Genomic DNA, 130345 nt, shown 5'->3' on the forward strand with positions numbered 1-130345 from the left:
TGATCAGCTGGTTTGAAGCCTTAGTTTCCCTTTGCCAGGGGTCATATTCACAGGCTTCAGAGTTTAGGATGTGGGCAGCTTGAAGGGCCTTCACATTGCCCTCCAGCCTTCCTTCCGATCAAAGCCTGGGTAGGGCACTCTGGGAAAAGGTACAAAAGACATTCTGGTTACTAAGGAGAAGGCTGAAATCCATGTCCCTTGGGGCTGAGCCCCTGGAGCTCTCTGGCTGAGCCAGAGCCCCACCGCCACGCTGCCTGCTATTGCACACTTTAAAGCCCTGATTCTTTTTTTTCCTTTTTTTAATTGAAAATAGCTTTTTTCATTACACACACACACACACACACACACACACACACACACATTTTTATGGAGACAGGGTTTCTCATTGTAGCCCTACATACAATATATTCTTATTACAATTTCCCCTTCCCCAGCTCCTCCCAGATCCTCCCTGACTCTTCACCCACCCACATCCAAACCCTTTCTTTCTCTCTCTCATTAGAATACAGTCATCTAAAAAATAATAAAATAAGATAAAATAAAAACAAACAAACTAGAACAGGAACAAACAAATAAACTACTAGGAGAAAAAGAAAGAAAGAGCACAAGAAACATATATAGATGCAAAGACATACATGTTCACACACACACAAAAATTCCGTAAAAACACAACATGAGGAACCATAATATATACACAAAAGATCTGTAAGGGAAGGCAAAAAAGAGAATAATAAATAACCCAGGCAATCTCCTGCTGAGCCCAGCAGTGGTTTGTATGCCCAGTGAGACTCCACTGGAGAAAACTTATTTTTCCTTTATGAACAGTTGTCAACTGGAGATGGCATCTAAGTTAGGGATGGGGTCTTGTGTCCATTTTCCCCTCAGAGCTGGGACCCCATCTCGCTGAGACTCATGCAAGCCCTGTGCATGTTGCCAGTCTCTGATCACATGTGTGTCGTCCTGCTATGATCACATGTTGGCCAGGCATGGTGGAACACGCCTTTAATCCCAGCACTTGGGAGGCAGAGGCAGGTAGATCTCTGTGAGTTTAAGGCCAGCCTGGTCTACAGAGAAACCCTGTCTCAAAGAAACAAAATAAAACAAAACAAAAAAGATAGAAGGCCTTGTTTCCTTGGTGTTCCATTTTTCCTCTGGCTCTTACAATCTTTCTGCCTCCTCTTTTACAAGGTATCATAGGTTTCTCTGAGCCCTGTGGGGAAAGATTTGATGGACACTCTAGTTAGGACTGAGCATCCATGGTCTCTTACTCTTTGTACATTGTCTGGCTGTGTGTCTCTGTTTTTGATCCCATCTACTGGCTATGCTGAAACTAACTCTGTAGGCCAGGCTAGCCTTGAACTCCACACCAGATTTATACTGTTCTTGGGAGAGATAACTCAAGGTTTTCTGCACAGTGGGCAAATACTCTCCTAAACTATATCCTAATCCCCAGCCTGGAACTCTCTGTAGAGGTAGCCAAGGATGACTTTAAACCTCTGATCCTCCTGACTCCACCTCCCAAATACAGCTATTATGGAAATAGCTGTGTACTGGGGGCAGAAGCAGAGGCTTGGAAGTCTCCCAAACGTTGAGTCCTCCAGGGGGACATGTAGTGTAGGGTGTTGTCTACTGAGGACTGACTGACGCTGAGTCCTTCAGTGGGACCACAGTGTAGGGAGGGTGTTGTCGGCTGAGGACTGACTGTTGGAAAAAGGCTTTCATATACAGAGAGCTTCCTACCACTGCTTGTGTTTAAAGTAATGCTGTTTATTAAAATGTTGGCATTTAAAACGAACTTGTTTTTCTTAAACATCCAAGTGCATCTTGCAAGGCTAATATTTTCTACTTATAAATCTACCAATATTTATAAAAATAAGAACAATTGCTTCACTATTCTTTGATTAATATTTAATTAACTCATAAGTTCTGCAGATTAGCTTCTTCTTAAAAAAATGAATGCCAATTATAAACACAGGTATTTAAATTCCCTAATAGATTTTTTAAAACTACATTTCACTGAACCGAAATATAGTCGTTGGGGCCAGGTTGGTGGTGGTGGCACATGCTTTTAATCCTAGCACTCTGGAGGCAGAGGCAGGCAGATCTCTGTGATCCTGGTCTACAAGAGCTAGTTCTAGGTCAGACTCCAAAACTTAAGTGAAACCCTGTCTCAAAAAAACCAAAAAAAAAAAAAAGGAAATATAATAGTTGGAGGCTGGAGGCTGGTGTAGTGGCACACTTTATTCCCAATACAAAGGAACCAGAGGCAGGAGGATCTCTGAGTTTGAAGGCACCCTGGTCTATAGAGCTAGTTACAGGACAGCCAGGACTACATTATGTTGTGTGACAAAACTTTTCCTGGGGAAGCAGTACACACACCTACTCACTCCAGGTAGGGAGCCCATGACAAACTAAAGCACAAATACCACCAAGATCCAACTTGGTGAACCAGTGAGTTTTATTGGTTAATTCAGGAGTATGGGCGAGGAGTCACTTACGGAAGCAGAAATGACTGCAAAATCAGTTGTATCACCAAAGCCGACCCTAACCAGCATGGGAGACAGCTCACAAAAGCTAGGAACTTGGAGCACAGGGCACAGCCTGCCAGGCATCTCAGCAGGTTGGAGAGTGTCCCTTCCAAGTGACTCAGTTGGTCTAAACCTCTTCTAGGCAGCTTGACTGGTTTCTTCTTCTTCCAGGCAGATGGTCTGGCCACAATGTAAGCCCCTCTGAAGGAACTGTAGCCAGCCTAGGGACTAGCAAACATGACTCTGGCAGGCCTTACCTTTCTCCCTGATTACATTCCTAAAGCTAACCACTAAGGTTTAGTCCCTTATTTGGCCACTTCCTCCTGCTGAGGTTGATTACCAAGGTCCAGCTATCAAAGTTTTAAAGTCCAACAATCAAAAGCCCCCTTTGGCTCACCCAATTAACATGTCCAATCAATCCCACCAATCCTTGAGTTTACCCCAAGATCAGATCACAAAATCCCACCAATTCCAGACCACTCTGGAAAGCTTCCCCCTCATTCCCCCATACAAGAAATCCTATATAAAGCCTGCCTCCTGTTCAGTTCTTTGCTCTTTCTCTCAACAGAAGCAGCCACTGTGTCTTTCCCAGTAAATCTTGTGAAAAGTTTGCTGTTCAATGTCACTTTGTGGTATTCCTTGGCTCCTGGTTGCCAGGGTATCTTGCCCTTCAGATCTGTACACCGGCACTCAGAGAATTCTTTACAGCTTAGTTCTGCTCCTCTGAGAAGGACCCTTGGCTTTTATTGCTTCTCTGGCAGGGAGGAGGTTAGTGAATCTGTCACTTTCAGGGACTTCCTAAAGCTATTTTGAGTTCTTTACCTTCCTGGTTTAAGGAGTTTCCCTGCAGGACAGAATGTTTCAATATTGGAGGATATTTACTTACATAGAAAGACCGAGTCACAAAAAAGAAGAAGAAGAAGAGGAGGAGGAGGAGGAGGAGGGGAGGGAGGGAGGGAGGGAGGGAGGGAGGGAGGGAGGAAGAAAAGAGAGAAAGAGGGAGGGGAAGGAGAGAAAGAAAAAAGGGAAGAAAGGAAGGAGGGAGGGAGGGAGGGAGAGAAGGAAGGAAGGAAGTGATAGAGAAATCAGTTCCAGCTGATTGGTGATGACAGAGTCAGGTGGATCTCTGTGAGTTAGAGGCCAGTCTGGTCTACAGCAAGAATTCCAGGACTACATAGAGAAAACCTATGTCAAAACAAAACAAAACAAAAAAACAAGAAAAAGGTAAAAAAAAAATCAATTCCAATGCCAGGTGTGATGGACACATCTTTAATCCCACCACTTGAGAAGCAGAGGCAGGCAGATTTCTGTGAGTTTTAGGCCAGCCTGATCTATATTGGGAGTTCTAGGACACCCAGAGCCACATAGAGACACCCTGTCTCAAAAAAGAGAAAAAATAAAGGTAAATGAAGATAATAAGCCAGTTGCAACAGCCGGGAGATAGCTCACTCAGTAACGTTCTTGCTGTGCAAACAAAGGACTTAAGTTCAATCCCCAGCATCCAGGAGGCCAGTGAGGGGCCCAGTGGGTAGGTACTCACTGCCAAACTTGATCACTTAGGACTCATATGGTGGGACAAGAAAACTGACTCCTACAAGCTGTCTTCTGACCTCCGTGTGTGCTGTAGTACATGTGCACATACAAATAAATAAGACAGAAATGTTTTTTTAAAAAGGATATAGCAATCTCTAAAACAAACACAAGCCACTCTGAGGCCAGAACCAGATGTGGTGAGGCTTGCCAGTAATCTCAGCAACTGGGAGGTGGAGGAAGAAAGATCAGGGACTCAAGGTCATCTTCGAAGGACTACTGCACTTGTCACAGGGAATACAAAGCCAACCTGGGCTGTGGAGTGAGATCCTGTCTCAAACAAAACACAAGAGGCTAGGGAGACTGCTCTGTGCATAAGAATGCTTGTTTTGCAAGCATAAGGACATGAATTCAAATCCCCAACGATGTAAATGGACCTCAAAAGCTCACTGCTCAGCCAGCTTAGCCAAAATGGTGAGCTTCTCATTCAATGAAAGAGCTTTTCCCAAGGCAATAAAGCAGGGTCACTGAGTGACTGAGCTGGTGGAGGGGCTTGCCGCCAAGCCTGAACCTGACTGCAGCCTCCTGGTCCCATATAAAGTGAGGAGAACAACTCCCCTCCCACAGTTGTCCTCTGACAACTTGCCCCTACACACACACACACACACACACACACACACTAAATAAATAAATAAATAAATAAATAAATAAATGTAATGATAACAGATTCAAAAGTATAAACACATACAACACATACGCACACCAAAACAAAGCAAATCCCATGCATGCCACTGATGTTTCCTGAGGCTTTCAGATGTTACCCACCCATCTTTCTGCTTCATATTGTCCCACCAAGCAGATGAATGGCAGTCCCTGTCCCTCCTAAGTCCTAATGTCTGTTCTGGGTGGTAACAGTTTGCATTCAGCCCTCAGCCAGGTTGCAATACTCTCTTCCTATTTTACTTTATTACCTACCCGCCACACTGCATTTTACTGTCTGGTTCACTGGCAGGACTGTATCGTTATAGAGAGAGGTGTGCAAGCAAGAGCTGATGACAGCTTGCATGTTTCCACAGCACGATGTCCCTTGAAAGACCCCCGAGGGATGTCTTCCTAGCGAGAGAGGCCCCGAACCCACAAACCCGACGAAGCCACACTTACGGATGCAAACAGCAAGAGGTTTATTCGAATACACAGGTACCTGGGGCGACAAGGTCTCTCGGAAGACTTGCGCGCCCGCAGGTTGGGGGTGAGGGGTTTTTATAGGAGAGCAAAAGCGCGGGTACAGAAGCAAAAAAAAAAGTGTGGTTACGGGGATTCATTTCATTGGTCAATTTAAATAAGGCTAAGCTGAGTGGCACATTCTTGACCTTTCATCTAAATACCAAGGGGGGGGGGTTGTCCAGGAGCTTCCTGTTTCCCTTATCTCTTCCTGCCTTCCTAGCTGGAGACCCACCTGGATACCAAGGTGGGGGTTGTCCAGGGTTTCCCTTATCTCTTCCTGCCTTCCTAGCTGGAGACCCATCTGGATACCAAGGTGGGGGTTGTCCAGGGTGGTATCTCTTTTCCTTTTCACCCTCTGTTGTCCTATTCCCCGTGAAGATCATGGCCAGTGCCTGTGAAAGTCCTGTACCATGTGGAGAGAGCTAGCAGGTCAAAATGCTCTCAAGACACACTGACTTCTCCTGACCGAGAGAGGTTGTCACTGTCCTCTTTTCCTCCCAAGGCCATGGATGGAGGTAGATGTTATTGAGACAGTTGGTTTCAAGTGAAGAAAAATCTTTCCTTAAAGTAATTTTTACTTAGTTTTCTATGTTGAAACAGGGTTCTCACTGTATTGTCTCAGTTGACCTGGAAATTTCTGTGTAGACCAGTCTGACCTTGAAATACTTGATTTTGGTTTTGAATTTAATCAATCAGAAGTGTTAAAGGTTATATAAAAAAATTGGGATTGGAGTCGGATAGTAGTGGCACACACCTTTAACCCCCAAATCCAGGAGGCAGAGGAAGGAAGATCTCCGTGAGTTCGAGGCCTACCTGGTCTACAGAGTGAGTTTCAGGACAGCTAGGACTGTTGTTCAGAGAAATCCTGTCCCTAAAAAACAAAAAGAAATTGTAATAATTGGGGCTGGAGAGACAGCTCAGCTGTTAAAAGCACTTTTTCTTCCAGAGGACCTAGGTTCAATTCCCAGCACCCATATGGCAGTAGCTCACATCCATAACTGACCATATTTACAGTTTCAATACTCTCTTCTGGTCTCTGTGGGCACTGCACAGATGTAGTGTACAGACATACATGTGAGCAGGAACACTCATACACTAAGTAAAATGATCTAAAAAATTTTAATTTAAAAAATTGTATAATTTTATGTTTTTTCTTGAGAAATAAAATAGGAAGGTATTGAGAAGTTATTTATTCATTTAGTTATTGCATTATGTGTGTGATGCATGTATACATGTGTCTACCTGCTCAAATGCGTGTAGGCATATGTGTATGTGGATGCATGTGTACATGTACACTTACATGTGGAGGCTTGAGGGTAACATTATGTCTTTCCTGATTCTTCTTCTGGTATGCTTATTTTATCTTTGTTTATTATTTCCATGTGTGTGTATGTGTATTCATGTGAGTGCAGGTCCCCAAGGAGGTCAGAGACATTAGAATTTCTGGAGCTAAATTACAGGGGTTTGATCCCTGTGACCTGGGAGCTGGGAACTGAACTCAGGTCCTCTGCAAGAGCAGTTTTTTTGTTTTGTTTTGTTTTTTCAAGACAGGGTTTCTCTGTAGCTTTGGAGCCTGTCCTGGAACTAGCTCTTGTAGACCAGGCTGGCCTCGAACTCACAGAGATCCTCCTGCCTCTGCCTCCCAAGCTCTACACCACCACCCAGCTACAAGAGCAGTTCTTGATCCTAACTGCTATGCATCTTTCCAGCCCATATTTATTTTATTTTTAAACATAAGTGCATGCATGTCATGAAGAGATAACTTTCAGGTTCTTGTAAAGCCAGAGGCATCAGACCCCTTGAAGCTGGAGTTCAAAACACAGGGCCTGGGAACCAAACTCACATCCTCCACAAAAACAGTATGTAATTTTAGCTACAGAACCATCTCCCAAGCCCCTACCTACCTTGTGTGTTTCTGCTGCACTGGAGGGTACAGATGCATTTCTGTGAGTTCCAAGAAATGAAGATTGAACTCAGGGCATCAGGATTGTACAGCAAGTGCTTCTAGTAGCTGACGCTGGATGCTTACTTTGTTTTGCTTTAAAGATTTATTTATTTTAATTTTATTAAATTAAATTTGTACTTTGCCTGCGTGCATATTTATGTACTCTTTGAGTGTCTGCCGCCCACAGAGACCAGAGGAGAGCGCTCCCTCCCTCGGAACTGGAGTTACAGACAGTCACAAGCTACTATGCAAAGCCTGGGAACAAGACCCAGGTTCCCTGTGAGAGCAGCAAGCACTCTTAACCACTGGGCCAGCCCTCCAGCCCCTGGTTTGCATACTTTCATACAAAGAATTGAATTCTCCTTTAGCGAATGAAATTGTAAGGTAACAAAGTGCACTGTACGGGTTTGCCGGCTGATAAGATAAAAAATTCGAAAGGTCAAAGATGCTGGGCAGAGTGCTGCATACCTGTAATCCTGGCACCAGGGAGGTGGAGACAGAAGGGTCCGGAGCTCTCATCACTGGCTACACGTGAGTTTGAGGCCTGCCTGGGCTACATACAATCCTATATCAAGAACAGGTAAGTAAGCCCCATAGAATGGTTCAGCAGATAAAAGCACAAATGCCTGACAACTCGAATTCAGTACCCCAAACCAAGAGTGGTTAGAATAAATCCAAATTCTGATCTCTATATATGTGCTCTGTCATACACACGTCATATATCACACACACACAAAATTATAAACTGCCAGAGACAGGTGTGGCAGCTCACATCTGTAATTCCAGTATTTAGGAGCCAGAGGCAAAAGCAGAAGGATCAGAAATTGGAGGCTAGCCTCAGCTATGAGAGATCCTGTCTCAAAGATTTCTATAAGACCTGATGCGGTGATACCTTTAATTTCTGTATTTGGGAGACCAAAGTAGGTGGGTCTCTGAATTTAAGACCACCCAACCTAGTCTTTATATGGCAAGTTTCAGGCCAACCAAGGCTACTTAGTGATAACTTGTTTTAAAAAAATAAATTAAAAAAACACTTTTAAAAAGACGGAAAGACAGTTTTGAAGAGATGGCTCAGTGATTAGGAGCACTTATACTCTTTTTTTAAAAAAAATCTTTATTTATTTATTTATTTATCATACAATATTCTGTCTGTGTGTATGCCTGCAGGCCAGAAGAGGGCACCAGACCTCATTACAGATGGTTATGAGCTACCATGTGGTTGTTGGGAATTGAACTCAGGACCTTTGGAAGAGCAGGCAATGCTCCTAACCACTGAGCCATCTCTCCAGCCCCTACTCTTTTTTTTTTTTTTTTAGGATATATTTATTTATTAAATATACAACATTCTGCCTCCATGTATGCCCACATGCCAGAAGAGGGCACCAGATCTCATTACAGATGGTTGTGAGCCACCATGTGGCTGCTGGGAATTGAACTCATGACCTCTGGAAGAGCAGCCAGTGCTCTTAACCACTGAACCATCTCTACAGCCCAGCACTTATCTTACAGAAGACCTGGATTTGATTTCCAGTATGCACATAGTGGCTCACAACCTCCTGCAACTCTCATTCAAGGAGACCTGATGTTCTCTTTTGGCATTCATGGTGCATAGACACACATGTGGGCAAACACTCATGCACATAGCCCAGTGTCAGGAGCTGTTATCCCAAAAACTGAGGCTCCTTCCTCATAATGTGACTCCTAACTCTTGAGGGGGGTTCTCAGCTCCTGTTTGCCATGGCCAAGGTGGCTGGCTTCACTTCAACAGCCTTCCGAAGGTCAGACAGAAGCCCCCACCCATCACCTACCCTGCTGCCCACCTAGCTCAAGACATGACCTGGGAACACAGACTGGGGAGCACCTTGCAAAGGATCCTACAGAGTTAGCCTCTCTCACTCTGGCTGCCACATCAGGGAGTCAATGCACTTTTCTCCACTGCAATCAGAGGTGGAGGTGCCAGACCCCTCTAGCTGATGGGCCTTGTTCATGGACTGGGTGTGAGGTGTGAACGAGGAGACTCAAGGAAGCTGGGCATGGTAGTTCAAGCCTATGATTCCAGCACTTGGGAAGCTGAGGCAGAGGGATTCGAAGTCTGGGACTACACAACTAGAGGTCTCTGGGAAAAAAATCAACCATGCATTCAGTTTCCAGACAAAACTACTAGAGGGCAGTGACATCACCATTGAGGAGCTACCAGGCTGGAGGACATTGAGGTGCATTCCAGACACGAAGGGAAGAAGTCAGCTAAGTCTGGAAATTGTGAGTAGCTCTGAGATGAGGCTGGAATTCTAGGAGTCATTTGAGATGATATTTATAGGCATGAGGCTGGTGGAGCCGCCCAGCCCCCTGCTGCCCTCAGCTGTCTAATTACTGATTAGATAATTACCATTGTTCTGGTTCTCAAGCATCTGGCATAGGGCCCGACGCTCCATGTAAGTTCATGAGAAGTGAAGAGAGCTCACCCCTCCTCTTCTTCTCCCCAAACTCATTAGAACTCAGCCTTTCTGCAGGAGACCGAGGAGTCAGGACCACTGAGGTTAGCAGGTCTCAAAGAAACCCTCGGGCTGGAGAGATGGCTCAGTGGCTAAGAGCACTCACTGACTGCTCTTCTAGAGAACCTGGGTTCTATTCCCAGCACCCACATGGCAGCTCACAGCTGTCCATAATTCCAGTTCCAAGGGACCCAACACCCATGGCAAAATACCAATGCACATAAAAAAAAAAAGAACCCTCAACAGAACCTTGTCCTCAGTGGAAGAAGGAAGCCGGGGTTATCTCAAATCCTCATTCCAGTATCAGAAGATCCCCCAGAATCCTGAGCAGCAAGAGCTGCTCACTCCACACCACACGGCCACTAGAAGGCAGCTGACAGTGGTCGCAAGCCCACACAGCCTTCGCTCTCCTCCCTTCACCCTGAACCTAGATCACAGGCCTGAGTCACTCAGGGAATGCTCAGGGCCAGATGCCTCTGTCGAGACACTGCTGTGTTCTAGGGACATTGGTTTCCCTGGGACAATGCTCAGCTCCTGTGAGAGGGGTGGGAAAGTCCAGGTAGGGAGCCTGACAAGAGCTCACATTTCCGAGCATTCAGCATGGCTTCACGGTGACACTGAAGCTTATGTCACTCTCCACAGTCTCCATCTAAAGGCCCGCACCTTGTTTTTCTAACTGTGTATGTGCATGTGCACGTGTGTGTTTTCACGTGTGTGTTTTCACGTGTGTGTACATATGTGGTGGTCCGAAGTCAAAGTAAGGTGTCTTCTGCTTCATTTCTTCATCTTTATTTCTTTTAAGCTTGAGTGTGCATGTGTGTTTCCTGTATGTATGTCTGTGCACCATCTGTTTGTCTGGTGTCCTCAGAGGCCAGAATAGTTCACTCCACCCCCTTGTACTGTGTTCTCGGTCAGCTGTAAGCTGCCATGCTGGTTTTGGGAACTGAACAAGGTCTTCTACAGGACGAGCAAGGGCTCTTAACTGCCAGCCCATTTATTTCTTCAGCTCCTCCCCTTTTATTTACTTATTTTTTTCGAGGATTTGAGACAAGGTCTCACTGTGTAGCTCTGACTGTCCTGGATCACACTGTGTAGACCAGGCTGACCTCAAATTCTCAGAGATCCACCTGCCTCTACCTACTGAGTGCTAGGATTAAAGACACACAGACACACAGGCAGCACTTTTTTTTGTTTGTTTGTTTTTTTTTTTTTGTAGGGTTCCTCGAGCCAGGGTTCCTCTGTAACTTTGGTGCCTGTCCTGGAACTTGCTCTGTAGACCTGTAGGCTTTGAACTCACAGAGATCTGCCTGTCTCTGCCTCTCAAGTGCTGGGATTAAAGGCGTGTGCCACCACAGCCTGGCTACTTTCATTTTTTTGAGACAGGGTCTCACACTGAGCCTGGAGTTTACCCACTAAATCTGTTAAACTGGCTGGCCAGCAAGCACCAGGTCCCCCTCTACCTCAGATTCTCCAGCACTGGGATTAGATGTGTGCCCCCATACAATATGGTAGTTTGAATGAGAATGCCCCCCACCCCCAGGCTCAGGCTCATATACTTGAATACTTGGATTCAAGGATTAGGAGTGGTGCCCTTGTTGAAGGATGTCAAGGGGGACCTGCTTTGAGGTTTCAAATGCCCACACCATCCCCAGTTGGATTTCTCTTTCTGCCTGTGCTCTTGGTCATGGTGTCTCTCTCTCTGTCTTTTTTTTTTTTTAATATTTATTTATTTATTATGTATACAACATTCTGTCTGTGTGTATGCCTGCAGGCCAGAAGAGGGCACCAGACCTCGTTACAGACGGTTGTGAGCCACCACATGGTGGTTGCTGGGAATTGAACTCAGGACCTTTGGAAGAGCAGGCAGCCCCCATGGTGTCTCTTCACAGCCATAGTAAAACAACTACAAAACACAGTATTTTTTTTTAAAGTTTCTATTTTTAATTGTGTGTGTGTTCGAATGTGCATGCACAGTGGGTATGGGCAGGTGACCATGGAGGTCAGAGGTGTGGAATCCCATGGAGCTGGAGTTACAGATGGGTGCAAACTGCTCTTTGTGGTGCTGAACTAGGGCTCTTTGGCTGTCCTGGAACTCACTCTGTAGACCAGGATGGCCTCGAACTCACAGAGATTCGCCTGTTTCTGCCTCCCACGGTGCTGGGATTAAGGTGTGCCCTACCACGCCCGGCTCTCCTCCGGTGATTTTAAGGGAGGCAGAAGTAGGTATAATCGAACAGATAAGGGGTAACCGGAAGGACAGGGTATGCAATGGCGCCCCAAGCACAGAGAGGGCAACAGAGCCCGAACCCATCATCCAAGCTCTCTCCAGACCGGTCGCTCCTCAGCCTCCATTGTTCCATGAGCCACACGCTGAGCCCGCAACCAAAGTAGCACTTCTATTGGCAGGACCTCGGTGACCGAAGCTTGCACTTGAGTTCAGGGATGTGCGACTCCACTGATGATACGCGGCCGGATAGCCGAGTCACAACGGGGAAAGCACAGGCCCGTCACCTTCCCGCGGTGTTTTGGGCGTTTTTTCGGGGTCTAACAGCCGGGACGTGGTGAAAGCTGGCCGACTAAGAGGGTCACCCAGTCGAATGGTGACCCGGCAGTCGCAGACTAACGGAGAACGGCCCAGAAGCCTGCAGTCAAAGCCTTGGAGACTACCGCTCAGACTCAGGACTCCCACGAACCGCCAGCCGAGCGCCCTTTACAGGGCAGAGGCCTAAACCAATCAGGGTCAAGTATGGCCCATTTCCACCCCACACACACCCAATTGAATTTTTTTTTTTTCTAAAGGCGGTTCCGTAAAGGAGTCCTTCAACCCAATGAGAGTCGTGGAAATTTCCAGAAAGAACAGGACCAATGGGCGCGGCCAGGTCAGCCACAATTGACGGACTCACCAGCCAATCCACGTCGTCAAAGCCCGCTCCTCCCTAAATTCGCCCAGCCCTGACATAGGTGGGGCTTATTGAGGAGCGCCCAATCCCGAGATGCAGAGAAGGCAGGACTGGCGAGAAGACCCTCAGAGAACCAATGAAAGAGAAGCCAAAATGATTGACTGTACTTCAACCCAATAGCAGAGGAGCATAGAGCCCCCAGGACGCGCTCAACCAGTGAACGGGCGAGGAAGGGGCGGGAACCTGGGGGTCCCGGCAGCTTCTAGTAGGTTCCAGAAGGCGGCGCGTGCGGTTGGGAACGCGGAGCGGACGAATTCGATTCAACGGGGTTCCGGGCCAGGCTATGGAGCAGGTGAAGGGGGAGGGGCGGCCGGGGCCTCGGGGTAGCGCAGGCCTGGCGGCGGGAAGAAACGGGGAGTCGGGGGCCGTGCCGCGCAGCCGCGGCGAGGGCGTGAGGCCGCGGCCGGGCGTGTGAGGGGAGAATGGCGAGCACCAGTCGCCCCCGCGGCCCGCAGAGCGGAGCGGGAGCAGGCCGGGCCGCGGCCGGGCCCCGAGGCTCCTGGGTGCGGGGCGGATTCTGCGCCGGAGGCCCCCGTCGGCCGCGACGAACTTGGAGGGATCCGGCGACCGATCAACCCGGCAGCCTTCGGGAACACGGCAGCTGCGTGCGCCCGAGAAAGGGGCCCGCGCGACTGTGCATGGGAGGCGGGCGCGGACAGTGTCACCGAGTCTCCTGCGGCTCGAGATGCATATGTCGCCCCTCCCCCCCTCCTTTTTTCGCCCCCCCTTTTTTGTTCTTTTTTTGGGGGGGTGGTGATTGGGTATCTAACACTTGGAAATTGGATTCCGATTACACGGGATTTAGTGGTTACATACAATTGTGAGCCGTAGTGAGCAGCCAGAAGTCCCTACCTCTCATTCAGCATCTAGGGCACAGAGAGGCGAACCTGCTGACCTTATGTTGGTGACTAGCTCAGGCCACAGTGGCCCGCAACTGCCAGAGGCCTGAAGAGGTTTTGTTACCTTGGAAGCTGTTATTGAACCGTTGTGATTCATCCAAATGCGCACAAAAAAGAGAACAGCTTACTACTTTTAAAATGATGTACAGAGTAAAACCTTTTGTTCTGGAATAGCCACTGTCAGGGACGCTGGGGCCTCCCTGCTTCATTAGTAATGGAGAGGTTAACCAACTTTCTGTATCCTTGAAGCAATGAAGTTGTGTCTGAGGTAGATAGGGTGCAGTACAGGCCCGAAAAACCCAAAACGCTTTTGGAATAAACAGCACCTAGCTCTGTTAAAACAAAAAGGGGCTGTTTTACCATTCATTCATTCATTTAGTATGTGGTGCTGGCTCTTGAACCCAGGGCCTAGAACGTTCAGAGCTTATTTACCACAGCTATGCACCCACCCCATCCCCCAGGAACAAAATTCTGCCAGCCATTGTACAAGTGTGCAAATGTACGTGTAAACTGTAAGCGAATGACTGAGCTCAGGACTACAAACTTAGAATAAGGTTGGGCAGATTGGAGTGTTGGGGCCTGGAGAGGACTCAGTTGATAAACAGCGTGATATGTAAGAATGAGAACCCGAGACTGGCGGCAGTGGTGGTGGCGCACGCCTTTAATCCCAGCACTCAGAAGGCAGAAGCAGGCGGATCTCTTGCATTCTAGGCCAGCCTGGTCTACAGAGCCGGTTCCAGGACAGAACTTATACAGAGAAACCCTGTCTCAAAAAATCAAAAAGAATGAGAATGTGAGTTCAGATTGTCAGCACCCACCCAAAAAGTTGTGGAGAAGGAAGGATCTCAGGGCTCATTTTCCAGTCTGTGAGCCCCAGACCCATTGAGAGACTCTGTCTCAAAGAATAAGATAGAGAGCAATAGAGGAAGACATCCTAACTTCTAATTCTGTTCTATACGTTGGTGTACACATAAATAAAAATGAATGTTGAATTGTGCTTTTGAGCTGGGATGGTCCCAGCACTCCAGAGGCCGGCAGATCTTCGTGAGTTCAAAGCCTGGTCTACAGGGTAAGTTCCAGAACAGCCAGGGCCTCACAGAGAAACTTTGTCTTGAAAAATCAAAACAGAAAACCGGGCAGTGGTGGCGCACACATCTTTAATCCCAGCACTCCGGGAGGCAGAGGTAGGTGGATCTCTGTGAGTTCAAGGTCAGCCTGGTCTATACAATGAGTTCCAGGACAGGCTCCTGAGAAATCCTGTCTCGGAAAAAAAAAAGTGTGGGGGGGAGAAAATAAGAAAGAAAATTGTGCACTGGAAGAAGGGAGTTCTTTCGGGTAAGTTCTACAGTAATGAATAGTTTACATTTTTAGGATTTATTTTTGTCAGGTGTGGTAACACACCCTTAATCCCAGAATTCAGGAGGCAGAGGCAGGCGGATCTCTGTGAGTAACATCTAGAGCTGTGTGGTGAGACCCTGTCTCGAAAAATACCAAAGCACATTATATGTGCTGATATTTGCCTGTATGTATGTCTGTGTGAGGGTGTTGGATCCTCTGGAACTGGAGTCACAGTTACAAGCTGCCCTGTATTGGGTGCTGGGAATTGAATCCATGAGCTCTGGAAGAGTAGCTAGCGTGCTTAATTGTTGAGGCATCTCTCCAGGCCCAACACTTATTTTGGTTTTTAGAGACAAGGTGTCTCTGTGTAACAGCCCTAGCTGTCCTGGAACTCTCTCTGTAGACCATCACTGCCTAGCAGGACACATTTTTAATTGCCAGGTGTTGTGGCACAGGTCTTTAATTCCAACACTTGGGAGGTGGAAGCTGATAGACCTCTTGAGTTCAAGGCCAGCTTGGTCTACATAGTGGAGTTACAAAACAGCCAGAGCTGTAGAGAGAGACCCTGTCTGCAAACAAAGATGTGTTTTTATTTGTGTACCGTGGACACTCATGCCCATGGTGACCATCAGATATCCTATCAATATGGGAACCACCTGGTGGGGAACTGAGTTTAGATCTTCCGGAAGAATAAATAGTATGTGCTCTTAACCTCTGAACATTCTTTCTAGCCCCCTAGTTTTGTTTTTTAACAGGACAGTATGCCCTCAAAGTTTTATTTCATGTCAATACTCATTTAAAAATACTTCATTGTGAAGTGTTGAGCTCATGCCTATAAACCCAGCTAGGAGGCTGAGGCAGTAGGCCAGGCCTGGGCTACATAGTAAATTTTATGAAATCCTTTGTGTAGAAAGAACTGTCAGCTTCTTCTCAATATCAGTTAAGGGGAATTTTCTACCTTGTTTTCCCTTGGCCTTCCTTTAAAGGAATGGAATTTTGGCAGTTTCCCATGTCTTTGCTCCTCATCCTCCATCCCCGAAAATGAATGCTGAGATTACAAGGCAGATCCAACTAACCTTTAGGATCTCTGCTCTATAGAAGTTCCTATGGTATGCCTTGGGATTCTAAAATCATCTAAAAGAAGTCAATTCTGTCAGTTTACTGAATCGTGAGCCCCATGATAGTTAATACATGTTGTGATAACTTTAGTACAACTTTGACTCAAGATGGGTTGGTCTGCTGTGCTTGAGTTAGGGTTTTGTGTATCCCAGGCAAGCCTTAGAACTTAATACTTATATATAGCCAAGGGATGGCCTTGTTCGGCTTCTTCTACCTCATAAGTCCTATAATAACGTGTTTGTGCCTCTATATGTCACAAACATATAGAGTGAATGTGGCGATTCAATCTGGGGTTTTTGACTACTAAGTGAGCTATGTCCCCACTCCAGTGACAGGACATAAGTATGTATCCTTCTATGCTCATTGTGTGCTCTGTGCTGTCATTTTGTTGTTGTTGCTGTTTATTTTTCAAGACAAGGTTTTTCTTTGTAGCCCCGACTGTCCTGGAACTACCTCACTCTGTAGACCGGACTGGCCTTGAACTCACAGAGATCCTCCTGCCTCTGCCTCCCAGTGCTGGGATCAAAGGCATGCCCCACCACCACTCTACCTGTTCTTGCATTTTACAGGGAGCTGTAAAGGTGTAGTTCTCCCTTAGCTAGGCTTATGTCAAGTTCTGGTGTTTGTTTTTGTGATTGGTTTTCTTGTTTTTCCAGACAAGGTTTCTCTGTGTAGTCCTGGCTATCTATCCTAGGACTTGCTCTGTAAACCAGACTTCCCTCAAACTCAGAGATCTCCCTGCCTCAGCCCTCCCAGTTGCTGGGATTAAAGGTGTGCGCTACCACAACCTGACACTATGAAGTTCTTGGCCTTTTGTAGGCAACACTGTTCAGAAAAATCCTTTAAACACACAGGTAATGAAAAGAAGAACCCTTGTGCAGGGCAGTGATGGTGCACACCTTTAATCACAGCACTCGGGGGGCAGAAGCAAGTCTGATCTACACAGTGAGTTCCAGGACAGCCAGGTCTTTATAGAGAAACCCTGTCTGGGAGAGCCCTTTTCGATCTCTAATCTCAGCTAGTGCAGGCCAGAGCAGGAAGATATCAAGTTCAAGACTATCCTTCACAATTAAACTGAGATTGTCTAAAAGTTATGAAGGGAAGCGGGGAAAGGTATGGCTTTGTGTTGAACTCTGCTTAAGCAAGGTTTATGAAACTCCTTGGCAACTGAGAGGACGAGATTGGATATTTGTCTTCATCCTCTCATCGCTTTCTTGATAGAGTATTAAATAGTAAAGCATTGGTGAGGACAAACTCTACCCTTCAGGGTCAGCACAGTAAACTTTGCTGATAATAGGAGATAAGCATAGAGGAATGGAGGCTTATCCTGAAACTTGTAGAGTAGGGGGCTGGTGGGGGGTGCAGTTGTACACGTGATGGAGGTTGTAGAACAATTTTGTGGAGTTGGTTCTTTTCTCCCCTTACTAAGTATCAAACTTAGATTGTTAGGCTTGAGTGTTTCATCACACAGAGCCATCTCATTGTGTCCCCATCTTGAGTTTTTTGATGGTTTCCAGTGTTTCTTCAACCTCGGCTTTTTGAGTACTGTGAGTGTGTATTTGTGGCACCATGCTGGCTTCTCAGTCATGTATCTGAGCATACTTAGTGCTTCCTGCACTCAGTTTACCATTTAGCTCTTTGGAAAGCTTTGACAAGTGAATTTGCTTTTCAAAGGAAGCTTGTGCTCTGGAGTTCTCTGCTGACTAGAAGTCTTCTTGCTCCTGCTAGTTTCCAAAGGTGTGGGAAAATGTGCATGGGTTAGCATTTTTCTTTCTTGTTTGGTAGTAGCCAGCTAGTTGATCCTTAGGCAGGGTAAGTGTAATCTACACTCTGGGGGAGAGAATGAGTGTTATGGAGTAAAGCTATATTGATGACTTCCTTTCCTCCTCAGGTGAATGAGCTAAAGGAGAAGGGCAATAAGGCCCTGAGTGCTGGGAACATCGATGATGCCTTACAGTGCTACTCTGAGGCAATTAAACTAGATCCACAGAACCATGTACTCTATAGCAATCGCTCTGCGGCCTATGCCAAGAAAGGAGACTACCAGAAGGCCTATGAGGATGGCTGCAAGACTGTTGACCTGAAGCCTGACTGGGGCAAGGTAAGCTGGAGAGTTGGGCTCTGCACAGTTTTCATAAGAACTTTGGGTCTGGTCTGTAGTCCCTTTTTAGCAGGCCCTCCTGATTTGTCTGCTCACCCTATCTGAAGGTACTCATTGAAAGTTAACACTTACCTCACCAAGTCTGTTACCATCAGTAGTAAAAACAGATTATTAGTTGTACTGATGAGCAATAAAACAGTGCTAAAGAAACTGACAACTTGTAGCCATGGGTTACATGGGGATTTATGCACCTTTGTCCGCATCCTTTTAGTATCAGCACTGGTGTTGTATCCTTTTGCTGTTTGCTGGTTAGCCTTCATGTCAATATCATTTGGGTCTAAAAAGTACATGCTTTCAACCCAGCAGTTGGAACTAGACACAGGAGGCGGTTGAGGCCCTCTGGAGCTACATAATGAGACCCTGTCTCAAGAAGTGGGGGTGGTGAGCTGACTCAGTTGTTAAGAGGACTGGCAGCTCTTTCAAAGGATCTGGGTTTAATATTCAGCACCCACATGGTGGCTTAGAACTGTCTTTAACTCCAGTCCCAGGGAGTCCAGTGCCCTCTTCTGGCCTCTATAGACAGTAGACACACAGATAACACGTGTTATTAACCCATATGGGTTAATAAAAACAGAACTCTAGTTTTTTGAGTTTATCTGAATTTGCCTATGTATGACCTCTATTTTCTATAATGTTTGGGGGTATTAAGGGTTATTCAAGAAAAGCAGCAGCCCTTGAGTTCCTAAACCGGTTTGAAGAAGCCAAACGAACCTATGAAGAGGGTTTAAAACATGAAGCAAATAACCTCCAGCTCAAGGAAGGTTTGCAGAACATGGAGGCCAGGTTGGCAGGTAGGTGTTCTTTTATGTAATGGATTAATTTTGAAAAGTCTTGTCCTCCCCCAAGTGAAGGTTATGGTGGTGGGAGATGTTGTGGTAACTCAAGTAAACATTTCATACTGTTATGCTTCATTTGGACAGAGAGGAAATTCATGAATCCTTTCAACTTGCCTAATCTGTACCAAAAGTTGGAGAACGATCCCAGGACAAGGACGCTGCTCAATGACCCTACCTACCGGGAACTCATAGAACAGCTAAGGAACAAACCTTCAGACCTGGGCACGTGAGTAGAGGCAACATGAACTCTATCAGAAGCTCTCTGGTTCGGAACACAGGTTTTTCTGCCTTTGCTTCTTTGACACTGAATAGGGCAGGTTTTGTAATTGGTGTAAAAAGGGTCTGATAGCTTATAATAGCACTCTGGAATTCTTTTTTTTTTTTTTTTTTTTTTAAGTCTTCTCCTTCAGCTGGAGTTAGAGGCATATGTGAGCTTGACCTGATATGGGTGCTGGGATCTTAATTCTGGCCCTCATAGAGCCATGGTCACTCTTAATCTTTGAGACATCTTTCTAAGCCTTTGTTTCTCTTTCAAAATTTTTTTCTTAGCCGGGTGGTGGTGGTGGCGCACGCCTTTAAATTAATCCCAGCATTCGGAAGGCAGAGACAGGCAGATCTCTGTGAGTTCGAGGCCACCCTGGTCTACAAGAGCTAGTTCCAGGACAGGCTCCAAAGCCACAGAGAAACCCTGTCTCAAAAAACCGAAAAAAAGAAAGAAAATTTTCTTCTTTTATTTTAAATTATGTGTGTTTGCCGGGTATGGTGGCACAAACCTTTAATCCCAACACTCAGGTGGCAGAGGCAGATGGATCTCTTGTGAGTCCAAGACTAGCCTGATCTACAAAGAGAGTTCCATGACAGCCAGGGCTGTTATACAGATAAAACTTGTCCCAAAAATAGATAAATAAAGTTTTGTTTTTTTTTTTTAAAAAATATGTGTGTTTGTATCTGTGTGTGGGAATGTACATGTGAGTGCAGGTGCCTGAGAAGACCAAAGATGTTGGGGTCTCCTGGAACCAGAGTTGAGAGCTGCCCAGAATGGGTGCTGGGAATGGAACATGAGTCTCTGAAGAGCAGTGTAGTTTTCCTAACTGTGGAGGCATTTCTCTATCCCATTCTTTCTTCCCATCAATCCAGGAAAATACAAGACCCACGGATCATGACTACTCTCAGTGTCCTTCTTGGGGTTGATCTGGGCAGTATGGATGAAGAGGAAGAGGCAGCAACACCCCCACCCCCACCTCCTCCCAAAAAGGAGGCCAAGCCAGAACCAATGGAAGAAGATCTTCCAGAGAATAAAAAACAGGTCTATTTTTTTTCCTCCTCTAAACTGTCATGCATTTATATACAGCCAAACCACTTAGAAATAAGAATATTAAATGGGTATGTCCGCAGATTGTCGCTGAAAAATGGTTTGGTGCTGGTGACATGGCCCAGTTTGTGGAATGCCTGCCTAGTATGCATGAAGGGCCAGGTTAGAGACTTTTAGAAACAGTTTCATTTTATACCCAGTGCTGACTTTAAGCTCAGGATGGGTCTCCTCCCAATTGCTGGAATTAGTAAGTTTTTCTGTTTTATTTGGTTTGCTGTTAGTGTTGAGAACATGGTCTTCCTATCATGTCTGTGTATCACATTCATGCCTAGTGTCCATGGAGGCCCAAAGAGGGTGTCAGATCCCTGGAACTGGAGTTATATATAGGTGGTGTCCTTTGCAAGTGCTTACCTGTGAGCCATCTTTCCAGGGCTACTACCCTCATGTCTTAGTTCTTCCTTATTTATTATTTTATGTGAATTGGTGTTTTGCCTGCATGTATGTCAGTCAGCATGGAGATGTTGAATTCCCTAGAACTAGAGTTACATTCCGTACCCTCTAGAAGAGCAGCCACTGCTCTTAACCGCCGAGCTAGTCTCTTCACCTCCGGGCTTAATTCTTTCTTGGTTTTTCAAGACAAGGTTTCTCTATGTAGCCCTGCCTGTCCTGGAATTCACTTTGTAGGCCAGGCTGACCTCGAACTCAGAGATCTGCCTGGCCTGGCTTAATTCTTTACATGGATTTAGGGAAATTAAATTCAGATCTTGTGTCTGCAAGGCAAACACTTTACCTGCTGACTTAGCTCTCTCTGCAACCTATAGTTTTGTGTACTTAGTACGAGCTAAGATACTTGAGTGGCTGAGGAGGAATGACCTGCTGGTGCTTTGAGACCAATCTGGGCAACACAGTGAAATTGTACCAGAAAGAAAAAAAAAATTACTTAAAATACATCAGAGGGCTAGTGAGATGGCTCAGTCAGTAGGTAAAAACACTTGCTACTAAACTTCTGATATTCCTCCCTGAAACCCACATGGTAAAAGGAGAGAACTATTTTGCAAGATGTCCTTTTTGACTTCCATACATACACCATGGCACATGGACTTACATACATAAATAGGTAAATTAATAGGGGCCTGGAGAGAGAGAGTTGAACAATTAAGAACAGTTGTTTCAGAGGACTTGGGTTTGATTTCCAGCACCCACTTGGTGAGTTAAAACCATCAGTAACTCCAGTTCCAGAGATCTGATCTGATACCCTCTTCTGTCCTCTTTTGGCAAAAGTCATAAAATAAATCTTTAAAAATTAAAAAAATAAAAATTTTAAGTTTGTTTTGTGACAGGGTTTCTTATAGGCCTGGCTGGCCTTGAACTCAGAGATCCTCCTGGGAATGTTAGGACTAAAGGCATGTGCCATCACTGCCTGACCACCTTTATTTTTTTTTTTTCTTTTCCAAATGTGATAAGTGTTTGCCTGTATATATGTATCTGTACCACATGCATTCCTGGTACCTGTGTAGATCAAAAGAAGTTGTCAGATAATCTGGAGCTGGAGTTAAGATGAACAGTTGCAAACCATTATGTGGGTGTTGGGGAACTGAACTCGGGTCTTCTGCAATAGCCAGAAGTGCTCTTAATTGCTGAGCCAACTCCCCAGCCCCCAGAAAAGTGGTTTTTTAAAACGATATAAAAATACGAGCTGGAGAGATGGCTCGGCAGTTAAGAACACTGATTCTTCCAGAGGTCCTGAGTTCCCAGCAACCGCATGGTGGCTCACAGCCATCTCTAATGAGCTCTGGCGCCCTCTTCTGGCCTGCAGGCACACATATACAGAACACTGTATATAATAAATTAGTAAATCTTTTCTATATATATATAATATATCAGAATGCCTGTGGTTACAGGAGGGTCATAAATTAGAAGCCAGCCTATCAGGCAGACCTCTGAGTTCGAGGCCACCCTGGTCTACAGAGCGAGTTTCAGATAGGCAGAGGTACACAGAGAAACCCTGACTCAAGAAAACAAAAAAAGAAAGAAAAAAGAAGCCAGCCTGTGTTGGATAGAGACCCTGGTGTTTTGTTTGTAGGTGTAGGTATGAAAAAATGCTCCTTACAAGCCGTTTTGTAGTAATGCTGAATTTCTGAGTGCTTCAGCAGTGAAAATGAACGCTCACCACGTGCTGCAAGCATGAGCTTGAGTAGAGCAGATAGAATCGTGAGGAGTACTGGTCCCGGGTGTGGTGTCTGCATCAGTCCTGGGGCTTTGGCCTCCTGGTTGCATGTGGTGGGTGTCCACTTAGCAACACTCTTCCAGAGCAAGAGACACGTGCTAAAGAATTGTGTTTCCCTTCTCATAGTCAGGAACAGCAGATTGTTACCAAATTTAGTACCTTAAATGGGTGAGTGTTGGTTGCTCAGCGTGTCTCAGCTGGAAAAAGGCCCTCCATGTGGGTGGAGAGAGTGATATTGAAGACTCTGCTGTTCCTGTGGCCGTTTCTGATCCTCTTACCATGCCATCAGATCTCAAGATAGCCACAACAGCCAACTTGCTGTGGCTAAAAACCTGCCAGATTATACCATCATGTTCAGTTGCTAAGCCCTTTGCTGTCTGGTGAGAATCCAAGATGGGAAAGAGCAGTTTCAGAGTCAGAAATTAAAGTTCACTTTAATGCTCACTCACTTGACTGGTGTGAAGAGGCCTTTTCAAGGGAGAACCTACTTCCTGGTCATGTTGGTGGCACATGCTAATTGATACTGTGACAGTGCATGGACTCTGCTGCTATTGCTGTCATCTGGTAGAGATGCTAAGCACTCACTTTTCCAACCCCATTTAGGCACTGAAAGAGAAAGAGATGGGAAATGATGCCTACAAGAAGAAAGATTTTGACAAGGCATTGAAGCATTATGACAGGGCCAAGGAACTGGACCCTACCAATATGACTTACATAACCAATCAAGCAGGTGAGACCCAGAACCAGTGACGAGAGAGCTGATGGGCACTCTTGAGGGAGGAAACAAGGACTGACTATTTCTCACCCATTTGCGTGGCAGCTGTGCACTTTGAGAAAGGCGACTATAACAAGTGTCGGGAGCTGTGTGAGAAGGCCATCGAAGTGGGCAGAGAGAACCGAGAGGACTACCGACAGATTGCCAAGTATGCTACTGAACTCATCCCCCATGCTGAGGGCCGGGAGAAGGTTGTGGGGCTGAGACCCTTGTTGAAAGGGAAGAGCGTCTAGGCTGTGGTGCCAGCTGTGCTTGTGTTTTCTTTGAGGTCTAACCTTGTTTTGCATGGCCGCCCTTAGCATGCTTTTTTTTCCTCTTGTCTTCATTAGAGCTTATGCCCGAATTGGCAATTCCTATTTCAAAGAAGAAAAGTACAAGGATGCTATCCATTTCTACAATAAATCTCTGGCAGAGCACCGAACCCCAGACGTGCTCAAGAAGTGCCAGCAGGTGGGTCTGAAAAGAATAGGGTTGTTGTGTCCTCTTTTACTGGTTTCTTGAGACAGGGTTTTTTGTGTATGTAATCTTGAGCCTTAGCTGTCCTGGAACTAGCGCAATAGACCAGTCTGGCCTTGAACTAGAACTGTTTCTGCTTGGTAATATTATGAAGGAAATGCTCGGGGCCTTTTGTCACGGTTTTGATGTTATTGTTAAACTTTTTTTCCCCCTTATTATTTTGGAAGGATTGACAGGATCTCTCTGTTATGTAGTCTTGGTTGTCCTGGAACTCTGTGTACGGACCAGATTGATGTCAAATTCACAGAAATCCACCTGCCTCTGCCTCCTGAACGCTGGGATTATAAACTTGCACCACCATGCCTGGTCTCATTTTTATTATTTTGGTAACCACAGTGGTATACCGTTTGTAATCAGAGGGGTGTCTTACACTCTTCTGTTGCTATGAAGAGACACTGACCAAAGCAACTCTTAGAAAGCGTTTAATTGGGAGGCTTGCTTGCTCACAGTTTCAGAGGTTTAGTTCATTGTCATGAGAAGCATGGTGTCCTGTAGGCAGGTTCTGGCACGGTAGCGGAGACCTATATTTTGATCTATTGGTAAAGAGACAAGAGACTGGGCCTGGCATGGGCTTTTGAAGCCTCAAAGCCAGCAAACTTCCTTCAGTGACACACTTCCTTCAGCAAGGCCACACCTCCCAATCCTTGTAATTCTTTCAAATAATGCCCTATCTTCTTCTCCTCTCCCCCCCACCCCAATAACTAAGCATTCAAATATATGAGCTTATGAGACATCCTTATTCAAACTACCACAGGCAGTAATTTCAAAAAATGATTTGTCAAGCTTAGCATGGTGGTACTTCACTGTATTATGACGTGCTTGGAGTCAAGATCAGCCTGGGTAACGTAGTGAAGGAACCCAATCTGTCCTTCACTAAGCCCAAAAAATACTGTCTGAAAATTAATTGTGCTGTGTTTTACTTTCATAAGATTATTCTCCTTTTTTCTTCATTTGTTGGGTTTTTTTTGGGGGGGGGGAATAGGGGTGTCGAGACAGGGTTACAAGATCCACGTGCCTCTGCCTTACAAGTGCTAGAATTAAAGGCATGTGCCACCACTGCCCAGCTTCATTTGTTTTTAACATTTTATACATTTATTTTTGTAGGGGTAGGTACATGCCTGCCGTGTGGATGCTGGGAATTGAACCTAGGAAGAGATTACTCTTCCAAAGGTCCTGAGTTCAATTCCCAGTAACCACATGGTGGCTCACAACCATCTGTAATGAGGTCTGGTGCCCTTTTGAAAGTCGTCCTTGTCTTGTCAGTCGTCCTTATCAACTTAAGACTATGAAACCCAATATGGGCTATGCATGCTTCAGCTTTGCCAGGGTGTAAATTTCATTTCAGATATCATTTTCAGGTACGTGACACAGTGTAGAGTGGAGATCGGAGGACAGCTTTGGGTAGTTAGGTCTCTTCTTCCACCAACTTGGCAGATTGTACCATCATATAGAGCCTGTGTTGTTTTTTGTTTGTTGTTTGTTTTTTGAGACAGGGATGCAAAGCCTAAACTGGCTTCCCATGACCTTAAACTCTATAATTCTGCTTCTACCACATGAGAGCTGAGATGACAGGTTTGGGCTACCACAACAGAGTTGTGCAATACTGCTCTTTGGATGTAGGCCTTCATATATGTTAAGCAAGTGCTTTACCAGCTAAAGTACATCCCCAACCTAAATGATATGGTTTTGAATAATATATGCAAGTATTACTCTTTTAACAGTGTACCTTGATAAGTAGAAATGCTTTTTTAAAAAGCAGGGGATATTTTTGTGATGCCTATATGCTCCACTAAGCAACATCCCCAGCCCAGGAATGAGATGAAAAATCTTGCTATAGAACTCTGAAAATCAAAATCCTAATTGAGGCACCCGAAGGGCTCGGCAGATTAGGGTACTTGGCCAATATGGCCCGATGACCTGAGTTCAGTCCATTAGAACCCACATGTTCCAGGGAACTTCAAGAGAGTAAAGTCTTCTGATCTTCACATGGCACTGTAGTGTGCAGACTCGTGTACTCACACGTACATGCACACAATTATAAAAAAATTTAAATTCTAATTTGGCTTTTTGGTTCAGTCAGTGTTCAGATGCTAGTGAGAGTTTAAATTACTCTGGCAATGGTTATGTTTTTAGGCAGAGAAAATCCTGAAGGAGCAAGAGCGACTGGCCTACATCAACCCTGACTTGGCTTTGGAGGAGAAGAACAAGGGCAACGAATGCTTCCAGAAAGGTACCAGCCCTGTCCGTGAGACTTTGACTCCAGTGTATGACTTTCTGGGCCTGTTTGCGGGACACAATTGTCAGGAGAGGGGAAGGTAGCCTAGGTAGCTTTTTGGCTATCATAAAGTCCTCTTTTACTGAGTGTTGTGGCTTTGGTGGGGGGTTGTAAGAGAATATCACTGTGTTAGTGCTATCTGTCCTTGAACTCGCTCTATAGACCAGACTGACCTCAAACTCAGATTCACCTGCCTCTACCTCCCAAGTGTTGGGTGTGTACCACTACAGCCCAGCCAATTTTTGGGTTCAGGGGTGGCTTGTGCTTTTAATCCTAATACTCAGATAAAGGCAGGAACTCTTGAGTTCTCCAGGCTTGGCTACAAAAAAGGTTTAGGCCATATCAGGCGGTGGTGACACATGTCTTTAATCCTAACACTTGGGAGGCAGAGGCAGGCAGATTTCTGTGAGTTTGAGGGCAGCCAGGTCTACAGAGCTAGTTAAAAAGAAAGAAAAAAGGTTTAGGTCAGCTGTTGGCACTTAGTAATACCTAGTCTCAAACAAAAATCCTTTCATTTGTTTGGGGGGGGGTGGTAATTGGGGTGAAACCTAGTATGTTGATATTTAAGGTAAGCTGTCCCTAAACACCCTGGTGTGAGGGTATACACATGTAATTCCAGCAACTGGGATCCAGAACAGCTTGAGTAAGATCTTGTGTCAAAATAACAGAAGCAAAACATCCTTAGTTAGCAGTAGTGATGGTGCACACTTAAAATTCTATCACTCAAGAGGCCTAGGTAGGACAGCAGCCTGGACTATGTATTAAGTTCCAAGCCAACTGAGCTAATAGAAATTGTCTTTATGTAACTATCTAGGGGACTACCCCCAGGCCATGAAGCACTATACAGAAGCCATTAAACGGAACCCAAGAGATGCCAAACTGTACAGTAACCGAGCTGCCTGCTACACCAAGCTCCTGGAGTTTCAGCTAGCGCTCAAGGTAAGGCCTGGGAAGTTCTGCTAGGGGAGGGGGTGTTAGTTGTGAGACCTGGAGTTACTCTAAGCCTTTGCAGGGGACTAGACCTCTCTTTTCTGTCGTTTCCTCAGCAGGTTAATGTTATTACTCAGGTCTAGGTTGGCAGTAGGTGGTGCTTGTGGGGAGTTAGAAGCCTGTGTCTGTCTGACTCCAGCCCTTCAAAATCACTGGTTGAGCTGGGTGGTGTTGGCACACGCCTTTAATCTCAGCACTCAGGAGGCAGAGGCAGGCAGATCTCCGTGAGCTTGAGGCCAGCGTGGTTCCTGGTTTGAGGCCAGAACTAGTTCCAGCCCAGCACAGCCAGGGCTACATAGAGAAATCCTGTTTCCAAAAAAAAAAAATAATCAGTGTTGAGCTACATAAGCTTCTGTGGCTCCTCTGCCCTCCCTGAATCCCTTGGTGCTTTTTCCTCCCCATTCTTCCTTTCCTGTCTTCTTTTTTTCCTCTCTTTTTTTTTTTTTTTTTTTTTTTAAAGTGTATATGAGTGTTTTGTCTGTGTATACGTATGTGTACCAGATGTATGTCTGGTGTACTCAGAGGTAAGAAGAGAGCATTGGATCCCCTAGAATAGGAATTACATATAGCTGCAAGTTACCAGGTAAGCACTGGAAACTAACTCAAGTCCTTGAAAAACAGCAACTCTCCAGCCCTCTTTTCTGTTTTTCTTTTATTTATTTATTTAAATTATTTGTTTATTTATTTATTATGTATACAATGTTCTGTTTGTGTGTATGCCTGCAGGCCAGAAGAGGGCACCAGACCTCATTACAGATGGTTGTGAGCCACCATGTGGTTGCTGGGAATTGAACTCAGGACCTTTGGAAGAGCAGGCGATGCTCTTAACCTCTGAGCCATCTCTCCAGCCCCTGTTTTTCTTAATATTCTTCTTTTAGTTCGTGCTGACTTCAAACACCATTCTTGTTCCTCGGCCTCTTGTTTAAGTATATGACCAGTAGCTACCATGCCTTGTAGCAAGCTTTGTTGTCAGCTGTCAGTTCATAAATAACCACATGGAGACTTCTTATTACTCAGGAAAGCTCGGCCTTAGCTTGTCCCACTAGCTCTTATAACTTAAATTAACCCATTTTTATTAATCTGTTTTGCCTTGTCCCGTTTTACCTTTCTTTCATTCTGTATGCCCAATTCCCTCCATGTCTCCTTGGCGTCTGACCCTGTCCTAGATTCATCGCCTCCTTTTTCTCTGCCTGGAAGTCCTATACCTCCTGACTAGCTATTGAGTGTTCAGTTCTTTATAAAACCAATCACAGCAATATGTTTTTACATAGTATGTGAATATCCCACAATACTTGGCTCGGGGGCGGGGGGGGGGCTGGAGAGATGACTCAGAGGTTAAGAGCACTGCCTGCTCTTCCAAAGGTCCTGAGTTCAATTCCCAGCAACCACATGTGGTGGCTCACAACCATCTGTAATGGGGTCTGGTGCCCTCTTCTGGCCTGCAGGCATACACACAGACAGAATATTGTATACAAAATAAAGAAAGAAAGAAAATATTTAAAAAAAAATACTTGACTCTCTATGTAAGTGCTTGTAGGCAAGTGATAACCTATAAACCTTGGAGGTTTTTCCTCAGGAACTAGGTAGGGTTTTCACTGAAATTACAAGTGTGCATTGCCATGCCTGACTTCTTACATGGGTACTGGAGAGTGAATGCAGTTCTTCATCCTTGCGTTCTCTGACTCAGCCAGCTACCACTCCTGATTTTGTTTTTGTTTTGTGACAGAGTCCCACTAGAATAAGCTCAGGCTGACTTTTAATTTGAAGTCCTTGTCTTGCCTGACAACTTGAGTTTTGTTTTTGATACCATTATCTTTGGGGAATAGCCTAAAAGTGACATCACTGTAGTTAGGGCTACAGGAGTGCTGATTGACTGTGGTGCATGGCAACCCTAAGAGGTAAAGATGTGACTCTGGTGTCAGCAGTGCTTTTCCTTCCTAACTTTCTGTTTATTTTTAAGATAGAATCTCATGGAACTCTGGCAGGTCTAGAACTCACAGAGATCATTTATTTCAATTTCTGCTTGTCCAAAGTATGTAAGGCTCTTTGAACACAAGTCTGAAGGTAGTGTCATTAGTATGTATGCTCTCAGATAGAAGTGTCCTATCCATTTATATTGCCCATAGCACCAGCCTTCAGCCTGCAGACTTAGTGGTCAGCATGTGGGATGATGATGTGGAGCTTTCTGTCCTGGTTCTCTTGCCCAGCTTTCTCCTTTCCTTTTTAACTTGCTCTTCAGGAACCCAGGGCAAGAGCAGGAGAGTCAAAGCGAAAACCTCTGGCTCCTTTGCAGGGCACGGTGGCTGGCTGCCGAGCACCTTGGAGGGAAAGGAGCCTAATGAAAACTTTTCTTTCTTCCTAGGACTGTGAGGAATGTATCCAGCTGGAGCCAACCTTCAGTGAGTGCCTTTCATTTTTCTCCTGTGCCCTGATTTTGCTCCAAGAGATTATTAAGGTTAAAGGCTTTTGGGCATATAGACAGAAGCGGGGGAGCCAACAGCCTGGAACTATTGAGTCGGTGCCTCACCTCTCCTGTTTGTAGTCAAGGGTTACACACGGAAAGCAGCTGCCCTGGAAGCCATGAAGGACTATACGAAAGCCATGGATGTGTACCAGAAGGCACTAGACCTGGATTCCGGCTGTAAGGTAGGCTGCTGCTGGCCTGCAAGGGTCACCCCACCTATTTCTCCTTTGGATGTTTTCTGTGGTCCTTTATATCCTCCCACATGCTTTAGTTTCTCTGTCCCTCTTTCTTTCCCTTTGCTAGTGATCTGTTATTTTTGGTCCTGCTGAAGCAGTGGACCAGGTAATGTTGACTCCTGCCTCTCGGTGTTTTCTGGAATGTAGGAGGCAGCAGATGGTTACCAGCGCTGTATGATGGCACAGTACAACAGGCATGACAGCCCTGAGGATGTGAAGCGGCGAGCCATGGCTGACCCTGAGGTGCAGCAGATTATGAGTGACCCAGCCATGAGACTCATCCTGGAGCAGATGCAAAAGGACCCCCAGGCTCTGAGCGAGTAAGTCTAGTTGGGGTGCTGGGGAAATAAGAGGAATGTGTCAGGTAGAATTCTGTCCATCATGTTTTTAAAGATGTGTATTTAGGTGATGTGTTTGAACATTTTGCCTTTGTGTGTGTGTGTATGTACCACATGTACGCCTGGTGCTTGAAAAGGTCAGAAAAGGGTATTAAGACCTCTTTAGAACTAGATTTGTGAAGGGTTATGAACCACTGTGTGGGTGCTAGGAACCAAACCAAAGTCTACAAGAGCAGTGAGTGTCCTGAGCCATCTCTTCATCAGTAACCGATCTCTTGAGCCAGAAATTGTTCAGTCTTAACTGAAAAAGTTGGCAGTGCAGAGGCTTTCTTTCTGTTAAGTCTGACAGCCATTTTTGCTAGGCTTACAGCTGTGCTGGCACATAGTAGGACAGGCAGGCTCTCACAGAGCTGCCTTCACAGGGTCTTTAATTTAGCTTGCCAGGGACTTGGGTAGAGGGAAATAGCAGCTCTCTAAGAATAAGCTCCAGTTAACTCCCATCTTTTCTTCTTAGACACTTAAAGAACCCTGTAATAGCACAGAAGATCCAGAAGCTGATGGATGTGGGTTTGATCGCAATTCGGTGATAACTTGCTTTTCCCCTCTTCCCTTCGCCAATGTGGAAAGGCGAGCTGGGACGGTGGCAAGCAGCACTGGGCAGGGGGGGGAATAAAGGCTTATCTTTATATTTATACATGCCTGCAAGGAAGACAGACTCATCCAGCGCCACCTTGGGCCCTCTCAGCACACGCATGGTCTCTTCACTGCTGCCCTCGAGTGTCCTTCCCTGCCCTCCCCAAACCCATCTCTGTCTCGGCTGCTCCCCTATAGTTGGTTATTTTTTATTTGGGGGCAGTGGGAGCATACGGGGAGGGGAGGATATTCTTCCCAACCTGGGGTCCCAGCTGTCTTCACTTGTTGTTACCCCACATCCTTCAATAAAACAAGCCAGTCAGGCGTGGTTATAATGTTGCTATGGTCTCCAGTGACTTTTTTTTCCCCCTGGAAAATACACAGCAGTTCTGGTTGGGTACCTTGAAAGGTAACTGAAAAGTGAGTTGAGTGGCCACTAGGTGGAAGTGTTGCTCAACAATTGAAGACCTGCAGGCTCATCAGCTTTGAGTTGATGCTCATGCTTCACACTTTGTACACTTTGAAGTACGGTCTCAGAGTAAACCAGCTAGACACGGAGAATTCTAGACCCAACCCAGAGCCAAAGTGGGTCAGAAAGCCGACTTGAGAACATTACCGCTAACAGCTCCTGCTGCCCTCGCCCTTAGAGAGCATACATAGTCCTAAGCCCTACACCATTGTCTTCCTCCCACCCTCTGGCCAACACTGAACTTCCTCATCTGCTACCAGAAGGTTGCTTTCTGGGCTAGCAAGATGCTGAGGCCAGCAGCAGGCTATACTTCCCTCTCCTGTGTTTGCATAAACTGACTTCCTGTCCCATCCCCAGTCCCTGAGACTCCCCAGAGTAGCCTTACCTCTACAAGGGTTGACTGCCGCCAAGGTCATTAACCCCAAACAGGCTGGGTTCCTGCTCTGCTAGCACTAAGGGTCTTGCACTTAGAGCAGTTGGCATCCCAGTGCCAGAGGTGGGCATGGGACTGTTAGGTCACCAGAGCCTTCAAAGGACGGGATGAGAGGTCCTGATGGGAGTCACATGAAAGTTTCATGAGAGGTAGAGGTTTTGCCTGGGGAGTGGAAGCCCTGACTTGTTGCTGTCTACTCAGATTCAAGGCTGGTAGGTTTGGAAACATCCTGTTTTGGGGTAGGAAAGATTGAAAAGGCTCCGTTGCTCACCATAGGCAGTCTCACTGAGCAGGCTGGAGATTCAGCCAGTGGAAGCCAGGGCAGTGGGGTGGGGAGAGCTTTGTGGTGTCACCCCACCTCTGCTTCCCTCACTTCCTGTGGTAACAGAAGCAAGGGCCCCATGGAGCCCTTTACGTGTTGGCAGTGTGCTTCCTGTAGCCATCAGCAGCCCGCCCTGGGGAGGGACTAGCAGGGCTTTTGTGATAAGGCCACCAGGGCTGTCCTGAAGGAAGCAACTGAGCAGGAGGAGGCAGCCCCAGGCCGGGGGTGACAGGTGCTCCACCAACACCTGTGACTTGAGCTCCTTGCAGGCCAGGTAAGTGCAAGACCTGGAAGGACTCTTTTGTCCCCTGCCCTACTGTTCCGCGCTCAGCAGCCACACTTGGTAGCACCCCAGAGGCTTGTGTGCGCTAGAGTGCTGACCGAGAGCTGTGGGCCAGGACTTGTTCTGTGGGGTATGGGACTTGGTGGAGATATAAGGAGAGTCAACCTGCTCTGGTGGCCAGCAGGTGCTCCTGAGTGAGGGTTTTTTTGTTGCTTTTTCCTCAAAACGGAGTTTCTCTGTATAACAGCTCTGGCTGTCCTTAAGCTTGCTTTGTAGCCTAGGCTGGCCTCAAACTCACAGAAATCTGCCTTCTTCTGCTTCCTGAGTGCTGGGATTAAAGACGTGGGTTTTTATTGGGCTTTAGTATTCCCGCCCGTGAGACCTGAGTTGGCTGGAGAGTTCCAGGGAACTGTCCCTTCAGCTCAAACAAGTATGAGAGTAGAGGGGCTCAGGTTGGCTTGATTCTAGCAGCTCTCTGTCAGGGTCCCCAAGGCCTCCCCACCTACCCAGGATACCATAGGGCTCCTGCTTACTTGTAGGCACCCCACCAGATCCCAGCATCTGCTCACCTTGCCTCAACAGAAGCAGCCGCAGCCATGGCGGGAATGAAGACAGCCTCTGGGGACTATATCGACTCATCCTGGGAGCTGCGGGTGTTTGTGGGCGAGGAGGACCCTGAGGCCCAGTCTGTCACCCTCCGAGTCACAGGAGAGTCACACATTGGTGGGGTGCTTCTGAAGATCGTGGAGGAGATCAGTGAGTTCCTGTGACCCCCATGTCCCCAGTTTGGCACACGGGCAGTCATGACAGCTATCCCTAGTACTTCTGGGCCATCCCTGCCCTGACATTCATGATAACCTTGTCACAATGACTCAGGCAACAGCTTAATTGTTTGGTTCCAAAGGAGATATTTCTTCAACTTCCTCTCCCTTCGTCCTTCCTCCCACTCCTGCTGGTTCTGTCCAGTCTTCAAGGGACAGGCAGAACATGGTCCCCTATACACCTTGCCTGTGCTGAGGCCTCAGTCATGTTCTTGAGGTCTGAAGGATGTCTAGGAGGTTTCTGGGGTCTACTCTGCTACCCTTCCTCCCCAGCAAGCCACTTGGCAGGCTGGTGACGGTGGGTGGAAGGCCCTGCCCCCACAGGAAGTTATGGTAGAGTAGGCTGGTGCGATATCAGTCACCCAGCGTCACCCAGAAGGCCCCATGGGGGCTTCTCATCAACCTTCCTAGTGGAGAATGAGAACTCTCACTTCCTGGGAGGATGGTAGGAAAGCCACCGATAGCCAGAGCCGGAAAGCATCCCACATGAGCTCCTGATAGCCTGAGCCAGAAGGCCTTGCACTATGAACTAGGCCTCTGGGGTAGGACAGCGATGGGAGGCAGGCTTTCTAGACCCAACCCATCCCCTGTGTGCATTCCAAGACAGGGAACAGGGTGACTGGGCAAAACAAGCCCCAACACAGCCAAATAACAGGGCTAAGGCAGAGAAGGGAACTGCCAGAGGCAGGGCCCAAAGGCTGTGAAAGCAGAAGTGGGGAGCAGAGGGGTGGTCCCTCAGAACTAGATGCCAGACAGAATTGGAGATTTGACCAGGGCCAAGTCAGAACAGAAGGGCTTGAGAGCCTGGTGGGCCCCAGGGCACAGCATGTGAGCCTCAAGAGGGCTGAGCACAGCCAGCTAGACCTTACTGTGAACCAAATCACTTCAGTTCAAGGACCTTAGTCCCAGCAATAGCAACATTATCCCCACCCCTCCCACTGCCATCAATGGTGAGGCCAGCCTTCCTGCATGCTGATGCCAAATGCCGAGAGCTTCCTTGGGGGACCTGACGCTAGGAAGAACAGTGTCAGGTGCTTTCCAGAATAGGAAAGACCTAATGTTGATACCAGGGGCTCGAGGAGGCTTGATGTTAAGGCTTCAGGATGGTAAAGACACCTGGTTTGTGACAAAACAGGAAGCCCAGGCGATGCCCCTGAGAGTCCAGGGAGGTCTGCAGCCAGGGAGACCCAAGCAGACCATCTAGTCTGGGAATGGGGCAGGGGCAGGATGAGGGCTCCAGAGGCCAGACAGGGAGGACGAAAAAAGTAGATTTAGAAGTGAAATTAATATTAACTCAAGGTTGGACTAGAAGCAAAAGGCATGCTCCTTGAGTATCGGGAAGAGTCCACGGTAGTTGGATGATCTAGGAAGGAAGGGCTCCTCTGTCCAGTCACAGTAGGAGGCAGCTAGTCCCACCGCACTCAGTGTTCCAGCACGGGCTGTGGAGCCAGGCGAACAGGAATCTGGGGTGAAGGAATCAATGGACGGACCCATTAAAGTAGAGGTCCATGGCATGCAGATACCAGCAGAAGACAGCTAGGGCTAGAGTCATAAAACAGGAGAGATAGCCAGCCCCCAGAAGAGGGCAGGGCTGAGGAAAGGGAGAGGATCCAAACTAAACCCCTGGGAAAAGTGAGGAACGGGTGGGGAGAGCAAAGCCACAGCAAAGGCTGCTGGACATGAGGCAGTCCCAGCCCTAGTGAATTTGCAACCTACACAGCGAAACCCTGCCCCAAGTTTAAAAACTAAAAGCAAAAGGCCAATTGGAGAGGAGAGGAAGTGGGAGCAGAGCAAAGGCCTCTGGGGAGCTCAGAGTCCTGAGGAGTCAGGCAGAGAAGCTTCTCCAGGATGGGATGGGGATTAAAACTCACTGTTTGAGAAGCCAGGCAGTGGTGGCGCATGCCTTTAATCCCAGCACTTGGGAGGCAGAGGCAGATGGATCTCTGAGTTCGAGACCAGGCTGGTCTACAGAATGAGTTCTAGGACTGGCTCCAAAGCTACACAGAAACCTTGTCTTGCAAACAAAACAAAACAGAACAAAAAAAAAAAAAAACACTGTCAGTGGGAAGACCAGACAGAGGCCTAGCATCTTAGCTGGTAGAGTGCTTGTCTCACATGCAAAAAAGTCCTGGATATGATCGATCCTTAGCACTGCACCAATGAGGCATATACCTGCCATCCCAGCATTGGGCAGCTGGAGGCAGGAGGATGGGCAGACCAGGGCTGTCCTCAGCTATATGGCAAGTTCAAAACCCTGTCTGAAAATACCTAAACAGGGGCTGGAGAGATGGCTCAGTGGTTAAGAGCACTGACTGCTCTTCCAGAGGTCCTGAGTTCAGTTCCCAGCAACTACAATAGTGGTTCACAACCATCTGTAATGAGATCTGGTGCCCTTTTCTGACCTGCAGGCATCCATGCAGACAGAACATTGTATACATAATAAATAAGTCTAAAAACAAACAAACAAAAAACCCTAAACAACAGCATAGACTAAACCAAGAAATTGGATCTCAGCAAAATCCAGGAGGCTGTGTGCTCAGAGCAGCATTTTTGCCCCATTTGTTTCTGTATTCACACTTCTTTGGAGGACGATGAGACATCCTCCTAAGTCATCCCTCGTCACCCCAATTCCTGGTCAGATGACAAGTGGCATATTCACATTTCCAAATGAATGCTTCTCGTAAGGGTCAAAATTGCACATCATTTTATATGTAGCGGACATTGGTCAGCAGCCCTGAGTCAGGATGATTGTTACATCTTTTTTGTTTGTTCTTTTTGTTTTTCGAGACAGGGTTTCTCTGTGGCTTTGGAGCCTGTCCCGGAACTAGCTCTTGTAGACCAGGCTGGTCTCAAACTCACAGAGATCCGCCTGCCTCTGCCTCCCGAGTGCTGGGATTAAAGGCGTGCACCACCACTGCCCGGCTCTGTAAATTTGAGACCAGCTTGGTCTTCATAGCCAGGCCAGCCAGACCAGCCAGGGCTACATAGTGAGACCCTGTCTCAAGAAAAAGACAGACAGACATATATCATAAAAGTGCTGGGTGATGATAGCTTAATCTCAGCACTCAGGAGTCAGAGGCAAGCAGATCTCTAAGCCAGTCTGGTTTACAGAGTGAGTTCCAAAGCAGTCAAGGCTACACAGAGAAACCCTGTCTCAAACAAACAAAAAACAAGAACAAATAAACAAAAGGGCATTGAACCAAGCATCCCAGAAGATACACAGGCTATAAGTCGTCAACTCAATGGTGTATGAGATTGGGGTGCCCATATTCTGGGTTGGGAGTTCCCCTGGGAAGTGATGTAACAGCTGAACCCAAAAGGAGTCAGCTATCAACCATCCACCATCACTTTGGAGCCAACCCAATCTGGCTCACCTGTGGCTTTGGTGCTGGGGCAGAAATGAAGAAATTTGGCAGGGCCTTTGAAAGCCAATGGACACCCCTGGGTCCTCACAGATCGCAAACAGGACTGGTCTGACCATGCTATTTGGTGGGAGCAGAAGAGGCAATGGCTGCTGCAGACACACTGGACACTGGACAAGTATGGGATCCTGGCAGATGCCCGCCTTTTCTTTGGGCCACAGCACCGACCCGTCATCCTGCGACTACCCAACCGTCGTGTGCTGCGTCTGCGTGCCAGCTTCTCTAAGCCCCTCTTCCAGGCTGTAGCTGCCATCTGCCGCCTCCTCAGTGAGTAGCTGTGGTCCCTTCCGTTTCCCAGACCAAAGCACATAAGCTTGTTCTTGCCAGAGCCTCTCCCCCAGCTTACCAAAGGGCTGTGACTCCCCCAGGGTGTCTATGTGGGAAAGTAGGAAGGTGACCCTTGGCGCTGAGCCCTTACTTCCTTCAGGTATCAGGCACCCTGAGGAGCTGTCCCTGCTTCGCGCTCCAGAAAAGAAGGAGAAGAAGAAGAAGGAGAAGGAGCCTGAGGAAGAAGTGCATGACCTGACCAAGGTTGTCCTAGCTGGGGGTGAGTGAGCGTGGCCAGCCTGGACTGGGGCCAGGACAGAGTGAAGCCTGGGAGACCAGGACTAGGCCAGGCCTGACTGATTCCCGCCCGCACTGCAGGTGTGGCACCCACCTTATTCCGAGGCATGCCAGCACACTTCTCGGACAGTGCCCAGACTGAGGCTTGTTACCACATGCTGAGCCGGCCACAGCCACCACCTGACCCTCTCCTGCTCCAGCGCCTGCCGAGGCCCAGTTCCCTGTCTGACAAGACCCAGCTTCACAGCAGGTGCATGACCAACATGCAGACCACCCTGCCCAGGGCCTAGCTCATCTACCCTCTGCTCCCTGCTTTCTGTGCCCTAACTCTGCCTCTGTCACACCCAGGTGGCTGGATTCCTCACGGTGCCTCATGCAGCAAGGTGTCAAGGCTGGGGACGTGCTTTGGCTGCGATTTAAGTACTATAGCTTCTTTGACCTGGATCCCAAGGTGAGCTGGGTTCTGGAATAAGAAGTCTAGCTCTGGGGAGTTAGCCACTGTAGTTTGTCCGATCATACATGTTCATCTGTGCCTCTATACATCGATCCTACCAATGCACTACAGGGCCTCCGATGCTAAGGAGGATGGAAACAAATCTCAGTGCTGGTTTCTTCCGGGGGTTCATGACAGAGATCCATGTAGAGAGTGGTGGGTGCTGGGGAGTATGGGTCTCTCTCTGGTGGGGAGGTTCTGAGCTGCGCATAGAGAGGCCACCTGAGCCTGCAGGGCCTGGGGGGTTGAGAAGGAGCTTCAGTGTGCCCCACTCTTAGCCCTCCATGCCTGTTTTCTCCTCTGCAACAATGTACTCTAGCCCTCTGTCTCCACCAACTTCCCCGGGCCCCACAGGCTGCTCTTCCTACCCGTGGCCTTCACTGCAAATGTGTGCATGGAGTTCTACAGAGCACTTGGTTTAAGCTGTCCACAGAGTCCCTCCACGTTCTCTCCTGAGCCAAGCTTCCTGCTGTCTTCTACCCACATCTGCACGCAAGAAGATACCTGCTGCCCTCTGTGCAGCCTGGCCCATGTTTCCATCCCACCTACACACACACACACACACACCGTAATAAGGATACCTAGGGCTTTTTGTTTGTTTTCATTTTTTTTTTTTTTGCAAATGCTAGACAAATGCTTAACTACTGAGCTACTATCCCAGACCCTTTGGAATTATTTTATTTTTTTGTATGGATGTTTTCTCTGCGTGTATATCTGTATAGCACGTGTGCCTGGTACCAACAAAGAGCTGAAGAGGATATCAGATCCCTGGAACTGGAACTACAGAGATTTGTGAGCCACCATGTGGGTGCTGGAAACTGAATCTGGAAGAACAGTCAATAATCTTAACCACTGAGCTGTCTCCAACCTTGAACTTCTATTACTTATTTATTTTTAATTTGAGGCAGAGTCTTGCTAAGTTATCTAAGTTGTGGAACCTGGCCTTGAACTCACTCTGTAACCCAGTCAGGCCTTGAGTCCTCAGTCTTCCTGCCTCAGCACCTCCAGTGACCTGGATTGCAGGCTTGCGTCTTACTTGCTTATTTATGGCATGGACATAACCAACGCCCCTTCCTCTGGAATTATCTTTCTCTCGCAGCTTCTGTATCCCATGGGCTAAGGATGTGTGTCTCTCTCTCCTTATATCTGTACCCAGGCTCTGTGGCTTCTATTTCTCCTTTTCCTCAGCTGTTCCCTGTGTGCACATGAGGCCAGAGGTCATTGCCAGGTGTCTTCTGTCGTCTCTCACAGAACCCAGAACTCACTGATTCAGCTATCCTGGCTAGCTAGCAAAACCCAAGGTTCTGCCTGTCTCTGCCTGGAGTGCTTGTATTATAGACTGTTTATATGAGTGCTAGGGATATGAACTTGGGTTTTTGTTTTGTTTTTGTTTTTGTTTTTGCTTGCACATGAAATATTCTACAACTGAGCTGTCTCTCTAGCCCCTTCTTCTTTTTAAAATCATATTTGTCTATTGTATGTGTGTATGTCTGTGCGTATGAGAGAGAGAGAGAGAGAGAGAATTCCTGTGTGCCACTGTATATGTGTGGAGGTCAGGGGGCAGCTTGCAGAAGTGCGTTCTCTCCTTTCACCATCGCTCAAACTCAGGTTGTCAGGCTTGGCAGCAGGTGCCTTCACCCGCTGAGATATTTTGCTGGTCTTTTTAAACAACTGAATTTTAGGGCTGGAGAGATGACTCAAAGGTTAAGAGCACTGGCTGCTCTTCCAGAAGTCCTGAGTTCAATTCCCAGCAACCACATGGTGGCTCACAGCCATCTATACTGAGATCTGATGCCCTCTTCTGGCATGTAGGCAGAACCCTGTATACATAATAAATAAATAAAATCTTTAAAAAACAGAGCAAAACAAAAACAAAAAACCCTGAATTTTAGCCCAATGGAGGTGGTGCACATCTTTAGTCCCAGCACTCAGGAGGCAGAGGCAGGCAGATCTCTGTGAGTTCAAGGTCAGTCTAGTCTACAGAACAGCCAGGATTACACAAAAAAATCCTGTCTCAAAACACCAAAAAAAAAAAAAAACAAAAAACCGAAAGAAAAAAATGGTGTCATTTTTTAGTTCAGGGACAACCCTACTCTGCTGCCTTTGAGTCATTTGTAAAACAGTTCTTTATTTAATTGTTTGTGTTGGTTTTATTCCCTGGTGCTGAGGTAAACCCTGACAAAAACCACTCCACAAAAGAAGGGTTATTTTAGTCATGACAGGGATGAAGGCAGGCTGGACTCCGCCCGCCACATGCCATGCACAGGAGGAAGAGAGCAGTGAAGGCATGCCTGCTGGTACTCAGCTCCCTTTCTCCATTCACAAAGCCCAGGCTCTCCTGCTCAGGTGTGGCTCCCCACCTTGCCGTGGGTGGATCTTCCCACGTAAGGTAACATAAGATAACCCCACACATGCCCAGCGGCCCATCTCTAGTATGGTTGATTTGATAACACTGACCTGACACAGTATTATAAAATACTGTGTTTACGGGGCTAAGGATGAACCCAGAGGTACCTGCCTAGCCTGTGCAAGACTGAGGGGATCCACAGCCCTGCAAACAGATAAAATACAAAAATCCTTAATAGATGGAGTTAAGGCCCTGGGAAATCAGCCTGATCCCTGCGGTAGTTTGCTGTTCAGCTCAGTAAGGCCCAGCCACAGCTGCAGTGGCCTTGTGCAGGCCACTCTCTGATGAGGATGCACCCCAGCTTTCTCCCACCTTCCTTTGAACCCTGCCTTCAAAGCAGCTGTCACTGCTCCTTCTCCTCCTTCCCAGCCTCTGCTAAGCCTCCAGCTCCATCTACTACTGCCTCCCAGTGACTGGGATGCCCTAATCCTGCACCACACCTCCCCTGCCGGGAGAGCGGGTGGCCCTGTGCAGTCTGTCCCACCTGGGACTGGACCGCAGTTACTCTAGCCCCACAAGTTCTTGGCACTTGCTGCAAAGCCATTCTCCACGCCACTCTATTCTCTAGGAAAGGTAGATTTGAACAATGTTGCTTTTATTTTCGTCCTTACTTTCTTTTTTATTTGTTTTATTTTTATTTCATACACATTGGTGTTTTGCCTGCATGTATGTCTAGGTGGGGATGTTTGGTCCCCTGGAGAGTCTCACTTTATTCCCCAGGCCAATCTTGAACTTAGTTTTCTGGCTAGCTAGGACTTGTGTGTGCTCCTGAGCCCAGAGCCCTGCTCTGTAACCTTGCAGTTTTGTGCACAGCTCATGGTTCTCAGAAGATGAAGACTCAGCTATCTCGCCCTCTCCCTTTCCCTCCCCTCCCACACAGCATACACATTTCCGTGAGTCTTACTAATCTCCTGGTGTTTATGGTGTTTGGTACAAACAACGTGGCCATGACTACAAACAGTAACACATAAACAGTGTTCTCAGCAGAACCCAGAATAGCTGTGTTCATATGTCCTTTCATGGTCAAATTTCTTTGGAGCCGATAGGTGACATACATGATGTCATGGGTTGAACCTGGGGCCTGCAGGGCCGGGCTCCTCCCCTGCTGAGATCTGCCTACCCAGAGTTAACTGTCCATACAATGAGAGTGCTGCTAAGGACTGCCTGGACATCTTTGCACTGACTTGCACAGGTCCCTTAGCCCAGCCCCCCTTCCCCCATGGTACCCACCACAATACCACTTTCAGAGCAGCAGGTGAGGAAAGCCAGGCCTGGCAGTGGAATTCCGGCAGCTTGAGAGGCTGAAGCAGGAAGGTGGGCAGTCCAAGCCTGTCCTAGCTGCATGATGAATTCAAGGCCAGCCCGGGCAATAAAACCCAGTCTCAAATTAGCAAGCAATAATAATAGTAATTACACACACACACACACACACACACACACATATATCAGTAGGGTCAAACTATTTTTTCAATATTCGTGGGAGTAGGGGCTGAAGAAGCACCAAGAAGGGTAGGTGGGTTGACAGCCCCAGGTCCTAGCTTGGTAAGAGCTCCTTTACTTAACTACTAATGTCCCCTGTACTCTAATCCATCTCTAAGTAACTAGCAATTTCCTGTCCAATGTACGTGTGCACATTCTCTCTCTCTCTCTCTCTCTCTCTCTCTCTCTCTCTCTCTCTCTCGTGCATGTGTTTGTGTGTATATGTGTGTGTGATGGGGTTCCCACTTTGTAGTCCTGGCTAATCTGTAGCTTCCTATGCAGACTAGACTAACTCTGAATTCACAGAAATCCTTCTGCCTCTGCCTCCTGAGTTGGAGTGCTGGGGTTAAAGGAGTGTAGCATCACACGGTGTGGCAAGTATTTAGGAGGCAGAGACAGGAGGATCTCTGAGTTCTAGACAAGCCTGGTCTACGTAATGAGTTGCAGGCCAGTCAGGGCTATGTAGAGAGACCCTCTGTCAAATATAGCAACAACAAAGACATATGGTCTCACTTTGTACTCCAGGCTGTTCTAGAATTTACTGTGTAAAGTCAGGTGATGGTGGTGCCCACTTTTAGTCCTACCACTGAGGAGGCAAAGACAGGTGGATCTCTGAGTTTGTGGTCAGCCTGGTCTACAGAGCAAGTTCCAAGACAGCCAGGGTTACACAGAGAAACTCTGTCTCAAGAAAAACAAGAACAAAACAAAACAAAACAAAAAACAAAACAGAACATAAAAAAAATCAAAAAAATAAACAGAATTCACTGTGTAACTCAAACTGGTCTGGAACTTATGCTAATCCTTTTGCCTCAACTTCCTAAATTATGGGATTACAGGGATGAGCCACCACACCCCACTAGAGCCAGTCCCCTCCCAAATACCTTCAGTCTGTGGTTGGTTGAATCAGGAATTGGAGCCCACAGATCTGAAGCTGAATGTGTAACTCCAAACACTGTGTGCACAGATTCAGAGGAGGAAGAGGTGGGACATAGGGCATGCAGGGTCACCTCGAGTAGGGCCTCCCCGTGAACAGCAAGTGAACAGTTTCAGTGGCTCCAACCTCAGCTGCACTTGCTGCTTGCTGCTTTTATATGCAGCCACTATGCCAAAAGACTGCCCCATAGCGTCACTGAGATGTGACTTCTGCTGCAAGCACCCCCAGCCTTAGCAGTTTGTTTTTGGTCATCGGTTGTACAGCCACCACCACACCCAGATTTTTTTCAGTTTATTTTATTTCATGTTCATTGTTGTTTTGCCTGCATGGATGTCTATGTGAAGGCACCAGATCCCTTAGAACTGGAGCTACAGACAGGTCTGAGTTGCCATGTGGATGCTGGGAATTGAGCCTGGGTTCTCAGGAAGAGCAGTCAGTGTTCTTTATTGGCATCTCTCCAGCCCTGCCGCATCCAGTTTTAAAACATTTTTGCTGTTCCAGAATAGTCTCTAAAGCCCATTTTAGTTTTCTGCCCCTAACTCCCAGCCCCAGACAACCAGTAGTCTGACTCTTGCTGTGACCCACACTCCCCAGTGACTAAGGGACTCTAGCTCTGGTTAGCTATTAACCACTCGGGTGGCCTCTCCAGTGCCATTTCTCTTCATATTTCGGGTAATTCCTGCCGTAAGTTGTCTGTCCTTCCTGGTTTGTGGTCTGCTCTATGCACTCTAGATAAGAGTATCTGTCAGAGGGCTGGCTCCTGAGTCCACTCCTCTGCTCGGCGGTCTGCCTTTTAATTCTCTTGACGGTTTGATAAGCCATTCTGTTCTGCCTTTGTATCTGTGTGTGTGTGTGACAGTCTTATGTGGCCATTCTGTTCTGCCTTTGGATGTATGTGTGACAGTGTTATGTAGCCCGGCCTGATCTCGGTCACAGTTGGTCTTGAACTCCTGGCCCTCCTGCTTCCCCTTCCAAAGTGCTGGGTTATGAGCAAGCATCACTAAGCTAAGTTTCATGCAGCACTGGGAATGGAACCCAGGGCTTTATTCATTCAAGGCTGCCTCTCCTCTCTTTGCCTTATTGATGCCCTTCCTCTCAGGTCTGGTGCGTCTCAGTGTGCACTTCTGTGGGTTCCTGGGAGGCCCTCTCTGTTCTTGACTCCTGAGTCCTTTTACTCTTTCTTTCCTTTAGTGGTCCACTGTCACCCCGTGGGCCTCTGCTCTGTAGGTCTCTTCCTCAGGGAAGCCTTCCTGGAGTTCTTTCCTGTGGCCTGTATACTCCTGGTGGCGTGAGGGGTCTACCCCAGAGGATGCTATCTTCCTTCTATTCCAGGAGCACTTCATTCAGGAGCTGTCTTCCTCCTTGCTTGCCTACCCTCAGCAGGAGGCTAGCCTATAGCATAGGGCTCAATAAGGCAGAGGTTTATGGAGAAAGTCGAACTGCCTGCCTAGAGTGGGCAGGCCAGCAGGGTAGAGCTGGGAACTTGCTGTCCATGCTGAGCCGAGCCTGAGTATCCAGGACAGGCGCCATCTGACTAGCTGAACCACCTGACCTCCCGCTGCTCCAGACAGACCCGGTCCGGCTGACCCAACTGTATGAACAAGCCCGTTGGGACTTGCTGACAGAGGAGATTGACTGCACTGAAGAGGAGATGATGGTGTTTGCTGCCCTGCAGGTGCCTGGGACACCAGGGTGCTGGGGTACAGGGTAAAAGGCCTTCCAGAAGGGAGTCCATCTCCAGTGAAGTCCAGCATTGGGGGCAGATGGGCCTCAGACTCAGCTCTAACTGACTATATGTCCCTAGTACCACATCAACAAATTGTCCCTGAGTGGGGATGTGGGGGAGCCGGCCTCTGGGGACCTGGGGCTGGATGACCTGGATGCAGCCCTGAACAACCTGGAGGTGAAGCTGAAGGGGTCAGCACCCTCAGACATGCTGGTGAGGAGGGGTTTGGGCCTGGGAATGGGGTTGGAATCAGGGATCAGGGCCAGGGCCAGGTAGGGGACCCAAGGTTCCCTCTTACTTCTCTCTCTCCAGGATAGCCTCACCACCATCCCGGAACTCAAGGACCACCTCCGAATCTTCAGGTTAAGTGTGGGAAGAGAGGGGAGGAAAAGGAAGGCAGGGAGGCCTTGGTTCACAATTTGCTACTCCCGCCAGGCCCCGGAAGCTGACCCTGAAGGGCTACCGCCAGCACTGGGTGGTTTTCAAGGACACCACCCTCTCCTACTACAAGAGCCAGGACGAATCACCCGGGGACCCTATCCAGCAGCTGAATCTCAAGGGTGAGGGAACACTGGCAGCAATGCTCTCAGCCCTTTCCTCCTAGGGGCCTGGGTGGATACCATCCGCCCTGAGGCAGCTGTGGGTGGTGGGGCTGGCTTTCTTACAGGGACCTCTTAGCTACCTCCTTCTCCTTACAGGCTGCGAGGTGGTCCCTGATGTCAATGTCTCTGGCCAGAAGTTCTGTATCAAACTCCTGGTGCCCTCACCGGAGGGCATGAGTGAGATCTACCTGCGTTGCCAGGACGTGAGCAGATTGGACCGGAGTGGGGGGACAGGAGTGGGAGGAGCAAGGGGCAGGGCTGGAATGGCATTCAGGGTAAGAGTGAACGTGACCAGAGCTTACTTACCACCCTCTCTGTCCGCTCCAGGAACAGCAGTATGCACAGTGGATGGCTGCCTGCCGACTGGCCTCCAAGGGCCGTACTATGGCAGACAGCAGCTATGCCAGTGAGGTTCAAGCCATTCTGGCCTTCCTTAGCCTGCAGCGGGCAGGTGGTGGCAGCGGAGGCTCAGGGACTCCCCAGGGCCCTGAAGCCTCTGCCGAGGGCCTTAACCCCTATGGCCTGGTGGCTCCCCGTTTCCAGCGAAAGTTCAAGGCCAAGCAGGTACCAGAGGAAGGGGGGAGTGGGTGTGTGGGAACCACCACGGTGTTTATCTAGTCACCCTTGATCCCTGGACCTCCAACAGAACCCTCTTGCCTAGGGAACCCCTGTGCTCACTTCTTCCTTTTGCTGTGTCCCAGACACCTCCCTGGAAGGGTTCCAGGTCTATTGTAGGACCTGATTCAGTCACATGTGCACCTTGGTACCACAATGGCTGCCTTCCCCTGCTCCATGTTCAGTGTACTGTGCCTTCAATGGGGCAGGCAGGGAGGTGGGGGGAATCGTAGGGACTTTAGATAAGGGGAGGCCTTAAGAATCCCTTACCATTATGGCACCTCAGCTCACCCCACGGATCCTGGAAGCTCACCAAAATGTGGCCCAGCTCTCACTGATCGAGGCCCAGCTGCGCTTCATCCAGGCCTGGCAATCGCTGCCTGACTTCGGCATCTCCTATGTGATGGTCAGGTATGATTCCAGCCCTGCAAAGCACCGTCTCTGTCCTCACTTGCTACCAGCTGCTCTGTGCTTACATCCCACATGGCTCCCAGGCACACAACCATGCCGGTCTTTCCCTGTTTTCTGTGGTACCTCTCCCTGGGGTTCTGTGCATTCCCCAGTGTGCGCCGTCACAGATATCCAAGAGACAGAACTTGTGACAGATAAGCAGAAGACCCAGTGCATGTCCCAACTCTGTCACAGATGCTTCCCTCTCTGGGCCTTGGCCAGCTGTCCCTGGTGTTATAGGGAAACCCTGAGGACTCAACCAGCTGCCCCTGGTGTTATAGGGGAACCCTGAGAACTCAGCCAGCTACCTCTGATGTTATAGGGGGAACCCTGAGAACTCAGCCAGCTACCCCTGATGTTATAGGGGGAACCCTGAGAACTCAGCCAGCCGTCCCTGGTGTTATAGGGGAACCCAGAGAACTCAGCACCCAAGTCTGCAGAGAGATGAATGACATGTAGTTGATGATGATACACATAAGATCATTATTAGCCAGGCGGTGGTGGCACATGCCTTTAATCCCAGCAGTCGGGAGGCAGAGGTGGGCAGATCTCTGTGAGTTTCAGGCCAGCCTGGTCTACAAGAGCTAGTTCCAGGAGAGTCTCCAAAGCTACGGAGAAACCTTGTCTCAAAAGACAAAAACAAAACAAAATAAAAAAACAAGATCACTACTTAGAGGCATGAACTATTCCTAATGTTGCCAAATGATGTTATGATGCCTGCATCTTGTGTGCATTGTGTATGTGGGGGTGACCTTGGGTGTTGTTCCTCAGGCGCTGCTTCTCTTGTTTTTTACTTTTTTGCGGGGCCGGGGGAGGGGTGTTTTCAGAGCAGGGTTTCCTTGTGTGGCCCTGGCTGTCCTGGAACTAGCTCTGTAAACCAGGCTGACCTCGAACTCACAGAGATCCACCTGCCTCTGCTTCATGAGTACTTTACAGTTTTTAAGCCTGGTGGTGGTGGTGGCGCACGTCTTTAATCCCAGTACTCGGGAGGCAGAGACAGGAGGATCTCTGTGAGTTCTAGGCCAGCCTGGTCCACAGGGTGAGTTCCAGGATAGCCAGTACCACATAGAGAAACCCTACCTCAAAAAAAAAAAAAAAAACAAAAAAGATTGTTTTTCATGTATGAATGTTTTGCCTGCATATGTATACATGTACTGCATACAGTGCTCAGTGCCCACAGAGCAGAAGAGGCACTAGATCCCCTGGAACTGGAGTTAAGAGCCTCTAAGTGGCTACTGGGAACCAAACCTGGGTCTTCTGCAAGCACTGTAAGTGTTAGCAGCTGAGCCACCTCTCCAGCCCCTCTAGCTTACTTTTCAACTTATTTATTTTGTGCATGTATACATGTGGAGGTCAGAGAACAGCTTACAGGAACCTGGTTCTCTCCTTCAGGTCATCAGGCTTCAAGGTGGCTGAACCCTCTTGCTGGGCCTATTTTTTTCTTTTTTGGTTTTTTGAGACAGAATTTCTCTATAGCTTTGAAGCCTGTCCTGGAACTAAAAGATTAAAAGCGTGCACCACCACCACCCAGTCAAAGTGACACTCTTAAATAAATAAATGTGGGTTTAGGAAATGGTTTAATGTGTAAAAGCAGTAGTCACACAAGCCTGATGCCCCTATTTTTTCTTAATGTTTTCATTTTAAATCTTTGTGTGTGTGTGTCCCCGTACACATGCTGTGGCCGTTACGTAGGCTCAGAGAATAGCCTCTTGGTTCATCTTTACCTTCCACCTTGCTGAGACAAGCGTTCTTACTCATCACTGTGTTCCAGGCTAGCTGGTCTCAGACTGTCCAGAGACTTTTCCATCTCTGCCTAACTTGCTGTAGGCACACTGCAGATGCGTTAGATTTACAAGGGGTCTGTGTTCTCACGCATGTGTGGCAAGAGCTTTATCCACTGAGCCATCTCTCCCAGCCTGTCTGTCTTGTCCAAGGGACCACAAGCATGCACTACCAGTCCTGGAAATCAACCTCAGGTGTTCATACTTGCAAGGCAGGTACTTTATTGACTGAAGCATCTTCTCAGTTCCCACACACCTCCCTCATCCCCTACCCGCACATGTGCGTGCATGTGCGCACACACACACACACACACACACACACACACACACACTGGTTTTTGAGACAGAGCTTCATTCACCACATGCCAATCTTGATTGAATTCCTGCCTCAGCCCCTTGCTGGGATGGCAGACAAGCAGCACCATGCCTGGCTAACCTGAGTCCTTGAATAATCCCATTTTCCAGAGTAGGAGCTTAAGGCTAGGAGAAACTGGGGCAGGTGAGGCTGCCCCTACACTGAGGGCTCTGGAGCAGCATACACATGGGGTAGGCTCCAGGGCCAGACACAGTGTAGCTGTCACTCATATTTCTCCACCCTGGGAATAAGGTTCAAGGGCAGCAGGAAAGATGAGATCTTGGGCATTGCCAACAACCGACTGATCCGCATTGACCTGGCCGTGGGTGATGTGGTCAAGACTTGGCGCTTCAGCAACATGCGTCAGTGGAATGTCAACTGGGACATTCGGCAGGTAGGCCCCAAGGGAGGGCAGGGACAGGGACAAGCGGATTGTTCAGACCCAACTAGGGCAAAGCAGAAGCTGATGCTTGCTGCCCCTGCCCACTGGACCTGTGACCACCCGCCTACAGGTGGCCATTGAATTTGACGAGCACATCAATGTGGCCTTCAGCTGTGTGTCTGCCAGCTGCCGTATCGTGCACGAGTACATCGGGGGCTACATTTTCCTGTCTACTCGAGAGCGGGCTCGCGGGGAAGAGCTGGACGAGGACCTATTTCTGCAGCTTACGGGTGGCCATGAGGCCTTCTGAGGGCAGCCAGGCTGCCCCTGCTCCACTTAGTGCCTCCAGGGACCCTCACAAGCCCACATGCACCTGAACTCACTGCTCCATCACTCCAAACACGCACCATGCTGGGCACCTTCACCTGCTGTTGCTGGCAGGCCAAGGCCCTTGGCTGGGGTAGACATTGCCACCACCCAGCCTAGGGATGGTAGGCTCTGAGCTACAGTGCCCCTCCTCTTGCCCTGTTGGCAGAAGCTCACACCTCTAACCTATATGTAGTCCTAAAGCACATGAGGAGTTCCAGATATGGATAAGGAACAAGGAATCCTTCTTTCAAACTGGACTTTCTTTCTGTGACTATTTTCAGAGTCATCTTGTTTTTGTTTTTTAATAAATAAATATTTTATTGTTGGATCTTTCTTCTTCCTCCTCTGGAGCTGTGCTTGGGGCCACTCTGATGCTCTGTTTCTTTATCATCAGCCAAGGGGAGAGGCTTTCCTGAAGTAGACACAACAGTTGCTAAGAAAGGAACACCTAAATCAGTCTACGGGAGGGCAGAAAGGCACAGGCTTCAGGACCCAGGGTAGGCGGCGGTCTGGCACTCACGGGTAGGCCGCAGCTGCAGGGCCTCCTTGAAGTACTTGGGAAGCAGGAAGCCGTCAGCATCCCCTGGAGTCAGGATCACGCCGTTGGCAGAGCGGAAGAAGGGGATTCCATCTGCTCACAGAGCTAGGAATGTAACTGATGCCCCTCTCTGACAGATTTGGGAGAGTTGCAGGAGGGTCCACACTTACCTGCCAGGGCTAGGGGTCCATCGATGAACACTGCCACGTCACAATTTGGGCGCATGCCTGCAGGGACATCTAGACTGGAACCCGGGGCATTTGGGCAGAATGGGGCTCTAGGGTGGGGTAGGGATATACTGCTCCATGCAAGTCTCACACAAAGGAAGCTGTGACCTTTGGTGTGGGACCTGGGAGGATAGATTGGTGAAGGTGACACTGACCACTGATGACACCAGGGTCCCCAGGCAATCCTGAGGCCAAGTGGATATGCGCCCTTCCTTGGCATGACAAGCCCTTCAGTAGAATAGATGGCCAATGCCTCCAGAATGTGCCATGGACTAGCATCAAAGGCAGGGCTTGTGGTGTCTCCAGAGGCATCAGCTCCAACTCAGGTACCTGGGAATGAATGTGTGAATGGGCAGCAGTGAGACCTTCATGAACTGGGGTCCCACTTGGCTCTCCCTCCCACTTGCCCCTTGGCACCCACTTGTAGGGAGTGGCCCTGATTGGCCCTGATGAGAGGGCCAGTGCTGGGCTCGCCTGGCTGCAGGGCAAACCGCTGCTTTCCATTGGTATCCACCACGCGCTGCACATCCTCAACTGAGAAGCTGTGGAACTGGGGCAGCTGCAGAAGGGATCGCAGGGGTACAAAGCCATCTGCAGGGTGGGGGTGTGCTCAGGAGCCAGGGCTGTGGTTAACAGGGAGCCACAGGCAGCTGGAGCAAAGGCTAGGCTGGGGAGGTCACATGACCTCCCATTGTGTGATCTGCAGGAAGGCTTCCCTTTTTGGGCTTCATTTTGTTTTTTCTATGCTGGGGTGAAACAGAGCCTTGCACCTGCTAGGCAAGCACTCTGCTAAGGAGATACACTTTTTCTATCCGAAGCCTTAACTTACATAGGAAGGCGACCAGCTTCATGGTGGGCATAGTGGTACATGCCTATAAGCCCAGCACTTGGGAGATACTGACAGAAGAATCAAACATTCAGGGCGTTTTGAAGCTAGCTTAGATTACATGACCCCTTGTCCCTAAGAGGACTGGCTGTTCTTCCAAAGAAAGTCTGATTCCCAGCACTCACATGGCAGCTCCCAACCATCTGAACTCCAGTTCCAGGGGTCCAATGCCCTCTTCTGGCCTCCACAAGCACCAGGTATGCATGTGGTGCAGACATACATGCACACAGGCAAAACATTCATACACATATAAAATTTAAAACAACAACAACAAAAAAACACTAAAAAATATATCTGCTTCAGAGTAACATAGTAAGCAGTAAGTAGTTGACCCGGAGTGGCTATCCAATAAACATCAGTTGCCTGTTGATGGGCCACTTGGCTGAAAAACACATCATGAGGCCCAGCCTAGGTAGGGGCTTCTCTTCCAGAGGCCATGGAAGGGGTTCTGGGCCTTGTTTCTCCTGTACATTGGGAGAGCGTGCATATTCTGTGTTCCTACCGGGGCAGTGTTAAGAGTTGAGGAGGCGAGATTTCAGTTGCTCTCTGGGCTCCTACTTTTCCTCCCATCTTCCACCGTGCTCACTTACCAGTTCGCATGGGAAGCCCCAGCTTCAAGGCTCCGTGGCGTAGGACATAGGACAGAGCCTTAGACAGCTGCACATCTCGGTCCTGAAAGAGTCCCGTGGTGGATTTCTGGGTTTCAGTAACTAGCCCTGAGCCCTACTACAAAGGTAGACCAGACTATCTCCAGAGGTCTCTGGGACCATTGGTCCTGCAGTCTTCCCACCAAGAAGCCAAGGCTCAGAGGGTCCCCTCCCCTGTCCAGCTACCGTGGAGGTGAGGGTGGAAAGGTGCACACCTGTTCCCGGGGTCTATGGGCCCTTCTACCTTCCTGCCTCCTTCCTCCAGGGGCGTTCATGGCCAACACCTGTAGAGAGCACCGACGTGTGGTCACTCTACCCATAAAGTCACAAAGGCTCAGGATGAGAGAACCACATTGCTCATCCCACCCTGGAACCTCTGGTCCACACAAGGCAATTTGAGGCCCAGCTGATGAGACTTGCCCAGACTTGTCACAATGATAGCCACGAGGCCCGAGGGATCTGGATCGAACTCCGCTCTCCGGAATCGGATGGCGGATCTGCCGTCCGGGTCTCGGGACTGGAGTGCGGACCGACCCCAAGGTGAGCCGGAGTCGAAGCGCTCAGCTGCGGAGGGCAGGTCGCAGGACATGGACTGGCCAATGGGAAGCCGCGAAGAAAAGGGGCGGGCACTTCCGCTTGAGGGGAAAGAGGTGGAGCTTGGGAGCCAAGCCGGCCGATGAATTCCAAGAGCCCGTTTCCAGACCCTGGGAGTAGATCCAGCGTATTCAGGTTGGAGACCTGGTGTGGGGGGCATGAGCATTGTAGCTGCTGGGTGGTAGGGATGACCAAAGGTTTTAGGAGTTCGGGGCAGCTGGAGTGTTGGCGCTTGCTAGGCTCATTGCTTGGAGGATACTCGCTGCCCAAGCAAGTCAGGTATCTGCAGAAGAGTTGGGTCACTCTCAGGAGTTCTGTGGAAGAGAGGCTCAGCTCGTTCCCTAGAGTTGCAGGATGACCATCGGTGTCTTTCCCCAGAACGTCCCTGTCAAACTATGGACCCTGAGGTGTCCCTCCTGCTGCTTTGCCCTCTTGGGGGACTGTCCCAGGAGCAAGTAGCAGTAGAGCTAAGCCCAGCTCATGATCGTCGTCCACTACCTGGAGGAGACAAGACCATTACTGACATCTGGGAGACCCGGCTACAGACCCAACCCTGGATCTTTGATGCCCCCAAGTTCCGCCTTCACTCAGCCAAGCTGGCATCCAGCTCACCTGGACCACAGTTGCTCCTGCAGCTGGGTCTAACTTCCTACCGGGACTTCCTGGGCACCAATTGGTCCAGCTCCGCCTCCTGGCTGCGGCAGCAGGGAGTTACAGATTGGGGTGACAAGCAAGCCTATCTGGCAGACCCACTGGGGGTGGGTGCCTCACTGGTCACAGCTGATGACTTTCTTGTCTTCCTGCGCCGCTCTCAGCAGGTGGCCGAGGCACCTGGGCTGGTGGACATACCTGGTGGGCACCCTGAACCTCAGGTAAAATGACTGACTGAATACAAGGGCGCAAAGTCCAAGCTCCTAGTTCTGGTTTCATTTTCTCTTAAAGGAAAAAGCGGCCTGGCGTTTTGTAGCCTGCAGCCTCCCATGCTGCATGCCCTGCCTGAGGGCTGTCCAGGAGAAAGTATGGGTCTAGAGGAGCATAGCCCATGGCTCTTATCACTACTGAGAGGAGACAGGGTGCTCAGTGCCATTCGGGAGGCCCAGCTATAGATCTAAGCTGAAACACACCTATGGAAGCTAGGGAACATGGGAGGGGGAGGAGAGACTGAAGGGGAGGAGATGTCATTTCTCACCCAATTCATGTAATCCTTCCTAGCTAGACATCTGACTGCTTATTTGGAATAGGAGGGCCAGGGTTAGGGGATTGCCAAGACTCCCACACTGAGTCTGCGCTAGGTCTCCATCGACAAAAGGAAAAGCAGTGTTGAAATTGGTATAGATGAAGGCTGAGTCTAAATTTTTTACAGGCCCTGTGCCCTGGTGGTAGCCCCCAGCACAAGGACCTCCCTGGGGAACTGGTGGTACGGGAACTCTTCTCCAGTGTCCTACAGGAGATCTGTGATGAGGTGAGTGACAGGGGCCCCAGATATTATGGGCATGAATGAAAGGGCAGAATTTGCTAGAAATTTGCAGGCCTGGGCTGGAGTGAGGGTCTGCATGAGCCTTGCTGGCACTGAGAAAGAGCATGGCCTTAATGCCGTGGCCATGATTCTTTGGTCCTCAGAGTCTTTCCTACAGTAGCAACAGTGGAAAGTGTCTAGTCTAGTCTGTTCCCATATCTGCTGAAAAAATATGAGAGTCTTAGTTACTAAATCAACTTCACTTGAGTAAAACGTCTCTGGGGCTGGGTGGTGGCGCATGCCTTTAATCCCAGCACTCGGGAGGCAGAGGCAGGTGGATCTCTGTGTGAGTTAGAGACCAGCCTGTTCCAGGACAGGCTCCAAAGCTACACAGAGAAACCCTGTCTCTAAAAACAAAAAAACAAAACAAAACAAACAAACAAAAGACTTCCCTGGACAGTTTGTCCTGTTTCTCATCTGTAAAATGTACGTACCCAGAGCCCGTATTTTGTTTAATGGGACACGTGGCTAGCAAAACAAAAGTGCCAAGGGTCACAGGCCATTGAGGACTGGGGATGAGCTGGTAATTGTTTGCCTAGCATAGTGGTTCTCAACCTTCCTGATACTGTGGCCCTTAATACAGTTCCTCATGTGGTGGTGACCCCCAACCATAAAATTATTTTCATTACTACTTCATAACTGTAATTTTGCTACTGTTAGAAACCATAATATAAATATCTGTGTTTTCCAATGGTCTAAGGTGACCTATGTGAAAGGGTCATTCAACTTACTCAGGGGCCTTGCCCCACAGGTTGAAAAACACTGACTTAGCATGTACAAGGCCTGGGGCTTGATCTTCAGTACCATGTAATTCAGGTACAGTGATACACACATACCTGTAATCCCAGCACTCAGGAGATGAAGGCAGAGGATCAGAAATTCAGGGTCATCTTTGCTAGCCTGGGCTACATGAGGCCATCGAGAGGTGAGCTGACAGGTGGGACTCCTTGCCACAGGTGAACCTGCCACTGCACACCCTGAGCCAGCCACTGTTACTGGGCATCGCTTGCAATGAGACCAGCGCGGGCAGAGCCAGTGCAGAGTTCTATGTCCAGTGAGTGGGCTCTGGGGTGCAGGATCCTGGGTGAGGTGGGTGGGGAAGGAGCGGGTTTGAGGCAACTGGAGTTCTGCAGGGTTCTTATAAGGTCTGGACACAAACCAAGTCACTCCCATGTTCTTGCCTAGGTGCAGCCTAACTTCAGAGGAGGTCAGGCGTTATTACATGAATGGGGGACCTGAGGCCCACGAGTCTACAGGAATCATCTTTGTGGAGACACAGGTGTGGAGTCGAGGCCTTCAAGGGGTCTGGCGATGTGGGGGGGGGCGGGAGGGAAGGATACCTGGGTGAGGCAGAGATCTCCAAAAGGGCACAAGGCTTAGCTCCTACCTAAGGGAAAAGTCCAGAACAGGGACAGTAGAGGCGTACTGAGGTTCCGCAACTCCGGACACAGCCCCAAGAGAAAGGGAGGCCTGATGTCTGGGTCTCACTGATTTCTCACAGAAGGTACAGAGACTGCAGGAAACGGAGATGTGGGCACAACTCTGCCCTTCGGCCAAAGGCGCCATCCTCCTCTACAATCGCCATCCACCTCTACAGTTGGGTGCGGGGAAGTCGCACCTGAGTCACCCTAGCGTCACAGCCCTATCACAGCGCTGAAGACAATAAAGGACTTTTATTTTCCAATCCCGTTGGCTTCTGCTGTTTCTCTGAAAGTCTGGGATCCTATGGGAGAACCCGGGGTGGGTGAGAGGGGCTGACCACGTGGCAGAAAGGGAACTAAACAAAAAGCCTCACAGCGCAGCCTCCGTGTGTCCCTCTTGTTTGGTGAATGTGGGCCACGGCGCAGGAAAAGCACCTCTTTGGGTCGCGCCTCGCCGCTCAGCGGCGGGACGGGAGGTTTAGGCTGGACTGGTGGACAACTGGTAGACACCGGCACCTTTCGGGAACCCCAACACTTCCGCTTCGCGGACTATGGTGCCCTAGGCCAATGAGCGCGCGGGGGCGGGTCCTTTGCGAAACATCTTCACCTTCCTGGCCAATAAGCGTGGCTTGAGCCTTGAGCCAATGAGGGCTCGGGGGCGGGGCCTGTACGGGCGCAGGAAATGGCGGAGACTGTAGAGTCTGTGAGTGGGGGACGGGGGCGGGGCTTGCCTGTGGCTTCTCCTTCCACGCCCCCCTAACGCTGTAGGTGGGGAGGGTGTCCGTAGTCCCGAGCCGGTGGTCCAGATCTGGAGGCCAGTGCTGAAAGCGCCGGGACACCCACGTCTGGTGCCTGTCCCGAACCTGCTTCAGTCTGCCTTTGTGGGAAACTGAGGCAGGCTCCCTCCCTCTTCCCTGACCCTCGAAGTCCGGCCCGATTGGGACCAATGCATCCCTCTCGGGGGCCTCCCTTTCCCAGCTGCCCGCCCGCCGTCATCATGCCGTCTCTGTTGTTCCTGCTGCCCCTGCGCCTATGCCGGCTGTGGCCTCGCAGCCCTCCCACCCGGCTTCTCACAGCCAACACAGGGCAGCGGTGAGTTGAGCTCCAGATCTTGACCATGTTGCCCAGTGGTTTTCTGTGGAGAGTCCTCCGTTCTGAGCTAGCTGTCTCTGCATTATATGTCAAGTGCCTTTAGAGGTTTGTTATAGATGACCCTCACCTTCAGTGCTGGACGCAGCGTCAAGAGTAGAGCCCCAGTATTGAGATAAGTGGCAGATCGGGAATTTGAGCTCAGGTCAAACCCAGTACTCTTTTCATAGTTCTGATGTGTTGTCAGGCTTCACTGTGCACACACTGGGAAAGAGGAGGTTGGGTACAAAGATTTAGATTTCTGGGCTGGTCAGGAGGAATGAAGTGGGGGGTGCGAGTCTGCCTTTTCCTTTGAGATGGAGTTTTCCTAAATTTCCCAGGCAAGGCTCCAAATTCAGTCTCAGAGTTTAGGCACAGCCACCACGCCTGAGTTGGAAATCAACTCCCCACCCCCATACTGGCACTGGAACACAGAACCTCATGCATAAAAGGCCAGGAAATCTTATTTATTTATTTATTTAATTGATACAAGGTCTGACATAGACTACTAGTAGCCAAGGAATGACCTTGTATTTCTGACTTTGTCTCCACCTCTCAAAAGCTGGAATTACAAGTGGACACCACCTCATATCACAAACCTGCTGTTTTAAGTAAGTTTTTAGGGGCTGGAGAGATGGCTCAGAGATTAAAAGCACTTGTCAAGATGGGCAGTGGTGGTTCCCGCCTTTAATCCCAGTACTTGGGAGGCAGAGACAGGCAGATCTCTGTGAGTTCGAGGCCAGTCTTGTCTACAGGGTGAGCTCCAGGACAGGATCTAAAGCTACAGAGAAACCCTGTCTCTAAAAGAAACCAAATTAACAACAACAAAAAACAATTGCAATTCTCACAGAGGACCCAGTTTTGTTTTGTTTTAGATTTATTTATTTATTATGTACACAGTGTTCTGTTGCATGCCAGAAGAGGGCACTAGATCTCATTATAGATGGTTGCAAGCCACCATGTGGTTGTTGGGAATTAAACTCAGGACCTCTGGATGAGTAGCCAGTGCTCTTAACCTCTGAGCCATCTCTCTTGCCCAAGGATCTGGTTTTGATTCCCAACATCAACACAACGATTCACAACCACACTCTTCTGACCTGTTGGAGGCACCAGACATTGATGTGGTGCACATACCTATAAACACTCAGATACATAAAATAAAATAATAAATCTTTTCAAGACAGGGTTTCTCTATACTTTGGAGCCTGTCCTGGAAACTAGCTCTTGTAGACCAGACTGGCCTTGAACTCACAGAGATCCACCTGCTTCTGCCTTCTGAGTGCTGAAATTAAAGGTATGCACCACCACAACCCAGCTAAAATAATAAATCTTTAAAGAAGCATTTTAGCCAGAATGGTGGCAGAATGGCAGTGTGCATCTTCGGTCCCAGAACTTGAGAGACAAAGGCAAAGTCTGAGTTTAAGGCTAGTCTGGTCTACCTAGGGAGTTCCAGGTCAGACAAAGCTAATGAGACCCTGTTTAAAATAAAACAAACAAACAAACAAACAAAAAGACAGCAGAACCCTTTTGGGTCTGTGGTGTAGAAGACCAAGGACTACACTTTGAGGAGTCCTGACCATTCCTGAAACGCCCAAAGGGAAGAATAATCTGGAGCTAGAAGTGTCTTGGGACTAACTTCAATTCCTGGTGGTTGAACGGAAGGGTGTGGCCCAGGGAGGGCTGCAGGACAGGCAATGGTGCCCTTTGGTCTCCTATGCCTCTGCAGGTTTGGGCTTCTCTTCACAGGTCTGCTTCTACTAATTACTATGAACTGTTGGGGGTGCATCCTAGTGCCAGTGCTGAAGAGGTTAAACGTGCTTTCTTCACCAAGTCAAAAGAGGTATTGGTGTCCCCAAGGTGAGGAGGGAAGATGATGAGATCTGAGCCAGGCACAGGAGCGCTCTGCCTTCCTGGGCTAGGTCTGTCCCTCTAGCTGGTAGCACATTCCTTCCGCCTGCATGGAGAGGGGGCACTCGATATCCTCTGTGAGGAAAGGATCCGGCATGGCCAGGGGTTCTTCTGGTGTGTTTTTCTTTGTTTTTGAGATAGGATCTCACACTGTAGCCCAAACTGGTCTCAAACTTTCAATGGTCCTCCCATCTCCACTTTCCTAGAACTGGAGCTACAGATGTGAGCTGGAATATCTGGTTGGTCTTCTTGGGTGAGAGGGGTAGGAGTCTGTACTTTCTGACTCTCTGGCCTTTGGGAGGGGTCAGCAAGCCTGTGGGTGAGAGGCAGTGTCCCATAGGCAAGGTCTGTGGGAGTGATGCCAGTCTTTTTGGGTGGACATCATCAGGATAGGTCCTGGGAAGGATGTGGAAAATGAGATAAGTCTCACCCTAGCTGCACCCTGACCGAGACCCTGGGAACCCAGCCCTGCATAGCCGCTTTGTGGAGCTGAATGAGGCCTACCGAGTGCTCAGCCGTGAGGACAGTCGTCGCAACTATGACCACCAGCTGCATTCAGCCAGCCCCCCAAAATCTTCAGGGACCAGAGCCCAGCCTAAGTATACCCAGGAGACACACAGGTACCGTAGTCCTGACTGACCCCTGTTGTCCCACTCTGAAGCCTTCCAGGGAGCTTCATCTTTCCATTGCCCTTTTGCTCTTTCAGCAGCTCCTGGGAACCCCCCAATGCACAATACTGGGCCCAGTTTCACAATGTGAGACCACAGGGGCCTGAGTCAAGGCGGCAGCAGAACAAACACAACCAGCGGGTCCTGGGGTACTGCCTCCTGCTCATGGTGGCAGGCATGGGCCTGCACTATGTCGCTTTCAGGTGCCTCTCCATCCTTCCTTGGGTCCTGGGCAGAGGGTGGGTGAAAAGTGCTGTGGCCAGCCAGCCACAGCAGCCTATGACCTGCATTCTTTGTCTCTCTAAAGCTAAGAACTTTGTGAAATCAGTCTTTGGAGCCTTGCCTTGCTGGGTAAAGGCAGCACCGCATGAAATGGCTAAAGTTGTTTTCTCTTTCTCATAGCTTGAATGTTAATCTTTGGTGCTAGTTGTTAGTGAGCCTAGAGCCATCCAAAGCTGTGCACAAAGAGGGCATAGACAAACCCCTGGGGTTCTCTTCCTCCCGGCACATCATAAAACGGGCATGGTGGTGTATGCCTGTAATCCCAGCACTCAGGAGATGGAGGCAGGAGGATAAGAAGCTGGGGACTGGAGAAATGGTTTGGTGATTAAGATTGCTTGCTGCTCTTATAGAGGAGCAGAGTTCGCAGAGTTCAATTCCCAGCACCCACCCAGCACAACTGCCAGGAGATCTGATGCCCTCTTCTGGCCTTCAAGCAAACCTGCATACACATGACATATGAACACACACACATAAATCTTTTTTTTTTTTTTTATTGAGGTTCAGGGTCATTCTTGGGTACATTACTGAGTTTGAAGGTAGCCTAGGCTACATTAAACTGTTTCACTATAGAAAGAAAGAGGAAGGGAGGGAGGACAAGTGCAGTGTGACAGAGACAGTCCTCCTTGCTAGCAGCCAAGACCTCACTCCGCTCTTTCATGCATGCTGTAATTCCAGTTTTCTGTAGCACAGAAGCCCAAAGATGGTGCCCACTGCTAGTACTGTCTAGTTCAGCAATGGCGATGAGAGAAATACACCCCCTTCTTAATCTCCTGGGAGGGGCATCCCGATTTCAGACCAGTCTTCAACAGACAGTCAAGGACTTAGGGTACCACCCAGCCCTGCACTGACCTGGACCACTTGGTATCCTCCCCCACTTCCCCCGGCTTTGTAACAGGGTTTCTCTGTGTAGCCCAGGCTGTACTAAAACTTATTCTCGTTCTGTAGACCAGGCTGGCCTGAAACTTACAGAGATCTGCCTGCCTCTGTCTCCCGAGAGCTGGGATTAAAAATGTGGGCCACCACCACCCAGCTTGTGCCCCTTTTTTTCTTTTCTTTCTGATTTTGGTTTTTCGAGACAGGGTTTCTCTGTGTAACAGCCCAGGCTGTCCTGAAACTCACTCTGTAGACCAGGCTGTCCTCAAACTCAGAGATCTGCCTGCCTCTGCCTCCCCAGAGCTGGGATTAAAGGTGTGCACCACCACTGCCTGACCCCTTTTTTCAGTTTATCACAAGACTGTTTGTTAGAAGAGATGTAAAGTTGTGTAGTAAATGCTAGAGACTGGTTGAGGACCAGGGCTTCAGGGACAGCAGAGTCTGGAGAACCAGGGTTAATTGCAATCCCCTCATAGGAAGCTGGAGCAGGTGCACCGGAGCTTCATGGATGAGAAGGATCGGATCATCACAGCCATCTACAACGACACGAGGGCAAGGGCCAGGTCTGTCAGTGCACCATCTTGCCCGCCCGGCTCCCTGCCTCAGAACTACCCTTCAGGATCCCTATCTAGATCTATCTTTTCTCCAGGGCCAACAGAGCCAGGATTCAGCAGGCGCGCCAGCAGAGGCAGCAGCCTCGGAAAGGATCCTCCCTGCCCACAGAAGGCCCTGGGATCGTGCCCCAGGACAGTAGCCCTTGAGGGGTTCACTTAGGTGGGACCTGCATTGGTCCTCTCCTTGCTGCCTATCCAGGACTACAGATTTCCCACAGCACGTGCAATAAACTCATTTTCAGACTCTTGTCCGGCTCGGTTCTTCAGGTCACACATTTCCTCACCCTTCACCTCTTGGTGCAGCGACCCCGGAGCCTGGCCTCCTGGGCAGTGCGTCCCCTTTCCCCTGCAGCGTCCGAAGTGGGCGTTGGAGGGGACCAGCTCCGCCCCCGCCCCGCCTCCGCTCGCAGCCTGGTGGGGAGCGCGTGTTTAGGTCACATGAGCCTCCAGCCCGCCAGCCCCGGCCAGGCCCCCTGCCACCCCCGTCGTCCCCGCCGCCCGCCGTCCCAGCCACCGCCACCGCCACCGCCCGCCTGCCCGTTCCGCTCCTCCAGCCGCCGCCGCGGCGCTGCGCTGCGCTGCCTGCGCCCAGGGCTCGGGAGGGGGCCGCGGAGGAGCCGCCCCCCGCGCCGGGCCCCGGGTCCCCGCGCCCGGGCCCGCGCTATGGGGCTCTGGCTGCCGCCGCCCCCCGCGCCGCCGGGCTAGGGCTATGTGGGGCTCCCCGGCGCGCGGCCCCCGCGGGCACCATGAGCCCCCTGCTCCGCAGCCTGCTGCTTGCTGCACTGCTGCAGCTGGCCCTCACCCAGGTATGTGTGTCCAAGACATCCAGCTCGCCCGCCCGTGGTGCCCTCTCAAGGTTGGCGGAAGTAGGGAGGCGCCCGGTACCTCTGCGGAGGGGATCCACTGGTCCAACTACGGATAACCCTGGGTGCCCCTCTGCGCAGGCCTGCTAGCCTTAGCTATAGTCCCCTTGCCATTCCCCTGCCCCACCTTTGCCCCTGGACTCCTGGGGAGGGGGCGGAGCTGCCTCAGTGCCCTCGAAACCTCTCTGCCTCTCCCACTGTCCCCGCTCCTGAACTAAAACAAGCCCAGCTCCTAGGCTTGAGGTTTTGTGCCACTCCCATAGTACGTTTGGTGGGTCTTGGGCCAGGGAAAAATCCCAGATGGCTAAGTGGACAAGGAAAATTAGAGCTGAGGTCCTGGGAACAGAACAACCTGGAAAGATGTCAGAAAGGAGCAAGAAGCCTGACTCAGGGTCAAAGCACTCACATAGCCACAGGGCCAGCCCTTATAGAGTGCACCTTGGGCCCAGGTATCTTCTTTCCCACAGGCTCCTGTGTCACAGTTTGATGGCCCCAGCCACCAGAAGAAAGGTAATAATAGTTAACAATAACTTGATTTCAGCCAGTACTAAGAGGGGTTGGCACATGCCCTGAGTTTATGTCCCTCTGTGTGATCCCATACCCTTTGGGAGATGCCGTTTCTTCCAAATGAGGAAACTGAGGCAGAGGACTTAATGGTTTCTCAAGAAAGGAGGCAAAGGAAGACAGGTCTAAAAGAAGGGTTGGGGTGGTGACAAGGTACTGGGGAGACTACATGCTTGAAGCAGCTTCAGGAAACGCGGTAAGAACTTAATCCATCTGGGTCTGCCCACAGTGGTGTCGTGGATAGATGTTTATGCACGTGCTACGTGCCAGCCCAGGGAGGTGGTGGTGCCTCTGAGCATGGAGCTCATGGGCAATGTGGTCAAACAACTAGTGCCCAGCTGCGTGACTGTGCAGCGCTGTGGTGGCTGCTGCCCTGACGATGGCCTGGAATGTGTGCCCATTGGGCAACACCAAGTCCGAATGCAGGTATTGGGGTCTGTGGGTCATGCATGTTGATGGGACAGTGGTGCTCTGGGGGCTGGGTCTGCCCAGAGACAGGCACATAGGAGGCGGGAAGTTCTGGCCATTCTTCCTCTAGCCTATGAGTATCTCCTTTCTCTGCCTTTCTACTGCCCCCCCACCACTCACTGTCTCTTCCTCATTCTCCTGAGTACAGATCCTCATGATCCAGTACCCGAGCAGTCAGCTGGGGGAGATGTCCCTGGAAGAACACAGCCAATGTGAATGCAGGTGCCAGCCAGGTCTAACTTCCAAGTTCACAAAGTGTAGCCTGGGGTGGGGGTATCAGGCATGGGACTGCACTGTAGTAGGGACTAGGTGACTGAGAGTAGACCAGAAGTAGGCATGGATCCTGGGGCAAGAGAGCAGGAGGCTTGGGTTTCCTTAACCTCTCTTATCCCCCCTCCTCTCTCTCTCTCTCCCCCTCTCTCGTTTTTCAGACCAAAAAAAAAGGAGAGTGCTGTGAAGCCAGATAGGTGAGTTTCTGAGGCTTGCTGCTGGTCCAGGAGAGAGCACACGGGTAGGCTAGGAGGTGCACAAGTGAGCCAGGAGGCTGCAGCCCCTCTTTGCTTTCTCCTCTCACCTGACACCCCTTCCGTTTTATGCTCCCCAAATCAATGCATTCTGTCCCAGCCCTAGCTCCTGGGAAGACTCTTTCCACCCCAGACATGTCGCTTCTCCTCCTAGGGCTGCCATACCCCACCACCGTCCCCAGCCCCGCTCTGTTCCGGGCTGGGACTCTGCCCCGGGAGCACCCTCCCCAGCTGACATCATCCATCCCACTCCAGCCCCAGGACCCTCTGCCCACGTTGTACCCAGCGCCGTCAGCGCCCTGACCCCCGGACCTGCCGCTGCCGCTGCCGACGCCGCAGCCTCCTCCGTTGCCAAGGGCGGGGCTTAGAGCTCAACCCAGACACCTGCAGGTGAGGAGTCTATGGGGTGGCATTTGTGTGGGAAGGCATCAAGGCTGTGTCCTGGAGCAGATCCAGGTGAGCCTGCCAGTGGGAGAAAGATCAGGGAAGGAGGCGCCAGCTGCATGTGTTAAACATTTACTGCGCATCTGCTGGCAACCAGATCAGTAAAAACACAGCTCCAGTTCATATGCTCAAGGCAGAGACTGGGAAAAATGATGCCTTCACCAGCAGAGGATGCTGAGCACTGTGATAGGGGCATCCGATCTCATCTCTGCACAATTCAGCCATCTCTTGGAGCGGAACTAAAGACTTTCTCCAATTTGCAGAGCTTTATGTTTCACAGAAGCCCATATGATAGACATTTGCTCCTCTCTGTAAGCTGAGAGAGAGCAAGGAGTATGGGAGTCCCGTGTGCCTCTGCTTACAATGCTTAGGCAGCCCTTCTGTGTTCCATAGTGAGGCCATGGAGGCCCCCAGAGACTATCAGGAAAATTGGGTTCCAAAAAAAGAAAAAGAAATGCATCAAGAGGATCGGGATCTGGCATGGTAGTATATACCAGGAATCTTGGCACTGAGGTAGAGGCAGGAGGATTAGGAGTTCAAGGTCAACCTCAGCTACAGAGAGAGTTTGAAGCCAGCTTGGGCTGCTTGAAATCCTAATTAAAAAATCAAAAATCCACAAGAATATAAAAAGGAGCTTTGGCTGGGTATGGTGGTGCACACCTATAATTCCAGAACGGAGTAAGTAGAGGCAGGAGTGATTTTTGAGGACAATCTGGGCTGTAAATCAAAGTGGTCTCAACACGCAAGCTGTGATAACAAAGAGCTGGGATGTAACTGAGCTGGCAGAGTGCTTGTCCAGCATGCAAGAAACCTAGGGTTTAATCTTGAGCAACAAGTGAAACCAGGTATGGTAGCACTGAAAAGTTCAAGGTCATTCCTTGCTGATTTTGAAGCTAGCTTGGCCCACATGAGTAAGGGCTGTAGATATGGCTCTGTGGTTAAGAGCACTTTCTGCTATTGCAGAGTATCCGGGTTTGGTTTCCAGCACCTACATGGTGACTCACAACCATCCATGGTCCAGTTCCAGGACATCCAATGCCCTCTTCTACAGACACCAGGCGTACATGCAGTGCACATGCATGCAAGCAAAACGCTCATATATATATATAAAAGATCATGCCAGTCTGTGATGCACACCTTTAATCCCAGCACTTAGGAGGCAGAAATAGGAGCATCTGAGTTCAAGGACAGCCTGGTCTACAAAGTGAGTTCCAGGACACCCAGGGCTACTCAGAGAAACCCTGTCTCGAAGAAACAAACAAAAATGATATAACTAAATCGATAAATAAATAGGGGCTGAAGAGATGGCTCAGCTGGTAAAATACCATCCAAGCATGAAGACCTGAATTTGGATCCCTAATTCCCATGAAGAAAGGTAGGAGTGATACACTGTAACCTTAGTGTGGGAAGGGTAGGCAGAGACAAAAGGAACCCTGGAGTTTGTCAACCATCATAGAAGAATCAGTTAGCTTCACACTTAGTGACTTTGTCTCCAAAGATAAAAAGTGGAAGGGGTAGAAAGAGACAGCTCAGAGTGACTGCTACTCCTGCAGAAGACTGAGTACAGATCCAAAACCCTCTTCTTTGAGGGCTGTAACTCCAGCTGCCTCCAGCTCCAGCTCCCTATTCTGGCCTCCTCAGGTACCTGTATACATGTGCTTATATAGGCAGACATACAGCTAAGTAAAAATAGCAAAATATGTTCTTGTTTGTTTGGTTTGGTTTGACTTGGTTTTTTTGAGACAGAGTCTCTACCTAGCTTTGGCTGTACTGGAATATGCTCCATAGACCAGGCTGGCCTTGACTCATACATCTGCCTGCCTCTGTCTCCCAAGTGTGTGCCACTACACCAGGCAAAAAGGATAAAGGTGGAGGATGATTAAATCTTAAGGATATTACACACTCACACATACACTAGCCCCTCCTTTAAAAAGTCTCCTTTCTTTCTTTTCTTCCTTCCTTCCTTCTTTCTCTCTATCCCCCTCTCTCTCTTTCGTTTATTTCGAGACAGGGTTTCTCTGTAGCTTTGGAGCCTGTCCTGGAACTTACTTGGTAGACCAGGCTGGCCTTGGACTCGCGGTATGTCTGTCTCTACCTACTGAGTGCTAGGATTAAAGGCATGTGCCACCGCTGCTCGGCTAAAACTTACCTATTTTTATGTTCATTGGTGCTTTGTCTACATGTATTTGTGTGAGGGTGTCAGGTTTCCTAGAACTGATTACAAACAGTTGTGAGCTACCATGTGGGTGCTGGGCACTGACCTGAGACCTCTGGAAGAACAGTCAGTTCTCTTAACCACTGAGCCATCTCTCCAGCCCATTTAACAAAATTTAAAAAAATAAAAAATGGATAAATATGAAAGAAGAGCTTGGAGTTAAGCTCCAGGCTGCACTAATATCCCTTCCTCCACTCCCCAGGTGCCGGAAGCCTCGGAAATGACAAGTGGCTCTTCAGACTCCACAGGGCCATTTGCTTCACAGGCCCCATCATAGTGGGAGAAGACAGGAGCGTAGAAGAACCAACTCAGACTGGGAGTAAGCTGCCCCAGGACCTGGACCGTTTAGAGAGCTCTCCAGCCATCCTTTGTCTCCTAGCACTGCCATCTGACAGTTGGCAAGGGACCTATATCTCCCCTTAGGGGGAACAGGGTACTAGCTCAGCTAACCACCCTGGGCTAATGAGCATCTTCTGGTTGCTGTGCTTCCCCTCACTATGAAGACCCTAAGCCTCTGCAAACGTGGGATTTGGGCTCTGTTACAATAACTCTGACACCGCCCCCTCAATCCTGATAAAAAAAAAAGATGGAAGACACTATCACTGCTTACTTCTGTCATTGTTTGCTACCCTCCAGGCTGGCCTTGGGCAGGAAGGTGTGCACCACTGCATCTGAGCTTGCCTCTCTGTGCCAGGGGGACCGAGGACTCAACAATGGTTCCCAGGCAAAGCCACAACCACAGGTTCATCAAGTCTGTTACATGAAATCTCTTCCCCCTACTTACCACAAAGGTTCTGCCTGCCCTAGCCAGGGAAAGGAATGTGGGACCCAGACCTTAAGATCTGTTTCCCATGTTCACATGGGAAGAACACATGACTGCTGCTATTAGAACCCTTTGGGCCCCAGACAAATATGACTTTCTCCACACAATAGGAGGTTACACCCATTTTCCCCACTGGGCACACTTTACGATATTGTTCCCTGTGGCTGCTGTTTCATTTCTCAGTTCTGCCTTTTTGGTTGGAAGGCCTCTTTTAAAAACACACCCACACCCCACCCCTACCCCATACACTCTCCACCTGTGCAATCACTAGTACCCCAGGATTCATCAGAGATTTCTAACTATCCCCTCAAGCTAAGTGTCCTGGATAGAGTGGAAGCCCAGCCTAGGCTCCTAGGCTTTGCCCTATGACAAGACGTTCGGGGCAGAGTTGACTGAAGGCAGTCACCCAAATGAAGGGACTGATCTTGGAGGGTAAACTGAAGAATTCCTGACGATGGCCACATACTTAATTTATCCATTTATGAGAGTCTCACATAGCCCAGGCTTACGTAGCCAAGGATGAAATAAATTTCTAATCTTCCTGCATTCACCTCTTATGTACTGGAACTACAGGTTTACACCATCACACCGGCTTCTGTACTGCTGGGAATCAAACCTACCTGTTCCTGCAGGCTAGGGAAGCACTACCAACTTAGCTACATCTCCGGCCCTGATTCTATGTTTAAACTTTTTTTGTTGAGATAATGTCTCGTGTAGCCCAGGCTGACTCAGAAATCTTTGTGTAGCTGGGGATGTCCTTGAACTTCTGATCCTCCTGCTTCCACCTCCAAAGGCATGGGACACCACACCATTTTTATTATGTTTAGCCTTCTCAGCCGTGATATTGGTGATCATGTTCTGGCTCCACGATGTTAGAACCTGAGAGCTAAAGCCTCTGAGCCCACTAAGCTTCATAAGTGCAGGATACTTCCCTTGGCCTTAAGTCAGCCACGTGCTTTTATCTTCCTTTGGTGTCTTGAGTACATGGTCTTAGCAAGGCAAACTGGCCTGGGACAGGTACAAACTCACTAAACTCCCTAACTCGGGTTTGGCCTCCTCTGAATTTTAGGGCCCTTAGATTGACAAATGTCTACTGGGTACTGGTAGACCAGGCCCAGTCAGGCCACCAAAGGCTGTGACTGTTCTGTGTGCAGCAATGAAAGGTGGGCCTGGATGCTGCAGACCACAAGATGGAAGGGGTTCACATAGGTCAGGGACATGTGGGATGGATGTCACGGAGACTAGTACCAGGAGAATGAACTTGCTCAAGGTCACGCAGCTAGGCAGCCTAGAAGTGGAAGACCTAAAGATTTAAACCAGGGGTATCACTTTGAACCCTGGGTTCTTCTCACAAAAACTAGCCAAAGGCAAGCGGGTCATGACGACGGAAGTCAGCGCAGTGTTGGCGGAACCCCACTTGGGCATAGGTACTCATTATTGCTTGACCAAATCACATCGGCCGGAAGTGCCTTCTGCCTTTCAAAAACCATTTTTACCAAACCCTACAGGTGCCCTGGGGGCCGGAAGTGATGTTATCCACGCGGTAATTCAGGAGGCGGAGCTAGTGGGGAAGCCCCATCCTAAGAGTGAGGCAGCGGGTTTCGGACGGTCCAATGAGGGCGGGCAGCGTGTCCCGCCCTGTAGCGACGAGGACGCGCCTGCGCAGAGGTGACCGCACGCGCGCGATTGGCTCCGGGGGCGCGGTGAGGAGGTGAGCGGGGGGCCACAGCCCGGGCTGGGAGATTCGGGTGCAGGAGGGCAGGCTGGGGCAGGCCGGGCCGAACCGGGCTGTAATCCGCGTGCCAGAGAGGGATAGTGGACGAGGGAATTGGGGCTGGGGTCCAGTGTCTGGCAATGCCGCAGGGGGCGGGCTCTCACGCCGTACGGGGCGGAGCCCTGAGACTCGGGGCGGGACGCGGAACAGCGGCGGTGCGAGTGGAGGGCGGAGCCCAGCCGCCCGTAGAGGGGCTAGGACGACTGCGGGGCGGGGTCTGGCGTTTAGAGGAGGAACCGGAACAGGTGGAAGGTGGAGCCTTGGGCTCGGAGACGGAGGGCGTGGGGTCCCCGGCGTTGGGGGCGGGGCTTCAGCCGGTGAGTGGCGTAACTCCTGTACAGAAGGGGCCTAGAATTGCCGAGGGCGGAGCTGTAGGTCAGGGGGCGGAGCCACGTGCCCTGAAGGGCGGGGCCAAGGAGCCTTGCGAAGAGCTAAGCCCAAGTAATGGCCCGGGACGCCCACGTGGGGGCGGTCTCCGTGGTGGCCGCGCCTGGGGTCGCACTAGACCCAGAACTCCCCCTGGAGAGATTGTGTGGGTGGAGCGGGCTCGGCGCCCCGCTGACTCGGGGCCAGTCTGGGTGCCCCGGAGGCCCCCGAGAGCTCAGAGCTGGGGGGGCACCTCTGGCGGAGGAGGCACGGCCCCGGGATGGGGTGTACCTCCGGAGGACCGGGGCTCCCCAGAGCCGCCTAGCGGAGATGTATGGGTACCTCGGGGCCGGCCACCTGCAGCAGCCGCAGAGGTGTGGGTGTGCTGGACAGGAGGCAGCTGGGTGTGGCGGGAGTGGGGTCCTCCGGTCGGGACTAATCCGGCGCAACCAGATAGGGTTTGGACTTTGCGTAAAGGGGCGAGCGGGAATTGAAGAATGGAGATGGGAACCGGGAGGAAGGGAAGGTCTGTTATTGAGTAAAGGGGCGGGGCCCTGGCTGCTGTGGCCTCCCCTGACCCTCTCCCCTCGCTGCTGGGGTCCTCGGCCAAGCCCCCTTCTCACGGGATTGGTAAGTGTGGCCGCAGAGCCCAGGGGACAGGGTGGTGACAGTGGGATTCCCCAGGAACAGGCAAGATACAATGGGAGTGGCATCCTCCTGATACTGACTGGAGTTCCATGACCCTCCCCTCTTGGTCGGGGGTTGGGGACTGTGTCTACAGAGACATGAGGCTGAGCTGGGTCCTGACAATACTATCCATTTGCCTGAGTGCCCTGGCCACAGCCACGGGGGCAGAAGGCAAACGCAAGCTACAGATTGGAGTGAAGAAACGTGTGGACCACTGTCCCATCAAGTCTAGAAAGGGAGATGTCTTACACATGCACTACACGGTAGGTATCAGGGTGGAAGTTCTGGGGCAATGACAGTTCCTGGGAACCAGAAAGGACTGGGAATCTCATTCTTCTTTCAGTTAGGTAGATGACCTTGAGCCCTTTGGCCTCTAAGCTCCTTTCCAGGAGTCTGACCTTGCCTTTCCCTGTATTCATCATCTAGGTGTTAGCATGAAAATTACTGCATGTGGGCTACCAAGGCATTGTCTCTTTTAAGAAATGTAACTACCAGTGCTGTGGTGACCCCGTTGATGGGGTGGGGAGAGTGACTGGGTGAAAGGGGTTCTGGAGTGGTTGGTCACCTCTCCTTACTAGTTCTCCCGCGGTCTGTCCCACAGGGGAAGCTGGAAGATGGGACAGAGTTTGACAGCAGTCTACCAAAGAACCAGCCCTTTGTTTTCTCCCTTGGCACTGGCCAGGTCATCAAGGGCTGGGACCAGGGGCTGCTGGGGTGAGTCTGGGGTACATGTTGCAGTGATCCAGGAGATAAGCTGTGGGAAGAAAAGTCCATTTGTGGGGCAAGGGTCTGGGCGCCTCACATGCTGAGTATGTATCATCCTGCAGGATGTGTGAAGGGGAAAAGCGGAAGCTGGTGATTCCATCTGAGCTGGGTAAGAGGCCCTTGGGGTTAGGGGGACTTGGGGAGGGGGAGCAGGATACTTGGATGTCCCTAAAGTAGTTAAAGCCACTTCAGCCCACGGTCCCACACTATCTAGTTGCTGTAGTATATGCTACTTCCAAGTCTGGCCTTGACTCTGTGACCCTCTGTGACCTTGTCCTCCTCCATTGCACCCCCTATTTCTGCCTGCCTATGGCAGGCTTATCCTTTATGGGGGCTAGAAGAAAGCCTGGCCACAACTTACTTTGTGTCTTTATGTATTTTTGACAGGGTATGGAGAGAGGGGAGCTCCCCCAAAGATCCCAGGTAATACCCCTGACACCCCAACCCCATGACTCTCCCGGGGTCCCAGGTCCCAATCTGACCAGACTTCTCCCTTCAGGTGGAGCAACCCTGGTGTTTGAGGTGGAGCTGCTCAAGATTGAGCGACGTTCAGAACTGTAGCAGGCCGCAGAGGGGTAGGAGACCCCTGTCAGGGACCAGACTGCTTCAAAACACAACAAAACAAACAAAAAATTTAAAACCCAAGAGTGAGTCTGTGTTTCTTTGTGGATCCTAAGAGACTTAAGTTAAGACTTTAGCTTCAGCATTGGGGGAATAGCTCAATGGCTCAGAATGGGGCACAGGCCTAATATGAGTGAACCCCACCACCACCACTGGATCCCCAGCTTGGGCGGGGAGAAAACAACACTAGCTTCAGTCTCAGCTTTCCTGATAACTGCAGAGCCTTGAGGTTTAGTCTCAAAGGCTGGAGACCCTTACCCAGTGGAAATTAAAAAAAAAAAAAAGAGGGCTGGGTAGCACTGCTCCCTAGCCACTTGGCATACCAGTCAGGGAGCCAGCATGGGGTTGTATCACCATGGCTACATGGCTCCTGCAGGAAGGCCTGTGGTCACCTGGGGAGTAGCTGAGTGGTGACAATTGTAGAGCAGTGTGTCACCTCCCACCCCCCAAAGACCAACCAAGCCTATTAGCTGCTCCAAGGCCATGTGATCCCAGCTTTATTTTCAAAGGGCCTGCGCCGCAGAATCAATATAAAAACACAAAAAGTCCCATCAGTTTAATAACAATAAAAAACCCCAAAAATGGAAAACTGAGGGCAAGGGAAGTGGCCCCTAGGCAGGGGCAAAGGGATCCCTGCTCATGGCACCAGGCCTGGCCGCAGGGTCCCCCGTATTGCTGTTGCTACGAGGTTGGGGCAGCGATTGTCCTGTGGGAGCCATGGTCATCTGGGTCAGGACCCTTACTTCTTCTGGGGTGTGCTCAGCTTCTGCATGCCCCGGATCTTGTCCAGCAGGCCAGAGATGAAGGCCTAGATAAGAGGGTGTACCGTTAGTGAGGCTAAGACCCAAGATGGTAATCTGACATACATACATACATACCCACTCTAAGGTCAGGGAAAATGACTTACCTCAGTGGGTTTGTAACAGTCAACTAACAGCTCCTGGTGAGGGAGAACACAGTGAGTTCTCGGGGACAGGACTTAAGAGTTCACCTATACCCTCCCAAGGGACTGAGGCCACTTAGGAATGTAGCTAAGTTAAGTTCCATGACCCTCGTTTTTCCAGAGGCAGAAGATGACCCAAACCAAAGAAGGTATGGCACCAGGTATGGCAGAGCTTCCCCAAGGGGCAGTGTCTCCAGGCAGCCTTCCCCTGGATGACTTCAGCTTACCTTCACTCTAGCAGCCCGGGTATCATCGCTTTCCATGTCCAAGAGTTCATCCACATCTATCTCCAGCTCTGGGATCTCCTCTTCCTGGGGTAGGGTTGGGAGAAAAGGACAATGCCTCAGCAGGAGGGGGTCTGGAGAGGACTCCCTGCCTAACTCAAAACCGTACCAGCCCTCCTTGCCCAGCACAAGACAGCTGCTCTGGGAAGGAAAACAGATCAGGTCTGTGCCAAGGCAAATTGCCCAATGAGGGGGAACTTCCTGTCCCTGCCAGTGGGCACCAGGGGCGCCAGACAGACAGGGCTGGGGACCTTGGGCTTTGAACCCAGCAGATGTGTCTTCTCAGCATCCAGGACCTCTAGCTTACTAGAGCACTGGTGGGGCCAGCTGTCCCAGTTCATCACAGTCCCCTCCCCTCCCCCAAACACCTGTCACAGCTTCCTGGGAGGGAGGAGGAAGTGAAGGGTGAGGGGTCAATGGGAAAGACCCATGCTTGATAAAGGGGGAAACAAAGAGTCCATGCTTTGAGGAGAAAGGGGTATACCCCCCTCTCCCCAAGGGAACAGCTATCCCACTTGGAGCCAGCTGCATTCCAGGGCTGGGCTAGGGTAGGCATCACAGGGCAAGCCCACTCCTCCACCCTACCCCTGGGGGCCTGAGTCACCATCTGAACAAGCAGGGAGTCATGGGGTGGAGAGCCAGAGCCGGGAGAGCTGGCTAACCGGTCTCGACAGACAGCATGGCAGGCTAGCCCACTAGAACAACTCAGATCCTTTATACACTTGAAACAGTTAGACTTGTGTCTTTTCAACTAGTGTCTTCGCTAGCCCAGACTAGACGAACTAGATCAGACCATTCACTATCAGCCCAAGCCAGACCCCTGCCTCCAGGTCTAGGCCAGGCTACCTATCCCTGTAGGCTTGGGGACAACATCATGCTTAACCTGGGGTAGCACCACGAAGGACTCAAGGTCCGAGGCAGCGGAGAAAGCTAGTGACTCAGGTCAGGCAAGAAAAGCCACACACTGGGGAGCGGCGAAAGTAAGACGGGTGGCTTGGCAGCAGAACTCCCACTGACCGGTGACAAGACTGTGGGGTTTCCGAGCAGACCGACATAGGTCCGGTTCTAGGGTATCGGCACGGGGTGGGGAGCACACCTGGCAGTCGTAGAGACGCGTGAGCTGTTCTAGGATCCACTCCTCCAGGTTGAGGCGCTTCCGTAGCTCCTTGCGGTCGTACTTGACGGTGACCTTCCCTTGCCGTCTCACTGGGCCATCGTCATCCGCGCCCCCCGGGCCTTCGCCGGCCGCCCCGGGGGGGCTCTGGAAGTAGACCCGAGGCCCCGTGCTCCCACTGCCCGGCCCGGGGGCCGGGGCAGCCAACGCCGCGCCCCCCGCGGGGCCGCTGTCCGCCATGGCGGCCGCCGGGGCCACGTGCGTGCTCGGGCCCCTCCCTGCGCCGCCGCCTCCCGGACGCCCGCCGGCTGGCTCCGGGCCGCTGGCTCCGGTTAGCTCGCGGGCTCCGCTCCGCGCGGCTCCGCGGCGAGGGCGGCGGCGGGGGCGCCCGGGGGCAGCTGCAGCATGCGGAGCCCCCGGGCTTGGCCTGGCCGCGCCCCGCCCCCTCCCCACCGATCCGCCCGCCCTTTGTCCCCCGCGGCCGCCGCCCGAGCTGCAGCCGCCGCCGCTTTCTCTGTCTTGCTCTCTTCCCCCGCCCCCCGACCACACCCCCTTAAAGGGCCAGCCTCGCTTCAGACGCCCCCTCTTCCCAACCCCGCCTCCTGAAAGGGGATAGGAGAGGATCTAGTTTGCAGGGTCCCGGGCTCTGCGCCCCCCCTTAATTTAACCTCTGGCCCCCAAACCCAGACTTCTAGGTGTCGGGTGCCTGGATCTGCACGCCCGCCAGTTCTCTTCTGGCCCTGTCTCATTCTGTCACTGAGGCCGAAACAGAGGCGGTCTAAGGCATAAGGCCGAGTAGGGCGCAGATCCGGTGAGGAACGAGCGAGACCCTCGGCCAGCAAGGGGCAAGACGACGTCCGCGCGCGGGCTGACACGTGGATGGGGCTTCCGGGGATAAGGGAGTTCAAAGGCGTCCAAGAACTCTCCAGGTGCCGGGACACCCTACTTGGTTCGGTCTCACGGCCTTCCAGAAGTTGGGGGTTAGGGCGTGTAGAGTTAGCCCTACAGCTTACAAAAGCCAGGACCCCAGGCGACCACCGCCCACCGGCTGAGATGGCGGCGCGCGGGGCGTTGTGGGCAATGTAGTCCACAGCTTCGCGTTGCTGCTCCTCCCAGCTAGATGTAGAGCCCGCCGCGAAGCGCAAACTTGTTTGGAGTGCGCCCCTCCTGGGTGACTGGGATATGCTGGGCGCGGCCCTGGGCACCCTGCAGCTTGCACGTGTGCGAAGAAGGAAACTCTGGTACAAAGAGTAAACCAAAACTCACGATGATAAAGGTAATAATAGCAGTTGACCCCAAATGACCATTTATTTGGACCCTCATCCGGCCTGTTCCGCTTTGAGGGCAACGAGCTAGTTTTCCCAGTAGCTCCTCTATCCTTCACACTTTAGGAGACCACGTTCCTTCCTTCACTGTCTGAAGCTTTAAATTGACTCATCCATTTCTCTTTCTCTCTTCTAGACAGCGAATTTTGGTAGCTGAGAGCACCGAAGACCTTGTTTGCTAATACTCAACCTTGGAACAACGTGTTCCCTGTCAAACCTACAGGCCTTGGGAAACAATCCGGTCCCTACAGAACCCCAGACCCTGAAACTCTCAGACTCAGGCCGACTCCATTCTATTGGCTAAACAAATGACCATTAAAGAATAGTGGACTTTGTTTAAACAGGAAAACCCGTGGAAACTTCAATTGTGGCAACACAGTTAAATCATAGACATAGGGCTATATACAGGGGGACCTGGGATTTTGAGCCAAGGCTGTGTAACACACACTTTGGTAGAGTCTACTAGTGCCCCGCCCCCACCCCCCATCTCATACCCCCCAATGAGGTTGTATAGCACTTTCTGGGACGGCTCTCTATGGCTGGCTCACCGGCTTCAGTCCCAAACAGTCTCAGGATTACAGAGATAGTAGGTCCTAGCCCCTTATAGGCATCTTTTCTGTAGATGCTTACAAAGAAAAAAGCCTCTCAGCAGGTGGTATTCAGAGGGTAAGTTTGGCCCAGGATCACACAGATGGTATTGCATCCAAACCCAAACCCAGGATTTTGGGCTCCTCTCTTATGCTGTATATGTGTGTATATGTGCTATGACTGTTTTGTCTGTATGTATGCATGTGCACCACCATGTGCCTACAGCAGTCAAAAGAAAGCTTTGAATTTCCTGAACTGGAGTCACAGATGTTTGTGAGACATCATACAGGTACTGGCAATTGAATCTGGATCCTCTGCAAGAGCAGTGTTCTTAACTCCTGAGGCAGCGCTCTAGCCCCCCCCCTTGATGCTATTTTTGGAGAGAAACCACAAAGGCTAGGGTTGTAGGTCAGAGAATGAACATTTGCCTAGCATGTGCAAGGAAGGGCATGGGTTTGATCCCAGCCCTGGAAAAATAAGATGCAGGGAGAGGAGTCTGGGGAGGTAGCTCCCTTGGTACAGGGTTTGCCTAACATGCACAATGTCTTGAGTTTGATCCCAAGCTCCACATGAATTGTTTGTGGTGGTGTACACTTGTAACCATAGTTGTGGAGGCAGGGGGATTGGAAATTCAGAGTCATTCTTGGCTACTTACTGAGTTTGAAGCCAGCCTGAGAAATATGAGAGAATAATAAATAAAATGAGAAGACAGGTTTGGGAGTGGTGTTAGTGCGTCCCTGAGGATGGGAGGTGAGCTGCTTACCAAGAGCCTGGCTGGGGGCAGTTCTTAGCAGGGGAAGCACTTGAATAAGTTGGTGTTTCCCCCTCCACAGCCCATTGCAAGACATCAGCCTCTCTTCAGCTAGCCTGTGGGGCCAGGGAGGCTGGCTCCTCCTGCTATGGCAGGTTAGGCAGTGAGATGCCTATCCCCAGCCTGACCTCTCCCATGCCTGAACTATTGGGAGAGTCACTTTTCTAGGACTGTATTTCCAGTACGCCCAGCGCACCCCACCAAAGGCAGTGTGGAGCCCATGACTCTGACAACTTTCAGCTCTGCCTCTGCCCCCAAATGATGACACTGAACACTGACTTTCCTGGTTAATGTGAAAGTCTCCAGTTCAGTTCAAGTGCCAGGTCCTTTCAGGTGCTGCCCATCCTGCTTTTCCCTCCAGCCACCTTGCATGTCGTCCCCGTCCCGAAGGCAGCCTCATTTTTCTGGGGCTGGCTGTTCTGTCTTGTCCCTCTCTGTGACTACTCAGTGAGAACAGAAAGATGGGTATACTGGCCTGTAGCCTTCTTGGAACCTGGGTTTCTTCATAGAACCCTAGCGTTGGAGCACAAGGGGTTAGGTTTAAGTCCTGACTCTGCCCAGGAAGTGGGCAAATCACTCATATGCCAGAAGCCAGAAGATCCTGACCTCTCTGTGACCCAAAACAACAGGCTCTGGATCCTTTATCCTGCTATGCTCGCCCACTAGCCCTCCTGTGACTGGTGTGTGCCTTAGCCTCTCATCCGGCCTCATGCTCCCTTTTCCCAGGGGAATGTGGCCCCCTCCCACCAGAGTGTAGCTAAGGATGCTCGCAGCACCTCCCTGAAGCAGAGGCCCTGGGGAAGGACCCATGGGCTGAAAGCAATCCCTTAATCGAGGGTAGAAGCCTGAAAGGCTGCCTTCGTCCCCCCATTATTGCCTGCCGAGAAACTATTACCATTCCAAGGAGGAGGAAGGAGCCTTCTAATGGGGGGCTGCCTGGCCTCAAGAGATTAGCAGTGGGGGAAGAAGAGGGCCTGGCCCAGCAAAGAGCTTCCATCCTGTTTTCCAAGGACCTGCTTCCAGAAATTTCTCGGAAGGTCTCCTGAGGAAGGCATAAGTCCTGAGGTTCAGGTCCTGACTCCAGATTCTTCCTAACCTTAGTGTTGGTGAGCAGGGTGCCCTGTGCCAGAGCTCACCCATGTCCTTCCTTTCCTCCTTCCCCGCTGACATTCCCACAGCTTTCTTCCCTAGCTTATAGAGGGACTGTGTGGGAGCTCTGGATCTGAACCTCAGCCTGAGGGTACAGAGGCCAACCTCCACCCTGAATGGCTCTGTTCGCAGAGGAGGTTGGTGATCCTTGGGGCTCTAAAGGGTTATTTCTTTTACAGCCCTTTTAAGAGGGATAGGATCACAGCGCTGCACACCCCCTCCCCTTTGTCTCCTCCAGAGCAGGGAGCAGAGGCCGGAAGTCAGAATGAGGGTTGAAATCCTCTCAGGAAGCTGAGTGACCTTGGGCAAGTCCCTTCCCCTCTCTGGGCCTCAAGTGGAGATAATAATCACACCGCTGCACAAGGCCACAGTAAGAGTCAACTAGACTCATTAAGTTTGCCGCCATTATGGTGGGGATTTGGAGAACAGCCAGTGCCAGGCAGGGCTCCTCCTGAGGCCTGAGAGCCTGGGGCAAAGGCGCCGGTAGGGAAGCTCCTCCTTGGCTGACCCTCCTCCCCCAGAACCAGCTCCAACTCTTTCTGGGTTTCTAGGTGACTTGGCTGGCCCCTCTGGATGAGTTCTACTTTAAACCTGCTGCTGCTGCCTCCTTTGTATTGGGGGGGCTCCCACAGGGGCCCTCAGGCAGGAGCCCCCCCCAGCCAAGCCCTGCGGGAGGGGCTGCAGCCCCCACCCCTGCCGGTGCCCATGAGCCTGCCCCTTCCGTTCCTCCCGGTTGCTGGAACACAGATTTCAGGGCACCTGCTGTGGGCCAGGCACTGCACAACCGCTCCTTTGGGGACACCCATGAGGCTTCTTCCCCCTATGGGCAAACAACCATCCTTCACCATGCAGTTTTCAGCTAAGAGGCTCATAGAGACTAGTTCCCATCACAGGGTCAGCAGGGCAAGAACTGCGCCAAGGTTTTCTCTGGAAAGCCTGAATGCTTGGGTCCTCATAGGAGGTGGCAGGCTCTGGGCCTCCAAGGCTAGGGACGGGGGAGGGGCGCATGCTGGCGGGAGGCCCATTAGCCAGCTAAGTGCTCCCTGGGAGGTGGGGGGGACAGTACTGCAGCAGGAGGGGGTGAGGCGAAGTGAGGGCACGCGGGTGGGGTTAGATGGAGAGAGATGGGAGTGACGTTTCCTGAGCTCAGTTAAGTGCGGCAGGAGAGGGATAGGGTACAATCTGCGTCCCCCAACCCTGTTATCTCCACCTTTTCCACTTGGAGCCCTCAACGAACTGACCTGGGCCCATCTTAGGCAGCTCTAACACTCATCTTTCCAGGTACACCCTCAAAAGTTCCGTGGCCCCAAGTTCTCTTCTTTTATTTAAGACCCTGGAAAAGTAAAGTCTACTGAGCCGGCCAACAAAGACCCCCAAATCTGCTCCATCCTCCCTCTGGATGCAGTCGCCGCCCCGACCACCAGGGGGCGCCGCCGCGGGCCGGGCGGGCCCGACGCGGTGGGAGGGGGCGGCACCGCCCGGCGGGGCGGAGCTGGGCGGGGGCGGGGCCGGGCGCCGAGTCTCCGGTCCGTCCGGGGCAGACTGGCTGGCTGGCGGGCGGGCGGGCGCTGACGCCGCGGGGCCGGAGCGGGCCGCGCGGGAGCGTGTGGAAAGACCAACGGCACCGTCGGTTCCCGTCGGGGCTCCGTGGGTCCCCGAGCTGCCCCTGGCTTGGCCATGGCTGGTGCCAGGCCCGGAGTCCACGCGCTGCAGCTGGAGCCGCCCACTGTGGTGGAGACCCTGCGGCGCGGGAGTAAGTTCATCAAATGGGACGAGGTAAGAGCGCCTGCCTGTCCCCTGCTCTGCCCAGATCGGAGGACTCCATTCACATTCGCCTAGATGCCAGGGACCCTCACTTCAGCGTTGCCTGACCACGGCAACCCCCTAGTCCAGCCTTGTACTCCGGAAACTTGAGTCCCCTGTCGTCCTAGTAATTGAAGACTTTGTCCCCCCTCTACCCGCAACCCAGTCCTTCAGCTGTGGTCAGTTAGGCTCTCCACTCCTTGGCGTGGAGACTTTGAACCCCATTAAATCCTGTCCCTCTTCGCACTCTCTTTCCCACCCTTGCCAGACGAATTCTGGTTCTCCGATACTGGTCTGGTCCCTAGACCCCTGCGCCTGGCACTGGACTCCCATGGGACGTAGGTCATCCTTGTCCTGGGTGAGGTGTCACTGGGGATCCCACTCTTCCCAGGGCCTCGTCTGAGCAATTCTCTTTTGCTCATCACTTTTCACCCTGTCCTGGTTGATACCCTCTTACCCTGCTTCAGGATTCCAGCGAGCTTTCTGTTCAGGTGGGAGCACCATGTTACCCCTTACTTGAAAGACTTAGTCCGTCTCCAAGTTCCTCCAACTCTGGGACCTTTGCTCTCCATTCCTTAACTTAGGAACTTTGAACCCCAATAAATCCTGGCCCCCACTTTTTACTTCTTTTCCCCTGGTACTTACCCGATGCCCACCTGCGGCTTCTTATCCGGATCCCACGTCTCACCCACGTTTTCGTACCGTTCCCTTCCCTGCACCCTGGGCCCCTTGCTCCCTAGAGCCTCAACCCAGCGGCCTGAGCTTCCTTACTGTTCCTTCCCAGTTGGGCCATAGGCCTGGAAGACGCTAGGTTTCTTTCCGGCTGGGTGGGGCAGGAGTGGGAACTAAGGGGAGGGGCTGGGGGCGTGGCCTTAGCTGCAGGTGTGCTGGGCAAGGGGTGCCTTGGCACTGCCGCGGCCCCAGGAGACCCCTTCCCCCAAGCCAGCCTTAAGGGAAAAGTTTCTCCTTTTCCTTGTCGTGTGATAAACCCAAATAAGGAAGTGGAAACAGGGAGAGGGCCCGGGGTGGGGTGGGGGTGATAAACACAGTTCGGGACTGAAGAGCCAGGGGCCTGGATGGCCTTTGGAAGTTAGGCCCCTAGGGGAGGTCCCATAGGGGCTCTAGGGATAGTACCCACAAATCTTCCCTATCTACTGGGGGCTGTATAGTCAGGCCCAAGGCAAGGTTGGGAATCTCCTGGAGGGGTTGGGACCCAGTGTCCTCCAATTAGAACTGAAGGACCATACAGCCAGAAGGTTTAGGGACCTGCGTCCCTGGATCAGCTGCTATCCTTCTGTAAACCAAGACTGCATGGGTGGGGCTCTGCAATTCCCAGTCTTCTGACTGATGTCCCTGCTGGCTGTGAGGTCGTTGCTGAAACCAGGAGCCAGGGACCGTGCAGGAGTCTTGGCTCTGTTTCCCAGGTCCCAGGACTTTGGAAATGTAACCCTGCAAATCCTAGCTCCTCCATTCCTTCCTATGTAAGACAGAGGTGGTGACAGGACATACCTTACAGGGCTTTGGAGAGTCTGAAAGGGGGTTGTTGAAATTCAGGGCGTAGAACTGGACATGGTTCACAGTTGGGACTGTGGGACTGGGAGTGTGCACTGTTGGTGGCAGGATTGTTTAGGGTGCCAGTTTGGGGAGGGGAATCCTCTTTTGGCTCTAGGGGAATTAGTTCTGCTGGCTGGAGTACATAAGCCTTTGCTGGTCCTGAGCATATGGGGTAACCCTGGGCATCAGTGACTGGGTCCTTTTTAGAAAATAGGCATATTCGTGCTATCCTGCCCCCCTCCAGTCATCTTAGAGCTGTTAGGGAGAAGGGGAGACTCCTGCCTCGTCTTCCTGGAGGGAATGGGGGCTCTTCTGTCACTTGGGGTGAGCCTGAAGGCTATGAGGATCCTAGGAGATACAGTGTGGTGGATGGTGGGCTTTGAGGCAGATTTTAGGGTGGCCAGTTTTTGTTAGGCCTCAAGGGACACTGAGAGGTCTTAGGTTCAGGCTCCCAGCATCCTGCTTTCATTCATTAGCCGTGTGCTTCAATAAGGGGGCTGTGGAGCAGGGGAGTTTAGCCTACTTGTCCTCTCAGGCCTTCAAGGGAAACCGAGGCTGGGATGGGCTCCTGGAGGCCTCCACATGAGTTTCATGGGTAGAGAAGAAAGGAAAGCACAGGGAAGGGTGTGGCGATCGGTGGGTGGTGGGGCCAGAGTAGCTTGTAGCTTCTGGGATAGAACTCAGCGTGAAGGTGAAGCTGGGAGGGAGGAGTGTTGGAGGAGTGTTGGGTACCAAACCTGAACTGCTGAGGACTTGCCTTCATGTCCGGGAGCACCTCTAGGCTGCTGCAGCTTCCTCTTGACTCACTGGGAAACCAGCTTGAGTAGGTCCAGGACCAAGTCTCACTCCCTGATTCTCTGTGCTGCCTTCAGGAGGCCTCCAGTCGGAACTTGGTGACCCTGCGTGTGGATTCCAATGGTTTCTTCTTGTACTGGACGGGACCCAATATGGTGAGGATTTGCTGTTGCTACTGGCTCAGGCCTGGGCCCCTATGGGAGACCCCTGTCTAGTTCTCTTGTCCTGGGGGTGAGACCTAGCCAGGAGCTGGGCATTCCTCAGTTTGGGTGGGGAGATTAAGGACCCCTCATAGTTCTCAGACACAAATCTTGACTCTGGTCTCCATAGGAGGTGGACACGCTGGACATCAGCTCCATCAGGGACACACGGACAGGTCGTTATGCCCGCCTACCCAAGGTGAGGGATGAGGCCTTGTACTGATGGGACCAAGGTTGTCAGGGGACAGCACACCCCTTCTTCTCACCCTTGGTTTTCACTACACAGGATCCCAAGATTCGAGAAGTACTGGGCTTTGGGGGCCCTGACGCCCGGCTAGAAGAGAAGCTGATGACAGTGGTGGCTGGGCCAGACCCAGTAAACACCACATTCTTGAACTTCATGGCCGTGCAGGATGACACAGTCAAGGTGGGCTGGGGTCAGGAGACAATCCAGGAAAGCAGATGCTTCCCTGGAAGACATGGCGTAGCCCAGGCTGGCCTCAGACTCAAGGCAATCCTGCCTAAGTTTCTCAAGTGCTGGGATTACAGGTGGTTTACAGCCACCACTCCCAGTATTGTGCTCTTGATGTCCTATGTACCAGACCCTGTTCCAGATGTAGGCGATGAGTGGGCCAGCCCCTCGGTCCCCTACACCTCTTCTCCTGTGTGCTAACTTCCAGGTCTGGTCGGAGGAGTTGTTCAAACTGGCTATGAACATATTGGCTCAGAATGCCTCCCGGAACACCTTCCTGCGGAAAGCGTGAGCCCTGGGTCACCTTGGGGAGCACTGGGGGTTTGGCTGACCAGTCCCAAGGACTGACCTTCATACCCGCCTCCTCAGATACACAAAGCTGAAGCTGCAGGTGAACCAGGATGGACGGATTCCGGTCAAGAAGTGAGCACCCCTTTCCCCTCAGCATCTTCTCTCCTGCCCTGACCTTGGTGATCTTTGCCCCCCAACTGACCCTGACCCCTCCCGCCTGCATCAGCATTCTGAAGATGTTCTCAGCAGACAAGAAGCGGGTAGAGACTGCGCTGGAGTCCTGTGGCCTCAACTTCAACCGGGTGTGTGGGGCCAGGGCCGGGGCCAGGGAGGGTGGGGTAGGGTGGGTGTCACGGTGGGTGCCCACTTTCTGGAACTCGCTGCCCTAGGTTCTCACCCCACACTCCTCACCCTCAGAGTGAGTCTATCCGGCCTGATGAGTTTTCCTTGGAAATCTTTGAGCGGTTCTTGAACAAGCTGTGTCTGCGGCCGGATATTGACAAGATCCTGCTCGAGATGTAAGTGGCCTGGGAGTGGCTGCCACAGGCTTGGGCTCTGCCCCTGGCTTCTGTTTAGTGTTCTTTCTAGTGAAAGTGGCGTGGGTGGGCAGGTCAGAGTAAGAAAGGGGGGACCGCTGGGTAGCGGTGATACACGCCTTTAATCCTAGTATTAGGGAGGCAGAGGCAGGTGGAGCTCTGTGAGTTTGAGGCCAGCCTGGTCTACAGAGCAAGTTCCAGGACAGCCAGGGCTACTACCCAGAGAAACCCTGTCTCAAAGAGAGAGAGAGAGAGAGAGAGAGAGAGAGAGAGAGAGAGAGAGAGAAAGCAGGAAAGGGGGGACCTCCATAGGATGCTCCTGTGGATTCTGGAGCTCGATGCCATTCCTTTGCCACAGGTGGCTTAATCATCCCACTTAGGATGGGAACCAAGGGGCTCAGATATGTAGTAGGACCTGCCTGAGCCAACACAGTGTGGGAGGACAGAACCAAGATTGGTCCTGGGGTCTAGAGCCTCAGAGTGGTGAGTTGAGCCCTGGCGAATGCTGATGCCAGTCCATCTTCTGCCTGACACTGTTGAGTGCTCAGGAGTGGACAGGGAAACAGAGGCCCAGAACACCAATCTGTGGCTGCTGAAGTTAGGTGCAGGCCTTCCCACTTCTGTCTCCCAGGGTGAGGGCTTAGCACAAGGTGGGAGCTGAGGCTACAGCCTGACCCAGCTTCTGGGTCCCTCCAGAGGTGCCAAGGGCAAGCCGTACCTCACTCTGGAGCAGCTCATGGACTTTATCAACCAAAAGCAAAGAGACCCCAGACTCAATGAAGTGCTGTACCCGCCACTGCGGCCCTCACAGGCTCGGTTGCTCATTGAGAAGTATGAGCCTAACAAGCAGTTCCTGGAGCGAGGTAAATGGCTGTCGGCAGTGGGGCAGTGTGGGTGGGACAGGGCAAGCTCAGCTCAACTGACTGTTGGTACCCCATCCCCAGACCAGATGTCTATGGAGGGCTTCAGCCGCTACCTAGGAGGGGAGGAGAATGGCATCCTGCCGTTGGAGGCCCTGGATCTGAGCATGGACATGACGCAGCCCCTGAGCGCGTACTTCATCAATTCCTCACACAATACCTATCTCACTGGTGAGTAAGAGAGAGAGGGAGCAGACGCCCACATCCTCTGCCCTCACACCGCTTCTCCTTTGCGGGGGAGCTTGTAACTTGATTACTCATGGGCCAATGCTGGGGAAGGACCAGGGAACAGGCACCCTTCCCCAGAGTCAATATCTCTGTCAGTATCACCTTATGGGTGGGTGTCCTGAGGTATCCCTTGGGGAGAGGCTGAGGGCATGTCTGTTGGTATTGTGCAGAGACAGATGCCTGGGTAGGAGATAGCTGGTTTAAAAGAAAAAAAAGGGACTGGGTGTGTGTGTGACTCAGGAACAGGGTACTAGCCTCCCACTTGCATAGCCCCAGGAGAAGCAAGAAAGGAAGCCAGGGGGTATGGGAACATGAACCTAGGGCCAGGTACACAGAGGGGGCTGTGTGAGAGAAGACTGGGAAGGGGAGGCAGGAGCAACCCTGGTCTGGAAGGCTTCTGGACTCAATATGAGTGGCAGAGAGGTTCTTGGAGAATCTGAAGAAGAGAAAGCACTGGAACTGGTAGGTTGTCAGAAGTTCTGTGGAGACTGTGGTCCCCTATGCAGGAGGCAGGGAGGCTGGTGCAGCCAGAGACGGAGAGCAGGAATAGACAGTAGATACCAGTTAGGTCCTAGGGAGCTCTGGAAGGTATCTGGGGATTCCATAGGCAGTGCTAGGAGTGTGTGATGTGGAATATGAGCCTCGAAGGGAGAACCAGCTGGGCCTAACAATGCTACTGGATGCCTGTTCTGCCCCCACCTGGTGAATGCCAGGGACTGGGGGTTAGAATGTCTGCCCGTCTCTGAGGGCTTCTGGGGGAGATGGTACTGGCTCCACTCTGAGTGGAGGAGTAACCCACTGGCCAGAGCGTACCACTCTGGAGTTGGGCTGAGTCGGATCCCCATGGAACGTGGTGGCCAGTGAATAGTGACATAGCCTTCCCTACAGCTGGCCAGCTGGCTGGGACATCGTCAGTGGAGATGTACCGCCAGGCGTTGCTGTGGGGCTGCCGCTGCGTGGAGCTGGATGTATGGAAGGGACGGCCACCAGAGGAAGAGCCCTTCATTACCCATGGTTTTACCATGACCACTGAGGTGCCATTACGTGATGTGCTTGAGGCCATCGCTGAGACAGCCTTCAAGACCTCACCCTACCCTGTCATCCTCTCCTTCGAGAACCATGTGGACTCGTGAGTGAGCCTGCCCTGGGCATCTCTAGAGACACCTCCGATGGAGGCACTCCAGAGGGACACTCACACAGCCTCCTTTCATGCTTCCTTCACCTTTGAAACTGAACTGCCTCCGCTTCCCCTGGGAACCTCTGACCTCTGACCTTGTTCCCACAGGGCAAAACAGCAGGCCAAGATGGCTGAGTACTGCCGCTCTATCTTTGGGGATGCGCTGCTCATTGACCCCCTGGATAAGTACCCGGTATGGGGGCGTGGAGCTAAGGCAGGGCGTGTGGGGGTGAAGGGCGACTGAACGGGTCCTGACTGTCCCCGCTGTCCAGCTCTCTGCGGGCGTCCCTCTACCCAGTCCACAAGACCTGATGGGTCGGATCCTGGTGAAGAATAAGAAGCGACATCGGCCCAGCACAGGCGTCCCCGACAGCTCAGTTCGCAAGAGGCCGCTGGAGCAGAGCAATTCAGCCCTTAGCGAGAGCTCAGCCACCACAGAGCCTTCCTCACCCCAGCTTGGTATGGCCTGGCCTGACCTCCAGCCCAGATCCTATCACTGACTTAACCTCTCACCCCAATGTCTCCATCACCCCAACCCCTGACCTCCTTCCTTTACCACCTCAGCTGAGTGGTAACCTCTCAGCCCTGACTTCCAACCTGTCGCTGCTGCCTGGCCAGGGTAGAGCTCTGGATTCTGACCTTTGACCTCAGTGAACTTCTACCTTCAGCCTTCTGACACTTGACCTATAACCTCCAATGACTCTGCTCACCTAGCTCCTTAAAATTTCAGCTAACCTTTGCCCTGTCATCTTATTGAGGTCCCTCTCATCATTAACTGTTCACCCCATTAATCCCCATTGGGTATGGCTCTTGCTGAGCTGAACTTGTAGCCCAGCCATGTTACTATGTACCTGGCTGTTCAGGTTGTTGTTCTGGTTTCCTACTGTATATAACTCTGACCTATGACCCCTCTGGACAACCACCAGCTTTAATGCCATCCAGATTCTGACCCCTACCCTCTCCCCAAGCTGTGCTTCTCTAAGACGGCATCCTGCCCTCCCCACATACACCGAGCATAACTGCAGGCTTCCTCATCATCAACCTGTGGTTCTGACCTTTGACCCTTGGTCCTTGTCTAGGGTCCCCTAGCTCAGACAGCTGCCCTGGCCTAAGCAATGGGGAGGAGGTGGGACTTGAGAAGACCAGTCTGGAACCCCAGAAGTCTCTAGGCGAGGAGGGCCTCAGCCGGGGACCTAATGTTCTCATACCTGCTGACCGAGAGGATGAAGAAGAGGATGAAGAAGAGGAGGAAACAACGGATCCGAAGAAACCCACCACGGATGAGGTTAGGACCACAGGCGGGCACGGGGGCGTTTTCTGTGCACCTGCTGGGTGACAGCCGTTGTCCTGGTCAGCTGCTGTCCTAGAGCTTGATCTGTGTAGGTCCCCAGCTTAAGGTGTGCAAGCGATCCTAAAAGAGTTAGGGTACAGACCAAGGAGATGGCTCCCTAGTTAAAGCATCTGCTTCCACATGCTTCTCCTCCTCATACTCAATAAATAAATAAAATGTAATATTATTAAGAACGAGCTAGACGTGGTGGCACATGCTTTTAGTCTCAGCGGCAGAGGGAGGAAGATCTCTGCACCTGAGCTCAGCCTGGTCTGTCTACAAGTGAGCTCTGGGCTAGTAATTGCAACACAGAGAGACCCTGTCTCAAAATAAATAAATAAAAATGATTTTTAAAAAATGTTAGGGTACGGGGCTGGAGAGATGGCTCAGAGGTTAAGAGCATTGTCTGCTCTTCCAAAGGTCCTGAGTTCAATTCCCAGCAACCACATGGTGACTCACAACCATCTGTAATGGGGTCTGGTGCCCTCTTCTGGCCAGCAGGCATACACACAGACAGAATATTGTATACATAATAAATAAATATTAAAAAAAATGTTAGGGTACAGGATTGGCAAAGTAACAGTCCTTACCATACAAGCCTAGTGGCCTACATTTGATACTCAGAACCCAAGGTAGAAGGAGGGGACTAACTCCTAAAAGTTGTCCTGTGATCAGCGCGTGTGCACCGTGGCAACAAGTACCCACAGTTACACACACACCCTCTCACACGGTGTGTGGTAAGAGGAAAAGAAACTGAAGTTAAAAGTTGAAGGAAAGGAGGACACAGAATTGCAGAGTTGGGGAAAGGGGACTCTGCCCTGGCGGGGAGGTTGGGGCACACAGACCTAAAGATGCTGGACTAGCGTGTGCTAAGGCCCTGTGGCAGGAGAAACTGGTACAAGAGGAAGGAATGTCAAGAGCAATACTGGAGAGTAGACGTAACAGAAAGGTCACTGTGGCTATTGTGAGAGAGTGGATTGAGAGGGGCCCCAAGTTGGGGAGGGTATGTGTTTGCAGGGCAATGAGACATCAAGGAGTCTATCTATCAAGGTGACATCAAGGAGTCCTGCAGGAAGTAGGCTGCAGGTGTGGGAAAGGGCTAGCCACCCTTTTAGGGACATCTGGTGCCACTGACCTCGGGTTTTGGGGCCACAGGGCACAGCCAGCAGTGAAGTCAATGCCACCGAGGAGATGTCGACACTCGTCAACTACATCGAGCCTGTCAAGTTCAAGTCTTTTGAGGCTGCTCGAAGTAAGTGGGGATGGGATACTGAGAGCTGGCCCTGCCAGCCCTGCCAGGCCTTATACTTCCCTCCCCCACCCACAGAAAGGAACAAGTGCTTTGAGATGTCATCCTTTGTGGAGACCAAGGCCATGGAGCAGTTGACCAAGAGTCCCATGGAGTTCGTGGAGTATCCTTCCCAGGCACTGAGGCTGGGTGTGGCCAGGCAGAGACTTGTAGATGCCCCAGGGATTTGTCCCCATCCGCACAGGGACATCAGTGGGTTGAGTGTGGAGGCTCAGGGATGATATGGGCAGCTTTGCTAAGAGTGGGCTTCCAGGAGCATGGAGATGGGACCTGAAGTAGAGGCTGGCAGAGCTTGGTCACTCTTCCTTCCCTATGGCCCTGACCACCAACCTCAGATACAACAAACAGCAGCTTAGCCGCATCTACCCCAAGGGCACCCGTGTGGACTCCTCCAACTACATGCCCCAGCTCTTCTGGAACGTGGGTTGCCAGCTTGTGGCTCTCAATTTCCAGACCTTGGGTGAGCTCTGGCCCTCAGTCTTAGTTTTTTTGTTGTTTTGTTTTGTTTTGTTTCAAGACAAGGTTTCTCTATATAACAGTCCTAGCTGTCCTAGGACTTTATAGACCAGGCTAGCCTTTAGCTCACTGAGATCCACTTGCCTCTGCCTCTTAAGTTCTCGGGTTAAAGGCGTGCACCACCACTGCCCGGCCCTGTCTTAGGGCTTTTATTGCTGGGATAAAACAATGTGACCAAAAGCAACTTGGGAGTGAAGGGGTTTATTCCATCTCACAGCTTGCATGCCCATCATTGAGGGAAGCCAGGCCAGGAACTGCAGCAGAGGCCCTGCTTTCTGGCCTGCTTTCTTACAACACTCAGGACCACCAGCCAGGGGTGGACTGCCCACAGTGGGCCGAGCCCTCCCACATCAATTAATCAAGAAAATGCACCACAGGCTTGCCTACAGGCCAATCTGATGTGGGGGGTGTTTTTCTGTGTTCCTTCTACCAAAATGACTGTAGTTGGGATCAAATTGACTTAAACTAGGCAGAACACCCTTCTTGACCTGACCCATTTACTGACTCCTGAGTTTACCTAATCCTAGGTCCCAAAACTGAACCCAGACTTTCTCTGGAGCCCTGACCTTGCTGACTGGACCCCCACCTGACTATTGGTTCTTACATCTGGACCCTGGCATCCATTTAATCCCACTTCTGGTCCTGGCCCTCAAACTTTGACTGAACCCCACTAGGCCACTTAACTTACCCGGCCTGTGTTGCTTATAGACATGCCAATGCAGCTCAATGCAGGCGTCTTTGAATACAATGGACGCAGTGGGTACTTGCTCAAGCCTGAGTTTATGCGGCGGCCGGACAAGTCCTTTGACCCCTTCACTGAGGTCATTGTAGATGGCATAGTGGCCAACGCCTTGCGGGTCAAGGTAGGTCCTGAGAGGGATCGGGCCTAGGGTGTTCTGAGGATAAGACACGCAGTAGCTGCTTTACTTACCTTCCTGGGCTCTCCCACTGCAGGTGATTTCGGGGCAGTTCCTGTCTGACAGGAAGGTGGGCATCTATGTTGAAGTGGACATGTTTGGTCTCCCAGTTGACACAAGGCGCAAATATCGCACAAGGACATCCCAGGGGAACTCATTCAACCCTGTGTGGGATGAAGAGCCCTTTGACTTCCCCAAGGTAAGCCCGCTCTGTGGCAGGTCAGCCTAACCTGACTTGGCTGTAATCAGTCTTAGAGCAGGGGCCAGGCACCTGATCAGAAAGTGGGAAGGGCAAGTGACCCTCCAGGCTCTGTGTGTCAGGGTTGGGGTCCCTGGCCTTTCCTGAGTGACAGGAGGAATAAGGAGAGGAGAGGGCTGCAGGGTAGGGATGATGACAATATTGTCCTATCTTGTGTTGTTCCTGTTCCTTCCCCACATGAGGAACAGACACTGCCTGCCTCATCTCCAAGGCAGGAAGCACTTGCCAGAGACCACAGCTCCAAGCTTGCACCCTCTCCTACGGTCCCATGGGAATATGACCTCTACTTCTGACCGGGGTGAAGTGCATCCCGAATTTATACACATGGCTCAGTATAGTTGCTAAGCAGGCCACAATGCAACCTGACCTATCTTGTCCCGTGGATGACCCTGAGGGCTTCTGACTGCTTGTGAGCTGGGCTTCTGTGCTCTGTGGGGGAAGCCTTGGTGGCTATGGTGTAGTGGTCCTGGCTCTGCCCCCTAGCTCAACAGTCTGGACCCCACAGGTTGTGCTGCCCACGCTGGCCTCACTTCGCATTGCAGCTTTTGAGGAGGGTGGCAGATTTGTTGGGCACCGCATCCTGCCTGTCTCTGCCATCCGCTCAGGTGAGTCCAGGGGCTTTGGGTAGCACTGAGTTGACTTGGGGATTTGGCCAGGATAGATGATCTAGCCCTCTTGTCCGTCCAGGATACCACTATGTCTGCCTGCGAAATGAGGCTAACCAGCCACTGTGTCTGCCTGCCCTGCTTATCTACACTGAAGCTTCTGACTACATCCCAGATGACCACCAGGGTGAGCAGGGGCAGTAGACCAGGGCAGGGACCAGAGGTGGGAGCTGGGCATGGACGTGGCTGAACTAGGTGCCTCAGTTCACGTGGGGTCAGGCTTCCCACACTTGGAGCCCTGTGCTGGCAGGAAGAGTGTGACCTGGGTTTGGTCTGAAGTCTGGGCTTTCTGTTTCCTCTAGACTATGCAGAGGCCCTGATTAACCCCATCAAGCATGTCAGCCTAATGGACCAGCGGGCCAAGCAGCTGGCTGCTCTCATTGGGGAGAGCGAGGTGAGTGGGCAGCAATGGCGGGATTCAAGGCTAGGCCTACCTTGACGCTGGGGACTAGTGGACAGCCCTCTCACAGGTATCCCCTGCTCCCAGCTCTGCCATCTGATGCCTCTCTCCAAACTGAACTGTTAAGAGTCTTACTGCGGACCCTAGCTTCCTGTCTTGTCGGCCCAGCTCAGGCCTACAAAACCTGATCCCCTTTCTGGGTTCTTTTATCTCACTCAAACCTGGAAATGATGTCAAGTGGGTGCTAAGTGCCAACTTGCTGCCAGGCCTAGTGTGAGGTCAGTCACATCCTTGGCTCATTGCCATGTCCCTCAGAGATGCTATGGGAAGTGGCTCAGGTCTGTACAGCCGGGCTGAGCTTTCAGCTTGACCTTTCTGCTGTGTTGCACTGTCAGGAGCTTTGGATGGTTTGCAGCAGGCGTGAGGGCTGTGGGTTTTTGCTTTTGTGTGTAAACATGTTTGCACATGTTCACATATATGTGCACGTGGTTTTCCAGAGTCACACTCCACCTTATTTTCTCAGATGGGGTCTCTCATTGAACTAGACTAGCTGGCCAGTAAACTTCAGGGATCTGCCTGTCTTTGTCCACCCTGGCCCTGGGATTATAGACATGGGGAGGTCTGAGCGCAGGTCCTCATGTTTTCATGGCAAGCTTACTGAGTCAGTCAGTTTTCCAATCCTTTCCCTCCTTCCCTCCAGTGCTGGATAGGGATGAAGTTCAGGGTTTTAAGCAGGCCAGGCAAAAGCTCTCCCACTGAGCTATACCCTCAGCTCAGCTGTGGGCTCTTGGAAAAGGATGTACCCATTTGTACTGATTTGGGTTGTGTCTAGACTCAAGTTTCTCAAGCTCTACATGGAATCAAAAATTTGGGTATATGTACACAGGGGCATTGGAAGTCAGGGAAGCCATGAGGAGGTAGTGGCTTCAGCGCCTGGAGCAGAGGTTCAGCCACATGTCCTGACCCAATCCCCATGGGGCCTGTGGCGGCCAGGAAAGAGATGACTGCAATTAGGGCTGTGAGGAGCTATTAGTTGAATAGACTGGTGCCCGCTCTGCCGTTGCTTCCTCCGCTGATTAAATTGGGAGCTGAGCATCCAGGGGGAGGATGGACCACCAGGCAAGGGTGGGGGGGACACAGCGGAGGACTCTTGGGGCCAGGCCAGGCTTTTCCAGAATCATCTGGGAGTTGTTGAGGACATGCAATGATCTGGTAACACACAGCCTTCCTGGCTGGCGTGGACAAGGGTCTAGGGGTACCTATTGTTTATCTTTCCATTGTTCTGCCTGTTATCCCAGGCAGAGGGAGCTGGTAGGGGCATAGGGCATCCAGAGGTGGAAGGACCCAGAGATGGAGAAAACATTTTTGGAAAGAGTTTTCTCTCTTGCAGGCTCAGGCCAGTACAGAGACATATCAGGAGACGCAGTCTCAACAGCCAGGGTCACAGTTCTTGCCCAACCCCACACCTAACCCACTGGATGCCTCACCTCGCTGGCCCCCAGGTCCTACTACCTCCCCCACTAGCACCTCCCTCAGTAGCCCAGGTAAGGGGCAGCCTGTCCTCGGAGTGGGCCAAGGGGGGCCATCTGCTGCTGGCTCTCAGCTTCTCACCACAGCCTCTGCTCTTCAGGGCAGCGAGATGATTTGATTGCCAGCATCCTCTCTGGTAAGGGGCACAGCCTGATCTGGGGTGGGGCCACCTGGAGGGCATCTACCCCACCTATCTTGGTCATGCCCAGACCACCTCATCCGCTACCCTGCCTCGTTTGCTTGCTACCTACACCTCTCCCTTTTAGAGGTGAGCCCTACCCCTCTAGAGGAGCTCCGAAACCACAAGTCTATGGTGAAGCTCCAGAGCCGACAGGATCGAGACCTGAGGGAGCTGCATAAAAAGCACCAGCGCAAGACCGTGGCCCTCACCCGCCGCCTTCTGGATGGCTTGGCTCAGGCCAGGGCTGAGGGCAGATGCCGGCCCTCCCCCAGTACGCCGTGAGTGCCCTGAAGCCTGGTACCACCTAGTGTGCTGACAGGAAGACTGGAGGGAGGTGTGCATGTGGCTCTCCATGCTGGGTGGGCATGCTTGGATGACGGGAAGGTGGAGATAGATTCCCATACTGGTCCTCACTCTTCCCTGAGAGTAATATCTCATCTGAAGTCCCCTGCCAAGACGCAGAAACATCACCTGTGTAAAGCTAACGGTACAGCTGTTGGCCCCTGCTGGTCCTCTTGATTTGCATAGCAGACCTCACCTGGCTAGTGCCTGCCACTGCCTGCTGGCACGAACCCTGTTCTAACTGTCCTCCTATGCCAGGGACATGGCATTATTGAGAATGTTCTCCCTACAGAGTCAGCAATTCTGAAGACATTAAGGAGTATCGAGAGTTCCAGAACCGACAGGTACAGATTCTACTGGAGCTGAGGGAGGCCCAGGCAGATGCAGAAACTGAACGAAGGCTGGAGCACCTCAGACAGGTGAGAGGGGCCTGTGGTGTAGGCAAGGAGAACCAGCTTCCTGGGTAAACCTGTCAGCCCTGTGTTACCTGCTGGCTGGCTGCCTGTGTCCCCAGGCTCAGCAGCGGCTCAGGGAGGTTGTCTTGGATGCACACACAACCCAGTTCAAGAGACTGAAGGAGCTGAATGAAAGGTAAAGACAGAGGGTCCTGTGTGCGTGCGGTGGGACTCTGGTGCCAGGAGTCCTGCCTCTGACCCCCTCCTGTCCCTTCTTGCTGCTCCAGGGAGAAGAAGGAACTTCAGAAGATCCTGGACAGAAAGCGCAACAACAGTATCTCAGAGGCCAAGACGAGGGAGAAGCATAAGAAGGAGGTGTAAGTGTGTTGGGGCTGGGAGCCATTGAGTGAGGGGAAGAAGGGAGATGCGTGGGCACAGAGCCATCTCTTTCCCCTCTGCAGGGAACTGACAGAGATTAATCGGCGGCATATCACTGAGTCAGTCAACTCTATCAGACGGGTGAGTGAGCCCCACCTCTCTCCTTCACTCATCAAAAACTCCGCTCTTCCATGCCTGGCTTGGTGCCACATTGCTCTCCAAAAGGCTCCTAATGCCTTTCCTCCAGGGTCTGTACCAACAACCTCTGGTGCCTGCATGTCTCTAACACCTTTAGTGTCCTTGGGAGCCCCGATGCCCTGCCTCCTGATTTCAGTGCCCCCAGGTCTTGGCCCTCCCTCAGCTGAACTCTTGCCCTCCCTTGCAGCTGGAAGAAGCCCAGAAGCAGCGCCATGAGCGCCTCCTGGCAGGGCAGCAGCAAGTCCTCCAGCAGCTGGTGGAAGAGGAGCCCAAGGTGAGGCCAGGGAGGAGGCAGACAGACGGGTAGCACAGGAGCTGGGCAGCCTGGCCTCTCTGGACACTCATCCTCTTGCAGCTGCTGGCCCAGTTGACCCAGGAGTGTCGGGAGCAGCGTGAGAGGTTGCCCCAGGACACCCGTCGATGCCTGCTAGGCGAGACATCAGAAGGGCTGGGGGACGGCCCCCAGGTGGCTTGTGCCAGCAATGGTCATGCACCTGCGAGTGGCGGGCACCTGTCCGGCGCTGACTCGGAGAGCCAGGAGGAGAACACCCAGCTCTAAACTGGCTGAACAAGAGGTGGCCACAGGACTGGGGTGGGCACTGGGCAGTGGGTAGAAGACACTAATGCTTTTTTTTTTTTTTAACCTTTTATCTTTAGAAATTTTATTTTTTTAAAATCTGAAGCAAATGTCTCACACTAACTCCATTTTCTTGGGGCCTCTTTAGTCCTCAGCCTCCCTCTCTAACCTCAGGCCTAGGAAAAGGCTGGGACTTACTCCATCGCATTCACAAAGATGGGTGGGTGTCCCCCACTTCCAGGGAGCAGTAGGTGGAGCCCTGGGAAGTAGAGGCCAACCCTTTATATTTGGGATTTTTTTTTTTACGTGAATAAAAGTGGACTTGAGGGACCCTGTGTACAGTGTGGTTTGGATGAAAACGTTCTAGGCTCTAGCTCAATTACTGCCATTTCCTCTGGGGCCTCAGTTTCCTCGTTTATAAAATGGGGTTGTGCCATTGTGGTTAGACTCCCAGCGAAAGTTTCAAGGTTTTAACTTGGCTGCCTTGCCCAAGATCTGTGGTGACCTCATTCCCTGCCAGAGGTGGCTGTGAGCTTTTTGCCTCTGCCCTGAGCACCTCGGTTCCCCAGCCCTATCACTCTCTTCTCCCTCAGCTTCTCCATCTCTTTGCTCAGGCTCAGACTCTGAGTCAGGAAGCCTTCCCTGCCTCCCTTCCTGTTGCCTGATATGCCCCAAGCACCCAGCATCTCCTGCTAGGGCTACTGAGGGCACCACACAGGGATGAGGCGGCTGGTTGCTGAGTTGTCAGATTGGGAAGGGGTCCATGACTCTTAGGATGAAGGAAGCTGGCAGTCTTAAGGGTTGTTGCTGGCGGGGGCTATGATACTCTGTGGATATCCCATGGCCCCCTCACTCCTGTGAGGGAGATGTTTTTGCCTGTTTTACAGATATGGAAACAGGTCCTGAATGGAAGCTGCGTGTACTGGGCTGTAGCTAAGTGGAGACCTGCCAAGAGGCAGGATGACCTGCATGTTAGCTCTGTGCTAGATGGTCTTCACCAGCCTGGAGAACCTGCTCTGAGCCTGGGACCAGCCAGGAATACCAGAGACCCTGTGGCAAGAGAATGGGCTAGGCCCTGCAGTAGAGGCAGGCTGGCACTTCTTCAAGGCCTCTCCCAGCTTCCTGGCGTTGGGGACTGGCTGCTCCCTCCAGAGGAAGGCAGCCTCTTATCGGGGCTTATCTCCTGCCAACGAAGTGTTTTCTTTGCCTTGTTTTTGTTGCAGCCCCAGGCAAACAGATCCGGGTAGGAAGGCCAGAGAAACTGGGTGGCCAGGGTTGGGCTTCCCAGGGCTAAGGCCTTTGCTCTCTGAGATGAGATTCCTACCATTGCCCAAGCCACCTTCTTCAACTGTCAGACTGTATCCTGTTCCCAGATCTGTCACTTCTCTGTGTTTCATGTCTCGTATTGCTGGCAGGCTGTCCTCCATTTTCCCAAACACTGATTGGGTTGCGGTCCTCAAAAGCAAGCTAACTCCCAACATCCTGGTATGTCCCTCTGCTGAGAGTGGCAGTCCCTACGCAGCCTCACCTTTTGACCTACTCCATAAGGCCCTACTGTGGTCGCCGCCCCATCCCATGTTCCGGGAAGCAGGGTTGTGGCGCAACTTATCTGCATATCCAGCGCAAAGCACCGGCCTGGGCTATAGGGGCGCCAATAAATCTCTGAACTGAGCTCTGGGCCCTGCTCCAGGTCCCCGTGAGAAGCTTCTCCGTTCCGTAGTGATTGTACCGCCCCGCCCCGAGTGCCCTGCCAGGTCCCTCAGCAGCGCTGGCCCCAGGCCGGTCACACAGTAGCTGCTCACAAGGACTGACCCAAATAGGAGCAAATGACCCCCCCACACGCCCCGGGGGAACCGCGGCATGGTTTGCAGAACGCTGAATTCCGGCGGCCGTCTGGCCTGCAGTTCCCAATTACCATATTAGAGATAAGGGCCTGGCTGTCCCAGGGGTCTAGCCACGAACCGCTCCTTCACCTCAAAGCCTAGCAGCCGGGCTTCCTGGTCGCCTCGACTTCTCGGTCTCAATCTTTGGACAGAGCCTGTTTCCCTTCCGAGTAAAATTAGTCTCTTAACTATCAGAAATAATAATCCGGTTTCTAGAACCCCAACGAAAGACAGATGCGACAACACAGGCGCGCGCTTTATTATAAAGCACGCTTGTTGCGACTATTTGCATGATAGGGCTGCAGCAGAGTCACGGTTTACCCCGGCTCGCAATTTAGCGCAGGCACCTGAGGGCGGCCTGTTACCGGAGAGGGAAAATGTTGCCACTTCCGAAAGCTGGGGTTGGGAGGGGGGCGGTGCGGAAACTTTAGAATTTCCAACGAGAACCACCCCTTCGTGGCTATTGCACGCACCGGAAGCGACTCGAGCTGTTCGCCAGCTCTTCACCCTGTTGAAGGGACACAGCGATCCTCTTTTTATCCCCAAGGCCTCGGACTTCCGCCCACACCCAACATGGCGGGCGACGAGAGCTGGTACAGTTCCGGGAATGTGGAGCAGAAGATCACTGGGAGGGGGTGGAGCCTCCTTTGCCCAAGTTTCGATCCCACCAGGATTGGATAATGCGCGTCCAGCTAGCGCTTTGTCGCATCTGTGTTGCAGTCCCAGCGCTCTTTGGGCGAGGAAGTCCCTTCAGGAAGGAAAAGAGTTATAAGAGTGAGCCTCACCCTGGCGTCCCAAATCAAGTCCCCACATTCTGAGTTGGAATATAAAGACCACTGCCACCAGGTTGCTCTGAACTGGGCGGTCAGAGACGCTACAAGATGAGTAAGGCTTTCGGGAATCGGGATTGGTTGAAGCCCAGAAACTGCTGGAACCCTAAATGAAACCTCAGAGTCAGAGACCTAGAGTTAAGAGGATGGGGCCGATTTCAAGAATTTAAAGTGGTTCAAAAGTTGAGGAGACGCTAAGATACTACCAAGCCTTGTGCTCTACCAACCTCGGGGATTCAGGATCTTTGGCTTGAAGTAAGTCTGTACTACAGATCCCAGAAAATCCTGGTTTTCTTAGTGGTCTGGCTGTAAAAACTACAAGTGCCGACAAGTACCGGGGCTGGGGGCGGGGCTTTGGACAAAGAAAGAGAGGAAATCCTACAAGTCCGGCCAGCAAGTCAACCGACACAAGTGATAGGGGACGGATTAGAACTGCAAATCCCAGCATACCTTGGAATACGAAAGGGCCAACCCGGTGGTCTGAAACTACAAATCCCGACATGCCCTAGATAACAGAATGGGCAGGCCAGTATAGGTCCCGTCGCAGCCTACGCAGGCGCTCACCTTGAAGGAATCCTCGAACTCATCGCTCATCCTTCGGAGCTCACGGCCGTACCGCTGCGCGGCCCAGAGGTTGGGGGGAGCCGAACGCGAGCGGCCCCGAAAAGGGCTGAGCTCCTCCTCCATCCCTTCATCCTCCTCGGTTCCCGCGGAGTACGAACTGTGGCGACTCCGGATCTCCATTGCTCCAGCGCCTGCAGGAGTCGGGTTGAAAGAGGTGTGAATCTCGCTCGACCTTCCAATAGCCCCAGTCTCTCCTTTGCGAGTGGAGGGGAGCGCAGAGTGCTTTTGTGAGAAATCGATGTAACGCCACGTTCTTGTCGAGTGCCAGTAATGAAGGACGCCTTTGGTGTACACAGATTTTCTACTGTCTTTCACATAAGGGATAACTATCACGTGGTATCATAGCAACCCCTAAGTAGGGAGGCGCCCTCCTCTGTCTTTGCAAGGGTCTCCATTGCACCTTTTTTGTGGAGACAGTGTCCAGAACTGTGGGTGTGTTGTTTTTCTGAGACTAGCCTTTATGTGCTAAGCTATCCTCCCCACCTGGTTCTACAGACCAAATGTGGAGGCTCATCCTGGACGCGGTGGTTCACATTTATAATCCCAACACTGGTGAGGTGGGAGCAGGAGGTTAAATTCAAGGCCAGTCTCAGCTACATGAGAACACATAGTCTTTTTTCCTCACAAATGGGGTAGGGGTCGGGAGACAAAAGCTACACAGGAGTTAAGAGAAGTTCATTTTCTCAGGTTGAGGCTGTTAAGCCCTGGGACCAGAGTCCCTGGGTTTGGAACCCAGAGCCCAGCAGGCTGTGCAACCTTGTCTTGCCCAGCCACCCTTCAACTTCAAGTTAGTTTCCTCCCTTCAGGAAGGGAGTCTCACCTACCCTACCCTGCACACTAACGCACCTGTGTGAAGGTCACTTTGGAGTGTAGAGGTGCCCTGTGGGCTGCAGGCAAATGGTGGAAGATCTGCTTCTTTGATCTGGGTACTGTGTGCCATCCTGACTTATGCCACTTGTACCCCCTCTGCTCAGACCAGAAGACCCAGAACCACTCCCAGGGGCAGAGTCCAGAGCTAGGCGCAGCCTGCTGCCCACACCCAGTCTGCAGGGAAAGCTTGGGAGGAGGTAAAATAGCCCCCGGGTTTGGGGGTTGGTAAGTTTGCCTTCTTTTCTCAGGTCAGCGGGCAGAACTCTGCTGCTTGGCTGTAGGCCGAAGAATCCCAGCTGTAGACATGTAACAGAAAGCCAGAGGTAGGAGGATCATGAAAGGCCTAGCCTAGGTCTCTTCAATGCACCTGGCCAGAACAGTACCAAGAGTATTTCAGTGGGACTACTGACAAGCTGCCCTCTGACCTGCACTGGCACCTGTGCACTGTAGCTCATGTGCTCCCTCCGCCAACAAATCTGCCTTCATGAGCAGTGTTAAAATCCTTGCTTAGCATGCTCAAGGCCCTGGGTTCCATGCACAGCACCTCACAAGACAAAACAAAAACCCAATCAAGCAGGACACTGAGCAGGTTGGGCTGGAAGCTTCCCTTGGATTGACTGAGTTCTCAACTCCTATTGTCGGGGAAGTTCAGCCTTCCCAAGGCCACACAGTAAGTGCTGAAGACTGGTGCAAACACAACCAGTCTGACTCCAAGGGCTGTGTTCATCTCTTGTCCCAGCACCCCCTTCAACAGCACGCAGTGGCCCAATTTAGAAGTCATTTTCTTCTTCCCCCACTAGTGTCAGCTATGCCAAGAGCCTATGCGGTGGCACGGAGGGTTGTCAGTCACTAAAGGTACTCAGCAGTGCCAAGCACCCCAGCAACAAAGTGACACTCGTTTGTGTCAAGGGACATTTTATTGGTTGATGAGATAGGGTCTCGGGTAGCTGGTCTTAAATTTCTGGTCCTTCTGCTCCCACCTCCCAACTGCAGTTTATAAAGTGCTGAGACTGGAAGCCACCAGGCAGGTCCTCTACAGGCTGAGCCCCAGAATGGAATTTCTAGAAATATCTTTGCATTTACTGGAAAGAACCTGGAGATTCTGTGAACTCCTAGGATAAAGAGGGTGGGTGGAGTGTGGCCCAGACCCACCTCAATCCCTCAGGGGAAGGGATGGGTTGCTCTTCTGTGGGTGGATGCTCAGGCCTCCTGACTTATGCCACCCCCCCCCCAGACAGACTGGGGGTGGGGAGAATGGGAAGAGACTAGTTGTTAGCACCTTTAAAGCTCCTTAGCCACAGGGTTTCTGGTGGGTGTGGCTAAATGGGAAAATTCATAGTTCAGGAAGCATCCTAGTGTACTCCATTAAAACTGATGGGCGTGCCTGGCGGTGACAAAACAGGAAAAGGTGCTTGCCACCAAGCTTGATTACTTAAGTTCAATTCCTGAGACCTATGAGGTAGAAGAGGAAAGAACCAAACCAACTCCCAGGAATTATCTTCTGACCTCTGTGCAGGCCCTCAGCTAGGGGGAAAGAGTAATAAAAACAAAAACAACGGAGTCCTATACCCTCCCAGCACAGCGAGACTCTGCCCTCCGGCAGCCCAGGCCACCACGCCTGCCAGCAGCAGCCTGTCCAGACTTGAGCTGTAGCCTTGAGGAAACACATTTTAGTTCCAGCCTGGGGCCTCACCTGGCCCTGCCCTGGCCAAGCCTTCTGTCCCAGGGCCTCTACAACCACAGCCTAGCTTGCTCAGAGTTGGAGTCATAGACAAATGTTCCCCACAACACCACTGTGACCACCATCTCTTTACTCGATAAAACCGAAATATGAGTTTGATACAATTTTTACCTGTTACAATAAAATATTTGTTAAAGAAAAAACTGGGTGGTGGTGGCGCGGGACTTTGGGAGGCAGAGGCAGCCAGCTCTCTGTGAGTTCAAGGACAGCCTGGTGTACAGAGTGAGTTTCAGGACAACCAGAGCTGTACAGGGAAGCTCTGTGGAATTTGTTGACCAACCATTTCAATAGATAAAAACTGTTCCCAGCTAGACGTGGTAGCACTGGCCTTTAATCCAAGCCCCTGAGGCAGAAACCAGAGTTCAAAGTCAGCCAGGGCTACTCTGAAAAGTCCTGCATTGAAAAGACAAAAATAAAGAATTGTTCCTACAGGTGGTGCAAACCTGCAGTCCCAGCTGCTTGCTAGTTGGCTATCTGAGGCAGGAGGGTTGCTTAAGCCCAGGAGTCTGAGGCCATCCCGGGTAAGAGTGAGATTTTGTCTCAACAACTATAACAAAGGCTAGGGATATGTGGTTCAGTGATGGTGTTTGCCTAGTAAGCTGAAGGCCCTGGGTCCTGACCTTAAAACCCCAAAACACAACCACAAAATCATTCCTAGCTAAGGGGCAGTGCAAAACCACAAGGATTTAGCCCATGTCTGTGGTTTCCCAATCCCTGCCCTAAAACCCAACTAAGTCCACATCTACCTTAAACCTTGAATGGCTATATGGAAGGAATGCCTTCAAGTCACTTCTATCCTGAGTCTAACCTGTTTGCCATCCAAGAACACTAGATGTTCAAGGCCCTTGACTACTGATGGAAACCCAGGTCTGCAGAGCCTGAGCTAATTCACACGAACAATAACCACAATTATGGAAGGCCTAGGACCTCCACAGCACCTCCTCTGTGCTAGGCAGTTTCTGAGCATTGTTAACATGAACTCAAGTGCGCTTACTGCAGCCCTGTGAAGTAGGAACAGTTCTAGTCCCATTTTACAGCTGGGGAAATTCAGGTAGCAGCAGTTAACCTTTCAATTGGCTCCTAAAGGGCCCTCCTCAAATGTTGCAGTCTTGCCCAGAGGCTGGTATTGGCTGCTTCTCCCATTGTATGGCCTTCTCCCCTTCCTACTGTGCAGTCTGTCCTAGGCATTGCACTGCAGTTCCTGCCCTAGGGATGCTCACAGCCCATGGTGCAGGGAGCTGGCAGGAGAGGCAGGGTGAACTGACTGCAGAGATAGATGGCCAGAAGCTCCACGGCTCTGACAGGTCTGACACTGGTAAATCTCTTTAAGGACAATCATTTGTGTTGCTTTGTTTTGCTAGAATAGGGTCTCACTAAGGAGCCCAAGTTGGCCTCAAACTCATCCGTGCTGGGTGCTTAGTTTACAGGCATATACTACCGCACCCAGTTCTCTGATTTTGAGACAACTTATAACTAAATCAAATGTTTATGAACATCCCCACACACACACACACATTGGCTCAGGGAGTGTTTCCGTGGTCTAGTCCCTGCCTAGCATGGGAGCGCAGGAGCAAAGAGGACATTCAGCTGCCTGCCCCATGGCTGTTTGCCCAGCAGCTCTCCTTCATGGAGCCGAGCTGGGGTGCACCTCTCTACTCCTAGCCACACTTGTAGGCCATGCTTTCGCTGCCCTCCTAAATTAGGTTGCAGAGCTTGTCACTGCCCAACTCCATGCCTCAGGCTTGCCCATCTTGGACACAAACTGCTCTGCTTCTCTGCCAGCCCCTTCCCCTACTCAGAGTTTACTGAACCTGAGTAGTCCTCCCTGTTCCTTGCCCCTCCTCCCATGACAGTGTCCCATCCCTCCTCCCAGTCCCTCATTCCAATGGCATAACCTAGACCCTGTCACTTATCAAATGACTCCATCCTAGGATAATGTCAGACAACTGCCACTTCCTACCTGTTGATGCATCCCTTTGGTGGAGGTGTAAAACCCAAGGCAGCTCCTCTTCTTTCGGCTTGTGAGGCCAGCTCATCCCACAAGCACTATTTCCTCCTTGCATACACCATCTAGCACCCATTACTGGCTGTCTGTTACAAAAACTACTCAGATTAACTCCCTGCCGCTCCCACCAGCAGGCTTCTGGAATCCCACCTTCATTTCTAAAAGTTCCTACCTGATCCTTGACCTTCCCCCATTTCTCTTTCTTCCAACTTTCAAGCGTGCTGGGTATCCTCTATGACACCTCTTTCCTCCTCACCACTCCCAGACTATCACTGTCTTCATTACAGACCCAGGCCTGGGGACGTGGCTCAGTAGACAAGCACTTGCTCAGCATATGCAAAGGTCCTGGGTTCCATCCCCAGCACAGTAAAAAGGAAAAAAAAATCTTCCCAGGATTCCAAAGTTTTTCTTACAATAGCCTTCAAAGACCTGTACAGACTGAATTGGACAGGGCTCTACTTACCCTTCTTCACCTCTTCCCACTTGGGACCCTGCTACCCAAAAGCAATTCCTGTACTGGGGCCTGCTGAGTCTTTTTCTCTTTGTCTGAAACACAGGCCTTACCTATAGGGCTGCTCTCTCCTAAGGCCAGCCCTGACTACCTCGGTAAGTCACTCACCAGTCACTGCATAGCCCTGGGATTTTGCTCTCTACTTACAGCACACATCATCTCCTGAGCACTGTGTAGTTTTCTTATAGATCCTCTGCTGGCGGTCTGCCCCACCACTCTAGCACATGGATGAACAGGAGTTAGTGCGCCTCAGGCATGAGGAGGGACAGCCAGGTGAGGGCAGAGTGTGGATAGGAGCTAGGAGCAGAAAAAAAGCAAGCAAGAGTGGTGGTGGCACACGCCTTTAATCCCAGCACTCAGGCACTCGAGAGGCAGAGGCAGGCGGATCTCTGTGAGTTCGAGGCCAGCCTGGTCTACAAGAGCTGGAGCTCCAGGACAGGCTCCAAAGCTACAGAGAAACCATCTCGAAAAGAAAAAAAAGAAATCTGAAGGTTAAAAGAAGTGTGGTGGGATGGAAAGATGGCTCAGTGGCTCAAAGCATTTGCTGCTCTTGGGGAAAACGTGAGTTCAGTTCCCAGCAACCACGTGGAGGCAGCTCATAACCACCTACAACAGCTCTAGGGGATTCAACGCCCTCTTCTGGACTCCAAGGCACCTGCACCTGCACACACAGGCACACATAATTTTAAAAATGCCAGGCACGTTGGCCCATCTGTGACCCCAGTACTTGGGAGGTAGAGGCAGGAGGATCAGGAGTTCAAGGTTAGTCTCAATTGCACAGCAAGTTCGAGGCAGCCCTGGGATACGCTAGGCCTGGTCTCAAAAGAGGGTGGGGTCACTTAAGCTTTAGCAAGTCAGTGACACACCTGGATGCGTTCAAATTTCTGTGGTTGTACAGGGTCAACCCTGGGGAGTGGAGTACTGAGAAATAACCACTATCTTCTTCCAATGCCTCTCCTTCCGTTCTGGCATTCACACTTTCCAGCCCTCACGCTGGTCTTCTGCCACTCGGATCACCTACCTGTGCCATCTGTGCAAGTCCTGCTGTGGGTGATAATGGGGCAAGGAAGAACCTACTGGCTGGGCGGTGGTGGCACACCTTTAATCCCAGCACCCGGAGACAGAGACAGGCGGATCTCCAAGTTTAAGGCCAGCCTGGTCTACCAAGCAAGTTCCAGGACATCCAGGGCTACTCTACCGGCCACCGGAAGGCTCTAACCCAGGATTTGAGGAGTCTTCCAGCACTACCTCCTAGGGTGACCTTAGGAAAGTCACTGCTCTTGGGGGATCTGCTTATCTCCTGTTCATGTCTATCCTGGGGCCATAATAAGGGAGTCTGTCTTGAGCATTCAGTGAATCAGTTTGATCATTAAGGGCATGCCATACATTTCTGTGAATTAATCGAGTAGTCTTACAAAGTAGTGATAGTTGGTTTGTAGAAGAAGCAATTTGAGGCTCAGAGCTTCCCCCAGAGTCTTCAGGAAGTATGGCTGCAACAGAGATGCAAGGGGCAGGGAGAGATGATGGTGGTGGGGAACCTACCTCCATGATGACTGCTGTGGACTGCCTGTCCCTGTTGGTGTCCGATGCTCCCCAGGAGACCTGGGGCCAGGCAGGGACCTGGCTGGTCCCCAGTGAGGCTAGGGCCCAGGCCCCTATTTGCAGTACTGGAGTCTTCCTGCTCACTTGGCTCAAACTCTGGGATCTGGAACATACTCTGGGCTGTAGAGACAAGATAAGAAGTACTCAGAGCACAGCTAAGCAAACAGCAGGGCAGAGACGCCCCTGGCTCCCTCTCCAACCAGAGCAAACCTCCCCACCCCACCTCAGGCCACCAGTCTTCCCAATCCCTCATCTGTCTGCTGGGTCTGGCCTGGTAGAGAACACAGGCTGTCCTCGGGATACTAAATCTCTCTTCAGAGCTCTCTCCTGGTCCTGGTGTGTCCCGCTTGCCCGTTATCACCGCGAATAGGTCTCACCCCAAGCCCGATCTCGAGGCCCCAGACCCGGGCCTGCCTCCTCCCTCTAGTTCTAAGGGCGCCCGGTCCTAGTTTCCTCGGCGACGGGAACTGTCACAGATCTGACCCAATCAGTTCTCGAAGTAAATCCCGGGTCGGCCTGGAGGCGGGGCCACCCCAAGCCAGGTCCCACCCCTGCCGTCGGTCGACCTGCTGGTCTCCACCGCCTTCCTCCCGCGTCGCTCCCCAGGCTCCGGATTCCGGGATCCGACTTCCTCACGCCTTGGGCGTGTGCTGAAGCCAGCAAGGGCTGTTTTGGGGTTCCCATTTAGGGGTTCCCTGGAGGTCTGCTTCTGTTGATAAGTCCTCCAGCCCTTCTGGGCCCGAATTCCCTCCTGTAAAATGGGGCTAAAGACACCCCCCGGGGAGCTGGTGAAAACTCTGTAAACAGCTCACTATGTAAACAGCTCAGTGATCACTATGGGTGAAAGCACTTGTGGAACCGTTCACTGAAGCTCGGCCGTCGGGTGCAATAATCGTTGCGATGGTTATTTCTCTCCCTGGACCGAGTGGCCAGAATGGGGAAGCCGGCTCCTTCCTCCTCCCGCTCGTGGAGGCCTCGCGCTGCCCGACTCGGGAACAATCCACGGCACCATCTCGGGAGCTCCTTCCAAGCAGGATGGCCGCCTGGGTGCGGGAAAAGGGACAGGGGCACCCACGAGGGCGAGTCGTGAGGTTCCCAGGGGCTCGGCTATCAGTAATAGTGGGTGATGCGCAAACCGCCGCAGGCCGGAGCGCTGGGCCGGCGGACAGAAGCTAGGGGGCGGGGCCGGGTGCCATCTTGGTTGTGGGCGGAAGTTTCCTTCAGCGACCCTGTGCAGGGAAGTCGTTGCCGCCCCCATATGGGCATGCCGATCCCGATGTGGGCTTAGGGATCTAGGCGTGGGAATTAGTGGTTCCCCCAAACATTAAGAGCTGACGGTTCAGGGCACGGGTAACCCGGGTGCTTTCTGTGTGCGGCCCTGTCTCCGCCTCTCGGCCTCCCGCCGCCATCCGTAACCCCGGACGCCCGTCAGCAGCGCACCTTGCGCCGATTCTCGAAGAGCTTCACGCCGGGCGCGGTGCACTGCCTCAGAGTTCCCATCGGCCGCTGCGCAATTTGCGTAGCGGGTGGACGCCCGCGCAGGCGCAGAAGTGGGGCGGAGCAGCGGGAGCCGGGGAGCTGGAGCCCCGTGTCCCGGCGACCGGATCCCGCTTCCCCAGCAGCGGCCTGAGGACCTGACATCGGCTTCCTCTTATTCACCGGGGCTAAGGGTGGACGCGGTGGGGGAACAACGCCTGGAATCTTGAGAACAGAGGAAGAAGCCCCCCCCATCCGGATTATTGGAGGGGAAAGAGCCACCAAGCGTGGGGAGGGGGAGAGCGGGGCGTTGGGCGCCCCCGCAGCGGCCGCTGTCCTAAACTGAGGGGCATCGGCCGGCTCTCCCCCTCCTGCCAGCCGGACACGAGCGACCAAGGCCAGGGACTTTCTGTACTACTGCATCCTCCCGTCTTGGCTCTGGGGCTGACCCGGGGAGGGACACCCCCAACCCCCACTCCATTTGCCTTGGGTAGGAAAGAGTACCCTTACACACTCCAGAGTGAGGAGTCCAGGGCCCACCCCCCACGTCTCTGTTGAGGAAAGGCCTGGCAACCCCAACTTCTTTCCTCCAGAGTCCCCAGGTCTCACCACCTCCTGCAGTTGCCTCCTGCAGTTCCCACCCCTCCGTATTTATTTCCCTGGCTTCTGGCCAGCCCTCCATCTCTGTCTCCTGATTTCAGGCCTCCCTCCTTGACATGGAGAGCAACCTGTCTGGCCTGGTGCCTGCAGCCGGGCTGGTACCTGCACTGCCGCCTACAGTGACCCTTGGGCTGACCGCTGCCTACACTGCTCTATATGCTCTGCTCTTCTTCTCTGTCTATGCCCAGCTCTGGCTGGTGCTTCTGTATGGGCACAAGCGCCTCAGCTATCAGACGGTGTTCCTGGCACTCTGTCTGCTCTGGGCAGCCTTGCGTACCACACTCTTCTCCTTCTACTTCCGAGATACTCCCAGGGCCAACCGCCTGGGGCCCTTGCCTTTTTGGCTTCTCTATTGCTGCCCTGTCTGCCTGCAGTTCTTCACACTGACGCTTATGAACCTCTACTTTGCCCAGGTAACCACGGGAACTGGTGTGGTGGGAGTAGGAGGGCAAGCCGAAGGGTCCAAAGGAGTGATGGGGATCTCTGCTCCCAGGTGGTGTTCAAGGCCAAGGCGAAGCGTCGGCCAGAGATGAGCCGAGGCTTGTAAGTACTGGAGATGTTAATGGGTCAGTGACAGGAAGGAGCCCACCCAGCAGGGTTGAGACAAGAAGAACCCCAAGAACATTTGTGTTAGAGCTTGGAAAAACTAAAGCACCTGGTGCAGACAGCTGTGACAGTGTCAGGGGGAGAAAGCACCAGCGTCACCCATGGCGGAGAAGGATAGAAGCTCCAGTCCATGGAATATATATAAAGTCCTGCGTTTCTAGTGACCTTGGCTGCACTGCCCTGCCCTTGGCACAGTGACTTCCAGTTTATAAAGATATTTCACAAGCATCTTTTCGCATCTCACCTGAGATACTATTCTTTCTCTCATTTGCAAGATGAAGAAACTGAGGCCCAGTTAGTTAAAGCAACGTGTTCAAGGTCACACAGCTGGAAGGAGGCCCAGTCAGGGCCTAGATCCAGATGTTGACACCCCCCCTCCCATCTGGTGCTCTCCCTGCGATGCCACAGTTTTCATAGCCTCACTTCTTTGAGTTTCCTCAGAGTTGAGATTGAACCATCTGAATTCTGGCTGAGCCTGGGGTCTGCTGAGGAGTCGGGGTGGTTGGTGTGAGTCAGGGAGACCCGTGGTCTGGCGCTGACTTTGCTGTGGGCTGCAGGCTGGCTGTCCGAGGGGCCTTCGTGGGCGCTTCGCTGCTCTTTCTGCTGGTGAATGTATTGTGTGCAGTGCTGTCCCGCCAGCACCGGGCACAGCCCTGGGTCCTTCTGCTGGTCCGTGTCCTGGTGAGCGACTCCCTCTTCGTCATCTGTGCCCTCTCGCTTGCTGCCTGCCTCTGCCTCGTCGCTCGGCGAGCCCCTTCCACTAGCATCTACTTAGAGGCTAAGGTAGGGCCACCAACCCTGATGTAGTATCCTTGGGGATCCTTGGACAGAGGTCTTTAGGATGTAAAGGAAGATAGAAGCCTCCTCTACCTTAAGATCCTCAATTGTCATCTCTACTAGGGGACCAGTGTGTGCCAGGCGGCTGCCATAGGGGGTGCCATGGTTCTGCTCTATGCCAGCCGGGCGTGTTACAACCTGGCAGCTCTGGCCTTGGCCCCTCGGAGCCGGCTAGATGCCTTCGATTACGACTGGTACAACGTATCTGACCAGGTAGGCATTGGTCAAATTTGTGCCTTCTATAGTAACTATAGTATCTAGCCTCCTATGGCCGGGATCCTCCCAACATGGTCTGTGTGGTAGCAGACTGTCTCAGCCTCTGCTCTTCCCCAGGCAGACCTAGTGAATGACCTAGGGAACAAAGGCTACCTGGTGTTTGGCCTCATCCTGTTCGTGTGGGAACTGCTGCCCACCACACTGCTTGTGGGCTTCTTCCGGGTACACCGGCCCCCTCAGGATCTGGTAGGGCCCCCCCCCCAACCACCTCTAGGTTCAGTGGAGAGGGCTAGACTCTGGGAATTCTAGCCTGGGGTCCTGGGATAGTTATGGGGCCAATATGTATATATACCCATAATTGCACTTTCCCCACACACCTACAGAGCACCAGTCGAATCCTCAACGGGCAGGTTTTTGGCTCCCGCTCCTACTTCTTTGACCGGGCTGGGCACTGTGAGGATGAGGGCTGCTCCTGGGAGCACAGCCGGAGTGAGAGCACCAGGTAGGAGCCTCAACCCTGCTTGAGGGGTCTTGGGGTCCTGCCTGGCTCCATGTGGCAATGCGGACCAAGAACCGGGCTTTTGTTTTCCTCACTTGTTCTGAGTGAAGCCTCCTCAGGTTCCCAGTGCTACTTTGTACACCTGCCAATGCCCCAAGAAGCAGTTTGCCCTCTGACCTAGGGCTCTCTGTTTTCAGCCTCTCTGCTCCCCCATCCTATGTGACCCTGGGCACCACCTGGGACTCCTGGTACTTACCTTGCTTCTCTGCCTGCAGCATGTCCGGCAGCCTGGGCTCTGGCAGCTGGTATGGTGCCATCGGGCGCGAGCCAGGCTGGGGCGGGGCCAGCCAGACAAGGACCACTCCTCTGCTCTTCTCCCAGGTGCCAGGACCTGGCGGCCATCACCACAGCCTCTATTCCACACCACAGACATGATCTCCTTTTACTCCCCTTAGAGCACCCAGGCCCCAGCTCCCCTTATCCCCGGCCCCTGTGCCAAGTGCATCTGCCGCTTCTTGCCCAGGATGCCAGGGGGCTGTGGCTGTTTCTCTCTGGCCAGCTCCTTGCTGCTCCTATCGTAGTGAGTTTGTGCCATCCCCCTAAGATAGGGACAAGGCCTCCAGGCTGCCGGATGCCCACAGTGCCCTGGCATGACCTGCCGCCTCTGCTTCCACACTGGAGCCAGCTACCTCTCCTGTGCCTACCACTCAATAAACAGAGTCTGTGCCCTATCCCTTCATCTGTCATCTGTCTGAGTTCTGTTCCTTCCTACCTTGGCCTGTTTAGCATCAGGCTGATCAAACCCTGGCCCTTGACGTGGGTTGCTAGGCTGAGCAGGTAGCACCCACCTTCATCAGGGCTAGCAGACTTGGAGCAGCAGCAGGACTGCACAGGATCTGCTGTCAAAGCTTTCCTGGTTCAGAGTAGCCTTCTCTGTGTCGCCCAGCCTGGCCTGAAATTCTTGGGCTCCAGTGATCCTTCTGCCTTAGTCTCAGCTCACATAGCTAGGGTTAGAGCTGTGTGATTGAAAAATCATCTCCACAGGCTGGAAGTGAGGCTCAGTTGTTGAGTGCTTTCCAGGAATGTCCAAGGCCATGGGTTGAATCTCCTAGGAGGGGGCAGGGAATCAGATCTCCATGAAACTTTCTTTTGGCTGTGCAGAGAGCCATAACTGCTCTCCCAAACCGCACAGCACTGTAATTGCGTGGCTTTTAGGCATCCTTAAAAATTTTTTTTATTGCTGGGTGGTGGTGGCACACACCTTTAATCCCGGCACTGAGGAGGCAGAGGCAGGCAGATCTCTGTGAGTTCGAGGCCAGCCTGGCAGCCTGGTCTATGAGAGCTAGTTCCAGGACATCTAGGACTGTTTGTTACACAGAGAAACCCTACCTTGAAAAAAGCAACCCCCCCAAATTTTTTTTCTTACAACATAGCAGTGGTGGCACATGCCTAATCCCAGCCTTCAGGAGGCTGAAGCAGATGGATCTCTATGAGTTCGAGGTCAGCCTGGTCTACAGAGTGAGTTCCTGGACTGTTACACAGAGAAACTGAAAAAAAGATGTATTTTATTTATTGTGTATGTGTGTGGGTTCCTATAGAGGTAATTCTCTCTTCTACAGTGTGGGTCCTGGAGAGCGAGCTCAGGTTGTCAGGCTTGGCAGCAAGTGCCTTTGCTCACTAAGTCAGCTCACTAGCCTGGTAACCTTTTGTTTGTTTGTTTGTTTTTTGAGACAGGGTTTCTCTGTTTAACAGCCTTACCTATCTGTCTTGGAACTTGGTCTGTAGACCAGGTTGACCTGGAACTCACAGAGATCCACTTGCCTCTGCCTCTCGAGTGCCGGGATTAAAGGAGTGCGCCACCATGCCCTGCTATTTTGTTTTGTAAAATGACATGTATTTGTATGTCTGTATGTGTGGATGAGCCCTTGTCACAGCACATATGTGGAGGTCAGATGACAACATACTAGTTGGTTCACTCCTTTCACCATATGGATCAGGGGACAAAATTTATGTCATCAGGTGTAGTGGCAAGGACCTTTACTTGTTGAGACATCTCACTGGCCCAGTTTCAGATTTTTGGGGACAGAGACCTTGTAATGTAGCTGAAGATGACCGAACTCCGGACACTCCTACCTTTTACCTGCCAACTACTGGAGTTACAGGCATGTACCATCATGTCTGCCTAGCCTGTTTGGCATCTTTTTTTTCCCCCTAAGATTTATTTGTATTTATGTATAGATGTATCTGTACCTGTATGTGGTACACAAGGAAGCCAGAAGAGGGCATCAGATCCCCTGGAGCTAGAGTTAGAGGTTGTTTCCATGCTGGAAACTGTAACATGAGTGCTGGCTTGTTGGGGTTTCTGTCCTGCCTGGTACCCCACAGCCGGCAAGTCCCAAAGAAAATCACACACAGGACTCCATAAGATTATAAACTGATTGGCCCATTAGGTCAGGCTTCTTATTAGTCCTTGTAACTTATATTAATCCATTATCATTATCTATGTTAGCCACACGGCTCAGTACCTTTCTCAGTGTGACAGCTCACATGTTGCCTCTTCGGTGGTCTGGGCAGGAATGGTGGAGGGAGCTTCCTGCTTCCCAGACTACTCCCAGTCTCTTTGCTCCACCCCTACTTCCTGTCTGGCTTTCCTGCCTATACTGCCTGCCTGGCCAATCAGCGTTTTATTAAAATATGATTGACAGAATACAGACAATTCTCCCACACCAGGAAACTGAACTTAGGGCTTTTGGAGGAGCAGCAGCAAGTGCTCTTAACCACTAAGCCATTTCTACCATTTGTTGGGCATCTTGTCTTCTAATAGATTAAATTTTGTGAAGGCCTAGTTCCTTTAATATTCATTTATTTTAATTGTGGGGTGTGGGGAGGATGTGCATACATCGACACACATATAGGTATAGAGTCAGGGAAACCCATGAGGTCCCAGGAATCAAACTGGGAATTTCAGGCTTGGTGGTAAGCAGCCTTATGCAGCACTGAACGATCTCACTGGCCTGAGGCCTAGTTTCTGCTGCCACCTCTAATATGGCCTTCAAGTGTTCAGAAGTGCTGCTGTGGCACAGCCTTCTGTTGGGGAATATTATTTTCAGGCATGACTTTTGTTTTTTGAGACGTGCTTTTTCTGTAACTGTAGAGCCTGTCCTGAAACCAGCTCTTGTAGACCAGGCTGGCCTTGAACTCACAGATTCACCTGCCTCTGCCTCCCAAGTGCTGGGATTAAAGGTCTGTGACTTTCGTTTATGTTGCATTTGTTTAATTGTGTGAAGCTGTGATTCTCTGCCTGTCTCAAACACCTGATGGTCCTAATAAAGAGCTGAATGGCCAATAGCGAGGCAGGAGCTAGGATAGACGGGGCTGGCAGGCAGGGAGGATAGAGGGGCAAGGAGAGGACTAGAGGAGGCCAGCCAGCCAGCCATAGAGGAAGAGTGAAAGTAAGACAGGAGAAAGGAAAAATCCCAGAGGCAAAATGTAGTCAGGTTAATAAGAAAAGCTGGTGAAACAAAACAAACAAGAGAGCCTGGCAGTGGTGGTGCACACCTTTAATCCTAACACTTGGGAGAGGCAGTGGTGGTGCACACCTTTAATCCTAACACTTGGGAGAGGCAGTGGTGGAGCACACCTTTAATCCTAACACTTGGGAGAGGCAGTGGGTCTCTGTGAGTTCGAGGCCAGTCTGGTCTACAGATTGAGTGCTAGGATGGGCTCCAAAGCTACACACAGAAAAACTCTGTCTCAGCAAACCAAAATAATAAACAAACAAACAAACAAATAAATAGATAGATAAAGAAAAATAAATGAATGGATTAATAAAAGAAACAAAAAAGAAAAGCTGTCGAGAAACAAGCCAAGCTAAGGCTGTGCATTCATAACTAGGAATAAGCTTCCATGTGGGATTTATTCAGGAGCTGGGTGGTGGGCCCCTCAAACAGCCTTCATCTCCTCACCTGGGTGTGGGTTCTGCTGATTACTTGATCACTTGCAGTCATCCCCCGGTGCTCTCCTACGTCCACAACAGTTTAGTCAGTGTGCTGTGCTCCTGATAGGACATCTTGGCAGGTCTGCCCTGTGGCTCAAAGTTGTTTATCAGCCTGTGGCTCCTGCTCATAAACCTGGTGATTCCAGCTCTTCTGGGATCTCAGGCTAGCAGTGGGTTTGCCTTGAAGCCCTTTCTTTGGGAGCATCCTGGAGCCAGGTCTGCAAGGTCTCCAGAGAGAACCAGCAGAGGCTCAGGACTTCAGCAGTAAGCTGGACAATCACTTTGGTTGGAAGCAAAATTGCTAACATTTATAGGGCACTTAATTGTGTGTGCCAGCCTTTGAGCATTTAGAAACACTGACCTCTTAAATGCTCCTCAATTAGCACCCAGAGAAAATTATCTTACTCTAAGTGGGAACAGGAAGACTAGAGAGTTTAGTAACCTTAGTAACCCGCCCTGGCCCCCTGCCATCTGGGATGGTCACTTTAAACTCTAGGTTTAAAAGCACTGACCATCACCACTAAGCCTGGCATGGTGGTGCACAGCTTGAATCTTAGAAGTACTTAGAAGGCCGAGACAAGTGGTTCTCTGAGTTTGAGGCCACCCTAGTCTACAAAGCAAGTTCCAGGACAGAGAAACCCCAACTCCAAAAAGCAAAACAACAGCAAAAAGTGCTGAACACAAGGCCATAGAATCTCGGAATGCTGCGGGAGAGACTGTGAAGATCAGTAAAGAAATGAATATGAACATAAACGGGGAAGGACAGAGATAGGATGGGACCCAGGCTTAGCTGTTCAGAAAATGCTAGCACTCTACTCTGACTGCTGATATTGGCAAGCAGCAGCTGTCCCCCCCCCCCCACCTCCGGGGTTGCCTCCAGGGCCTGGAGTATCAGAGCTGGGGGTGCAGCCAGAGCAGGAGGTACTCCATCAATGACTTCCCAGAGCTAGGACCCAACCCATACAGCTGGTTAAATCCAGGTGGCTAGAAAGATCTCCCTGCCCTCTATCCCCACATAGTAACTTTCTCCCCTGAGGGCCTCTGTCTCATAAGTGCTGAGCCCAAGGACCAGACTATTCCCCATGGGCGGAGGAAGGAGGGCTCTTCCCAGTCTAGTAATAGAAGATTCCAGGAGATGAGTGTGGCGGCTGTTCTGAGTCCTGGACCAACCGATGTCCAGGTTAGGGCAGCTCTGGGGTTCCGATCCCAGTCTGGAAGATTGGTCTCCGCGTCGACCCCTTTTCGGTTCTTCTGCCACTCGCTGGCCAGGGCAAGCCAGGATTGGGGAGCCCAGAGGGTGCAGGTAAAGGGCTGGGTGCAAGGCGGATGGCAGTGAAAGCCGGCGGCGAGGGTGCGGCACGTAGGGAGACGTAGCTGTGGTAGGGTTAAGCGCCCGCGGAGAGGGCTTTTGACAGTGGGAAGGGGGGGAGGGTCCCAGCCAGAAGGCCGAGCGCTGGGTCCCCCTGCCGCCGCCACCTCCGTGGCCCAGCTCGTATCCATCCGTGTGAGTCGGCGCGGGAGACTTGGCCGCAGCCAAAGCCGCAGCCGCGGAGGGTGCAGACAGTAAGTGCGGAGCAGGCACGGGAACATGGGCTGAATACCGGGACCTGGGAGGCGACTGGTAGGGCGAGATACCCACCTCCCGCGCGCGGATGCACTCCTCGAGTGGTGTGACCGTGCGTCCCGTCGCGGGTCACGCTCGGAGGCGTCGGCGTAAGGACGCGGGGGAGGTGGTGGGAGCAAGTGGCTGGCGTGCGGTGTCACGCGGATTTGGTGTGTGTGTGTGTGTGTGTGTGTGTGTGTGTGTGTTTCGCGCACGCGGATCTCTAGGGTGGCTCGACACGGTGGACACGCCCATGGTGGTCAGTTGTGCCGGGGTCTGCTGGAATATGGTGCAGTGCTATGCCTGCAGCTCCGGCAGTTTACGGCTAGAGATGAGGGGTGGAGTGTGGGATCGCGGATTTTTGTGACACGTGTGGCAGACAGTGTATATATGTGTGCGTGCGCGCCTGCCATCTCCCGCTGCCCGCTAGGTGACAGCTGTCCCGTGGGCTGCTGTATCTATACTGCCCTTCCTACCCTGTGCCTCGCTTCTTCCGCTTCTTCTGGGAACCTGGTGCCCACCCTTGGCTTTCCTTGGCTCTGGGCCTTGCATCTACCCTGAAACCAGATCTGCCTCTGGGTTCCTCGAAAGGCCCGCGACGGGTGGGGACCCTGCTGATCCCTGCTAGCCTGGACTCGGGAAAGGCAGGAGGGGACAGATGCATCTGAGGAGGCTGCCACAGCCGCACTGGGAGAGCCAAGTATGGACCTGCTATTCCTGTCTCCTGTTCGCGGGCTCCAGCCTCTCCTCCTGCTTTGCCTTGGAATGCCCTGGTCTTCCCTTGGTCTTCTCCAAGGCGGGGCTCCCTATGCCTCACAACTCCCTACATTTCTCACTTACTCTGTCTCTTCTGAGGTTGGCTTATTGTCTCCTCCTTCCTCCCACTCTCCTGATGGTTAGGCGGGGGTGGGGGTAAGAGAGAGAGGCTGGAGGTGGGGGCCTAGGTACCTGGAATTAGGTGTCTAGCCAGAGGATGCTGTGGGGGTGGGGAGGGGTTACATCCATGGACTATAAAGCTAGGAGTTCCAAAACCTTGGGGAGCCTAAGATAGAAAAGAAATATGCGGGTGTCAAATCTCTTCTTGACCCCTAAATCCTTGGTTTGGCCTGCAGTGACCACTGCTCCCCAGGAGCTCCCTGCTCCTCCTCCCCAGGCAGGAGGAGCTGGACCTGCCTCTGGAAGGGCCATGCGCAGCACCACACTCCTGGCCCTGTTGGCGGTGGTGCTGCTTTACTTGGTATCCGGGGCTCTAGTGTTCCAGGCTCTGGAGCAGCCTCATGAGCAGCAGGTTCAGAAGGAGCTGGAGGATGGCCGGGACAAGTTTCTGAAGGACCATCCATGTGTGAACCCGGAGAGCCTGAGGAAATTCATCAAGGTGGGTTGGCAGAGTTGGTCAGCAGTGGGGTCCTGCTCAGGGTGCTGCTTCCAGACATAGGAGGACTGGGTGCGCCTGGGGGTGCTGGGCAGGACCTGGGATCCAGGTGTTTGTTTTCAGTATGTTGGCCGTGTTGTTGCTGCCTGTCTTTGCTGGCACAAGGCTGTGCTCTTGGAATGTTTCCTTCCCTGTGTGATGGTAATGGAAGGAAGGGAAATGAGCAAATAAATGAATGAATGAAATAAACGAATGGCTGGAGCAATGGGACGCTGCCTTTGTAGAGGTCTAACATCATGAGGTCACCAGACCAAGTCCTAGATATTCAATCACATGTGACTTTCAGCTCAACAGCCTAATTTAAATACATCCCTGGTAATGATCTTTTGAGACAGGAGCTTGCTCTGTAGCCCTGATTGGCCAGGCACTCAATGAGTTACAAAAACTGACCTTGAACTCTGGGCTGTCTTGTCTTGCCTCAGCCTCCAGAGGGCAGGGATTACAAGCCTGAATAACCACATCTGGCTCCCTGCAGTTTTTCTTGCTAATGTTGGCTGCTCCTCCCACACCAGTTCCTATGCATTTTTTAAGTTCAGATGTTTTAGAGAAACCCAAGAATATGGTGAATACCTCCCCCTGTTTCTCCAAGTTTGCACATACACAGTAGAGATGATTTTAGAGGAGCTTCTGTTCCTACCACTGTGAGTGCCAATTCAGGAGCCCTTCTTCCCCAGCCAAGCACGTGGGGAAGATGGGGTGTCAGGCTTTCCCACGCTGCTACTTTTGATCAGTTTCCATCCAGCCACTAAGGAAAGCTCTGGGCTTCAGCCTCCATGGGGCCAGGTAATGAGCTCCTGTGTTGATCCCTTTGACTTCCACGTCACTGTTCTGGAAAGCTCCAATTAAACTTTAATAAATTAATTATATCTCACTTGGCAGTATCCCACATTCCCTGACTGTTCCTTGGGGAGGGTCTGCATGGAAGCCTCAGAGTTCCAACTGATTCCTAAGTTGGCAGGATCCAGGGCAAAGATTTGGGTAGAGTGATGGTCTCTCCCACTTCCAGAAATCAGGACAAGCTTTGCTCAGAAATGCCTGGATAGAAAGTGCGCCTGGCCAGACCACAGGACAGAGGGAGGGAGGGAGTCTGACCTATTTATCTTCACAATGGATTTGCTTTATTCTGGGATGAGGAAGAAGAAAAAGAGAGACAGGGAGTCTAGAAGGCTGGGTGACTGCTGTTTGCTTCTCTTCCACACCAAGAGCCACTCACAGAATGAGTGAGTCCTGTAGCAATTATATGCCTATGTGTGCTGGGGGGGGTTTAGAGATACAAATATTGGGGTGAAGCAGATGGATCGTGTTACATCTAAGGCACAAATCCAGGGACAGACAGATCACTGGAGGGAGCCTTGGAAGGGAGATTTTCTTCCTTCTTCATTAAGCACCCACTGGTGGCTGGGTCTTGGATTGTGTGCTGGGAAAGAAGGCAGATGCAGAGACTTTGAGGAGAGCTGGCAGTTGGAAAGTACCAAGTGAGAGGGACAGAATTTAGAGTTTGGGGGAAAAACAACTCCCAAGCAGATTATGGCATGACAACAGACTGGAAGCTGGCAGGATCAGAGTGTGTAGCAGAAACTGGAGATAGCAGATTTGAAACAAAAATTAGAACACACTGGATGAAGGATTTTGGGGATGTGGGGAAATGTTGAAAAATAAAAATTAAATCATTGGGGCTGGTGAGATGGCCCAGCAGTTTGGAGTACTTGCTGCTCTTATAGGGGACCTGGGTTTGGTTCTCAGCACCCACACAGTGGCTCATAACCATCTATAATTCTAGATCCAGAAAATTTGGCACCCTTTTCTGGCCTCTGTGGATACCAGGCATGCATATGATACACATTTATATATATACATACAACAAAATAAAAGAAATACATAAAATAAATCTAATAAAAATAAATCACTTTTAACCAGACATTTCACCTCTTTATTCAAAGACTATTATTACAGAAAATGAAATTACTTCAGAGAATCTGGGAAGAAGGTTGCTGTATGATAATCTCAAGAGAGAAGTCTGGGGAAAGGTAGAGACCAGTTTGGAAAAATGCTTGTAGCTCACACCTGTAATCTCAGCTCTTAGGCTGAGGCAGGAGGACTTCTGTGAGTTCCAGGTTAGTTTGGGCTACTAAGTAAGACAAAACAAAACAAAACAAATCGAAACAAAAGCAAACAAACCTCCTATAAGAGAGAGGGGGAGGGACTGTGGCTCAGTTGGTACTTATCTAGCATGCTGCAGGCTTGGGTTGCTTCTCCTGCACTGCAGAGACTGGGCAGGGTAGTTCACACCTGTCTGTTGTCAGCACTTAGTAGAGGGGAGGGGATCAGAGATCAGGGCCATCCTTGAAGATATAGTGAGTCTGAGGCTAGCCTAGGCTCTATGAGACTTTTTTTTCATAATAATAAATAAATGAACACATACATACATACATAAATAAGTGCCGAGCTAAGGTCTAAGACTCTCCTCAGGACAAACTGGAGCCTTGAGGGTTTGCAGCAGTTACTTCAGGGAGGATGAATTCATAGGTCTTCTTGCTACTGGTGACTGTCATCAGGGAGATGAGACAGACTGTAAACTTCCCTGTGGAGTCTGTCCTTGCTTAGTTTGGGAAAGGACCCTTCTTCATGTCATCTTCTGGGTGCTCTGGCATCCCAGCACCCAGGGCAAGCTCTTTCCAGACTTAGCCTCTCCCCCTGGGGAGTCTGCAGGCGGGCAAGGAAAGCACAGCTTTGGTACTTCACGCTCAGTGAGCACTCAACATGAAATACTGGGTTTGCATGAGTGTTAGGAGGTAGCGTGTACACACGATCACACACATATAAACAGCCTAATATTGACCACAGAATTTGATGATATGTGTACCTTTCTGGAGGGAAGACCTCACCTTTCAACACATTGTTTAAAGGCCAGGCACTCAGACTCACTCTCCATAGGAGCAGTGGGAGTGGTGGAGTCTTCAGAAAGCAGGAACTCACAGTATATAATGACCATGTGGGAAATTTCCCCAAAATGCCCAAGGTTTATTCTTCATGCCATGTCTATGATATTGGTGCTATGACAATCACCCCCATGTGATAGAGGAGAAAATTGAGGAACCAGGAGTTAACTTGCCCAAGGTTGCCAAGATTGGAACACTGGCATCTGAGCTCCCGGTATCTGTGCTCCTGATTCTGAAGTTAGGAATGTGTCATGCAAAGTTAGTTATGGTGAGTTTATGCTGTAATTGTAGCACTTGGGAGTCTGAGGCAGGAGGGATCAATAGTTCTAGCTTGGACTACACAACACGTTTCAGGGCAGCTTGGGATACATAATGAAATGCTATCTCAAAAAACCAAACCAACCAACCACAAAAAGACAGCTAAGTAGAGAGAGTAAGAGAGACATTGTCAAAAATTAAGACCAGCCAGGTGGTGGTGGTGCACGCCTTTAATCCCAGCAATTGGGAGGCAGAGGTGGGTGGATCCCTGTGAGTTGTTCTACAGAGGGAGTGCCAGGACAGCCAAGGCTACACTGAGAAATCCTGTCTTAAAAAACCAAAAAAAAAAAAAAAAAAAAAAAGCAAAGCAAAGAAAAATTAAACAAGCAAAAACCAACCAATCAAACAAATAAAAAAAAAAAACACAAACAAATCCTAAAACCAAAGAGGAAGAAGGAAAGCAACAGTCAGTAAACTATGTAAGGAAGGGGGAGGGCTGGGGGTTGGTCCAACTGGAGGGAAGGACTGAGGTTCCTCCTTGTGCGCCTTGTCCTGCAGCTCGTGGCTGATGCCTTGGGAGGGGGTGCAAACCCAGACACCAGTTGGACCAATAGCAGCAACCACTCATCAGCTTGGAACCTGGGCAGCGCCTTCTTTTTCTCGGGGACCATCATCACTACCATCGGTGGGGGAGGAGATGCGGCATGTGGAGGGAGGCAAGGGGCAAGGAGTTTCCCTATGGGGGAAGGTGCAGGGAGAGGCCGTGGGTATCAGATAGCACTTAGATTTCCTGCACTGCCCGCTCTATTCAGGCTATGGCAATACAGCCTTACAGACAGAAGCCGGGCGTCTCTTTTGTATCTTCTATGCACTGGTGGGGATCCCGCTGTTCGGAATGTTGCTGGCAGGGGTCGGGGACCGTCTGGGCTCCTCTCTGCGCCGGGGCATCGGTCACATCGAAGCAATCTTCCTGGTGAGCTGCACAGTGTCCCTCGTAGGGTACTTTCCCTAGGTCCCTAGGTCCCTGGCATGTGAGCGTGCAATCCCAGAAAGGCAGTAAGCCAGGATGGAGGTAGGGTAGGGTGGGGAGAATGGAATTGATATCTCCATGGCCCTATCTATCGCCCCTCTCTGCAGAAGTGGCACGTGCCACCTGGACTGGTGAGAATACTGTCTGCGGTGCTCTTTCTGCTGATTGGCTGCCTGCTCTTTGTCCTAACTCCTACCTTCGTGTTCTCCTATATGGAGAGCTGGAGCAAGCTGGAAGCCATCTACTTTGTCATAGTGACACTCACCACCGTGGGCTTTGGCGATTATGTGCCCGGTGAGGCTAACTTTGCCCAGCACTTTCCTTAACTACTTTATTCCTGCACTTTGCCTATGCACTACTACTGTGGGTTTCTGCCCCAGCTCCCACACTCCCACACCATGGTGCTTCTATCACTTATATCTTGTATGCCCGAGTCCCATGCATGCTCATCATATATTAAGTTCAACCATCTTGCATGCTCTTACTATACACAATTCCAACTCGTGCACACTCATCTTGCATACATCTACACACTCTAGCACATCCCCTTTTTTTCAACAAGGTGCAGAAGCCAGCAGTGAATCAGAGGCTCACACGTTTCCCTCCTGCCCCCATCAACTTATTTTTCTCTTCCTATGAAACGTCTAGGCACTGGCTCCGGACAGAACTCAGCCTACCAACCTCTGGTGTGGTTCTGGATCTTGTTCGGCCTAGCCTACTTCGCCTCGGTGCTCACCACTATCGGCAACTGGTTGCGAGCGGTGTCCCGCCGTACACGGGCAGAGGTACGCTTCTCAGCGTCAGTTGTCTGCCGCGCATGCGCCATGCATGTCACTTGTGTGTTGTACCCTTAAAGGCAGGCTGACCAGCTAGACTCCCCTTCAAAATGTGAGTTCCGCCGAAACAGAGACTCAGAGCATGCACTGCTGGGAAAAATGGGGCCAATTCAGGTTTATCAGGGACTCGACCACCCTGGCCTCCATGGATAGATAGGGTCGCAAGGGTTAGTAAATAAAAGCGCAGAGAGGCGAGGCGGTACACGTCTGTAAATCCCAGATGTGGTAAGCAGAGCAGAGTCAGGAAGACTGCTGCGAGTTCAGACCTGCCTGGACTATAGAATGGGACTCTATTTCAAAAATAACAAAACTAGAAAGGCCAGTTACATGTGAATTTCAGATGAACAACAAATGAGATTTTAGAACATGCCCCAAATATTATTTCTTTTCTTTTTCTTTTTTTCTTTCTTTCTTTTTTTCTTTTTTTAAAAAAAATTTTTCGAGACAAGGTTCTCTGTAGCTTTGGAGCCTGTCCTAGAACTAGCTCTTGTAGACCAGGCTGGCCTCGAACTCACAAAGATCTGCCTGCCTCTGCCTCCCGAGTGCTGGGATTAAAGGCGTGCGCCACCATCGCTCGGGTCATGCCCCATATTATTCTGAGACATGCTGACACTAAACTTAGTGATTTATCTGAAACCTGCATTTTTCTAGCTGACTACAGAGAGGCAGCGAAGGTTGAAACAAGACTGGGGCTTTCTAGACAGGCTCCTGGAGAAGCGGCGCGTTGGGCCAGTGAGGGAAGGGACAGTGTGCCTGTAGGGTGAGACTGAGGCTCGAGGGCCAGGCGAAAAGGTGGATGTGACTGGAAAAGGGGCTGTTCCCAGAGCTGCAATTGGCAGACACCGTTTCCTCTCTGTGCAGGTGGGTGGCCTCACGGCGCAGGCTGCTAGCTGGACCGGAACAGTGACAGCACGAGTGACCCAACGAGCCGGACCTAGCGGCCCGCCGCCAGAGAAGGAGCAACCGCTCCTGCCCTCCTCCCTGCCGGCACCCCCTGGTGCTGCTGAGCCAGCCTGCCGGCCGGGATCCCCTGTACCCTCAAAGAAGGCCGAGACACCTTCTCCTCCCACAGCTTCTGCTCTGGATTACCCCAGTGAGAATCTGGCCTTCATCGACGAGTCCTCAGACACGCAGAGTGAACGTGGCTGCGCCCTGCCTCGCGCGCCTCGGGGTCGTCGCCGTCCCAATCCCCCCCGGAAACCCTCGAGACCCCGGGGTCCTGGGCGTCTCCGAGATAAGGCCGTGCTACACCGGCAGGATCCCTGGTCTGGGGTCCCCCGTTAGGGGCTTCGTTCCTGCTGATGCCCAGGCATGTTTGGCTTATTTGACCAAAGAGCCCTTTTTTTGTTCCACGCGACTGCAACCTTGGGAGGAGTTGAAGGGTTGCCAAATGCCACTGCTCTTCCCCGGCTGGTTCCCCGCATCTAACCATTTCCAAATTCCACCATTCAAGACTTTCTGTCTTGCTGTCCTGGCCTGGCTTGTCCCTCACACCTCACGACTGTGCCTCAAAATTTGCACCAATAAACAAAGTCTGCACCACTGAGTGAGTGCTCCTGGGACCCGAGTGGGCGCCCGAGTGTTTTTCCCGCGCCACCGTGGGGGTATATCCAGCCCGCTGTCATTCCTGGGCGACCACACCAGTCAAGTCGTGGTCCTTTTGTCCATGCCTGGAGGAGACCCCAACTCAGCTGGCTTGAGCATTGCCAGCCTTGGCATCGATATTGGGGGTGGGAGCAATTTAGAATCTTGATGACATCTGCAGTTTGAAGTCTCCTCCCGCGAGACCATTATCGCATTCGGGAGGAGACTCTGTCCCCCTCCCACTTCTTGGAGCGTGACTTCCGTCTCGACTGAGTCCTTGGCGACTGGTCCGTTGGTGAGAAACGATGGCGGAAAACCTGTCCAAAGTAAGAAGTCAGCCTGAGTCCCCCGAGCCCAGACTCAATTTTGGATTCATTCAGGCTTCTAGAGTAACCTATCATTCTTCCTTGGCCCATGGAGTACCCACTCCAGTCCATTCTCCCTGCCCTTTCCAGTTCCCTGAGTCCCTTGGCTTCCTTTTTGTGTGTGTGACCCACAGGCTGTGCCCAAACACGTACACCATCACCAAAGATCGAGCCTTCACGAAGATATTCGTGATCTATGGAGCACGGCCACGATGTCCACAGCGAACGTATTGGTGGCCGACGTCTGCGAGGACTTCGACGAGGAGGGAAGAATTGTAGGGAAGACTCGCAGGTACAGCCAGACCATTTCTATTCTGGAAAACCTCAACCTCAAGCCAGAAGAGATCCAACAGCAAGCGCGTTTGGAGCTGGAGCTGCGCCGCGGCAGATCCTTGGAGCGCGATCCCGCGGTAGATGAGGAGCACGACGAATCTGAGACCTCCCTTGGTCAGTGTGGCCTCGCCAAGGCGCGAAGGGTGTGCATAGGGGTGGGGCTAGCCAGAGCCTCAACTTTCCTTCCTGCGAAATGGGGGTAAGCCCATAGGATCCCAAGTTTCTAGGATTTCCTGCGAGGGGAGTGTGGGCGCGAATCTTTCACGTTTTAACTCAGACATTCTTTGAGCGCCCCCTACCGGGAAGGCGTCCTACTACTCAGAACCGGGAAACGCATAAAAAAGCGCAGGCAGTCAGGATAGTAAAGACCTGGTGGGTTTCTCTTATAATGTGGTGTGCTGGGGGTCAAACCGAGGGAATCATGCATGCCAGGAAAGTTCTCTACCGATGAACTACATTCTGAGCCCTCCCTCACCTGTGGATCTAACTTCATCACTGTGTCAGCTGAGAGGATAAAGATCCCTGGCTGGGATCTCCCTGTTTTGAAGCCTCTCTTTTAGTCAACAGCTACTTTATTTTTATTTTGTATTTCTTTTTGGAATGAGAGTTTCATTAAGTAACCCAAGATGACCTTGGATCCCCGGTGTCTTCCTGAGTGTTGGGATTACACACTACCATGTCTGACTTGGTTAAAAGCAATTAAGGATATTCACAGTATCCAAGCACTCTTTGAGACTCATGTGTCCATCCTCTGGCCCTTCCATTTCCAACTTCTTCAAGGAATTAGCACTGATAACAAATCCAAGTGTGGAAGCGCACACCCTTGATCCCAATATTCAGGAGGCAGATCTGTGTGACTATCTGTGAGTTCCAAGCCAGTCTGGTCTAGATATTGAGTTCCAGGACAGCTAGGTTCATATAGTGAGATACTGTCTAAACAAACAAGTTTGATACCAATACAGCAACTAACATATATTGAGAATTGTTATATGCCAGGCACAGAACTTCTGGTACTGTGAACTTCATATCACAACTGCCATAAGAGGCCATTCTGGGCCGGGGAATATAGCTTACTGATAGAGTTCTTTCATCGCTTATACAAGGTCCTGGGTTCTATTCCCAACAACACACACAGGATGCACTATTCTCATAAAAGGCAATTCCTATGACTCCATTTACAGGTGATGAATCAAAAAGAGTCTTCAGGTCTCACACAGAGAGTCAGTCAGTTCTGGATCCCAGTGGGGTGGGACTCCAAAGCCTAGGGCTGTAAGCTATATCCCACACAGTCTTCAATGAAGGTAGTATGTGGAACTAATCTCTGAATCCCACTCCCACCATGTGCCTACAACTTTGCTCCAGGGCAGATCCCGGAGCCTGAAGATAACTGGTTTCTCTTTTCATTTCTCCAGTAAAGTGTACTTCAGAAACATCAGTCAGCCTGTCGAAGCAAATGCCACATCAAGCCTACTGGACAGAGCAGCAGAACAGGGTTGGAGGGGCCTGGGGAGACTGCTGGGGGCGGGGAGTGGGTAGGAGGAGGACAGGCTGAGGCTTGCAGTAGTGGCAGGGTGGGGCAGGTTTCAGGAAAGTGGGGCGGGCAGGCAGGCAGGCTTGGGGAGGTCACGTGGGGGAGCATTTCAGATCCACACAGAACTGGGGTTCCTTGGTTGTTTGAGCCTCTTGTTGCTTTTCCAGCTGCCCCTGCCCCTGATGGAACTCATGGAGAATGAAGTTCTGAACATTCTCAGCAAAGCCCTCAATAGTGAGCACCCCCACCCCAGCTTCCACAAAACATCCTGGTGGCTTTGGCAGGGCTTGGGGCTTCAGGAATGGAATTTCAGGATGTGTATGTCTTGTCAGATCGCGTTAGCACTCACAAATATTCCAAGGGATCCCCCAAAATTAAAAGTCGAGAGACTAGGCACAGGTAGACTCAATGGTTTTCTCCACTTGTCCAGTGGAGTTTTGCTTTACTCCCAGGGGAGGGAGCTGTGATACATCTGGAGTATTTGGGTAAATTTACTGGATGGTGAGTGACCTTCTGTTCACAATAGATAAGCATTCAGAGGGAAAAAAGGGCCAGATCATTAGTTAGAGTGGGTGGCCCTGGAGGAGACTGTGCAGCTATTGGCTCTCACTGCCTCCGTTTAGTCTTGCAGCATCTTCTTCACCTCCATTCTTCACCATAACACTTTGTACCTTGGAGATCCAAAACCCCCAAACTAACACAGATCCAAACCCAGCATTAAATGCCACCTCAAGTCACCTGTGGTTCCTCGAATCACACTGGTGGTGCCTACTGGGGAAAGCTTTGCCCTTGTTCATGGCCCTCCCCTCAGCTCTGCCCTCTTCTTAGCCTACAAGAGCACGATTGGCAGGGGTCACTATATGACTAAAGAGCTGCAGGAATACATCGAGGGACTCAAGAAGCGCCGGAACAAGAGGCTGTACTGTATGCCTGTGTGAACCTCCAGCTCAAGTGGCCGATCAGATGTCAGCTCCGTGCCCTGTCCCGTTCCTCGGACCCAAGCTCGACCCCATCTGCATGGAATTTGAGCTCTAGAGAAATTAAACAGTCTATGGTTCCCCAGTCAGTGCGTGGTTGCTTGCGTGAGACGGACGCACGTGGCCCCGCCTTTTCCCGTGACCTTCATTCGGTCACCGCAGTGACCTTGAGTTTTCTCCGCCCGCGTCTCACCAGTACTACATTCCAGGAGCTCACAAACCAGGGATACTTGCATATTTTAGGTCTGCTCCTCCTACCTGAGGGTCCGCTGGTGTACTGGTCTACCAAGTTCGTGTCAAGTGTCCCATCAACATTATGGGGTGGGGGGGCAGTGCCCCCGTTAGGCCCCACCCCTCATCTTGTGCATATGCAGGTTTACAGCCCTGCCCCCTTATTTACATACACGTTCACCGCCTGCACTGAGTCCAAAGAGTGGCTACGCCCACTCTTGTAAGGTGGAGTACCGCCTACCTTCATGATGCAAAGGCGCTCCGGCTCCTCCTCGCTCCGGCTTCGAGTCCTAGCTCCTCGCCTAGGCTCCGGCCCCGCCCCCGGGGCGGCCGCGCACGCGTACGTGTCGCTAAAGCCCGCCCACTGGCCTCCGGGTACGCAGGCGCCGCCCGCTCCCCTCGGATGATTAGCATAAAGCACCTGGCCCGGCCCCCTGATTTGCATGCGCAAGGCCGACCCCGCCTCCGCTGTCAGCTGGAGGAAGCGGAGTAGGAAGCGGCCGCGATGTCCTTTTGTGTCCTACAAGCAGCCAGCGGCGCCGCCGAGTGAGGGGGACGCAGAGCGGCGGGGCGGCGCGGCCAGAGGAGGCGGCCCCTGCTCATCCCGGCGTTCCGGGCCGCTCGGCCCCCATGCCTGCCCGCCAGCCCTGTCGGAGCCCCAGGTCCGGGGGCGGAGGGGAGCGCGGCCGCGGGGGTGGGCGGGCGCGGCGGGGGCCATGTGCGAGCGCGGGCGGGGGGCGGGTTGCGGGCGGGGTCGCGCCCAGTGCGGCTGCCGGGTCAGGACGGGTCTTGGCCCCGGGTTATTCTTGGACCTCGGAGAGAGCCTCCGGGCAGCGTTGAGCTCGACCCTTGAGCTTTGCAGGAACCCTCGGGGTGGGCTAGGGTTGAAAGGGGCCCTGGAGGCCACGTGGGGGCGCTTGCAGGGGCTTTGGGCTACCTTCCTCCCTGGGTCATAGGTCATCGCTGCGCGGGGGAGAACTTCTTCCTTGTCGCCTCTTCTTACTTCCTGATAACCTGATAGAAGTCCCCCGCGGGTAGTGGGGGAGGGGGGGACACAAGTAACTTCAGGCAACTTCCCAGAGGTGTGTGCAGGTTGAGGCGCCGGGGTGGGGGGGCGCCCCGGGAGGTCGCAGGAGGTGGTGGACTCTGCGGCTGCTGGAGTGTAAGAATGCACCGTGCAGGCCTGGGGTGCAAAAGAGGTGGAGCCGCGCCCTACACGGCGTGGCTGTACTGGGCTTGCTAAGGCAAGAGGGGGTGGTGTGTCAGAGGTGAGAGGTTCTCTTACAAGGGTCTGGAGAGAGAGTGTGATCATAAGACTTGAGTGTGAGTTTGCTTATTGAGTGTGCCCTTTTACTGGGAGTGTGTGAAAACTGGAACTGGTTAAAGGCCATGTGTGAGTGTGAAGATCCTCAGGAGAGAGTGAGCATGTGTGGACAGGTGGAAACTCCTGAGAGAGTGGCTAAACACCCCCTCCCCTCCGCCGTGTTCCTAAGTGTGCTCTTGAATACTCAGTACCTAAATGGAGCCCTCCCAGCATCTGGAGAAAACTCGGGAGAGGTATTACGTTTGGGGGTTGAGAGTTGCCTGCAGGTTGAGATTAGCCTGCTTCCTGGCTTGGGTGGGAGCTAGACTTGCCAAACCTCTCCCTGGTTCCCAAGAGGAGGACCTGCTGTCAGTTAACTGGCCCCAGAGGCTCTGGAGACTCTGTTCCCATGGTGACAGCTGGGGGCCCTCTTCATGGGCAGCCCTTCCTTGAACTCTGCCTCCTCTCTCTCCTTGACTGAGCCTGGAAGCTTGGCCTAGGCCCAGTGTTGCCCAACCCATGTGGCAGAGTGCCTGTCTGTGACCCTGATGGTCTTTCCCTGCAGGTGACCAGCATCATGTCCAGCCAGGTGGTGGGCATCGAGCCTCTCTACATCAAGGCAGAGCCAGCCAGCCCTGACAGTCCAAAGGGTTCCTCAGAGACTGAGACTGAACCCCCTGTGACCCTGGCCCCGGGACCAGCTCCAGCCCGCTGCCTTCCAGGGCACAAGGAGGAGGAGGATGGGGAGGGTACCGGGTCTGGTGAGCAGGGCAGTGGGAAGCTAGTGCTCAGCTCTCTGCCCAAACGCCTCTGCCTGGTCTGTGGGGATGTGGCCTCCGGCTACCACTATGGTGTGGCATCGTGTGAGGCCTGCAAAGCCTTCTTCAAGAGGACCATCCAGGGTGAGCCCCTACCCCTCATCCTCTGCTTCTGTGCCCTTTGTCTAGTAGCCTTTGGACCTGGAATCTTTCAACAGTGCTGGTATAGAGAAGCATGCAGGAGGCCCTGAGCCTGTCTGGTGCTGCTCAGGGTTGGCAGTCTAGAGTTTGAATTTCCTTGTACTTCCCAGGGAAGTTGTTTTTGTTTTTGTTTGTCTGTTTGTTGTTTTAAGAGGCTGTTGGCTGAGGACGGCCGCTGAGTTAGTGGAGCCCGTGCCTGGCTTGCAGGAGGCTCTAGGTTCTGTGCAGCCCTACACAACCAGGTGTGGTGTTGCATACCTAGAATCTCAGAACTTTGGAGGTGGAACTAGGAGAATCAGAAATTCAAGGTCATCATTAACTACTAATAAGTTGAAGGCCAACTAGGACTATGTGAAAAGAAAAAGGAAAGAAAAGCCACTAGCATAGGTCATTGGATTGGAATGGGTATAAGCCAGGACACAGGTGTCTGTACCTGTCATAGAATTTTGCTCCTGCCCCCTAACCCCAATCAGATTCTCTGTGTTGCCACCCTGGCTGTCCCGGAAAGTGTTTGTGGACTAGGCTGGCCTTGAACAGCTATCTGCCCTGTGCTGGGATTAAAGGCGTGCACCACCACCACCTGGTGCTCCTGGCTTTCTTTTTGCCTCTAGTAGTCTCTACTTATCCCCAGGACGTCCCAGAATTCCTTCTTTTAAGGGTAACTGATTTGTATGTATATGAGTTCAAGACAACCCTGGACTACAGGGCAAGTTTCAGGACAGCTACACAGAAACCCTGTTTCCAAAAAAACCAAGAGGAAAAAAGGTTAGGCACTCCACTCTCTTCTGTCACTGCTTTTTCTCACCCAGAAGCGCATGTCAGAATTTGAGGCCACGATGGAGATACTGTTGTGAACATTCTCTGGGGCAGGCCTGTTACGTGTTTATGCCACCACTGGTTATTTTGGCACTGTACTATATAATTTACAAAAATGTTTTTTAGCTGAGTAGTGGTGGTGCTTTAATCCCAGTCCTTGGGAGGCAGCGGCAGGCAGATCTCAGTGAGTTCAAGGCCAGCCTGGTCTACAAAGTGAGTTCCAGACAGCCAGTATATTACACAGTGAAACCCAGTCTCAAAAAGCAAACATTGAGACATTATCTTGTTATGTAGTTGGCCTGGAACTTACTGTTCCAGGCTGGCCTAGAACTCTCCATCCTTTTGCCTTGGCCTCCCAGGAGTACTGTCGTTATAGGCAAATCCCACTGCAAGTAATTAAAAAAAAATTCTTAGTATGTATTCATTTGTTTGTTTATTTTTTTAAATAATTTATTTTAACTTTATTTTATGTGCATTGGTGTAAAGGTGTCAGCTTCCAGGGAGTTGAAGCTACAGGCAGTTGTGAGCTGCCATGTGGGTGCTGGGAATTGAACCCCGGGTCCTCTGGAAGAGCAGCCAGTGGTCTTAACCGTTGAGCCATCTCTTCAGCCCCAGTATGTATTTATTTTGTGTGTGCATGTGTGTATACACTTACAGCCACTGTATATGTGCAGAGGTCAGAGGTAACTTGTGAGAGTCAGTTCTTGACTTCTGCCATCTAGGACCTGGGGATTGAACTCGGGTCATCAGGTTTGGCATCAAGTGCCCATACCTACCTACTGAGTTATCTTGCCACCCCTCAAATGGTTTTTGAACACTTTTTCTTGAGTGCTTGTCCTGTGATGATAGGTGCTGTCCCTTTACTTTCAGGATCTCAGCACCTTGTGCAACCCCATGAGAAACGGTCAGGGTTAAGAGCCAAAGCACAGGGAGGCTTTGTAGCTGCTCAGATCTCTCCAGTAGAAAATGACAGCCCTGGCATTGGTGCAGGCCCAGAGCTGAGCTCTTACACGCTAGACGGCTGCCTCTGTGTACCACTGGTAACTGGACTTCGGACCACTGATAGTGACATTCCTGTGAAGTGTGTTGTGGAGCTTTGTTGTTGTTTTAAGACAGGGTTTCATTGTGCAATCCTGGCTGACCTGCCGCTCACCCCATAGATCAGGCCAGTCTTACATTTACAGAGATCTGCCTGCCTCTGCCTCCAGAATATTGTGACTGAAGGAATTAATGTGCTACTTGCCTGCTTCCAGTTAGTTTTGACTTAGCTGAAGTGCACTGGCCTAATACCGCTCCTTGCTGGTCAGGGCCAGGTGCCTGACATATGCCTCCATTCTGACTGTGGGCCAGACCTAACTGCTATAATTACCTTCATTCATTCTCTTTTTCTTTCTTTCTTTTAAAATGGAGATAGGGTCTCACTGTATAGCTTTTGCTGTCCTTACAGGAACTCTATAGATCAGGCTGACCTGGGGCTCACAGAGATCCGCCTGCCTCTGCCTTTTGAGTGCTGGGATTAAAGGCCTATGCCATCATACCCAGCTCCGTTCATTTTTTTTTTCCAGCCTTCCTCTTGTAGTATGATTTTGAGGGGATGGGGTGAGGGAGGTTGCTAGTGAGAGAATTCAGGGCCTTGTGAATGCTGAGCACGCACTGCCCCAGTGAGCTACACTCCAGTCTCAAGTATACGTTGTTTTTAATCATTCTAACTTTGCAGTTAGGAAAACTGAAGACTCCCAAATTTTAGAAATAAGAAGTACAATGTACAGTTGGGCAGTGGTAGCACATACCTTTAATCCCAGCCCTTGGGAGGCAGAGGCAGGCGGATCTCTGTGAGTTCAAGGCCAGCCTGGTCTATAGAGGGAGTTCTAGGACAGCCAGAGCTAAAAAGAAAGAAAAGAAAGAAAAGTGTAGATCAGGCTGGCCTGATCTACATAGCTGAGTTCCAGGGCAGCCAGACCTATAGAGAGAGTCCCAGTCTCAAAATAAGCATATAAATAAGTAAACCAAACCACAGATGATAAGTCCCCACATCCCTTGCTTAGTTCTCATTTTTAAGCAGAGTTTTGCTGTATAGCGCAGGATGGCTTCCATCTAGAGATTCTCTACCTTTTGCCTGCAAAGTGTTGGAATACAGGCATGTGTGCAGCACACAGACTGCCCCTTGCTCTTTACCACCTGTGTTCTAGACACGGCTGAGACTGAGGGTGGCCAGGGGAGCCTGATTTTCAGAACTGTCCTCTTTGTTTTGTAGCATGTGCTGGAAAGCAAGGAGCAGGGTGTCTGCTAAGGACCTGTCAGGACCAGGACCAAGGGCTTCCCTGAGGAGGCATCTTCAACTGAGTATAGCAGCCCTGCTGGGTAGAGGAGGAGAGAAGCATGAAAGGCCTGCTGGCTGCTTTGTGTGATTTGTTCCTTGGGCAGCTGTGAGGCTGAGGGGCCACTGGTACCTACTACACATCAGGCCTTGTGACTAGCCTTGG

At 51.4% G+C, this 130345-nt stretch overlaps 15 protein-coding genes and 3 long non-coding RNA genes across 42 annotated transcripts in view; 13 read left to right on the plus strand and 5 right to left on the minus strand.

Moving 5' to 3' along the window:
- The first annotated feature begins 12817 nt into the window (after positions 1-12817).
- Positions 12818-31137, plus strand: Stip1 (stress induced phosphoprotein 1). The gene is made up of 14 exons (XM_048457980.2): positions 12818-12971; positions 17927-18136; positions 18846-18987; positions 19117-19258; positions 20170-20338; positions 23175-23301; positions 23392-23494; positions 23676-23796; positions 25996-26092; positions 26952-27076; positions 29490-29526; positions 29670-29773; positions 29975-30147; positions 30680-31137. The coding sequence occupies exons 1-14, from the start codon at positions 12963-12965 to the stop codon at positions 30750-30752; spliced, it is 1632 nt and encodes a 543-aa protein (XP_048313937.1). The 5' UTR covers positions 12818-12962; the 3' UTR covers positions 30753-31137.
- Positions 31138-31649: 512 nt separating this feature from the next.
- On the plus strand, positions 31650-49038 carry Fermt3 (FERM domain containing kindlin 3). 3 transcript variants are annotated; one of them, XM_048457977.3, is made up of 15 exons: positions 31650-31912; positions 32888-33061; positions 36582-36815; positions 36976-37095; positions 37194-37362; positions 37461-37563; positions 43993-44100; positions 44230-44364; positions 44464-44513; positions 44587-44711; positions 44850-44956; positions 45081-45317; positions 45655-45779; positions 48207-48348; positions 48467-49038. In XM_048457977.3, the coding sequence occupies exons 1-15, from the start codon at positions 31843-31845 to the stop codon at positions 48644-48646; spliced, it is 2079 nt and encodes a 692-aa protein (XP_048313934.1). In that variant the 5' UTR covers positions 31650-31842; the 3' UTR covers positions 48647-49038. The 3 variants fall into 3 exon arrangements, with proteins under 3 accessions (XP_048313934.1, XP_048313936.1, XP_048313935.1); XM_048457979.3 differs by lacking the exon at positions 31650-31912 and adding an exon at positions 31967-32296 and having other exon boundaries at positions 32845-33061; XM_048457978.3 differs by lacking the exon at positions 31650-31912 and adding an exon at positions 31969-32296.
- Trpt1 (tRNA phosphotransferase 1) lies at positions 48964-51563 on the minus strand. Of its 4 annotated transcripts, none has more exons than XM_048457984.3 (8): positions 51424-51563; positions 51219-51287; positions 50947-51028; positions 49892-50061; positions 49626-49800; positions 49414-49470; positions 49226-49336; positions 48964-49138 (listed from the first exon to the last, which is right to left on the minus strand). In XM_048457984.3, the coding sequence occupies exons 2-8, from the start codon at positions 51276-51278 to the stop codon at positions 49023-49025; spliced, it is 771 nt and encodes a 256-aa protein (XP_048313941.1). In that variant the 5' UTR covers positions 51279-51287; positions 51424-51563; the 3' UTR covers positions 48964-49022. The 4 variants fall into 4 exon arrangements, with proteins under 4 accessions (XP_048313941.1, XP_085549697.1, XP_048313940.1 ...); XM_085693571.2 differs by having other exon boundaries at positions 51248-51287; positions 51424-51521; XM_048457983.3 differs by lacking the exon at positions 51424-51563 and having other exon boundaries at positions 48964-49117; positions 51219-51417.
- A 429-nt stretch (positions 51564-51992) lies between these two features.
- On the plus strand, positions 51993-54797 carry Nudt22 (nudix hydrolase 22). The gene is made up of 5 exons (XM_048457981.2): positions 51993-52469; positions 52961-53059; positions 54070-54167; positions 54299-54392; positions 54615-54797. The coding sequence occupies exons 1-5, from the start codon at positions 51993-51995 to the stop codon at positions 54768-54770; spliced, it is 924 nt and encodes a 307-aa protein (XP_048313938.1). The 3' UTR covers positions 54771-54797.
- Positions 54798-55084: 287 nt separating this feature from the next.
- Dnajc4 (DnaJ heat shock protein family (Hsp40) member C4) lies at positions 55085-60255 on the plus strand. 7 transcript variants are annotated; one of them, XM_085693570.1, is made up of 8 exons: positions 55085-55237; positions 55513-55626; positions 57409-57502; positions 57777-57809; positions 58006-58190; positions 58277-58441; positions 59874-59956; positions 60043-60255. In XM_085693570.1, the coding sequence occupies exons 2-8, from the start codon at positions 55532-55534 to the stop codon at positions 60165-60167; spliced, it is 780 nt and encodes a 259-aa protein (XP_085549696.1). In that variant the 5' UTR covers positions 55085-55237; positions 55513-55531; the 3' UTR covers positions 60168-60255. The 7 variants fall into 7 exon arrangements, with proteins under 7 accessions (XP_085549696.1, XP_085549692.1, XP_085549691.1 ...); XM_085693566.2 differs by lacking the exon at positions 55085-55237 and having other exon boundaries at positions 55262-55626; positions 58280-58441; XM_085693565.2 differs by lacking the exon at positions 55085-55237 and having other exon boundaries at positions 55279-55626.
- Positions 60256-60492: 237 nt separating this feature from the next.
- Positions 60493-65684, plus strand: Vegfb (vascular endothelial growth factor B). Of its 2 annotated transcripts, none has more exons than XM_048458327.3 (7): positions 60493-60813; positions 61338-61380; positions 61664-61860; positions 62051-62124; positions 62334-62369; positions 62581-62816; positions 65288-65684. In XM_048458327.3, the coding sequence occupies exons 1-6, from the start codon at positions 60754-60756 to the stop codon at positions 62792-62794; spliced, it is 624 nt and encodes a 207-aa protein (XP_048314284.1). In that variant the 5' UTR covers positions 60493-60753; the 3' UTR covers positions 62795-62816; positions 65288-65684. The 2 variants fall into 2 exon arrangements, with proteins under 2 accessions (XP_048314284.1, XP_048314285.1); XM_048458328.3 differs by having other exon boundaries at positions 60494-60813; positions 62682-62816.
- A 1776-nt stretch (positions 65685-67460) lies between these two features.
- Positions 67461-70145, plus strand: Fkbp2 (FKBP prolyl isomerase 2). Of its 2 annotated transcripts, none has more exons than XM_048458237.2 (6): positions 67461-67619; positions 68830-68998; positions 69337-69449; positions 69563-69609; positions 69888-69923; positions 70000-70145. In XM_048458237.2, exons 1-6 carry the CDS (start codon positions 67522-67524, stop codon positions 70059-70061), a joined length of 525 nt encoding a protein of 174 aa, XP_048314194.1. In that variant the 5' UTR covers positions 67461-67521; the 3' UTR covers positions 70062-70145. The 2 variants fall into 2 exon arrangements, with proteins under 2 accessions (XP_048314194.1, XP_048314195.1); XM_048458238.2 differs by lacking the exon at positions 67461-67619 and adding an exon at positions 68538-68678.
- On the plus strand, positions 67648-68542 carry LOC125415741 (uncharacterized). The gene has a single exon (XM_048458236.3). The coding sequence runs from the start codon at positions 67763-67765 to the stop codon at positions 68540-68542; it is 780 nt and encodes a 259-aa protein (XP_048314193.3). The 5' UTR covers positions 67648-67762.
- Positions 70146-70662: 517 nt separating the features above from the next.
- Ppp1r14b (protein phosphatase 1 regulatory inhibitor subunit 14B) lies at positions 70663-72887 on the minus strand. The gene is made up of 4 exons (XM_048458520.3): positions 72445-72887; positions 71292-71375; positions 71029-71061; positions 70663-70929 (listed from the first exon to the last, which is right to left on the minus strand). The coding sequence occupies exons 1-4, from the start codon at positions 72700-72702 to the stop codon at positions 70861-70863; spliced, it is 444 nt and encodes a 147-aa protein (XP_048314477.2). The 5' UTR covers positions 72703-72887; the 3' UTR covers positions 70663-70860.
- Positions 72888-72964: 77 nt separating this feature from the next.
- Positions 72965-74630, plus strand: LOC146893562 (uncharacterized). The gene is made up of 2 exons (XR_015003189.2): positions 72965-73738; positions 73924-74630. It is a non-coding gene; the product is annotated as an uncharacterized LOC146893562 (long non-coding RNA).
- Positions 74631-77631: 3001 nt separating this feature from the next.
- LOC148121423 (uncharacterized) lies at positions 77632-79096 on the minus strand. The gene is made up of 2 exons (XR_015738380.1): positions 78784-79096; positions 77632-78075 (listed from the first exon to the last, which is right to left on the minus strand). It is a non-coding gene; the product is annotated as an uncharacterized LOC148121423 (long non-coding RNA).
- On the plus strand, positions 77978-93638 carry Plcb3 (phospholipase C beta 3). Its single transcript, XM_048458629.3, has 31 exons — positions 77978-78111; positions 80565-80642; positions 80818-80886; positions 80974-81114; positions 81368-81447; positions 81529-81582; positions 81677-81752; positions 81868-81968; positions 82683-82849; positions 82931-83077; positions 84023-84263; positions 84420-84504; positions 84584-84770; positions 85391-85596; positions 86797-86893; positions 86969-87053; positions 87286-87410; positions 88175-88329; positions 88421-88582; positions 89148-89247; positions 89330-89434; positions 89610-89701; positions 91098-91251; positions 91338-91373; positions 91504-91696; positions 92053-92179; positions 92275-92351; positions 92443-92532; positions 92617-92674; positions 92919-93005; positions 93087-93638. Exons 1-31 carry the CDS (start codon positions 78013-78015, stop codon positions 93288-93290), a joined length of 3678 nt encoding a protein of 1225 aa, XP_048314586.1. The 5' UTR covers positions 77978-78012; the 3' UTR covers positions 93291-93638.
- Positions 93639-95424: 1786 nt separating this feature from the next.
- Positions 95425-104536, minus strand: Bad (BCL2 associated agonist of cell death). Of its 5 annotated transcripts, none has more exons than XM_048458631.3 (4): positions 103941-104536; positions 103315-103494; positions 96586-96776; positions 95425-95939 (listed from the first exon to the last, which is right to left on the minus strand). In XM_048458631.3, the coding sequence occupies exons 1-4, from the start codon at positions 104056-104058 to the stop codon at positions 95814-95816; spliced, it is 615 nt and encodes a 204-aa protein (XP_048314588.3). In that variant the 5' UTR covers positions 104059-104536; the 3' UTR covers positions 95425-95813. The 5 variants fall into 5 exon arrangements, with proteins under 5 accessions (XP_048314588.3, XP_048314592.3, XP_048314589.3 ...); XM_048458635.3 differs by having other exon boundaries at positions 104187-104532; XM_048458632.3 differs by lacking the exon at positions 103941-104536 and adding an exon at positions 103752-103902.
- A 373-nt stretch (positions 104537-104909) lies between these two features.
- Gpr137 (G protein-coupled receptor 137) lies at positions 104910-108399 on the plus strand. 2 transcript variants are annotated; one of them, XM_087908162.1, is made up of 7 exons: positions 104910-105923; positions 106004-106053; positions 106674-106899; positions 107017-107166; positions 107287-107415; positions 107553-107671; positions 107866-108399. In XM_087908162.1, exons 1-7 carry the CDS (start codon positions 105567-105569, stop codon positions 108101-108103), a joined length of 1269 nt encoding a protein of 422 aa, XP_087764288.1. In that variant the 5' UTR covers positions 104910-105566; the 3' UTR covers positions 108104-108399. The 2 variants fall into 2 exon arrangements, with proteins under 2 accessions (XP_087764288.1, XP_087764289.1); XM_087908163.1 differs by having other exon boundaries at positions 104912-105923; positions 107944-108399.
- Positions 108400-113143: 4744 nt separating this feature from the next.
- Kcnk4 (potassium two pore domain channel subfamily K member 4) lies at positions 113144-121309 on the plus strand. 3 transcript variants are annotated; one of them, XM_048458273.3, is made up of 7 exons: positions 113144-113228; positions 114381-114643; positions 118456-118582; positions 118710-118870; positions 119035-119221; positions 119576-119712; positions 120625-121309. In XM_048458273.3, coding segments are annotated over exons 1-7 (1299 nt in total). In that variant the 5' UTR covers positions 113144-113227; the 3' UTR covers positions 121048-121309. The 3 variants fall into 3 exon arrangements, with proteins under 3 accessions (XP_048314230.1, XP_048314231.1, XP_048314228.1); XM_048458271.3 differs by lacking the exon at positions 113144-113228 and having other exon boundaries at positions 114298-114643; XM_048458274.3 differs by lacking the exons at positions 113144-113228; positions 119035-119221 and having other exon boundaries at positions 114293-114643; positions 118456-118870.
- Position 121310: 1 nt separating this feature from the next.
- Positions 121311-125188, minus strand: LOC146893561 (uncharacterized). Of its 2 annotated transcripts, none has more exons than XR_015738381.1 (2): positions 125026-125188; positions 121311-121664 (listed from the first exon to the last, which is right to left on the minus strand). It is a non-coding gene; the product is annotated as an uncharacterized LOC146893561 (long non-coding RNA). The 2 variants fall into 2 exon arrangements; XR_015003188.2 differs by lacking the exon at positions 125026-125188 and adding an exon at positions 124812-125007.
- On the plus strand, positions 121559-124638 carry Catsperz (catsper channel auxiliary subunit zeta). Of its 4 annotated transcripts, none has more exons than XM_085693562.2 (5): positions 121559-121673; positions 121847-122244; positions 123458-123537; positions 123744-123810; positions 124405-124638. In XM_085693562.2, the coding sequence occupies exons 1-4, from the start codon at positions 121653-121655 to the stop codon at positions 123776-123778; spliced, it is 534 nt and encodes a 177-aa protein (XP_085549688.1). In that variant the 5' UTR covers positions 121559-121652; the 3' UTR covers positions 123779-123810; positions 124405-124638. The 4 variants fall into 4 exon arrangements, with proteins under 4 accessions (XP_085549688.1, XP_048314235.1, XP_085549687.1 ...); XM_048458278.3 differs by having other exon boundaries at positions 121847-122159; XM_085693561.2 differs by lacking the exon at positions 123744-123810.
- A 24-nt stretch (positions 125189-125212) lies between the features above and the next one.
- The window catches only part of Esrra (estrogen related receptor alpha), a 10860-nt gene continuing 5727 nt past the window's right edge, over positions 125213-130345 (plus strand). The window contains exons 1-2 of the mRNA XM_085693557.2: positions 125213-125446; positions 126653-126989. Coding sequence (XP_085549683.2) covers positions 125228-125446; positions 126653-126989 — 556 coding nt within the window. The 5' untranslated portion in view covers positions 125213-125227. The remainder of the gene's footprint in view (positions 125447-126652; positions 126990-130345) is intronic.

This window comes from Myodes glareolus, chromosome 7, assembly GCF_982192425.1.
Source record: "Myodes glareolus chromosome 7, mMyoGla1.1, whole genome shotgun sequence".
Lineage (NCBI taxonomy): Eukaryota > Metazoa > Chordata > Mammalia > Rodentia > Cricetidae > Myodes > Myodes glareolus.

What these genes read in the sequence shown, in the direction of transcription:
- Stip1 (XM_048457980.2), top strand. An exon ending in TTACATAACCAATCAAGCAG is followed by an intron (nt 23,302 to 23,391) that starts GTGAGACCCAGA and finishes TTTGCGTGGCAG; the next exon opens with CTGTGCACTTTGAGAAAGGC. An exon ending in GACTACCGACAGATTGCCAA is followed by an intron (nt 23,495 to 23,675) that starts GTATGCTACTGA and finishes TGTCTTCATTAG; the next exon opens with AGCTTATGCCCGAATTGGCA.
- Fermt3 (XM_048457977.3), top strand. Translation starts at nt 31,843, where the DNA reads ATGAGAGGTAGAGGTTTTGCCTGGGGAGTGGAAGCCCTGACTTGTTGC. An exon ending in GAAGATCGTGGAGGAGATCA is followed by an intron (nt 33,062 to 36,581) that starts GTGAGTTCCTGT and finishes GGGTCCTCACAG; the next exon opens with ATCGCAAACAGGACTGGTCT. An exon ending in AAGACCCAGCTTCACAGCAG is followed by an intron (nt 37,363 to 37,460) that starts GTGCATGACCAA and finishes TGTCACACCCAG; the next exon opens with GTGGCTGGATTCCTCACGGT.
- Trpt1 (XM_048457982.3), bottom strand. Translation starts at nt 51,323, where the DNA reads ATGGGTAGAGTGACCACACGTCGGTGCTCTCTACAGGTGTTGGCCATG. An exon ending in ATCAGGGCCACTCCCTACAA is followed by an intron (nt 49,801 to 49,891) that starts GTGGGTGCCAAG and finishes ATTCATTCCCAG; the next exon opens with GTACCTGAGTTGGAGCTGAT. An exon ending in CCTGCAGCTGCGGCCTACCC is followed by an intron (nt 49,139 to 49,225) that starts GTGAGTGCCAGA and finishes TTCCTTTCTTAG; the next exon opens with CAACTGTTGTGTCTACTTCA.
- Nudt22 (XM_048457981.2), top strand. Translation starts at nt 51,993, where the DNA reads ATGGACCCTGAGGTGTCCCTCCTGCTGCTTTGCCCTCTTGGGGGACTG. An exon ending in AGTGCAGAGTTCTATGTCCA is followed by an intron (nt 54,168 to 54,298) that starts GTGAGTGGGCTC and finishes GTTCTTGCCTAG; the next exon opens with GTGCAGCCTAACTTCAGAGG. An exon ending in TCATCTTTGTGGAGACACAG is followed by an intron (nt 54,393 to 54,614) that starts GTGTGGAGTCGA and finishes GATTTCTCACAG; the next exon opens with AAGGTACAGAGACTGCAGGA.
- Dnajc4 (XM_085693565.2), top strand. Translation starts at nt 55,481, where the DNA reads ATGCATCCCTCTCGGGGGCCTCCCTTTCCCAGCTGCCCGCCCGCCGTC. An exon ending in ACAGCCAACACAGGGCAGCG is followed by an intron (nt 55,627 to 57,408) that starts GTGAGTTGAGCT and finishes TTCTCTTCACAG; the next exon opens with GTCTGCTTCTACTAATTACT. An exon ending in TCTTCACCAAGTCAAAAGAG is followed by an intron (nt 57,503 to 57,776) that starts GTATTGGTGTCC and finishes CCACTTTCCTAG; the next exon opens with AACTGGAGCTACAGATGTGA.
- Vegfb (XM_048458327.3), top strand. Translation starts at nt 60,754, where the DNA reads ATGAGCCCCCTGCTCCGCAGCCTGCTGCTTGCTGCACTGCTGCAGCTG. An exon ending in TGCAGCTGGCCCTCACCCAG is followed by an intron (nt 60,814 to 61,337) that starts GTATGTGTGTCC and finishes TCTTTCCCACAG; the next exon opens with GCTCCTGTGTCACAGTTTGA. An exon ending in AGTGCTGTGAAGCCAGATAG is followed by an intron (nt 62,370 to 62,580) that starts GTGAGTTTCTGA and finishes TTCTCCTCCTAG; the next exon opens with GGCTGCCATACCCCACCACC.
- Fkbp2 (XM_048458237.2), top strand. Translation starts at nt 67,522, where the DNA reads ATGAGGGCGGGCAGCGTGTCCCGCCCTGTAGCGACGAGGACGCGCCTG. An exon ending in GGTGATTCCATCTGAGCTGG is followed by an intron (nt 69,610 to 69,887) that starts GTAAGAGGCCCT and finishes TATTTTTGACAG; the next exon opens with GGTATGGAGAGAGGGGAGCT. An exon ending in AGCTCCCCCAAAGATCCCAG is followed by an intron (nt 69,924 to 69,999) that starts GTAATACCCCTG and finishes TTCTCCCTTCAG; the next exon opens with GTGGAGCAACCCTGGTGTTT.
- LOC125415741 (XM_048458236.3), top strand. Translation starts at nt 67,763, where the DNA reads ATGCCGCAGGGGGCGGGCTCTCACGCCGTACGGGGCGGAGCCCTGAGA.
- Ppp1r14b (XM_048458520.3), bottom strand. Translation starts at nt 72,702, where the DNA reads ATGGCGGACAGCGGCCCCGCGGGGGGCGCGGCGTTGGCTGCCCCGGCC. An exon ending in CCCGGGCTGCTAGAGTGAAG is followed by an intron (nt 71,062 to 71,291) that starts GTAAGCTGAAGT and finishes CTCCCTCACCAG; the next exon opens with GAGCTGTTAGTTGACTGTTA. An exon ending in ACTGTTACAAACCCACTGAG is followed by an intron (nt 70,930 to 71,028) that starts GTAAGTCATTTT and finishes CCTCTTATCTAG; the next exon opens with GCCTTCATCTCTGGCCTGCT.
- Plcb3 (XM_048458629.3), top strand. Translation starts at nt 78,013, where the DNA reads ATGGCTGGTGCCAGGCCCGGAGTCCACGCGCTGCAGCTGGAGCCGCCC. An exon ending in ACTGGACGGGACCCAATATG is followed by an intron (nt 80,643 to 80,817) that starts GTGAGGATTTGC and finishes TGGTCTCCATAG; the next exon opens with GAGGTGGACACGCTGGACAT. An exon ending in GATTGCCAGCATCCTCTCTG is followed by an intron (nt 91,374 to 91,503) that starts GTAAGGGGCACA and finishes TCTCCCTTTTAG; the next exon opens with AGGTGAGCCCTACCCCTCTA.
- Bad (XM_048458631.3), bottom strand. Translation starts at nt 104,058, where the DNA reads ATGGGAACCCCAAAACAGCCCTTGCTGGCTTCAGCACACGCCCAAGGC. An exon ending in AAGGCGGTGGAGACCAGCAG is followed by an intron (nt 103,495 to 103,940) that starts GTCGACCGACGG and finishes TTGTCTCTACAG; the next exon opens with CCCAGAGTATGTTCCAGATC. An exon ending in CCACAGCAGTCATCATGGAG is followed by an intron (nt 96,777 to 103,314) that starts GTAGGTTCCCCA and finishes CGACTCCTGCAG; the next exon opens with GCGCTGGAGCAATGGAGATC.
- Gpr137 (XM_087908162.1), top strand. Translation starts at nt 105,567, where the DNA reads ATGGAGAGCAACCTGTCTGGCCTGGTGCCTGCAGCCGGGCTGGTACCT. An exon ending in GGTACAACGTATCTGACCAG is followed by an intron (nt 107,167 to 107,286) that starts GTAGGCATTGGT and finishes GCTCTTCCCCAG; the next exon opens with GCAGACCTAGTGAATGACCT. An exon ending in ACCGGCCCCCTCAGGATCTG is followed by an intron (nt 107,416 to 107,552) that starts GTAGGGCCCCCC and finishes ACACACCTACAG; the next exon opens with AGCACCAGTCGAATCCTCAA.
- Kcnk4 (XM_048458271.3), top strand. Translation starts at nt 114,329, where the DNA reads ATGCGGGTGTCAAATCTCTTCTTGACCCCTAAATCCTTGGTTTGGCCT. An exon ending in CTTTGGCGATTATGTGCCCG is followed by an intron (nt 119,222 to 119,575) that starts GTGAGGCTAACT and finishes TGAAACGTCTAG; the next exon opens with GCACTGGCTCCGGACAGAAC. An exon ending in CCCGCCGTACACGGGCAGAG is followed by an intron (nt 119,713 to 120,624) that starts GTACGCTTCTCA and finishes CTCTCTGTGCAG; the next exon opens with GTGGGTGGCCTCACGGCGCA.
- Catsperz (XM_048458277.3), top strand. Translation starts at nt 121,653, where the DNA reads ATGGCGGAAAACCTGTCCAAA. An exon ending in TGGCGGAAAACCTGTCCAAA is followed by an intron (nt 121,674 to 121,846) that starts GTAAGAAGTCAG and finishes TGTGACCCACAG; the next exon opens with GCTGTGCCCAAACACGTACA. An exon ending in GGACAGAGCAGCAGAACAGG is followed by an intron (nt 123,538 to 123,743) that starts GTTGGAGGGGCC and finishes TTGCTTTTCCAG; the next exon opens with CTGCCCCTGCCCCTGATGGA.